The following is a 131421-nucleotide window of genomic DNA, read 5'->3' as shown; positions in this document are numbered from 1 at the left end:
TAGGGTGCTCTCCCATCATTAGAAATAGCATTAGATAGGAATAACTGTCTAATTGTGGGGGGTCTGTTTACTGGAATCTCAAGAATGGAAAGCTTCGCCCCTATCAGAATGGAGCCATGGTGTCAGGAACGGGTCGTACAAGGTAGGGAACAGAACACAGCAGTGAGCCCTAAAGCTGAAACCACCCCTGTCCCTATATACTTGCCTCAAGACAACTAAGCAACTAAGCAACTGCGGGCAACCACGGTGACGGTGCCTATACTACACCAAGTGAGAACACAAAACGGAGACAGACAAACTACACAATAAGCCAAGGTCTTCAATCCGGGTCGGTGACAGCGGGCAGCGAAAGTACAAAACGTGAGGCAGAGGAATCGTCATGGACAGGCAACAAGGTCAGGGCGGGCAGCAAAAAAGAAAGGCGAGGAGCACAGGCAAGGGTCAAAAACAGGAGATACAGGGCACAGTAGGATATGCTTAGTTTAGTATACACTTATAGCCAGCGACTTGCTGCTGGCCATGCTGAGAATTTATGAGGACCAGGAGCCCGATCCCAGAATCCCATTGGACCGGCGCTCAGATCCTCAAAGACCTTTACTGGCAGAGGTATCTGTCAGTCAATGAAACACCACACTGCTCAGCTGCAGGAATTAGTCTAGGTAAGAGCAGAGTAACCCTATCATTGCCAGATGCTGAGGCCAAGCTAGACTAAACAGACAAAAACAGAACCCTGTTCTCACAAGGTTCAGTGCCTTCTGTGCTGCACGCCCCGAACTGAGGAGCGCAAAGGCACATCCCTGACACATGGTCATGTATATACACTGCCACTGTACTTTGGCAGCTCCCAAACAGAATAAATGGTAAGCTTTGAGGTCCCCCTTTCTCAAGATCGCAGGGGTCCCAGCAGTTGCTCACTCAGTTGTCCCCTATTTGTAGGATAGGGACAATTTTCTAGTGAAGGGGCAACCCCCTTTAACACTGCCATTGTTATATCACTATATGATAAAGCTTTGAGGTTACATGCTTCACTCTTGAAGCCCTATTACACAGCCATTATGGCCGATATTCGATTTGTGTAACAAAAGACAACAATCAGCCGACATGCACAATGTTGTCCCTCCGTTGCCTTTTGGCAGGCTGAAACACAAAAGATCAGCCTAGCAACGACAGCGCACACGGCTCCGTGTAATAGGAACGGCAGCAGCAAACTGCCGCTATCTCCTAAAGGCTGCCCGGGGGACAAGGAGCAAGCGAGCACTGACCTGACAGGTCAATGCTCACTTGGTCCTCTGAATCAGCCCGTGTAATAGGGCCTTTAGGTTGCTCTTGGAGGACCAGTCTTTGGGGCCACCATAGGAAACAGAAGTCCTTAGTAATTGTCCTATTTGCCAGTCTCTGGGTGAAAACCATATTATTTTTCATGTCTGAATATAATAGGGGCGCCTCCCTTTAATTTATGCTGGTAAATCCCGCAGTCCGGGTCCATTTACCGCAGAGCCCTCTTATAGTCTGATAGTTTCCTATAGCACATCAGCGCAAGTTATAAATCTTCACTAAACTCAGATCTAAGCAAAAAAAAGAAAAATCTGCATCATTTATCAGGAGGAAGGGCACCGTTTACTTCATTGGGCGGCTTACCGCAAGATAGATGGAGACGTGAGATGCTTACAGCAATGTGGTTGTCAGAGAGGCGGCCATGAACAGCTCCAGATAGAAGTTTAGGGCCATAAAACAAACCAGGGATTATGGATTATTGTTGTAGGTAGAGTGCTCGGCGAAGTCTTGTTCTACATGCATCATGTCTGTGTTATCATAAGAACTGATATATGGAAAACAAACAGGGCTGTATGGACAATGTCTAAGATGGAATCTATGTACTAAGTACTAGCTTTATAAATACATTACTAATCCTGAGTTGAGTCTTGTATTATACTCCAGAGCTGAACTCACTATTCTGTGGTGGAGTCACTGTGTATATACATTACATTACTTATTCTGTACTGATCCTGAGTTACATCCTGTATTATACTCCAGAGCTGCACTCACTATTCTGCTGGTGGGGTCACTGTGTACATACCGTTACATCCTGTATTATATTCCAGAGCTGCATTCACTATTCTGCTGTTGGGGTCACTGTGTACATACATTACATTACTTATCCTGTATTGATCCTGAGTTACATCCTGTATTATACCCCAGAGCTGCACTCACTATTCTGCTGGTGGGGTCACTGTGTACATACATTACATTACTTATCCTGTACTAAACCTGAGTTGCATCCTGTATTATACTCCAGAGCTTCACTCACTATTCTGCTGGTTACTGTTAGAAAATCACATGAACAAACATTGTACAATGTGTTGATCCAAGGTTGCAAGGTGTTAATCCAGAGCTACGTGCTGCGGTACCACTACAACCCTTGTCAAGGAGTTCAGAGTTGCTAGTAGCTCTCCCCGGGTACCAAAATTCCCATCATGCCTAGACAGCTAAAGCTTTGGCTGTCCAGACATGATAGGAATTGTAGTTTTGCAACAGCTGGAAAGAAAAAGGTTTCCTATCTCTGAATTAAGGTGTTCCTACTGCAGAAACACAAGGATTCAGGGATGACTTCAGAATTGGTAACTTTACATTATAGTCTCTTAAAGCTGCAGTACAGATAATACAAAGTGCCATTTTTAGCTTGAGGAGTTGGTTTAGGATCACTGATTTTAATAAATAATAATAAGGCTTGTATTTGTATGGCACCTGATTCTTCAGCACTTTACATCATTTGTCCATTTTGGTCCCTGTCCCTATTAGAGATCACAATCTAAACTGACCTATCTGTATGTTTTGGGTGTGAGAGGAAACCCACGCAAACATGGAGAGAGCAAACAAGAATCTTAGGGTCATATTATACTAGATGATTTTTCAGTGATGAACAATAAACTAACGATCGTTACCCTATTACACAGGATGATGATCGTTACTTACGACGTGTTCTTACACCAAACGATGTTCAAATGATTTGTGACCGGTCAACAATGAAAATATGTCCAGATTCTAGCAAACAATCAACAATTTCTCGTTGGTTGTTTTATCGCTGCCTGCTATGACACAAAATCATTATCGTTTAAATCTGAACAATCAAATGATTTTTCGAACGATAATTGTCCCATGTAATACAGGTTTTTGCAAAGTCTCCTTAGAGGGTGACTTGACTAAGCTTTGACTTGAGAGACCAGGTGGACTGCCTTACGGGGACCTATCCAATTAGTACAGTACTCTGCTGCAGGGGTTCTAAGCACTTCAGAGTCGGTGTACTCACGGCTACGACTGATCCATCTAATGCTGGATGAGAATACAGAGTGGCACATCCAGTAGTACAGACCCCGGTACTGGGAAAGCCATTTGTTGGTATTATCGTTAGGACCTGGTGAGTTGCAGCAGGGAATGTTGGTAAATAAGTTCTTCTCCAATCCGTTCTGGCAGGATGGTGGGGCAGCAAACTGATTGGCTAAACGGGACATCCAAACGTCGGATGCCCCCGAAGCAAGCTGGAGCATGAAACAGGTAATGTATGCTCTGGCCGGCACGGGGTTAAGGGGGCTGTCACTTACATTCTCTCAGTTAGATGTCAATTATACTCTTACTCACGTATAGACTTCAGTCTGACCACCTTCTGCCCTGCAGTTGCGAGCTACTCGTCATGTTAGAGTAGTACAAGCCCCAGGCCTAGTTATTTGGACACTTTAGCTCTGACCAAAGCCTGCATCTGAAGCTGTAAAGTAGAACCTGCCTCGATTTTTGTGGAAAACTTTTTTGGTCTTAAATAATGGTGCTTTCTTCATGTTATGCAAATGTCTAGCCTCCATCCTAGACTTCAACACCGAGGGCATTCTAAACACCGTCATCAGGCCGGATGTCCCATAGGTTGTGCCTCAGAAGAAATACTACCATTTTCTATAGTTACAGGTTGGAACCTGAGCACCATGGACTTACTTATTTAGAGGGCAGGGTGATTGCAAATCTGACTTTTACTATAGAGCTCTGTAATTTATTTGAATGTCTCAAACAGGTATATACCGTGTTTTCCTGAAAATAGCGCCATATTTTATAATAATTTCTGCTCCTAAAGATTCGCTAGGTCTTATATTCAGGGGATGTCTTATTTTTCCATGAAAAAGAATTCACATGTCACATGCACGGCTGGGACAGAGCGTATGGTATGGCGGCTTCCAGACACAATAAGGAGCTCACTACAGCACACTCGTACAGCGCAGCAGGGACAACGTATGGTATGGTGGCAGGCAGTGGGATGATGGCAAACTGTGTGCAGCTCCTCAACAGGTATGGCGGTAGGCGAAGGGCCTCTTGATACTTTGTCTGCACATTTACAAGTGACGGCCGCGGAAGTGACAGTCTCCATGTTCTGGATGGTGAAGGTAGGGGACAACGGCGGTGGGCTAAAAAGAATACCAGCTGCATGCCCTGGTGATCTGTTCGGGGGACATGCTTCTAAACAAAAACTTTGCTTGGTCCTACATTCGGGGGAGGCCTTATATTTAGTAATTTAGCAAAACCTCTACTAGGTCTTATTTTTAGGGGATGTCTTATTTTAGGAGAAACAGGGTAGTATATATCTGCAAGAATAATCCCTGCAAGACCAACATACCAAATTTTATGACAAAATATAGTAACGTCTTACAAAGTACAAACACAGAAGTTTAATGGCATGCCGAGAAAACCCAAGTTGACGTTCCCTGATTATAGAGAGACCATTTAGAACAATTATAGAGAGCTCATCATCCTGCATGTAGATTTCCTATACATGTACATGGAGCGAGCGCGGCTATACACAAGCTGACAAAGACCAGATGTGACATTACTGTGTTTAGGTCATATCTTAAAGGGAGACCCATTATTTAGGATATTAACACTAACATTACAGGGCTTATTTTAGGACATTGCTGTGAGCCAGGAAGCTGCACACAATGCTACTGCTAAGAGTAATGTCATATACCAGGGTCTCACATTTTAGCCCTCGTCTCATATCTAATTACACTAAATGGACAAAAGTCATGGGCTTCGAAATTTAATCATTGGGGCTTTATTCAGTCCCATTGTCCCATGTGCATAATATCCAGCTCCTACCAGTACAGTCGTATTTACAAATATATGTTATAGACTTTAGAGTTCACAGATTTCAGTATAGTACTGTGATGGACGCCATCCAGTAGTGGATTATAATAGGGGCGTTTCGGGCAGCAGCCCAGGGCCCTGAGCTCCTGGGGGGCCCATGACCACCCAAAAAGACTTATACCTTCAGTGGTGTACTGTCTCCTGTCTACACCTCCGCCATGATTTGCTAAAAATCACAGGTTTTTTTATGGCAATTTTGCACAAATCAGGACATCATGACATTATCTATACTGTACTATGAACGCCAAGCTAGTGCCGCCATAGTTACAGTGGGGTGGGGGGGGGGCCCAGGATTGGTGAACAGCCCAGGTCCTATGGTAAAGTTAATCCGCCCCTGACGCCATCAGTGTAACATGTCAGTTTTACTCCAAGCTAAGTGGTGTGAAGGTAGTTTGTTGTTTAACCACTAGATGTCAGTGTTTTGTATGTACACTTTTACCTATTGCACAGCTGTAGGGAACAAGGGGTTACTGTTCTTTTTATATTATGTATTTTATTGTCAACAGGAGCAGACGTCCCTGCTGTAGTTAAGCCAGGGCCTGGCTTTGCCAGGACCCCTGTCCGGGACAGTCCAGTTGTGTTAGCGAGTCTGAGACACGTGTATGTACCAGTCAGAGACGCTCAGTTTCTTCAGTCTATCTATCAGACCTACTGGTCTACAAGTCGGGGGTTAACCCAGCCCATGCTGAGAACCACTCTACAAAGTGCAGGGCAGTATCCTCCAACACAAAGGAACTAGCCTGGACAGAACAAAGCAACCAGAAGGTCTACGTATTCTATCTCGCAGTGCAAGTGAAACCGGGACACCCTCGGACACTTAGCTTCACCCAGGTAACCAAGGCTGGGGTTTGTATCACCCTAGTAGGATGAGTACCTTGACACTGTAGGGCAGAAGGTGGTCAGACATCAGTCTAAACACAGGTACAAGTATCTTTTACTTTTAAGTCTCATGTATTCTCCTCGATAAGTTCCCTGATAAACTCCTCTCCTCTCCACTGCTCCACTTTAAATTCTCGGCTAAACAAGCACCAATACAACTACCTCTCTTGTATTCAGCACTTACAAGTATCTCTACAGCACAGATTCAGTGAAGCATTTAAGTCTGTATCAAGATCATCTATTTACTGTCAAAGTGTTTATATTGTTCAGAAAATGTACAGTAAAGTTGTTCTATTTATTTCACTGGGACATGGTCTTCTTTACATCAGCACCAGCACCTATACACACTAGCCGCACACCTTGGGTCATTTTTCCCCTTTCTGTGGGTGGCGGGACCACAATTGCCACTCAGGACTACCATGACAAGAGCCCAAGGGACTCACCGACCATTAGAGAACAGTACAAACCGGCCATATATAAAGCAGGTACCAACATGTGTTGACGTCACGACAACCACCATCATTAGCCATAAACCACAGAATTGGTGTCACAGTTAGCTCAACTGTGATTGGCTGAGTGGCCTGTCACTCTTGTCTCAGGAGTGACAGCCTGCTAAGCCAATCACTTACTGCAGTGCTGTCCCATACTAATCAGCCTGTGATTGGCTGAGCGGGCCTTCACCGCAGAAGACGCTGGGATGAGACTGGAGAAGAAGGATTCTGAGGGAGTGCGGACATGTAAGTAAAAGGAGCGGCTGGATGACACTGTGGGGGTGGGGCAGTGCTCCTAACAGTGCTCCCGGATGAAGAGTTCACCAACTAACAGCTCAGGACTGGCGCAGAGGAGGAAGGTGACACACATACCTTCCTCCTAAGTGTCCTGAGTGCTATAGGGGGCTATCTGCAGGTTAGATTTATCTTTAAAGGGGTAGTGCGGCGCTAAAAAATTATTCTGTGAATAATTTTTTAGCGCCGCACTACCCCTTTATAATGTATGTTACCAACTTTGTAATGTATGTTATGTCTGTGAATCGCCCCCTTCCCCGCGTCATCAGTCACTCAGCCGCGATTGGCTGAGCATAACTGTGCTCAGCCAATCGCGGCTGAGCACAGTTATGACGCGGTGGAGGGGGGGGCGGCGGCAGGGATTCGTCCGTCCGTCCGAAGATGACGTTTGGCACAAGATGGCGGACGGGCTCGACACGGATCAGGTAATGTATAATGCACCACACTTCTGGGTACACAGGCGGGGGTGGTGGGACACGGGGACGGGGGCGTTTCACAGACATAACATACATTACAAAGTTGTATAACTTTGTAATGTGTGTTATTCTGTGAATAATTTTTTTAGCGCCACACTACCCCTTTAAGGCTATGTCCACACAGTATTTTTTCTCAGTATTTTGCAACCAAAACCAGGAGTGGATTGAAAACACAGAAAGGCTATGTTCACACAATTTTGAATTTGAGTGGATGGCCGTCATTTAATGGAAAATAACGACCATTTCTTCAAAACAATGGTAGTTGTATTAAAATAAAGGACGTTATTTGCCATTAAATGACGACCATCCACTAAATTTCAACAGTGTGTGAACAGAGCCTTTCTGTGTTTTCAATCCACTCCTGGTTTTAATTAATTAACAAAGAAAAAAATCCCCAACACAATAAAAATCCCAATGTACAATTCAATATATACAAACAAAAGGGAAGCGTTTATAGGGAAAATATGAATATTCTTTATTTATTGTTTTAACAGATATAAAACACACACACACACACACACACACACACACACACACACACACACACACACACACACACACACACACAGGCACCAACACTGGGGTCTGTGTGATGTCACATGAAAAGAATTTGTTAAACACAGTTATAGGGACATCTATGGGACATCTAGGGGCATAGTTATAGGGACAGCTATGGGTGAGGCATTGTTATAGGGACATCTATGGGACATCTAGGGGCATTGTTATAGGGACATATATGGGTGATGCACTGTTATAGGGACATCTATGGTTGACACATTGTTATAGGGATATCTATGGGTGACACGTTGTTATAGGGACATGTATGGGTGATGCACTGTTATAGGGGCAACTATGGGCGACACATTGTTATAGGGATATCTATGAGTGATGCACTGTTATAGGGACATGTATGGGTGATGCACTGTTATAGGGACATGTATGGGTGAGGCACTGTTATAGGGATATCTATGGGTGATGCACTGTTATAGGGACATATATGGGTGAGGCATTGTTATAGGGATATCTATGGGTGAGGCACTGTTACAGGGACATCTATGGGTGACACATTGTTATAGGGACATATATGGGTGATGCACTGTTATAGGGACATCTATGGGTGATGCACTGTTATAGGGATATCTATGGGTGACACATTGTTATAGGGACATCTATGGGTGACACATTGTTATAGGGACATATATGGGTGATGCACTGTTATAGGGACATCTATGGGTGACACATTGTTATAGGGACATATATGGGTGAGGCATTATTATAGGGACATCTATGGGTGACACATTGTTATAGGGACATCTATGGGTGATGCACTGTTATAGGGACATATATGGGTGATGCACTGTTATAGGGACATCTATGGGTGACACATTGTTATAGGGACATATATGGGTGATGCACTGTTATAGGGACATCTATGGGTGACACATTGTTATAGGGACATATATGGGTGATGCACTGTTATAGGGACATCTATGGGTGACACATTGTTATAGGGATATCTATGGGTGATGCATTGTTATAGGGATATCTATGGGTGACATTGTTATAGGGACATATATGGGTGATGCACTGTTATAGGGACATATATGGGTGAGGCATTGTTATAGGGACATCTATGGGTGATGCACTGTTATAGGGATATCTATGGGTGACACATTGTTATAGGGACATCTATGGGTGACACATTGTTATAGGGACATCTATGGGTGACACATTGTTATAGGGACATATATGGGTGATGCACTGTTATAGGGACATCTATGGGTGACACATTGTTATAGGGACATATATGGGTGAGGCATTGTTATAGGGACATCTATGGGTGACACATTGTTATAGGGACATCTATGGGTGATGCACTGTTATAGGGACATCTATGGGTGATGCACTGTTATAGGGACATCTATGGGTGACACATTGTTATAGGGACATATATGGGTGATGCATTGTTATAGGGACATATATGGGTGATGCATTGTTATAGGGACATCTATGGGTGACACATTGTTATAGGGACATATATGGGTGACACATTGTTATAGGGACATCTATGGGTGAGGCACTGTTATTGGGACATTTATAAGTGACACACCATTATGTGACATCATGTCTGGCCCTTATGGTACATCTATAAGTAGCGCACAGTCATTGGGAAACTATGCCTGAGAATTCTAAAACATTTGGGGCTGGCACACTGTTCTTTTCTATTCTGTTTTACTAATAGACATTTAGGGCCACAAAGAGGGTGCACCACCTATGTGACATTGTTACCTATAGTGATAGTGAGACGTTATGTAGTCCTACTCCTTATACTGTGGGCGAGGAGCGCCCTCTGGTGTCCGCACGGCGAATCCCGGAACCTCAGACACCGTGTTCTTGTTTCCAGGAGGGAAGGTTTAGCACACGGACCCGTCTACATGTGTTGCCTGTTACTGTCAGTGAATGTCACGGTGACGGTATAAGCGGGTGCGGGATGCTGTGCGGAGCGGTGATGGCGGGGAGCCGTGTGCTGCGGGCTCTGCAGGGCAGGAGTAAGTCAGTGACGGACGGGAGGGCGGATGCATAGCAGGGGACTCTATCCGCAGCCTGTAAGACTACATCTTCCAGCATGCCCACATATAGGCTGCATCTTTATAATAAGACGTTTTCATACCAGGATCATTGATGGCCTACAATATGGTTTTCTAACATATCGTCCTTCAGCTGTTGCAAAACTACAGCTCCCAGCATGCCCTGCCAGTCTTGGCCTCTCGTGGCATGCTGGGAATTGTAGTTCTCCACAGTTGGAGAACACTGGCTTTTTTTTCTAATTCACTATTTTTTTTTCTCCAGGATTTTACTCGGTGGCCACAGCGAATAAGCTTTCTGCAGCAGACATTTCCCGGAGGCGGTCAGAGCTGTACGAGAAGGAGAAGGACAGGCAGCTGTCTCTGTATCCACGCACCGAGAAGATCGAGGTGAAACACGTAGGGAAGACGGATCCGGGCACCGTGTTTGTGATGAACAGGGGGCTCTCCACCCCATACAACTGTGCCATGCGTGAGTACACCAATGCCTGGTCTGTCCGTCATGTTCAACCTGTTATTCTATGGACAGTAACTCCAGTACACTTATATCAGGGGGAAAACTCTCCTGGTGTCAGAATACAAACACAGATCAATGAGCCGTCTCTAGAAATCTAGTAGTCTTAGCCCGTAGGGCCAGGCTGTCTTCAAACTCAGCTGATCACAACATTGTGTGGCAGAGTGCTTCATAGCCTCACTGCTTTTACAGTAAAGAATCCTCCCTTCCTCTAGACCAGCGATGGAGAACCTGCTGTCCTCCAGCTGTTGCAAAACTACAATTCCCATCATGCCTGGGCAGCCTAAGCTTGGGTTTTCCAAGCACAATGGGAATTGTAATTTTGCTGCAAGTTCCCCATCCCTGCTGTAGATGGATAGGATGACCTCTTGTCATAAACACAGTGCTGGATATGCAGATGTTGACAATGCTAAACATAGGGAGCTGGCCTAAAAATGGATGGTGTTGTGAAACACCAAAAGAAAGTACAGGCGTTAGGACTCCTGTCAAAGATGGGTGTCCCTGCTTTTACAAAGTGAATGATGAAGCATAGGCTTTATGCCTTGCTACTTTGTAAACATTCAGGGAGCACAGAGAACTGGGGCCAACAAATGTTTGCAGCTGCCCGTAAGTAAACAGTGATGCCATATGCACCAGTGCTTGGTACTACAGGTGCTGGGCGACTGGCCCAGTGAATGGTAACTAAATTGTCACAACATGCAGTGTTTCCTTTCATACTCGGATACCTGAGTTCTCCCTGTAAACTCATGGGCTGACACGGGGAGTCATCGTCTTCTCACTACTGACTTCTGCTTCTAAGGCCTAAAGTGTAAAACTGATAAAAAATAGATGCAACTGTGTGCATCCGTTTTTGATCAGTTTTTCCATTGACTTCCATTATAAAAAGATCAAAACGGATCCATTTTTTTTTACGAAAACAAAAATGTGGTCAACCTCATTTTTGTGTCCTTCAAAAAAACTGATCTCTTTTGATCCGTTTTTCTTTTATAATGGAAGTCAATGGAAAAAATGGACGCACACAGATGCATCTGTTTTTTTGCAAAAAACGGATTGCAAAAAAGTAGTGTGAACCCAGCCTAAGAAAGACGTGCACCTCTCTCCTTGCTCTGTGTCTCTGTGAGCAGGACAGCCCCATAGACTTAAAGTGACTCTGTACCCACAATCTGTGCCCCCCAAACCACTTGTACCTTCAGATAGCCGCTTTTAATCAAAGATCTGTCCTGCGGTCCGTTCGGCAGGTGATGCAGTTATTGTCCTTAAAAAATACTTTTAAATTTGAAGCCGCGTGCCAAACGGGAGTATCTGTGCCCTAACTTTGCACAACCCCTCCGTCCCTCCTCCCCACCCTCTTCATCATTAGGAATGCTCCAGGCAGATTGCCTCCTATTCCCCACCTGTGGCAGCCCAGCACATGGGCTGGATCATTAAGGACCTGTGCAATGTTCAGCATGGAGAAAATGTTCCAGTGGCATTCCTAATGATGAAGAGAGTAGGACAGAGGGGTGGTGCAAAGTTAGGGCACAGATACTCCCGTTTGACACAGGCTTCAAGTTTAAAAGTATTTTTTTAGGACAATAACTGTATCACCTGCTGAATGGACCCCAGGACAGATCTTGGATTAAAAGCAGCTATCTGAAGGTACAAGTGGTTTGGGGGGGGGGGGTCAGATTGTGGGTACGGAGTCACTTTAAATTGTGCAGCTGACTCAATCACTTAAAGAAGCCCTCAGTTTTTTTTTTTTTATTTGCTCCCTGGCTGCAGGCTGGCATGTATATTCACCCATGATAATTGTGTTATTCAGGTGATCTGATGCCATTTAAATCCAACTGGCATTGATGTCACATTTCTTCTTTTCCCAGGGCTTTTGAAGACCGGAATTCAGAGTCTTTGATGCAGTTCTATGGAAGCGCTCCCATAGAGATGCATTGAAGGCACTGCTATCCGGCCTCTTTAAAAGCAAAATAGCCTGAGTAGAGGTCACATAGGCGCCAGTGGAATTTGAACTACTCTGTAGTAGGGATGGTACGAACCGAGTTCGGTTCGGGTTCGTACGAACCCGAACCCTCGGTAATGATTCCCGCTGTCTGGCCGCTCCGTGCAGCAGGCGGATCCAGTGGGAGGACCGCCTGGAAAACTGGGATACAGCCATAGCCATAGGCTGTATCCCAGTTTTCCAGGCGGTCCTCCCGCTGTATCCGCCCGCTCCACGGAGCGGCCAGACAGCGGGAATCCGATGCCGAGCGTTCGAGTTCTTTCGAACCCGAACCTCGGCTGGTTCAGACCATCCCTACTCAGGGCCATATTTACCACTAGGCACCCGTGGTCCGGTGCCTAGGGCAGCACCATGCAGGGGGGCAGCAGCAGGGAACAGGGGGACAGAAAAAACAAATTTTTTGTTTTTTATTTTTTTAGTTTCCCTCCTCCTGTTCAGACTTGCCAGTAAATCTGGTGTCTTTTCCAGGGGGGTGGGGGGTATGGTGGTATTGGTCAGGTCTGGTATCGCCAATAGGTGAGTGTAGATGGGGCGTCTTCAGGTTTAGTGCCTAGGGCAGCAGCAGCTGTTAATACAGCCTTGTCCCTACTCTGTAGCACTGGAGTGACACCACACTGTGGAAAAGGGGAGCCTACAGCAAGGAAGCAAATAAAAAAAAAAAAAAGAGTGCTTCTTTAACATGGAGCCAGAAGGTAATGGGATAAGCTTGGTCTTCCTCCAGCTCGTTCTCCTGATTGGTTATAGTCTGAATTTTCAGACCCCCCACTGATAAAAACTCTTCATTTGTCTGTGTTACATTTCACAAGTTTATTTTGGTTACAGTGCCCATTTAAATTGCCAGTATTAGAGGTAACTCAGATCCCGGCTGTGGCAGCAGGATGCCTCCTATATATTTCAGATGGCAGCTACTACTGCTGGCAGGGCACAGCACCTCTGCACTTTGTTATCCAGTGGATACACCATTACATCCCATTACACTACAGTCAGTACATAATGTCCATTTGTAGGAAGAAGTTAATATCAACCTTGTTGAAGAATTTTGCGTCTCCTAAGTATGTAAAAATTATTTTTTAAAAGAGGAATCTAGGGAGGCTTTTGCTGTGCCTTGTGCCTTTACTTGTGCATCTTGTGTAAAAGCTGCAGCATGCTGCAATGCTGCTACCTGGGCATTTATCATAATATTGAACTACATTAACCACACATTTAGAGACAGGCAACTATGCTATACAGAAGTAAGAAGTAACTATGCTATAGAAGTAAGAAGTAAGTATGCTATAGAAGTAAGTATTTTTTGCAATAAATTGAAGCCTTGATGCAGTAGTAAGTGCAGGGGAAAAAGCATTTCCCATTATAAGTAATTTGTACAATTTTTGGTGGGCAATAACATACTTTAAAATAGCTTTTGGCCTGACTTCTCCTTTAATTTAAGTGCGCTGCCTTGTTGTAATTAATGATTCAGCAGGAGATGTTCTGCAACAGTTTTGGGCAGGGAACTGGCAAGAGTGCTGAGGAAGGGGAGTGGGGAGGATGGAAGTACTGTGATGGAGAGCCGAGTAAAAGCAACATGATTCTGGGTGTTTTAGTACTGAGAAACTGCTCAACCAGGAGGTACAAAACTAATGGTCTTTTAACACGGGCCGATTATCGACCAGGAGCATTGCTAGAAACGCTCTTGCAGCAGATAATTGGCCTGTGTAAAAGGGACAGCGATCAGCCAAAGAACAGGCAAATGCCTGCTGTAAATTCTATCTTTATCAGCTGCACATCTCCCTGTGTATATGGGGGTTTGTGGGGCCGAAAAAGATAAAGGGACACTGACATCACAGATATGTATATATTGGTTTCTGGGATATGTATATATCTGTGTTGTCAAGATCCGGCATCTGGTTCTCCGGTCCCCCAGCTGCTGCTGTAACTCCAGGCCCCGCTTCCTCTGGTATGATTGACAGTCGGAGGACGTAGGGCGTAAATATGCAGCCACATTGCTTCTTGGCCTTTTGGCTAAGATCAAGTGTCAGGTATCTTTTCTCATCAGTGTAATATCTGATATGTCCCCTATCTGGTGACCATATATTGAATGGATTTTTAGAACAGAGAGATGGAGAAGGAGCTTGCTCTGTCCTCTCCAGGCATTGACCTGGTATTGCAGCGCCTCCAAGTTCAGTGCACAAAAAAAAAAAAAATTAATACAGCCGGAGCAAAGACCAGAGAGCCAGATGCAGGATCACAAGCAGCATGGATGGTAAGTATAGACTGCTGCTTATGACCTGGAAACTGATAAATACATATCCCAGCACAAATATTCTTGCAGCCCATCTGCTCAGTTTCTCATGATCGCTGATCGGTTCTCATTTGCTGCCCCCACGGCCGAGAAATCACTGGGGGACATTTATCAAACATGGTGTAAAGTGAATGTGGCCCAGTTGCCCCTAGCAACCAATCAGATTCCACCTTTGATTTTCCAGTCTGTGAGGAATGAAAGTTGGAATCTGATTGGTCGCTAGGGGCAACTGAGCCAGTTTCACTTCACACCATGTTTGATAAATCTCCCCCTCTGTGTCTAAGAGAGGACCCTAAGACCCCCAAACAAATGGATTTTTGGTGGTTTTGAAGCTGGAGCAGACTGGTAAGGCTTTGTTCCCACAGGCACGCGACTGAATCCACAACCCTTCACAGTCTCCAGTGGCCGCGCAGTGTTGCTGCATGGCCCATACAGAAGGCAAGAAGGTGTGGTTTCAGATGCCTAAATCTCCATGTGTGAAGCCATCTTATTCATCAGTGATCTTTTAAAAAGTTAAAGGGGTTGTCCAGGATTACTAAAGCATGGCCACTGCCTTCTAGACCTTTTGTTCCCCTCAGTTCCGATGTTCTATTGCAGCTCAGTTCCAATGAAGTGATTTCAGGTGATTTGCAATACAGCACACAATCTGAGGACGGGTGGCGTTGTTTTTGCAAGACAGTAGCTGTGCCTTTTGTAATCCTAAATAACCCCTTTAACTAGGTATTACACTTAACCACATCCAGAGAATTTTACCTGTTTGAGGAAGAAAGTTAGTAAGGTTCATGGCTTCTGCAGATCCCAGAATAGTCCAGGATTGGTGGCATTAGCTCTGATGCAGTGGTAGCATAGTCAGGGACGTAGCCAATGGTTAGAAGAGTCAAACAACAGGTACTAGCCAGGTAATCCAAAGGATGTGATGTGAGCAGGGTTAGAAAGGCTGCAGTCCGTAATCGTGCAAGGAACTGAATCCAGGAACAGTCAGGCTATGAACACCAGGACAGTGCCCCTTTAAATAGACCACAAAAGGCCTGACATGGGTTGGTGTTAGTCCACACTATGCACTGTTTTAATGTGTTTCCCCAGGGAAGGTTTATAAGTACGGTATACCCAGATCCTGTAGAGATAGCAGCAGAGCACTCGTCCCCCTGAGCTGTTCCACTCACCCAGGCAACAGACAATCTCCATTCTTGCAATTGGTTGTGGTCTCCTTACCCATCAGCTTGTCACCTCCTATCCTAGAGATACGGATAACCTATTTAAGACATGGAATAAAAATATTTGTAGAAATAGGCAGTAAGTCCATATATTACTGAAGGCTGCCACTAGAGGGAGCTCACCTACCACACTTCTGTGTAGCTGTAGCCTATCAGACATTCCTGTGTTCACAAGGTCTATAAAACGTCCTGTGCTCTTCCCAGGTTGCATGCATCAACTAACATTCTTGTGTCATTATAGCATAAAATAGTCAATGATATTTGCCATGTATATAGACGTTTATTTATTTATAATGATGCCTAGTACTGGGGTCTATCACAGGAGCATTCACATACAAGGCTTGTATTCTGCTGTAATTCCAGAAATTATGGGAAATGAGGGTATAGGCAGTCTGCAGGAATTGTCAGGCTACTTTTTAGACCATATACAGTAATATTTTCTTAAATTTTTCCATTTAGAACTGTAAAGTGCTGCGTAATCTGTTGGCACTATATAAATAAAAATAATAATAATATTATTTGTCCTGATTCATTTCTATTGAGGGTTGTTGAGGGTGATCTTTTGTTATGTTACAAAATGATAACATTCTGCCTGTCCACAGACAAGATCTTAGGAATTGATTGAAAACAAACCTATAACTGACTGGTAGCTGTATCAGTCTGTCTTTTTCAGTGAGCGCTCCCTAGTGGTGGCTGCAGGCCACCAGAATTTTACCATTTTAAGGTGTGGCTGTATGCAATACTGGATTTAGGGTTCTGTAAATGAAATATGGAACTCACTAGATGGTATCGGTGTAGTGTTCTGTCTTGTACTGTAAATGAATTAGGCACAGATATTACTGTCTAATAGTATTTACTCTTTCTGCGTGTAAATGGTGGAGATGCACATAGTAGAGGCACTGGCATCTCCTTTAAATGACATTGGCACAGTTAGTAATGCCAGTCTCTCCTTTTAGATGATGTCACCACAAATAGTACTGCTCCCCAGGCTTTCTTTGTAAATTATGTTTACATAGTTAGTATTGCATCTCAGTCTCTTCTTGTAAAACATTTTGGCACAGTTAGTATTTTCTCAAAGTCTCTTCATGTACATGATTTTGGCATAGTCAGTGCTGCCTCCCAGTCTCTCCTTGTAAATGATGTAACCACAGATAGTACTGCTCCTAGTCTTTCTATGTAAATAATGTTTGCATAGTTCATACTGCCTCCCAGTGTCTTCTAGTAAATTATGTAACTACAGTTAGTAAATCCTCCTAGTCTCTCTTTGCAAATGATGTTGGAATAGTTAGTACTTCCTCCCACTCTTTTCTTGTCAATGATGTTAGCATGGTTAGTATTGCCTCCCAGTCTCTTCTTGTGAATGATCTTGGCATATTTAGTATTCCCTCCCAGTTTCTCTCTTTAAATAATGTTGGCAAAGTTAGTACTGCCTCCCAGTCTCTTTGTAAATGATGTTGGCACATTTACTACATTCTCATGTGCCCCCCCCCCTTGCCGCACTCTCATTTACACAGTCGTAATGAGCAGATATACTGTAGGAAGTAAACGGATGTTACTAGAAGTAAGAATGAGTTCTTCTATATCAGCCTGTATCTGTTATGTAGGGGCAGGACTAGGCAGCTAGGCTTCATAAGAGAAAATCCAGGAAAGGTATGATTTGTAATTTCCATTTTGCTACATTGATGCAGTCTTGTATTTTATGATATAATTCACAACCATTGACTTTCTATACAAATGACTGGTTAAATGTGCATCAGTAAAAGAGCCACAAACACATGAGATATGTAATTTACTGTAAGACCTGTACGAGTATCTTCAAGAACACATTACCGAGGCAGAGTTTGCTAAGCTGCCGGAGTGTGACGGTTAGGTAAAACATTATATGGGTTACAGTGACTGTATAATACACAGCTGCAGTTTCTAATGAAACTTTCAGGGGTGCTGTAGTAAAAAATGATACATAGTGGTTGTCCCTAGTGCAGGATCTAAGGGGAGAAGCATGGCACAGGTACAGAAAACACAACAGAATGAATCCCTTTTATGCTCCACCCTCTTGGACACTAAAAGGAGAAGTCCGGCGAAAATTTATATTAAAGTGTTGTATTGCCCCCCAAAAGGTATACAAATCACCAATATACACTTATTACAGGAATTGCTTATAAAGTGATTTTTTTTCCCTGCACTTCTGCATCAAGGCTTCACTTCCTGGATAAAATAGTGATGTCACTTCCTGGATAACATGGTGATGTCACGCCCCGACTCCCAGAGCTGTGCGGGCTGTGGCTGCTGGAGAGGTTGATGGCAGGGGGACACTGAGGGACACAGGGCTCTGGAGGGGCACTGATCATCCCTCTGCCATCATCCTCTCCAACAGCCACAGCCCGCACAGCTCTGGGAGTCGGGTCGCGACATCACCATGTTATCCAGGAAGTGACATCACCATGTTATCCAGGAAGTGACATCACCATGTTATCCAGGAAGTGACATCACCATGTTATCCAGGAGAAATGAAGCCTTGATGCACTAGTAAGTGCAGGGAAAAAAGCACTTTATAAGCATTTCCCCTAATAAGTGTATATTGGTAATTTGTATAACTTTTGGGGGGGCAATACAATACTATAATAAAAATTTTGCCGGACTTCTCCTTTAAAGCATGATTGACTGATATAGCACCGAACAACACACAGTAGATCTCCACCTGTCAGCATGCTCTGCGGAGATGATTGACAGGCAGTCAGGCTACTGATCTCTCTGCCTGTCAATCATCCCTGTAGAGTGCGCTGACATGCAGAGAGCCATGACTAGTCACGAACAGCTCTCCACCCAGATGACTAGTTGCCACCTTTCTCCTGGCCTCTTTAACTGCAATAAAAAACGTTTTCCCCTGATATAAGGATAATGCTGTACAGACTCCTGACATCAGCTGATCTGCTGACTAGGGGTTGTTATGCTCATTTAAGAATGGCATTCTCTTAAACTGGTTATCCAGCGCTACAACAACATGGCCACTTTCTTCAGAGACAACACGACTCTTATTTCCAGGTTATGTTTGGCTTGCAATTAAGCTTCATTTACTTCAATGGAACTGAGTGACTCGCGGCTCTATTTATTTCTATGGAGCAACAGAAATAGATGAGTATAATGCTCTTCTGGCGCATTTTTTTGTTTGTTTAACCCCTTCCCATCAGTAATCTGTATAAATACGTTCCTACTGCACATACCCCGTGCAGTAGGAATCTATATATACCTTCCTTACTAAGGAGCTTACTGATGTGTGCGGGATTGCTGCAGTGAGAGTGGTCCCGCACACATCAGTGTGTCTGGGGCCAGAGGTAACGAGAGGCAGCTGTGTCTCATCAACCCCTTAAATGCCGCGATCTATAGCAATTGCAGCTTTTAAGGTACTCTGTGACAGAACAAGCTTCTGCCACTGAGTGATCGGGACCCCCGCAGGCAGCCTCTTACCTCCGTCCTGTCGGATCAGCTTTCTGCGCTATAAGTCTGCTCTCAGGCAGGATCTAGATGGCATAGCAAAGATCAGTACATGCAATCTATTGATTGTATGTTTTACAGTGAAAAAAGTGTAAAAATAAGTTTTTAAAAGTATTAAAAACCCCTTGTAAACACCCTCCCAATAAGTTTAAGTGACTCTGTACCCACAATCTGACCCCCCAATCCACTTGTACCTTCGGATAGCTGCTTTTAATCCAAGTTGTGTCCTGCGGTCCATTTGGCAGGTGATGCAGATATTGTGCTAAAAAACAACTTTTAAACAGGCAGCCCCATGCCCAACGGCCAGTGCTTAGATTGTGTATGCATTAGGCTGGCACACCCTCTCTGTCCCTCCTCCCCGCCACCATCATTAGGAATGCTCCAGGGAGATTGTCTCCTATTCCCCACCTGTGTGAGCAAGGCACATGGGCTGGATCGTTAAGACACCTGTGCAAATGTTCAGCATGGAGAAAATGTTCCAGTGGCATTCCTAAGGATGAAGAGGGTGGGGAGGAGGGACAGAGGGGTGGTGCAAAGTTAGGGCTCAGATACTCTAAGAGCTTAGCAGTTGGGTCGGGGAACCTAATGATTAAACTTAGGTAGAGAGTTCCCACAGTCCTAGGCTTTTTTAGAATAAATAAACAAAGTGGAGGGACTGTGGTGAAAATGCTATAATACGTCTTATAGCATGTATTTATTAATATGTACATTAAACACAAACATGAAAAACAGGTTTTATAATTAGATGATTATAGGTAGAGGTATAAGGGGTAAGGGGTAAAGGTACGAGATAGGTTACCCCTGGTTTAACCCTGCCTATTGCTGAAGTGGGACCCCCTGGTTTAGGCGTCCCCAAACAACAGGAGGGACTGACCCTGTGCTAGGGTTGTGTAGGTCTTTCCCGTTACAGATGTCAGTTGTCACTGTGTCTGGTAATACAGTAATATACAAAGTGTGTAGCATATAAAAGGCAGGTGTAGATGTTTTTTTGTTGTGGTTCTGATATCCCTTCTTCCGTTTATCCAACGCGTTTCCCTTGTTCTATGGCGACAAGTTCCTCAGGGAGTAGGAAGAGTGTTGGAGTATCAATGGGATATGCCTTGATACATGTCTCAGTCTGATCCAGGAAAAATTTAATTTACAGATGAATTTTGTGGGTGCTCCCAAGTCTGTTGTAGGGGATCACCGTTGTATGTATAGAGATACGTCTGGTGGACAAGTTGTGGTCACTTCATCCAGATTTGTGTCTGGTCTTGTGTGTTAGTTGTTTTCTGCCTTTACAGTATGATCCACTGTATAGTATTATTACGAGCTGTAGTAGATAAGTAACCAGCAATCTCAGTTCCCAGATGGTGTTAGTAAACAGATGTAGTTAGTTTGATACAGATAGTTTTTCTCCTGCAGAGTGATGAGCTGCGGAGCGTGCACCGAGTCTGCTGTGAGGTCTCAGAGTTGCTGAGACATCTACCCTCTGTGCGAGGGTGCCTGATGGAGGCGCGTCCTTATGTGCTGGCTACTGCTGGAGCTCATACTAGCCAGCACATAAGGACGCGCCTCCATCAGGCACCCTCGCACAGAGGGTAGATGTCTCAGCATCTCTGAGACCTCACAGCAGACTCAGTGCACGCTCCGCAGCTCATCACTCTGCAGGAGAAAAACTATCTGTATCAAATTAACTACATCTGTTTACTAACACCATCTGGGAACTGAGATTGCTGGTTACTTATCTACTACAGCTCGTAATAATACTATACAGTGGATCATACTGTAAAGGCAGAAAACAACTAACACACAAGACCAGACACAAATCTGGATAAAGTGACCACAACTTGTCCACCAGACGTATCTCTATACATACAACGGTGATCCCCTACAACAGACTTGGGAGCACCCACAAAATTCATCTGTAAATTAAATTTTTCCTGGATCAGACTGAGACATGTATCAAGGCATATCCCATTGATACTCCAACACTCTTCCTACTCCCTGAGGAACTTGTCGCCATAGAACAAGGGAAACGCGTTGGATAAACGGAAGAAGGGATATCGGAACCACGACAAAAAAACATCTACACCTGCCTTTTATATGCTACACACTTTGTATATTACCGTATTACCAGACACAGTGACAACTGACATCTGTAACGGGAAAGACCTACACAACCCTAGCACAGGGTCAGTCCCTCCTGTTGTTTGGGGACGCCTAAACCAGGGGGTCCCACTTCAGTAATAGGTTACCCCTGGTTTAACCCTGCCTATCTCGTACCTTTACCCCTTACCCCTTATACCTCTACCTATAATCATCTAATTATAAAACCTGTTTTTCATGTTTGTGTTTAATGTACATATTAATAAATACATGCTATAAGACGTATTATAGCATTTTCACCACAGTCCCTCCACTTTGTTTATTTACTCAGATACTCTAAGCCACGCCTGTAGGACATGGGGCTGTAGGTTTAATAGTTGTTTTTTAAGAAAATAACTTCATCACCTGCCAAACGGACCCCAGGACAGATCTTGGATTAAAAGCAGCTATCCGAAGGTACAAGGGGTTTGAAGGGTCAGATTGTGGGTACAGAGTCGTTTTAAAATACCCTCTTGCCCATTATAAAAATATAAAAAAATAAACATATTACATATCATAGCGTGCAGAATTGTCCAATCTATTAAAATATAACATTGTTCCTGCATGGTGAACGGCGTAAACTGAAAGAAAAAAAAAAACACACACACACACACACACAACAGGATTGCTGATTTTATTAAATTATATATCAGAAAAAAAAAATGAATAAAAGGCAATCAAGATTTTTCTGTCACACCAATATGATACAAATATGATAAAAAAATTACACCCCGACCAGCCCTGTAAGTGAAGAAAATAAAAGCACTATGGCTCTTAGAAGGCGGGGAGGAACATTGCATTAAAGGGCTCTGTCTTGAAGGGGTTAAAAAAGTTTGATTTGGTTAAAAGAAATTTAAAGGGGTATTTCTTCTTGAAAAGTTATGCCCTATCCACAAAATAGAGAATAGCAAACTGGTCGCCCCTTATAGAGAAGAGGGCTGACCACGCACTGTACACATCAGTAAATTTGAGGGACAGTTTTCCTCCGTTCTTTGGAAGGTTGGGCGTCCATACAGACCGTCACCAATTAGCCTGATGCACATTGTTCTCTCTCAACATGAGTTGATTTCTCCATTGATGGATCTCGCCTTTCTTACACTGACTGTCCTTGAATTTCTTGGCTGTCATCGATTGAGGAGATTTATGGTTACGCTACAGAATGGTCAGCCACCTTCACCCCCCCTCCCGGCACGTACTGTACGAGGCAGCTGGTGTCTATAGAACAATGACTGTAGATGGCCAGGATCACGTCACCCGACTGTACAGAGCGCTGAACTATTTCATGACAGGCCCAGAACTTGTCAGGATATCAGAGCTGAGAGAAGACAGGAGCGTGTGATGATCTCTGCTCCTGAGGGCTGCAGAATTTGTAAATCTGTTGTCATATAAGTGCCCGGAGCCAGACACTATAACTTCTCTATTGTGCCAGGGAGCAATGTGGGCAGAAGTTTGGAGACTCTCAGACAGATAGGAGTTTGCCTGGAGGATTTTCTTCCCTGTCCGCTGCTTGAGAGATGCTATATTTAATGGAATAGAAAAGTTGTCATGGAGTCTTATGAATCTCCTCCCACCCGCAGCAATAGCCTTAATTTTTCAGTCAAAGATTTGATGTATTAATAATAGGATTCATCGAGTACAATACCTATTTTCTATCATACGTATTCAGAATGAGATCTCTGGATAGTAAATCCAGAACTGTCAGATACACAGATTGGTAATGTGAATGCTTACCTGACTGTGAATCAGATGCAAATCCACTATAAGTCTTTTGTATTCAGGTATCATACTACTTTAGGGGTGCATTTGGCATTCTGTTGAATAAAAAATATTTTATTTGTTTTATTAAAGTTATTTACATGTAATTTAACCTTATTAAAGATTTTTTACATTGAGTGAACTGCAGGGCTGCTCAAGCCGTGGTCCTAGATTACTAGCACTGTTACATGCAGAATCAGCGATACTGAGCCTCCAATGATATTTATTCTAATAGATGTTGTAATTATATATTAGCTGTCGATAGCAGAGCAATGAGTGGTTGACAGATATCCTTACTTGCTCGGCTCAGGTACCAGTAACACAGAACTTTCCCAAGTATAATGTCTATTTTAATGCTAACATGCTTTAGAAAACTTATCAGAGGGGGCTTATTATTGCTAATTTTGCTGCAAGGAGATACAGCTGGTATGCACTGCATCTGGGACCCTGTTGTTACTGCAGGACCTGTATAAGCCGGTAACCACATGGGTACGCTCTAGGATTAACGTTGCTTTTGGGTGGTGGTGCCTGGACTGAAGATGAGTCATTTAAATGCAATCATGGAGAAAGAAAAAAAAAAATCAGGCACTCACCCTTCTGTATGCAGACTTGCAGCTTTATTCCATGAATATCATCCTAGCAGGGAGGGGGGGTAAAGGGTGCAGGCGTGTCTTCCAAAGCGACGGCCGTTTCAGCTAGATGCCTTTCTTCTGGCCGGGAGTCATATTTGTGGGGATGGTGCTACGCAAATCACTTATCACATTCAAGAAAAATAAGACCATAGGTGATAAACTTAATTGTCCCAAGAAAAAGAAAGTGAACTAAATAATTGGCTGACCCAGGCACTTCCCCGAGGCAATAAGAGATGTATCCAGATGATTAATACCACTTACATTCATCTAGGGCAGGGATGAGAAACCTTTGGCCCTCCAGCTGTTGTAAAACTACAATTCCCATCATGCCTGGACAGACAAAGCTAACTAAGTGGTTCTGGATGCAGCCAAGAGTTTTCATGGAGCTACATCCAGTTTTATTATTAACATATTTTTTTGCTTTATAAGACTCCCCTTACTGTAAGACACGCTCCTGGTTTAGACAACTGAAAACAGGGGAAAATACAGTGGTGCCTTGGATTATGAGCATAATTCGTTCCGGGATCGCGCTTGTAATCCAAATACACTTAAACCAAAGCAAATTTTCCCATAAGGAATCATTGAAATGCAGACAAATGGTTCCACTCTCCAAAAATATTGATTTTTTATTCTGAATAACATGTAAGACAAATGAAACAAACATTTAGAAACAGCAGAATATGTGATATTATAAGTTACTGTACAGTATAGCAATCAGCATGTGGAGTATAATGTATAGTAAGGGCATAAACCTGATAGTACATAAACCTGATAGTACAGCAGCAGTTTGTAGATACAGGATGGAGCTGCAGATCCCCATAATGCAGTAGCGTAGTACAACAGGCTAGAATAGAGAAGCAGGGCTGCTGTCAGAGGTCTGTTTGGTCACATGACAGCAATGGGGAAGGGGGGTGTTCATGGACCAATCAGGAAGTTAGAATAACAGAGCTGTGCAGGAGGACAGTGACGGAAACTTCTCTATACTGCGGTGTATGTAGCTGTGTAAGTGCAGGCACACTATAGCAGCAGTGCGTATAGCTGAGTATAAGTGCAGGCACATTATAGCAGCAGTGTGTATAGCTGTGTGTGAGTGCAGGCACATTATAGCAGGAATGGAGAGGATGGAAAACACAAGGGCTGACAGACTGCAGGGAGCATGAAGGAATGAGCAGGGCAGATGTGGGCACATACATGCAGCACTGCTATGGATCTGCTATGATTTGGAAGGTGACAGAGACTTCCTGGGTCAGAGTACAGAGCTGTAGACCCCGCTATGCAGACCATGGCCCTCCTCCACTCCCCATCCCACCCAGTACAGGGAGTTCTTAAACCAAATCAATGCTCTTAAACCAAGTCACAATTTTGAAAAACTGAGCTCTTCTTGCAAAATGCTCTTAATCCAAATTACTCTTAAACTGAGGTACCACTGTATTTTATTTTAGTAAACTTCCCTGGTGGTCTAAAACAGTGAAGGGGTGAAAGAATGCTAAAATGACTGCTACTTTAACAGTGTCCATGACAACATTCTACCCACACATATCACAATACACACACCATACCTCCCAACTTGAGCAAAGAGGGACATGTGCGCCGCTGTCCCCATAGCCATGCCCCCATAGCAACCCTCCATAGCCACGCCCCCATAGCAACCCTCCATAGCCACGCCCCCATAGCAACCCTCCATAGCCACTCCCCTACAGTCACCACATGTTGCAGACTGAATAGTACCCCATATAGTATCCAATCCCAATTATAGTGCCCTATACAGTATCCAATCCCCTCATTATAGTGCCCCACATAGTATCCAATGCCTCCATTATAGTGCCCCACATAGTAGCCAATGCCCCCATATATGCCCCACATAGTATCCAATGCCCCCATATAGTGCCCACATAGCAACCAATGCCCCCGTATAGTGCCCCACATAGTAGTCAGTGCCCCCATATATGCCCCACATAGTATCCAATACCCCCATATAGTGCCCACACAGCATTTAATGCCCCCATATAGTGCCCACATTATCCAATGCCCCCATATAGTGTGCCCCACATAGTAGCCAATGCCCCACATGGTAGCCAGTCCCCCATAAAGTGCCCCACATAGTAGTCAATGCCCCCATATAGTGCTCACATAGTAGCCAATGCCCCCATATATGCCCCACAAAGTAGCCAATGCCCCCATATATGCCCCACAAAGTAGCCAATGCCCCCATAAAGTGCCCACATAGTAGCCAATGCCCCCATATAGTGCCCACATAGTAGCCAATGCCCCCATATAGTGCCACACATAGTATCCAATGCCCCCATATAGTGTGCCCCACATAGTAGCCAATGCCCCCATATATGCCCCACATAGTATCCAATGCCCCCATATAGTGCCCACATAGCAACCAATGCCCCCGTATAGTGCCCCACATAGTAGTCAGTGCCCCCATATATGCCCCACATAGTATCCAATACCCCCATATAGTGCCCACACAGCATCCAATGCCCCCATATAGTGCCCACATATTATCCAATGCCCCCATATAGTGTGCCCCACATAGTAGCCGATGCCCCCATATATGCCCCACATGGTAGCCAGTCCCCCATAAAGTGCCCCACATAGTAATCAATGCCCCCATATAGTGCCCACATAGTAGCCAATGCCCCCATATAGTGCCCACATAGTAGCCAATGCCCCCATATAGTGCCCACATAGTAGTCAATGCCCCCATATAGTGCCCACATAGTAGTCAGTGCCCCCATATAGTGCCCACATAGTAGTCAATGCCCCCATATATGCCCCACATAGTAGCCAATGCCCCCATATATGCCCCACATTGTAGTGAATGCCCCCATATATGCCCCACATTGTAGCCAATGCCCCCATATATGCCCCACATTGTAGCCAATGCCCCCATATAGTGTTGTCCGACCAGAAAAACAACAAACCAGCAACTCACCCGTCCGCCAGTCCCAGCAGCTCCTCTCCCGGCAGAGCGCGCACTCTCATTATCCTCCGGCGCATGCAGCGGGGTACAGAGACGCAGCCTGTGGCGGGTGGCCAGCCTCTATACTTCATGATAGACGCCACAGGATGCATCCGGCGCATGATGCGTCTCTGTCTCCCGCTGCCTGCGCCGGAGGATGATGGAAGTGTTCTGCCAGGAGAGGAGCTGCTGGGACCGGCGGACAGGTGAGCCCCCTGCCCAGCCCGCCACTGCTTTGGCTCCGGGCCCCACCAGAGATTCAACAAAGCGGTAACTCACCTGTCCGCTGGTCCCAGCAGCTCCTCTCCCGGCAGAGTGCGCACTCCTGTCATCCTCCAGCACAGGCAGCGGGGGACAGAGACACTGACTGTGCCGGAAGTGTCCTGCAGCCTCTATCATGAACTATAGAGGCTGCAGGACACATCCGGCACAGTCAGTGTCTCTGTCCCCCGCTGCCCGCGCTGGAGGATGACAGGAGTGCGCGCTCTGCCGGGAGAGGAGCTGCTGGGACCGGCGGACAGGTGAGTTACCGCTTTGTTGTTTTTCTGATGGGGCCACTTATAATGCGGGACACTGGATGCTGTTCCGGGACCGCGGGACAGCACCCCGATAACGGGACTGTCCCGCGGAATCCGGGACAGTTGGGAGCTATGACACACGTCTGGTACGTAAACATACCCATAGACACACAGTGCTACTATACCAATATATAGACACACACACACCTCTGCTACATCATGATACACAAATAGCTCTGCTATATACAATTCATGCAGAAAGAGAAACACACACACACACACACCCCTCTCATGTAGTACCATACATAAACATCTTTGCAACAGACAAGAACAGGCACCTCTGCGACATACATACATACATACATACATACATACATACATACAAAGACACACACAATTTTAATACAGATTGTCCCTACTTAAGTACTTACCAGTCATGTGACTAATTGTCTAATCACATGTCTGTGACATCCCTGAAGGCCCTGCAGGTCCTTCAGCTCTGTTGTTGGTGAGTTTCCTATGGGGCTAGGAATCTGCATGTGATTCACATAACATACAGTTTCCTTTCCTGCCCTGCATTGATCTCACTAATCGGTGTCTGGCTGGAGAAGGAAGAGGACTGTGCAACGATCAGTTGCTGCACAGATCACCCAGCTGATCGCACAACCGAATCAGCACTCTGCCCGATCATTGGGGAAGCAGTCAGGGCGGTCGGGCAAGACCCGTCAGGCTGACCTGTCTGCAAAATATGAAGATGCAAGGGTGTTTTAGCAAGTTTTTTTTTTGTGCATCTTATAAAGCGAGAAATACTGTTTTTTTTTTTTCTTTTTTATGTTTTTCACATCTGTATTTAATGTTTATGCCAGGGATGAGGAACCTTTGACTTTTCAGCTGTCCCCATCATGCCCGGACAGCCAGAGCTTGAGCTGTCCAGGCATGATGGGAATTAGTTTTGCCACAGCTGGAGGGTTAAAGGTTCCCCATCCCTGGTTTATGCTATGGATGTGCTATGATCGCTCACAACCCCATGCTATAATAACCGCTCAAATTATGTACATTCCGCTGTCTTTGAGTGACTTTGGAGTATTGCGATACAATTGAATAATGCCTTGGCTGAGTCTGGATTTAACGTACGTAGAGGGGAGAATGTAATATTGTTAGCGTGTTAATATTGCATTCACTGACCTATACTTACGCGGGAGCAGCCAAATATATCAGAAATGGCTATCACCTCCTGTTACATTTTTAGAGTTCAGTTAACTGGCCTTTTGTTAATAATTCCAAATTAATTAGGTAGCAACAGTTAATTAAATGAACATTACCAGAAAAATGCAATTAAATTTCTAATTTAATTTTTGTTAGCTGTTAGACCAGACCTGCTTTATACATCGGTTTTCTTTCCGGCTAATTTTATTATTTTATTTTTTTGCATTTATTTTTTTATTTTTTTTTTATTTTTAATTGCAATCACTTCAATCAATTGTGTTGGCTCAAATCATCTCGCCCTTGGGGGAATTCTGCGGAGAGGATTTTATGGAAAGGCGTTAATAAATGCTTTCGCTCGGCAGGAAAGACTCTTAACACACTGGCGTTTACGACTCCTCTGTACAACTCTGATGGAAAAACATAAAATCTCGGTAAATCAGAGAATTAAGCATCCATAGCGGGGTACCTAGCGGTAAATTTTATGTATTGTCTGCAAATAATAGAGGTGTTATTTTTGAGAATTATCTAGTGTGTACGGGAGTGCACCCCTTCTGCTAGACTGGAAGCAGTGATACCTCTGCACTATTCAGACCATAAACATTACCTTCATAATAAAAAATGGACATCATTTGACCCCATCTAGAAAGGTGTTGAACTTCCTTGACCTTTGAACTTAATCTTGAAATGCTTCTTATGGAGCCACTCCTTCTTTGCCCTGGCTGTGTATTTTGGGTCATTGTCATGTTGGAAGACACATCTACGAACCATCTTCAATGTTCTTACTGGGGAAGGAGGTTGTTTGCCAAAATCTTGTGATACATGGCCGCATCCATCTTCCCTTCAATTGTACTCAATCTTCCTCCAAACACGAATAGTGGAGTGAATTCCACAGAGTTCTGTGGGCCTGACATTGTTTGCCCTGCAGGATTTTAATTTTAATTCATGATTTGTAGTGTCTTAATAATCGTAATCATTGACAATGTAGCCCCAGCTGTCTTCAGGTCATTGACCATGTCCTTCTGAGTAGTTCTGTGCTGATTCCTGACCTTTTTAAGAAACATCTTTACCCCTTGAGGCAAGATCTTGCATGGAGTCTCTGACCCAGGAAGTCTGACAGTGCTCAATTTTCTAATAATTGCGCCTTTGCACCAAGCTGCTTGTCTATGTTCCTGTAGCCCATCCCAGCCCTGTGCAGGTGCGATTTTGCCCTGTTGTCCTTAGACAGCTCTTTGGTCTTGGCCTTGGTGGAGAGGTTGGAGTGCGAGTGTGTGGTCAGTTTTTTTTTTTTTATACAGGTAACGAGTTTAAACAGGTGCATTTAGTACAGGAAAATAAGTGCCGAGTAGGAGGAGCTTCTTAAAGAAAAACTAACTTGTCTGTGGGTGCCAGAAGTCTTGATGGTTGATAGGTGATTAAATACTTACTTTATGCAATAAAATGCTATTTAATTATTTAAAAATCATACATTGAGATTTTCTGGATTTTTAAAAAAAATAGATTCTGTCTCTCACAAGTGAAGTGTAGCCACAATAAAAATGGCACACCTCTCCTCCATTCTTTGTAGGTGGCAAAACTTGCAAAATTTGCAATGTATCAACTACCTATTGTCTGTAGATTCTTAAAAAAAAAACAAAAACCTATTAATCTTCACCCAGTCTTTATGCTGTATATAGCAACTGCAGCATCTGAATGGTTACACAGAAGAAAGATTCTCCATCTATTTCCTCATCGCCCTCGTTCTCAGCAGGTTGCAATAGCAATTGGGCATAGAGAAGGCCTCCATGTCTGTCATGTACGAATGCCCATTAGTGCCTGCTGGGGGCTGCTTATCGCTTTTTACACAGACAAGCATAATACACAGCAATACATAAGTCCCCTATCAAGCATAAAAAAAAAAGTGTAATAGTTAAATAGAATGTTCAAAAATAATGAAGTAAGAAAAAATACCTTTATTGACCTTGATTCAATAAACGGGGGGGGGATACCAAAGTCAACATAATTGCTGTCACATCAGTAATAACGTTACTATGAAATAATGTGTTATTTGTTACATACCGTGAGTGGTAAAAAAAAAAAAACACAATAGGAAAAAAAAAAGTAATAAAAGTTAGTAAATAAGTTCTATCTTACCTAAAAGGGTATCCATGGAAACTACAACTCTTCCTGCAGAAAATAAGCCCTCACAGCCTCATGACTCTTAGAATAGTGCGACGAGACAAAAACAATAAAAAAGTGTTTTTATTGTACAAAAGAAGTTAAAGTACAACTTTATATATGTATTATAATTGTAAAGTGAAATTAAAGCAAACTATGCAAATAAGTATGTATCAATCTCCTCAGTGCCTAAAAGCAAAACAAAATTGGTGGGATTAAAGTGGTTTCCCGACTTTTTCTTCTTGGTTACGCATTCCCTATGTTGCTGTTATTAGAAATTTGCCACCTTTTGGCACTGCAAAAACCGGTCAAGTGACTCCAGAGCAGTCATTTGGTCTTTTCCTCCGCATCAGGTTACCTTCCATCCATCCCATTATCGTCATTCTTGCCATTGTTATTCTGGACCCGATGTATACATGGTCGATGTCCTCCTGTCTTGTGATGCACAGCTCAGGCAACCCACTTCATTGTCTGTTTCATACACTGTTGTGAAGAGGCTTGTTGGTTGGGAGATATGGAAGAGTGTGAACACAGCCTTGATACACAGTGATTGATCTAGCTTGCCAATGGAATGTGCTGGGTGGGAATGCAGACGGCTTGGAGGAGTGGTGGGCGGGAGAAGAGAAGGGAAGTAGACTGCTAGGGGAGTAGTAAAGGCAGCAGGGAAGGGATGAAGACTGCTTGGATTAGTAGTGATGGGAGCAGGGTAGGATTGTTGACTGCTAGGGGAGTAGTGGAGGGAGCCGGATAGGTTGTCAAAAACAACTGACACTGTACCTTTCGAGCAGTGTTTCTGCACAATGAGCTGCTGAACAAGAGTAATGTGGATATAAAAAAAAATCACCAAAACCACTTAAAGGTATTGAATTATCTTTATTTTGCATATATCTACCTTTTGTAGCACTTTTATGATTTCTTAATGTCCCAGATATCTCATAGGTAAAGTGTACTTGGCATAAAAAGACCTTTCCATTCTTTGTAGTTAGGAAAACTTGCAAAATCTGCAGTGTATCAAATACTTATTTTCCCCACTGTATTTACATCTGTTAATAAAAAAAAAAAAAAAAAGCTATACTCTCCTACCCTGATTCCCCCACGGCTCTTTCTGACATGTCCCAGATTATCACTGCTACTTCCTGGTTCCTGCTGATGTATCTTCTCAGCAGGAACTGCCCGCTTAGCCAGTCACAAGACCGCAGGGGTGTCCTTCCTTGGTTATTGGAAGCATAGATGTTTTAACAAGAACCAGTAGGTAACAATGACAAGTGGGGTTTCGGGGTATGTGAGTAACTTTTTTTTTTTTTTTTTAGCAAAATAAAACATTTCTGTCTGTGGACAACACCTTTAATACATTTTAGTACCTCGAAATGGTGCTGTTAAAACTCCCTGCTCCAACAAAGTAAGCTGCAAATCTCCGCTCAAAGTCCTATATCAGGACCCTTGATAATTAAAAGTGCATAATGACAATTTTGCGATTTAATTTATTTATTTCTCAATTAGGGTAAATAATTAAAGTAAAAATGATTGATGAGGGTCTTTGTTTCATTCAGACCAGCGATTTGCTGCTCTCTACATCTCAATGATGGGTCAGCGATCCCTAAGCAGGTTACCGTGCAGTTACTTAACATCTACATGTGTCCGGTGGGGACTATTGATAGATACAATTAATCTTGTTTAGCCAGGTTTTCCTCCATAATTAAAATTGATTGTTTTGTTGTTTATGTACAGATTTCCCAATATTCGATGGCCGTGAATTCCTTTGTTCTTAGGTGTCGGCAATTCACAGAGCAGAAGAACGCTTTATGTTCACTTAAGTCTTGCTGGAGAAATACTGAAGGTGTAAAAAGATTATTATGTAATGTGAATTAAAAACATAAATTAGGCAGAACGGAGTATGGAGCCTTCACAGTGCACGTCTGTCACTTACTAAAGTGCCGGGCTAGAAGCAGAAGAAAGGGAAAACAAAATCAGTTCCAATTGTAGATTTTAAATACTTTAAGCCAATGGAGAAATCACACGGTCGTCTTTTGTCTCTTTCATCTGTATCATTAGGGTCTTTTTGGATTAACATTCTTGTTCAGTTTTTTTTGGAAAACATTAGCTAAATTAATTAAACTGTGAAATTTGTTAAGCACAAGACATAGTGCTGCTTCTGTATGAACCACTGGGTGGCAACATGTGCAGTGTACCATTTCATTGTGAGCCCCCAGGTGGCGGTGTGCCATTGCAGTGTGAGCCCCCTGAAGGCGGTGTACCATTGCATTGTGAGCCCCCTGAAGGTGTTGTGCCATTGCATTGTGAGCCCCCAGCTGGAGCTGTAACGTTTCATTGTGAGCCCCCAGGTGGCGGTGTGGGCTCCCAAAAAACACTTATAACTTGTAATTTGGAGCAGACAGTCAATATGACAGCACTCTTTATGTGCCTCCATAACACCATTGCAGTATGGGCTCCCAGGTGGCGATGTGCCATTGCAGTGTGAGCCCCCAGCTGGAGGTGTATCATTACAGTAAGAGTCCCCAGGTGGTGGCTTCCCATTGCTGTGTGAGCTGCAAGTAAGTGGCATGCCCTTTTTTGTGAGCCTCCATGTGATGGTGTACCCATGCAGTGGGGCAGGATACCTCTTCTTTAGGATGCCATGTGGTGGTAAGCTATTGCAGTGTGAGCCCCCAAGTGGTGGCATGCCCTTGCCATGTGAGCCTCTAGGTGGCAGTGTACTGGTTTTGTGTTAGCCCCCAGGTGCCAGTATGCTCTTACTGTGTGAGCCACCAGATGGCAGAATACTGTTGCTGTGTAACCTTTATGATTTGTATTACTGAGTCCTAGTTATACCATCTTAAACACATTGTAGTTTAGTTTCTGTTAAAGCGCTATGTTATGGGTATTAGGAGCCATGTCTTTTTGGTGTGTAATATTTTATTCTTTCTGTCTACAGATCTAAGTGAATGGTACTGTACCAAGTCTGTGCTGGCCCTTGTCGATGGAGAGCTTTGGGATATGTACAAACCTTTGACTAAATCGTGCACTATACAGTTTCTTACCTTTAAGGATGAAGATCCAGAAGAAGTTAATAAGGTAAGTGTACTTTTTGCAATAAAGAATATGGCCGCTTTTTTGCAACCAAGAAAAAAGAAAAAACAGCAGCGCATCAGACCGTGGCTTGTGTTTGGTGCTATAACTCCAACAATGTGAACAGGGCTGAGCTGTAATACCACACACAGCCTAGGAACAAGTGTGGCACTGTTTTTGGAAAAACCTGGTACTGGCACCAGATCATCAGCATATTCACCATCACTATTCCTGCAGTGTCATCTGTTTTATACCGGCTCTGCTGCGTTCATACATTTAATTGCTATAGCTGGGTCATGTGACCTCTGATCAGCCAAAGTCTTAATATTCAGATTTCAAACCGTGTTTTCTCCCTTTAAATCTGCCATCAGTCTCATGATTCATCACCCGGACAGCTAAAGCCTGCTTGATACAAGAGGAGGATTCAAGGTCTTTAATTTGGTTTATTATGTTGATTATGTTGCTAAATGCTTTTGGCATAATGCTTTCTGTCTGTATGAGGCTCAGGATCACGCGTTGTGGAACAAGCCTTAAACAATCCCGTTCCGTCTCACGGAGAACATTTATCTACACCTAATCTACAAACACAAAGGCTTCCGTCAGCATCAATAAGGCTAACTGGTATCTGATCCATACGAGACACACAACCTTTTCACTCCTCGCCATGATCAATGCAACAGGAAAATTGACAACGATCAGCCTTAAGATTTCAGTGCAAATCCTCCCTTAGAACAAGTCTCTCTTTGTGTCGTTTATTCAATAGGATCTCCTCCAGCCTTTGTGCGATCGCACTGGGCATTTCTCGTGTGGTTACAGGGATGTGATATAGGTTTGTTTACTAATGGGAACATGACGAGTCGGTGAAATTAACCGATTGTCTTTACTTGCCAATTATCAGTAGACTCCCTGTGCCTGGGTATAAGTGCTGCTTAATACCGAGATACCAACCAGGCATGTAAGGTGGTGATAGACTGTTATTGCAGATGTGTGCTAAGTAGCAAGAGCATAGACAGTGATCAGAGGGGGCACATTAAGCATAAGATAATTTCTTCTTGTACAAAAACTAAGCTTCTCTCCTTCTACTGGGGACACTTATATGGAAAATACATTTTCTTTTGAGTAAGGGTACTATTACACAAAGCGATTTTTGATGACTAACGATAAATGATGGCAAACGACCCGAAATCGTTCACCCAATTACATGGAACGATTATCGTCGCTTATGATCGTTCTTGCGTACGTTTTGTTGTCCCTATTGCGTATGTTTCAGTATGGCTTTTTATTACACCGGACAATGTGCAAACTATTTGCAAACGATAAAAATAGGTCAGAATTCTATCGTTGTCTGCTATTACATGAAACTATCATCGTTTAATTCCAAACGATCTAACGATTTTTGAATGATAATCGTCCCATGTAATGCGGCCCTTACTCCCTTTATGTCACCCACGATCCTATCTTTCTGTTTGTGTAAGTTGCATAGGAGGTTTGCAACTCGGGCATTGTACTTCTGGATCAGAAGAGTCCGAAAAAATCTGAGCTAAACAGGAGGGTCCTCCAAAACAATGGAGTTCTGCTGTGTATGAGGAAATAGGTGGATAAATAGCAAAAATAAGAAAATAAAATAAAATTATACTCTTCTTCCCCAATCACCCATCACTACTCTCCTCACTGTGCCCAGTCCCCATAGATTATCACTTTATAGTGTCTTCTTGACACATACAAATTGCTTTCTTAGCCAGTGATGGGTTGAGCCCAACATTTGCTGTGTTTAGAAGTGTAACCGAAACCCACTGTTATTACTAGCGCCCTATAGTCAACAATTAAATTATATGCACTAAACAGCTGCCTAGGTTAAGTATAAAACATAACCTTCAATAGTCCTTATAAAATGACCTATAGGCCAATATAAATTCCCAACTCGCAATAAGGCACACTGTGCCTTGCATATGGTGGACAATAAGGATGGAAGAGGGAACGTGCACTCTATGCTCAGTATCTTTACTGACCCTGTCTTTTGGGGTGGCCCCATCCACGATGGAAGTCCTTTACTGAGTGCAAGGACAATAACAAACACCAGGTCTGATAAATTTATATGAGGTCTTCCAAGAAACACTAAAGAAATAAAATATGCACAAGCCAAAAAGACAGAAATGGCTGCACATCGCACCCATGGCTGACACGAAAGCTTATTCAGCTACATTTAAAACCAACATCAGAAGTTAGTATATAATTTGGCGAAACCATATTGCCTCATGTACCACGTGCAGGTCTTCTGATACACATGAGTCACTAACCAAAAAACATCACTGTGCCAGTCAGCAACCACAATCCCCGCAAAGCGTGCGCAAGCAGAGAAGGGGGGCCACGGAATGGCCCTGCAACCCCATTGTCACAGGACCAGACATAAAGGGCCCCCCCAGACCACGCAGGCGCCACCGGCGTAAAAAGTGGACGCCAAGCAACACAAGTGAACAAGCTCTTGCCTCTCTCCATTCCTCTGCAGGTAGAATGGGAGAATACTAGGAGATCCTCCCCTTATGTACACAGGTGCTTCCTGCTAATTTGGATCACATGGGTCTTACACAGCACGAGTGCTAGCCACAATGAAAAAAGGGACAGAATACATAAAATATGCACAAGCCAAAAAGACAGAAATGGCTGCACATCGCACCCATGGCTAACAAAATAAAATGACTGGCCTAAATTGTTTCCAAAATATTTTATGTTCAAACGTGTTTCCCCTGTCTTGCAAGAACGGATTCATCAGGGAATGAAAGGGGAGAGTATAATCCTTCGATACGTGATGGTGTGATGCAATTATTTACCAGTTTTTCGTAGATAATGTGTAAAAGATGCAATCAATACTTAGGCTGATAACTATCCTATCTTACTATGACAAAGCTATAAACCACACAGAAACATTATCATCATATTTATATAATGGTCCCTATGCGTTTTGTCTACAGTTGGCAAGATAATGGCAGATAACATATATTATATAACGCTCCTATACCTTAGCCACACAGACACCTCAAAAGGTTATAACAAAAGTATTGCCGAAAGCCACCACGAATACCAACATGACTATCCTACAAGAATGGCTGATGCCCAGCTGTTTAAACCAACATGCACATGGTGATAAGTAATAGCTTTAGACCATGATGGATTGCTACTTAGCCTTTAGCGTCCAGGACGCTGTCTGACAGGACACATAGGTGCATCGATACCTGGAGTCTCCATGTCCCCCTACCAACTAATATACCAGCCGATAAACACATCTCATCTGGAAAGTTAAGTAGCAGTCTTTCTTGGTCTAAAATCTGACTAATCTGGACAGTCCTTTAAACTTGCCATAATTTGCTTGAATTCACAGATATCAATTGGTTGGCCAATAATCTGGTTATAAAGATCTGCATTCAGTTTCCTGATGTCAAATAGTGGAGGTTGGAGTATATAGGGACCAAGCATGTTGGAGTGCAACATCAAGGATCTGGCTACATTTACCACCCTTGTCCCAATGCCGCTGAAGGGAAAAATAAAAACACTTTATATTGTTCTCATTAAAAGTCTCCTACTGTTTTTCGTGTACAGTTGCAGCACTGTGTCTCCGTGGTAACAGACTACACACAAACCCTATGTAGTCTGATCCTGTAGTGACCTTCTTTTTCATCTGCATAGGAGTTATAGACAGAGAACAACTGGGATATTTTAATCTAGACAGTCTGCAGATTTGTTTTTCACAATATTGGCTATGCAATGAATTGTTAGTTTCTAAATTTTATTCATCCCGCCGAATACTTTGCAGAATATTATTGCCGGCGGCATTGTAAGTTAAATGTTATGATAACCCAGAAAAGGTCATTCTAGGTTGAAAATACAGTGACCTGAGGGAACGATGTTAATGTTTTATTTCTTTCCAGTTTATTGCACTGTGTTGAGGCTGTGTTTTCCAGCAGGGTTTCTCTTGGGGAACTCCAACCAATTATTATTTTAGCAAAAGAGGGGAAAAAAAGCCTGAAAGAACAAAGCATGACAAAGACTCCAGACATAATATGCCCAAAAATAATTCAGGCCCCATGCTACAGAGGTAATACAGACACCAGATGTAAAATCAGACCCCTTACAGCCATATTTACTTGGTGTTTTTACACATCAGACCCCAGAATTATTTTATATCCTAAAACCTTAAATCGGAGCCCAAAGCAGACACACAAATTATTCTAACCCCAGAGAAGAATCATAAATTTACACTCCAGAGGAGACCCTTTAACAAATTCATATTCCAGAGGAGACCCCTAAACGAGTTCTGATACCAGAGGAGACCCCCAAACGAGTTCTGATACCAAAGAAGACCCCTATACGAGTTCTGATTCCAGAGGAGACCCCTAAAGGAGTTCTGATACCAGAGGAGACCCCCAAAGGAGTTCTGATACCAGAGGAGACCCCCAAAGGAGTTCTGATACCAGAGGAGACCCCCAAAGGAGTTCTGATACCAGAGGAGACCCCCAAAGGAGTTCTGATACCAGAGGAGACCCCCAAAGGAGTTCTGATACCAGAGGAGACCCCCAAAGGAGTTCTGATACCAGAGGAGACCCCCAAAGGAGTTCTGATACCAGAGGAGACCCCCAAAGGAGTTCTGATACCAGAGGAGACCCCCAAAGGAGTTCTGATACCAGAGGAGACCCCCAAAGGAGTTCTGATACCAGAGGAGACCCCCAAAGGAGTTCTGATACCAGAGGAGACCCCCAAAGGAGTTCTGATACCAGAGGAGACCCCCAAAGGAGTTCTGATACCAGAGGAGACCCCCAAAGGAGTTCTGATACCAGAGGAGACCCCCAAAGGAGTTCTGATACCAGAGGAGACCCCCAAAGGAGTTCTGATTCCAGAGGAGACCCCCAAAGGAGTTCTGATTCCAGAGGAGACCCCCAAAGGAGTTCTGATTCCAGAGGAGACCCCCAAAGGAGTTCTGATTCCAGAGGAGACCCCCAAAGGAGTTCTGATTCCAGAGGAGACCCCCAAAGGAGTTCTGATTCCAGAGGAGACCCCCAAAGGAGTTCTGATTCCAGAGGAGACCCCCAAACGAGTTCTGATTCCAGAGGAGACCCCCAAACGAGTTCTGATTCCAGAGGAGACCCCTATACGAGTTCTGATTCCAGAGGAGACCCCTATACGAGTTCTGATTCCAGAGGAGACCCCCAAACGAGTTCTGATACCAGAGGAGACCCCCAAACGAGTTCTGATACGAGAGAAGACCCCCAAACGAGTTCTGATACCAAAGGAGACCCCTATACGAGTTCTGATTCCAGAGGAGACCCCCAAAGGAGTTCTGATTCCAGAGGAGACCCCCAAAGGAGTTCTGATTCCAGAGGAGACCCCCAAAGGAGTTCTGATTCCAGAGGAGACCCCCAAAGGAGTTCTGATTCCAGAGGAGACCCCCAAACGAGTTCTGATTCCAGAGGAGACCCCCAAACGAGTTCTGATTCCAGAGGAGACCCCTATACGAGTTCTGATTCCAGAGGAGACCCCTATACGAGTTCTGATTCCAGAGGAGACCCCTATACGAGTTCTGATTCCAGAGGAGACCCCTATACGAGTTCTGATTCCAGAGGAGACCCCTATACGAGTTCTGATTCCAGAGGAGACCCCTATACGAGTTCTGATTCCAGAGGAGACCCCTATACGAGTTCTGATTCCAGAGGAGACCCCTATACGAGTTCTGATTCCAGAGGAGACCCCTATACGAGTTCTGATTCCAGAGGAGACCCCTATACGAGTTCTGATTCCAGAGGAGACCCCTATACGAGTTCTGATTCCAGAGGAGACCCCTATACGAGTTCTGATTCCAGAGGAGACCCCTATACGAGTTCTGATTCCAGAGGAGACCCCTATACGAGTTCTGATTCCAGAGGAGACCCCCAAACCAGTTCTGATTCCAGAGGAGACCCCGAAACCAGTTCTGATACCAGGGGAGACCGCTAAACGAGATCTGATACCAGAGGAGACCCATAGGGTCCATTTACACAGAAAGATTATTTGACAGATTATCTGCCAAAGATTTGAAGCCAAAGCCAGAAACAGACTATAAACAGGAAACACGTCATAAAGGAATGCCTTAGATTTGTCCTCCTTTTCAAATCCATTCCTGGCTTTGGCTTCAAATCTTTGGCAGATAATCTGTCAGATAATCTTTCTGTGTAAATGGGCCCTTTAAACAAATTCATATTCAAGAGGAGACCCCTAAACAAGTTCAGATTGCAAAAGAGACCCCCCAAGCGAGTTTAGATTTTAGAGGAGACCCTTGAATTAAAATTCCAAAGAAGACTCCTAAACTAATTCAGGTTCTAGCTGAAACCCCTAAACTTCTCGGATTCTATTGGAGACCCCTAAACTATTTAGACTCCAACCGAGACCCCTAAACGAATTTAGATTTTAGTGGAAACCAATGAGTTAGGTTCAACTACCAATGGAACGCTTCATTTCATCTAGACTTCCGGTGAGAACCCTGCATGCATTCCGGTTCCTGATCAAATATAATTAGCTGCTTCCTAATTCCCTATCCTCACATCTGGCTTCTACTGCCATGTCAGGACCATGTGTGCCAGGTCATGTGGGTGGGTGGGGGTGTCCTGTGTACTGACAGCGTGGGATACACCCTTTTACAATGTAATACTTTGCCCATTCATATGTTTGTTGGCCTCTTTAGCTTCTCACATAATCTAATACCTGTATAATAAAGCAAAGTACTCACATTATTAATGGTGTTGTGGGTTTCAGGCTTACTGGCGCTCCTGTGTGGCCATGCTTGGACACGTGTTGGAACAATCTTTTAAGGATGACTACGCCGTGACCCTCGTCCGGGCTCCAGAAATACCAGGTCAGGTTGAACTTTATGAGAACTACTTAAAATGTGTTCTATAAGACCCCTCTGGTGTGTATGAAAACTTACATTATGTTCTTGCTTCACAGCTTCTGTTCATAACTAGTGTTGAGCGGACTTGCCGAACTGTTTGGGTTTGGCAACATGCTCCGAACCAGAACACTCTGCATTTGACTCCTGGCGGCTGAAGAAGTTGGATGCCGCCCTGGGGCTGCCAGGAAAACATGGATACAGCCTTAGGATGGCGTCCAACTTCTCCAGCTGCCGGGAGTCAAATGCAGAGCGTTCAGGTTCGGAGCAAGTTACCAAACACAAACAGTTCAGCAAGTCCGTTCAACACTATTCATAACATAAATTATCATGATCTGCCATATCCCACCACTAACTTCAAGAGAATGTATCCCTTTAGATTTTATTTTACTGTGTCAGATACTGGAACATTTTTTTTCTCCCTGTTAAATTTTTGTCATCTTGCCTGAGCTGTATTTAACAGCATTTAGTGACATGCGTTACAACAAACCTCATGGACATATACGACAATAGACAAGACCTTTCCTGCTAACATAAGATACAAAAAAGATTGTAAAAGATTACAATTATTTTTTTTAAATCAACAGATGTCAGAAAGTACTATAGATTTGAAATTACTTCTATCTAAAAAAAAAACCTCAAGCCTTCCAGTACTTATCAGCTGCTGTATATTCTGCAAGAAGGGGTGTTTTTTTTCCAGTCTGACACTGCTCTCTGCTGCCACCTCTGTCCATGTCAGGAACTGTCAGCAGTTGCAAATCCCTATAGAAAACCTCTCCTACTCTGGACAGTTTCTTACATGGACAGGGGTAGCAGCAGAGAGCACTGTGTCAGACTGGAATGAAGTATACACCACTTCCTGCAGGACATACAGCATCTGATGCGTATTGAAAGACATTTTTTTTTTTAAAGAAGTAATTTACAAATCTAACTACTTTAAAATACCTTTTTAACATAAGTTGAAATAAAAACAATTTTCTCCGGAGCACCCCTTTAAGCAGTAGGTCATTTTTCACTGACACATTCCTTTTATGCTGGCCCTGTCCATTAAAGATGACAAATGTAAACATAGCCTTATATGTGAACCAGTATGACTTGTCAACGTCAGTCAGTAGTATATCTGGTGCCACCCTCAATAGTTGTATAGCCATGCATATCTTTTTAATATCCGTTGCTGTAGAAGTTCACCCGTTTTTGTCCACTTTCAGTGAATGCAGAGAGATGAGGAGACATTTTATTGTTTCCTCATTACATTAAAGGGCTAGTCTAGTTTCCGTCTTGCAGTCACTCCCTCAGCATAGCCACGTGTACCTCTGTAGTCACTGTGTCACCAGTGCACCCAGTCGACTTGCATTTTTAGCAGCAGGTACAAATCTGCAAATGAATAAATAAATGAATAAAATAAAAAAGCGAGCAGACAGTGCTGTGAAATAATATGTGAGGCGCTGCGCTGTGTTAATCAGTACGGTTATTACTGCGCGTTAATGAAAACATGGAATCTAATGACTTGGTAATTATAAGGGTACTATGAGGTGGGCAGTGCCAGGGAAGGGAAATTACACATTGTGATTTCTCATTACGCCGCCTGTCCCAGCATCTGTCATAATGAGACCGGCGCCGGCTCACTTTATAATTACACTTGCAGGATCTTTGTATATTTGTGTGTTGTGATATTTCCCTCAGTAATTGTCACTTCTCATATTGTTGACATGATTGGGGTCACAGGCTCTCTCCTTTGTGTGTGTGGCTTTTTTTTTTCTGTTTGGCGTAGTGAGATTGTCCTCCCACATGTTATTACAGGCTGCTGACTCTTATCACCCGTGTGCAGCAATGACAAGGCGCAGCCGGGATATTACTATAGTAATGATTGCAGCTCATAGACCAGGGGGCTGACTAATAAAACATACCGTCTTTTTGGGCGATTCTAGGGCAAATTTATCAACGTGCATTTCAGTGTTTTTGCTGTTTGGAAGTTTTACGAATTGAGTTCCAGAAGGAAAGAGCATGGTCTCTCATGCCACCTATTAGGGGCTGAATCTCTGCAAGCCTGTTTAAATCCTTTTAAAAGGGGATATTTTTTAATATGTTGCTGGGGAGCTTCTTTAAAATGGAAAATAAATGATACTTACCTACCTCGGTTCCCTGCAGCTCCTGCTGCAGCTCGTCATGTTTTTACTTCAGAGATGTATCAGCAGTCAATGACTTAGGCGGGACGTCACTGTGACCAGGGATTATCTGAGTGGGCAAATCCTGCTGAGACGTGTCATCTCGGAATCAGGAGTGCAATGATAGGAGGCATAGGACTGCAAGCTGTGTGATACTGAGGTAGGGGAGTGTCATTATTGTTAGTAATGTTAATGGTCACATTGAGTTGCAGGTTTTCAATCATTTTGCTTGTTGGTGTAATTTTCGGCCAGTGGCGGCTGCTCTGTATTCCGGCCTTATTCATTTTTTTAACTTATGCATATATAGGGCCCCTATAAGAGTAAAAAAGACCTACTAGCTTATTTGGATCTCCCACTGCGACCTCATCTGGTCACTCTGCTTCCAAATTCTAAGATAGACAGTGAGGGCCGCCTTAGCTAATCAGTAATAGAGACCGGACAGACCAGTGACAGGATGAGCGGGCTGTTATTTCAGAGACGGAGTCGACTCTGTAGTAAGTATAGCAAGTAATGGTGGGACCAGATGACGTCACGGGGGGAGCTCCGGGAGACCCAGGGAAGTATGTTTTTTTTAAAATTATTTTTATAGTGGCCCCAGTAATATATAAAAATATTATGTTTGCAATACCGCTTTAACCAAACACCACTAAGAGGTGGAGTGAATAAAGGATGGGATATATTAGGCACAGTGTCATACCAGTGCCATGTCCATTAATTTCAATAGAAATAACATGGTCTAGTTGTTACTACAGTACATAGTATAGTGTACTGTTATTGAGGTGCTCCAAAGTGCGGTTGAATACTCTTTGGAAATCGGGTAAATGCTTGGCAGTGGACTTAATGTAGTCACTATTCACCTATGTTTGGTCCATTGAAGGCTACAGCTTCAATGGTTGTCACCATACTGTTCTGCCAGTTTGTTGGTACATTACCTGAACATGCTTATCTAATGTGAATATAACCTGAAAAGTAACAGTCCACTCAAAGTCAATGTGACTGTTGACGATTGCTGACTACAGCCATACAGTGGAGTGGCAGTGGCCATATCGACCACCGCTGCATTCACACACAGGACCTCGCTGTCCCCGACAAGGATCCCATCACTCTGGTCCCCACCATTCAGCCACTTTTCGCCTATCTTGTAGTTAGGTAATAAGTTTTGCTTACAGGAAGATATCTTACACCATCAGCTCGGTATACCGGCGACAGCGACACAGGCTTTCTGTAAAGATAGTTTAGTCTAAACAAGAAAACTTTTAATCCTTGAAGTCTCATGCAGCGAAGTCTGTTTTGTATCTGTGTAATGAAAACAATAAACAGCGTGTTATTAAGAATTGATGAAATCTCCGACGCCAATGCAGAATTATGGAACGAAAGGCTATACATTATTAATTAATGGCAGATTTACAAGCATGAGAAGCAACTTGCGACGATGCCAGCTTCGCCTGCCATCCCCACGAGATGAGCCTTTTTTTTTTTTTTTTTGGTTGGGGGCGTAGTAGTGCCGCATGTGAGAGATGATCAAGGTGTTTCAGATCATTTAACATGTGCTGCCTTATTCCCTCCATAGAAAAAAAAACTGCCTGTCTGTAAATACACTTCAGACTTCACAGGAGCGTCGGAGATTAAAGCAGAAGTCCTGGGTAATTTAGGTTTGTGTGTTCTGATATTATGTTTGATATCTGTAGTCTTACAGGGGTGTTATTAGACAAGAAAGGAGAAAACCTTTCTCTTACAAATCTCACTCTTGCTCTTTTTAAAGGGTGGGGGTGTCACGCCGTCGTGTGTTCTTCTTCCTTTTTTTGTCCCCTTTTTTTTTTTTTTTTACAGTCAGAATGACTAGGCATGTCAGAGGAATGGCACAGAGAACAAAAGCACCGCCAGACACCTTGCGGGTTGGATGATCATTAAATTCTGATAGTTTACTTACCAAACCTCCCCTTGTTATTAATAACCCAACAGGGCGTCTTTTGTGTAAAACTACTCTATCAGACAGTGCTTGCTTGTGTAGAGAGCCTTGATAAGAGATACAGGCAGATCATATGCAGCTTGACTTTTTGACTAAAGGTGCCTATACGCCTCAATAACTAAGGGCTGAATTGTTGTATGACTGACTGTTACCTCTCCCATCTTCCCCATACACATGAATGCTCAACATGTCCAAACGTTTCTGTGTTGCCCATGGGGAGGATGAAGTCGCAGCCAGACTGCTTTGGTGGTGGCTTATGTCTCTGTGAGCATAGGGAGTTGAGCAGTGAAAATTTATCACGTTTGACCCCTATCCCCACTGACATCATCTGTCGGTGGAGACTTGGGAGACCCCATACATAGTGTGGAGCAGACGTGCCACACTTTTCAGCAACATTTTCCAAACCCAAACACTCAGCATTTACCTCCTGGCATTTGGAGAAGTTGGATGCCACCCTAGGGCTGCCAGGAAAACATGGATACAGCCTATAGCTGTACGAATGATCACACTTCAACATGCTTGAGTTGCACTCATCTCTAATAACACTCTTTGATGATACTTATGATTCAGTGAATCTCCTAATAGCATGGGAGTGTATACATTCATGCATAGTGATTTGCTGATCTTAGGGTCCGTTTACACTATGGAATCGGCAACTAAATTCCCTGCAGAACCCCCACCATGTCAATTCTTTGAGTGGAGAGGCACGGAGAGCGGAGCTGCAAGGGGCCTCCCAGTAAAACACATAGTAGGCAGGATTCGGCACAGATTCTGTGGGAGGAGGTTCCGCACAGAATTTTGGTGCCAATACCGTAGTGTGAATGGACCCTAATTACTTTTTTTTTTTTTTTTTTTTTTTTTTTTTTTATTGTAAGCTTTCATAGTGCCTGCAATTTCTACTATCTAAAGTAGTTGTGTGTATTGCATATTGAGACAATCTTAGTTTTCTGTTAAAATCCGTTCAAAACAACATTGTATGAGGTTATGCAAAGTAGCTTTCTGACACTACCTTTTAAAGGTAGCTTTCCCTTCATGTTATTGCCTCGTCTATAGAAGCCTTAGAACGTGATTGGGGATTTGTTAAGACAAGCCAAAAGCTCCCCCTCGATAAGAGTATCAAAAAGGTGTGTGAAGTCTTAAGCTACATTCACACGTTGTGTAAGTTTGTCCGTTATTGGGGATTTATGGCCCATTGATTTCACTTGGGCTGTTCACACTGCCGCAAAGATTACTGACAAGCTCTAGTGCAGAACGCAATTGCGGCGCAGATTGTCCCATAGAATTGGAAGCGTCGGTAATTTTTGTAATAATTTTAAACCATTTACACTTCTTTATCTATCACCTTCTCTGCCAAACGTACAGATTATGTTTGCATTATAAATTTTTTGTGGATTGTGGATGTTTGCAGACATTCATATACAGACCTAAAAAACGACTGAACATGTTACTGTAGCCTTGTAGGCCATTCATACTCCACTAGGAATTCTGGGAAGAAGGATGGACACAGCAGTTCTCCTCTTAGAACTCTTCAGTTGACTGCCATAGACCAAATTAGTTGACTTACTGTATGCGTCTGAGTGACATATCCAATTCTGATGGATTACTATATTTTTATTATTATTCTTAATGCCTTTAAAATTTTTCCTCTTTCATCAAATTCCTTTATTGTCAAATTTTAAGAAATGTGGCATGACTGGTATTATATCCCACTTTGCCTAGAACCTAGCACACACAGCGCCTGGCTCCTTCAGTCCACAAGTATAATATTGACAGGCTTAGTTTGGCAGGCTCTAGATTGTCTACATGTAGTATTTAGCACATTCCACTTTGCTGCCAGTGCGTTGCTACATGCCAGCACTCGGGTTAATCCGGATTTACTGGCAGCGAATGTGGCGAAATGTTATCCATCTAACAACAAGGTCTGAATGTGTTCTGTGCAGTAATCTCCGGAGCGTTCTGCTATGATGTGGTGCTGGACGAGCGGCTGGACGACTGGAATCCCACCAAGGTGAGCTGGATTTCCATTTGCTTTTATGCCGTGTACACAGTAAGATTTTTCTCTAGCGACTATCTGTGATCACAGCCGCAGCAATGTGTGCGCCGCTGCCATCAACACAACTCCATCTCCACCATCATCTTATATGGCTTGGACTGCGCTCTGCTGCAGTACTTGGCCGCCTCTTGTTGTTTCTGACTTCTAAGAACAGCTTAAAGGCAATTAAAGCCCTCAAGCTGAAATATTCATTATGTTTAGGGAAGGAAGATCTGCCATGTAAATCGGTAAATTGTATGTGCTTTATGGCTAAGAGGAGTTACATAGAAATTACATAGTTACATAAAAATTCATCCTCTCCCAGGTCACAGTGCAGAGACCCTTCTGAGTAAAATAATTAGATATTCTTTGAAAATCACAAATTCAATTAAAACAAAACAAAACAAAAAACAAAAACTAAACTTTTTTTTTTTTTAACTTCTGCAGCACGAGTAATTAAAGTGACTGTACCACCAGGCCCAGGCTGAAGCACTGGAGGCGGCCCGACCCACCCTTAGTGGGAGGAAACCCTAGCTCCTCTATGATAGGGTTCCATTGATTCTCATGGAGTCACGTCATGGAGGGGCTGGGGTTTCTTCCCACTGGGGGTGGGTCGGCCCACCTCCAGTGCTTCAGCCTGGGCCTGGTGGTACAGTCACTTTAAGCTTTGTATCACTTTCATACTGCAGCATAGAAAGGGTAAACGGCACATTTCCTTGTCTTCAGCTCCTGCTCTGAAGACTCCCATGGACCAGGTCCCGTCCCACACATTTTCCCACTTGCTATCAGCGAGAACAGATGTCGGAGGTCGTCAGTGCATTGGGACCTGTTGCATGGAAGTCATCAAAGCAGGGGCTAAAGAGAAGGAAATGTGCGGCTTAAACCCTTCCTGTGCTGTAGCATATGTGGTATGCTGCAGCACAGACAGGGTAAACAAGGCGGAGGACACTGCCAGGGACAATTGTATAAGTAGAGCTCCCCTTCCTCCCCGCTTAAGGGGAAAGGGATAGGTAGCGGGGCTGTCGGCCAGCAGCAGGTCACTGTATGTGAAGTAATGGGTATTGATTGTGTTTTGTGCAGGTCATAATGTTATATGTAAGCGAGGGGATTATGTATAAAGGAGAAGGTATTATAGAGGGGCCTGTGGCTTGACATGCTGGTATTTTTAGTAAAAATGCAGCTTGAAAACAGATCCTGCTGGGATTTGTAGTGAAGGTGCTGGGGATGCATAGACTGTTACTAATGCTATTATATCAAGTAATTTACAAATCTATATAACTTTCTGACACCAGTTGAGTTTTTTTAATTAATTCCTCCGGAGTACCCCTTTAACCCCAGTTTCAGCTACCTACAAAGCAGGCTTAGTGCATCTATATAATTAAAAGGGATTATGTAACATATAAGTGTTGGTTATATAAAGAGATTTATTTCCCTTTTCAACACCTGATGTACATCAGATGTCAGACAGAGATGTATGGAGTGGGCTCATGCTGCGTTTACACAAAACGATTATCGCTCGAATTTTCGCAATAACAATCGCATTTGAGCGATAATCGTTCCGTGTAAACACAGCAAACGATCAGGTAATGAGTGAAAAATCATTCATTTTGATCTTTCAACATGTTCTCAAATCGTCGTCCGTCGTTCGCTAAATATTCGCAGATCGCTTTGTGTAAACAGTCTTTCAAAGATTCACCCTATGTGAAAGATGGGCTTAAACGATCTTAAAAACGTTCGCAATAACTATTTTTCTTACGAATCTTCTAACGATTTTTCTCCATCTAAATGCTGATCGTTATAAAAATAAAATAGTTGCTACAAAATCGTTAATCGTTCGATTGAGCGAATTATCGTTCCGTGTAAACCCAGAATCAGACCCTGCCATCCCCACCTGACAACTACTGCTAGTGGTACCAAGTTTCTAGTCTCGAATAAATACTGTACAGGTGCTGTGTAATGTGGTACACAGCATCACAGTGGCAGGTCAGGAAAGGTAGGAGTTTACTGCGTCAGGAAGAGCTGCAGACAGGGGCGCTTCAGTACAACAGCATGCCACTTCATTCTTCACTAAGAGAATTAAAAGCATATGTACACTTTGTGAACTGGTTGCTATGAAACTGCATTTTCGTTAATAGTTTTATCAACATACTAAGGAGTAGTGATGAGCAAACTTGCCAAACATTCAGGTTCAGCCAAACCCTGACACTTGGCATTTGACTCCTGGCAGCTGGAGAAATTGGATGCAGCCCTAGGGTTGCGAGGAAAACATGGACACAGTCTATGGGTGCCTTCACACGTATCGTATTGCAGCGGATTTCCCACACAAAATTCACATGGTACAAATAAAGGCACATAATATGCTGCTGCGGTAATACATTGCCATTAAGTTACATAGTAATCATTATTGCAGAGGATTTCATTGCGATAAACTTGCAGCGTGAAATCCGATACGGTACGTGTGAAGGCACCCTATGGCTGTATCCATGTACTCCTAGACTCCCTAGGGCTGTATCCAACTTCTGCAGCTGCCAGGATTCAAATGCCAAGTGTCCGTGTTTGCTCATCACTACTATTTAGGTCATTCAGTGCCCTGTAGGCGGATCTTTACCCCTCAGTGCACCAATACGACTGCCCACCCTCTCTTCTAGCAATGCCCCATAATGAATGTTGTGGCAGTTCCTCTGGGGCCACCTCAGTATACATTAGGGATAGGGCTGGAGGCCTTATTGGTGCACTAATGGGTTAAAGTATCAATGCATCCAGGGGGAAATATTGCCCACAGTGCACCAACAATCCTCATTAGCATATTGGTAAAACATAAATATTATATTTATATATTATATTCCAGTAATAATACCAAGTTAGATAACTTTATTATAAAAATATGTGTATATATATATCCGGAATACCCCTTTAATAGGATAACATTTGGATTATGTCAGGGGACACTTAACAACGTCAATGATTTCTGAATGATTTCCCTTGGAAAAGCTCCTGGGTGCCGCCTCACATTCACACCTATTCTGTAGCTTCTGCCATCTGTGCGGAGGTTGATGTTCTACGTTCCCTGTCTCCAGTGGGTGTCCCTATTGCTCTTTCAATCTAAACACCCATAAAATGTGCTCTACAAATAGCAGGTACGAGCGCCGCGTCTCTACATGATAACTAGTATTGCTGCACAGACTGTCTCCAGATACCCAATAGTTACTCACACAAATCCTCTTTTTTAAAATAAAATATTCAGTTTTAATTCATTTAATTTTAGACAACAATTCAGCCGCTTCAATAGCGTTCTCAATGCTATAATTGCGCATTACAGCGGGTGGTTTAATGCCCCTTCATAGTGAATATAAGAGAGGATTATTTGTGACAGTTGTGATGGTAAATTCATTTTTTTTATATATATTGAAAATGTATGTTCTCTGTTTCCAAATGAATGCCTTTTATAATGAACCAAATTTTTATCATTTTGCAGCTTTTCACGTTGATGTAAGATGGTAACTAATAGAATGTGCTGCATTGTCAGCCGGGTGAATGTAGGATGTGAGAGTAAATGCAAAGTAAGTGGCACCTCCTAATGTAAAAACAATGGAGGTGTCAGATTGATAATAACAAGGCTCCGCTATATTAGCGATACATGCTGGAATTCCTTAAACACTTCAGCCCCCATAGACTTTTTATGAGACCAAATGTAGTGACTGGTATATGTACAGACCTAGAGAAAGAGTAGTGGCTGCACCTCACACCTATGGCTGACACTAATGCCTCTCGGCTATATTTAAAAACCAACGCCAGGATGTTTGTATATAATTTGATCAAACCATATTGCGTCACGTACCACGTGCATGTGTTCTGGCACAAATGAGTCCCTACTCAGAAACAACACTGTGGGCAACAACAAAAACAGGAGAACTACAAGTCCCAGCAGACCTAACCGTTAAGGCTAGACAAAGGAGAAAGATAAACCAAACCAACAAGCCAGGTCAAACCAGGAAGTCACGTCATACACAGAATCACAATCCAGAAGTACCACAAGTCCAAGCCAGAAGTCAAACAGAGAAAGCAGTCCAGGGAAACAAAGAACAAACCAAACAAGCCGAGTCAGAACCAGGAGGTCACGTCAAATCCAAATCAGAATCCAAAAGGCAAGTCCACAATATAGATGAAGAGGTCAAACACAGAAAGGAGCACACAATAAACGCATGAGCCAGCCAAAAGACTTGATCACGGGCGAGGCATGGAAGCCTCCACCTGTTTAAATCAGAGCAGGGAGGGAGTAAGGAGGGAGCATCAGCTCTGATTGGACCGGCGTCTCTGTACTCTGACAGGCTGAACAGCATGCCTGTCAGACAGTCCAGACGCCTCCCCCCTTTCCAGCTGGTGTGCTGAGAGAGCAGTGGAGGCATCAGCAGGTATGTTCATAACAGTACCCCCCCCTTTTATGAGGGGCCTCAGGACCCTTAAATGGACTGGGCTTGTCTGGATGAGATTCATGAAATTTCTGAATCAATTTGTCTGCATGGATAGATTTAACAGGGACCCATGATCTCTCCTCTGGACCGTACCCTCTCCAGTGAACCAAGTACTGCCAAGAATTTCTGACTTTGCGAATATCTAAAATTCTAGAAACCTCATACTCAAGTTCACCTTGAATCTCCACAGGAGCAGGAGGTTTCTTGGACACGGAAAGAGAAGGAACATATTTTTTTAACAAAGACCTATGAAATGCATTGTGAATCCTGAACGAGTCAGGCAATTTCAGACGATAGGATACTGGGTTTATTCTTTCCACAATGACATACGGACCAATAAAACGAGGTGCCAGTTTCCCAGATGGTACTTTAAGACGGAGATTACGAGTGGACAACCAAACCTTCTCCCCCACTTCAAAAACGTAACCACATAAACGTCTTTTATTGGCATTTTTCTTTTGGATGCCCTGGGACTCCTTCAGGTTCTTCTGAACCTGGTCCCAGACTGTGCACAGATCAGTGATGATAGCATCCGCTTCAGGATTATCAGACACATTATCGGAAAGAGAAGAATACCTAGGATGGAATCCGTAGTTACAGTAAAATGGTGACATTTTAGAAGATGCATTGTCATGATTATTTAACGCAAATTCAGCTAATGGAAGATAAGAGACCCAATCGTCTTGATGATCAGCAATATAACAACGCAAGTATTGCTCAACAGATTGGTTAACTCGTTCAGTTTGTCCATTGCTCTCTGGATGAAAGGCTGATGAGAAGGACAAAGTAGTACCTAACCTCCTACAGAAGGCTCTCCAAAATCTAGAAACAAATTGTACCCCTCTATCAGAAACAATGTTGTCTGGAACACCATGCAACCGTACAACATGTCTAATGAATAGTCCTGATAATTCCTTAGCAGAAGGTAAACCATGTAAAGGAATAAGATGACACATTTTGCTGAACCGATCAATAATTACCCAAATCACAGTTTTTCCTTGAGAAGCAGGTAGATCTGTCATGAAATCCATTGATATGTGAGTCCATGGCCTAAGTGGAATATGCAATGGACAAAGCTCCCCAGCAGGTCTCATTCTGGGAACTTTGGCCTGTGCACAGGTCTCACAAGATGCAACATATGCTTTAATATCCCTGCCCATAGAAGGCCACCAATATCCACGAGACACTAATGCTCTTGTTCCAGCCACTCCAGGATGTCCTGACAAAACAGAATCATGCAGCTCATTTAATAAGCGAAATCTGAATTGACTAGGAACAAATAACTTATTCCTAGGAGTGTCTTTAGGGGCAAGGTTTTGATTGGTTTTGATTTCAGATGCCAAATCTGGGGTAATAGCTGATATAACAATTCCCTTTTGCAAGATGGGTTCAGGATTGGATGTTGGAGTCTGGCTGGAACAAAAGCTACGTGATAAGGCATCTGCCTTGATGTTCTTAGACCCAGGTCGGTAAGTAATTACAAAATCAAACCTAGTAAAAAACAATGCCCAGCGAGCCTGACGGGGGTTAAGACGTTTAGCAGATTCCAAAAAGGTTAGATTCTTGTGATCAGTCAAAACAGTAACTTAAAGCTGTGCACCTTCGAGGAAGTGGTGCCATTCCTCGAAGGCCCACTTGATCGCAAGCAATTCTCTATTTCCTATGTCATAGTTTCTCTCAGTAGAAGAAAATTTGCGAGAAAAGTAAGCACAAGGTCTGAGATTGGTAAGAGCAGAAGTACCCTGAGACAAGACTGCCCCCACCCCAACCTCGGAAGCATCAACTTCCACCACAAAAGGCCTTGACTGGTCAGGCTGAGTTAACACTGGGGCCTTAGTAAAACAATCCTTTAAGGCCTCAAATGCTGCTGTGGCCTCAGGTTGCCAGTGTAGTAGGTCCGCCCCTTTTTTGGTCATGTCAGTAAGGGGTTTCGCTATTTCAGAAAAGTTTTTAATGAACTTTCTGTAATAATTAGCAAACCCAAGAAAGTGTTGCAGTGCTTTTAATGATGAGGGACGGACCCAATCTACAATGGCCTGGACCTTGCCAGGATCCATTTTAAAAGCATTAGGGGTCAAGATGTACCCCAAGAAAGGCACCTCCTGAACCCCAAACACACACTTCTCTAGTTTTGCAAACAAAGAATTCTCTTGAAGTTTTTGTAACACTCATTCGTACATGCTGAACATGTGAAGACCAGTCAGAGGAGTAAATCAGGATATCATCCAGATAAACAACAAGAAATTTGCCTATACATTCTCAAAAAATGTCATTCACCAAGTTTTGAAACACTGCTGGGGCATTACTTAATCCGAAGGGCATAACAAGATATTCAAAATGCCCCTCCGGAGTGTTGAAAGCGGTTTTCCACTCATCCCCTTCCTTAATTCTGATGAGGTTGTAAGCCCCCCTAAGATCAAGCTTGGTGAACCAAACAGCTCCTATGATCTGATTGAATAAATCGGGAATTAATGGAAGGGGGTATTGGTTCTTAATTGTTATCTTATTTAATTCCCGATAATCAATACAAGGTCTGAGACCACCATCTTTTTTCCCCACGAAGAAAAAACCTGCCCCCATAGGAGAGACAGAGGGACGAATATGGCCTTTTTGGAGACTTTCTTGAATGTATACTTTCATGGCCATTCTCTCAGGTCCGGATAAGTTATATATCCTACCTCTAGGATACTTAACATTAGGTACCAGATCAATAGCACAATCATACATTCTATGTGGGGGAAGTTTTTCAGACTCTTTCTCAGAAAACACATCCTCATAATCCTAAAAAAACTTGGAATTTTACTCAATTCCAAACTGGCAAGACTTACAGTCATACAATCTTTTTTTTTTTTTTTTTTTTTTTAATTCTAAATTTTATTCATTTTCAAAATTTTCCAAAAAGATACAAGTATACCATCAGCTGTACACATCAGAGTAAGAACACTGCACCGTCGGGTGCGCGAACTATAAGACAAAGAGCCAACATGGCTCAACATTACCAACAGAGTTTACACCGAGTAACTCCCACAACGGGGAGGCCATCTGTGAAAATGGGGGGCGACTCATCATGTGAGAGAAAAAAGAGCTGTCGCTCAGGAGTAGAGAGGAGCGAGAGGCAGTAACAACCGGAGAGGGGGGAGGGAGGGGTAAAGGGGGGAAGCTACAACACCAAGGAGCACACGAAGGGCAAGGGTGATGACAATCTGCATACACATCAACATTGGAAGAAACAAAACAGGGGAGGTGGGGGGGGGAGCGAGGCACCTCACTGAGAGATGAAGGTCTTATATTCGTCGGAATCAGCGAACTGTTCCCAGTAGTACCAGGTTTGAAAGAACCTGGAGTTCCGGTCATGCAATTGGGCGGTAAGGTCCTCCATATATTTCAGGTCCTCCACCTTCCGTAACCACATAGCAACGGTGGGGGGAGCCTGTTGCCTCCAGAGGGCAGGGATACAGGCCCTGGCGGCATTGACCAGATGGCGGAGAAGGGAGCGGCGATAGCCTCTCAGCGGGATGTCCGACAGGTGCAAGAGAAACAGTGACGGAGAGAAAGGTAAAGGAGAGTCAGTAAAGGTCGAGGCAATACGCCAAACCTCTCTCCAAAAGGGGACCAGTTTGGGGCAACTCCAGAAGGTATGGAGGAGGGTCCCTTCCTCACCGCAGTTTCTCCAGCACAGGGGGGACACATCAGGAAAGATTCTGTGAAGGCGGACCGGAACCCGGTACCATCTAGAGAGAATCTTATAACCCGCCTCCTGTAAGCGGGAGGAGATGGAGGAGGTATGAGTACAAGTATAAATACGGTCCACTTGTGGGCCCGTAAATGAGATGTGTAAGTCTTGTTCCCAGGCGGTAAGGAATGGAGGAGGCGGCTGTTCCGGGGGGGAGCCCAGCACGGCGTATAGAAGGGAGAGAGAGTGTCGGAGAGGGCCCACACCAAGGCATAACGTTTCTAGCTGAGTGAGCGTGCGAGAAAAAGAGGATGGAGCAGGTAAGGAGAGTAGGAAGTGGTGCAACTGTAGGGCTCTCCAGAACCCTAAAGGGGCAGGGTCGGGGAGATCACGGAGTTCAGTAAGGGACACCCAGGCTGACCCCCGCAGAAAGTTACGTGCACGGAAGGAGCCAGCTTGGAGCCATTCCCGGAAAACAGGGTCAGCGGATCCAGCCGAAAACGAGGGGGAGCCGATGACCGGAAACAAGGGGGATGGGTGAGGAGCTAGAGAGGCCGAGGAGAAGTATTTCTGGCAGATCTTAAGAGTCGGGACGACTGTCGGGTGAGACCCGACCAATCTGCTGGAGTTGGGAAGCCAAGGAGCCGCCAACAGGGAGAGGGGGACGAGAGACATTTCAAGGCCGACCCACAGTTTTGATGAACAGTGTCGGTGCCAGTCTATCACCCTGACGAGGTGGCTGGCTACATAGTAGTGAAGAATGTTGGGGAGGCCCAGCCCACCACGCGTCTTTGGCCGATACAAGACTGATTTCGCTATTCTGGGCTGTTTGTGGGCCCAGATGAACTTGGTCAGCAAAGAGGAAAGTTGTCTGAAGAAGCTCAGGGGCACCGACACCGGCAGGGCTTGAAAGAGGTACAGAAGTCTAGGAAGGATGTTCATCTTGAAGATGGAACAACGGCCGAACCAAGTGAAGGTGCCCCGGTGCCACCCAGACAAGTCCGCTTCAATCTTTTTCAGCATGGGAGGGAAATTAACCCTGAATAGATCGGAGATAGAGGGGGTAAGCTGGACTCCTAGATAGGATAGAGAGGATCTCGACCAGCGAAAAGGGAAAGATTCTGCGAGAGTGGAGGCCAGCGAGCGGGAAAGAGAGAGGTTCAGCGCCTCGGACTTCTGAAGGTTAATTTTATAGTTGGATAGGGTTTGAAATCTGGTAAGCTCAGAGAGAAGATTGGGGAGAGAAACCGTAGGGTGGGTGAGAAAAAAGAGCAGATCGTCCGCGTAGGCCGCTACCTTGTGGGTGACCGACCCCACTCGTACCCCCGATATATTTACGTTCTGTCTGACATGACGTAGGAAGGGCTCCAATGTCAGTATGAAGATTAAGGGGGAGAGTGGGCATCCCTGACTGGTGCCGTTGTGTATAGGGAAAGGAGACGAGAGAAGGCCGTTGACAGAGACCTGAGCCGAAGGACGTGAATAGAGAGAACCGATCCAGGCCAACATGCGGGGACCTAGTCCCAAATGTTGGAGGGTGGCGGTCAGGAAGGGCCAGCCGACTCTGTCAAAGGCCCTCTCCGCGTCGGTAGAGAGGAGCATCGTGGGTGGGGTGCCAGAGTGGGCATAGTGTATGAGATTGAGGGCCCTAGTGGTGTTATCCCTGGCCTCCCGGGTGGGCATAAAGCCCACTTGGTCTAGGTGAATGATAGGTTGTAGAAGTGGAGTGAGACGGGAGGCCAGGATCTTGGAAAAGAGTTTTAGGTCGAGGTTCAGGAGGGAGATAGGGCGATAGTTCTGACAAAGGGAGGGGTCTTTTCCGTCCTTGGGGATAACGGTGTGGGCGCGCAGGGAGTCGAGGGGAAGATGAGAATCGGCAGTAAGGGAATTATAGGCCGCTAGAAAGTGATCACGGAGCAGGGGAGAGAAGATTTTGTAGTACGGAAGCGTAAGCCCATCAGGGCCAGGGGCCTTTTCCGACGGGGAGGATTTGATAGCCCAGTTCCACTCCGTGGATGTGATGGGGGCCTCCAATAGGGATATGCTCTCCTCCGGCAGGGATACAATCTTTTAAACATGAAGAGCTCCATTTTACCAGTTCTCCAGACTCCCAATTAAACACAGGATTATGGGCCTGGAGCCAGGGTAACCCCAGAATGATGTCTGCTGGTAGTTTCTCCAGAACAAATAAGGTACAATGCTCAGAATGTATGGAACCAACCACCATCTTAACTGCAGGAGTGACATACTGAATCAACCCCTTTTTTAATGGGGTAGTATCAACTGCTGTAACCCTCACAGGTTCAGGGAGAGACTGCAGAGGGATTTTCAGAGAAGTAGCAAAACCAAAATCAATGAAGTTAGAAGCAGACCCTGAGTCCACAAATGCAAGGCCTGATCTCTCTTGATCGTCATAACAAACAGTAACTGGTAACAATACCTTTTTGGAGACAATTGGAATTACCTGATCGCCTAGGTGGTCTCCCCGGTAACCACCTAGGCGCTGAAGTTTCCCTGCTGTGGTCTTTTAGTGCAGTCCTTTAGCAGATGATCAGCTCCACCACAATAAAGACAGAGTCCTTTAGACATGCGGAATCTTTTTCGCTCTTGAGCCGACATACTTCCGATCTGCATGGGCTCGCCTTTAGACCCTGGACCCTCGACTGCAGACTCAAGCGAAGAGCGTACCCCAGTTGTGCGTGACACAGATGGTGTGGTCCGTTCTTTACGTCGTTCACGAAGCCGTCTGTCAAGTCTTATAGCAAGGGACATAGCCTCGTCCAGTGATGTAGGAGGAGAATAACCAACAAGCATGTCTTTAACAGAGTCAGACAGACCTAAACGAAATTGGTAACGTAAAGCTGGGTCGTTCCATCCAGAAGCAATACACCACTGGCGGAATTCAGCACAATAAACTTCCACAGTTCTATTACCCTGCTTAACAGACGCCAACTTACTCTCAGCTACTGCTGTGCGATCAGGATCATCATACAAAAGACCTAAGGCATCAAAAAACTGGTCCACAGATGCTAATTCAGGTGCATTGGGGGGTAGGGAAAATGCCCACTTTTGGGATCCCCTTTGAGAAGGGAAATGACAATGCCTACCCTTTGAGTCTCAGACCCTGATGAGTGAGGTCTAAGCTTAAAATACAGTTTACAACTATCTTTGAAAGCAGCAAACTCCTTCAAGTCACCAGAAAAACGGTCAGGGAGACTAACCTGTGGTTCCAAAGGAACCACTGGAGCAGCAACTACTGGCTGCGGCTGGGACATTTCCTGATGCTGAACCCGTTCAGCCAAATCTTGAACCATCTGAGTCAAACCCTGCATCTGTTCTACCAAGGCTGTCATAGCCTCCATATTGAGGCACAAAGAGGAGGGGAAAAGAAAAAAAAAAAAAAATAATAAAAAAAAAAATATATATATATATACTCTCTTGGCCCGTGATACTGTCACGTCCGGGGCAGGGAAGGGTGAGCCCTATTCTGAACCCAGACCCCTATCCCTACCTGCTTGGACGACCTGCCCTAAACAGCAGTCCCCAACTGGGCGGCGGTCCCTACACTGGCTAAGTGCAGGAGGGGAGATGAAACAGTACAAGTCTGGAGGAAGCAAGGGCAACAACAAAAACAGGAGAACTACAAGTCCCAGCAGACCTAACCGTTAAGGCTAGACAAAGGAGAAAGATAAACCAAACCAACAAGCCAGGTCAAACCAGGAAGTCACGTCATACACAGAATCACAATCCAGAAGTACCACAAGTCCAAGCCAGAAGTCAAACAGAGAAAGCAGTCCAGGGAAACAAAGAACAAACCAAACAAGCCGAGTCAGAACCAGGAGGTCACGTCAAATCCAAATCAGAATCCAAAAGGCAAGTCCACAATATAGATGAAGAGGTCAAACACAGAAAGGAGCACACAATAAACGCACGAGCCAGCCAAAAGACTTGATCACGGGCGAGGCATGGAAGCCTCCACCTGTTTAAATCAGAGCAGGGAGGGAGTAAGGAGGGAGCATCAGCTCTGATTGGACCGGCGTCTCTGTACTCTGACAGGCTGAACAGCATGCCTGTCAGACAGTCCAGACGCCTCCCCCCTTTCCAGCTGGTGTGCTGAGAGAGCAGTGGAGGCATCAGCAGGTATGTTCATGACAATATAATTAGGGATTATCTGGTTAGGTAAATACATGTTCAGTCATTCCCCCCCCCCTTCCTGGAAACTAGAAATATGTTCTATACTTTTTGGTTTCCTCCCCTTGATTCTGGAACCCAAAGTCTCCTGCTTTCTGTTCAAAACAAAGAAAACTGTGTCTAAGCTGTTCTATCCCTCCCTGTGTGAACTCCCTCCTCCCCCTCCCTTTGGAGACACTCATGTAAACAGTGTCCTTGGCTGTCTGTCTCTGCACTCTGTGGTGCTGACCGGCCCCCTCTAAGGGTAAAGGTTTCTGGTGACCTCACTGTGATTACCCCTCCGGGCATCACAGAGAGCAGAGACAGCCGGCCAGGGGGAAGGGACTAAAAACAGAATTACAAGTATGAAGCAGATTTGTCTCCAGGAGGAGGGATTATTGAACATGTATTTTACCTAACTGGATAACTGCTTTAAAAGGGGACTCCAGTAAAAATCCAGGGTGGGCAGTGGGTGGTGGGGACATGATAAAGAATTCATAAATACTAGAGATGCTAGAGATACTAGAACTTTCGGCATTTGATTAGCGGTGGCTGCTGAACTTGGATAAAGCCCTAAGGCTATGTGGAAATCATGGATATAGTCATTGGCTGTATCCATGTTCTCCAGACAACCTTAGAGCTTTATCCAAGTCCAGCAGCCCCCGCTAATCAAATGCCGAAAGTTTGGGATCGGATGGACTCGAACCCGAACCCAGTTCGCTCATCTCAAATAAATACCTGTCTCCATGCCCCTGCTCCCACATTACCACCGGCCTTTGGTCTCCTGGCTTGCTGTATCGTCATGACCCCACAGGAACTACCCGCTTAGCCAGTCATTGAATTCAGAGACCTCTCAGTCACTGACTGGCTGAGCAGGCATGTCAGAGTCTGGTTTTGACATCACAGGATGAGGAGGAGGCAGACTTGAGTGATACTCCCTCCTTTACTCATCATTCGGTTTTGTCCTGTCAAAAAATAAGCGCACGTACAACTCCCCCCCCCCCCCCCCCTTTTCCTTGGTTATGAGATTTGCAGCCAATGGCTAATTAAAGGTAGAGCCGCACAACCATTCTATCGAGCCGTGTAATAGGCTCTGTAATCGGAGATTGGCACTTTTTTACAGTGTGGAACGGGCCATCCAATATGGCCTTTCATAAAGGGGTTCATTTCAGCTTTGAACGGAGATCGCCGTGAGCGAGGGAGTGAAACATATAACCACTTGGTTCTTTCTGCTTATTTTAGAGAATGTGGAGATCTGAACACTTAAAGTGTCCCTGTCGTTATAACTTTCAAAATCTAAATCAGCATTAGATGTGATATAAAGCAAGTTTGCAATATACATTCATTATTATTTTTCTTGTTATCATGCTGTGAAACAAAGCTGTACTTACCAGAAATCCAGGTCCAGCCTCCGGAAGGCAAATTTTCTGACTTGTGCTGGTTGAAAGAAACAGACTAAACACAGTAATTCCGGACAGTACAGAGAGTCACGGCTCAATGTGTCCATCAATCACATGACTGCCTTCTCTCTGTGAGCGCTCAGATGGCCTGGGAAACACTGGACTTCCTGTTTTCTGACAGTTTTTTTTTTTCTAAAAAAAAAATCAGTCAGAAAACAGGAAGTGCCGTGTTTTCCATGATGACTAAAAAATAAATAATGAATGTAAATTGCAAACTTGCTTTATATCACATCTACTGTTGATTTAGATTTCAATTTAGTTATGACAGGGACACTTTAAACCCCGGCCTATGACTTGATCCATGTTTTCCAGGCAGTCTTCAGGCTGCATCTACCTTTTCCAGACAGCAGGATTCAAATTGGCAAATTGGCTCATCTATATTCAGATGACATGGGCGATTTACATTTTTCCTTGAAGAGGAACTTCTCTAGCCTATAGATGTAGAAACCTGAGAGGGGGCCCTTATTGACATCAAATAACAGCTGTCAGACAAAGCCCTTTAAATGCCTAACTAGAAATACCCCTTTAGGGTGCGTTCACACCTACAGGATCCGCAGCAGATCTGCAGCAGATTTGATGCTGTGTTCAGTTATTTAAATGAAATCTGCTGCGGATCCACAGCAGAAAATCAGCTGCGGATCCGGTAAATGTGAACGTACCGTTAAGCTGTGTGTCACCCAGATATCCTCTTATTTTCTCTATCCTGTTCTCTTCTGTAGGAGAATCTCCATTCATTCACCAAGGATGCCCTTAAACTCATAAGCAAAGATTTGCCGTTTGAATGTTTGGAAGTGGAGGAAAAGGTCGCCAGAGAGATCTTTCAGTACAATCCGTAAGTTACATAGACACTTTCTCATTTATTTATTTTTTTTCTTTCATAACAAAGACGTACGTGTTTTTATAAATGTGGAACCTGAAGTGTAGTATAATGCCGCTTTCTTCTTCTTAGCCGGCCTTTGTTGACGCAGAGCTCTCACAATAGCCTTAGCTGCATCGGGCCATCCGGACAGTTTGTATAGAGGAAAGAAACTCAAAATGTAAATGTTCTGCACAATCAGTGTTATAAAACATTGCAGCTTCTCAGTATCAGACCGATTTGTCCTCGCACATGTCACGGCTCGAGTACCAAAGTGTTTTTGAAGTGTAAAGTTCAGGTTGACCTTTAGGGAATAGCATGTACGGCGATACGATATAATAATAATGTTTCCTTATCTCTCTTTATGAGCGGGAGCAATAATGAAGCGTGGCCAGATCGGAGAAATGACTATTCCCTCTGCCGCCCTGTGTACAGTGCTGGTAAAAGGCCTCACTGCCAGTCCATGTGGCTCTCTATATGCCGCGTTGTGTGCCACCATATGGTGCTCTGCATGCTGCTATATTAACCCCCTAACAGTCACGTTGAAGGTTAAAAAATGCTCCTGGAAAGTCCACTTTTTGGTTGAAATTTCTGATTCCAAGTGTAATTAACTCATCAAGTGCTTTCAGTCTATTATATCCCCATAGTGCATTAACTATACGTAGCCCTAAGGACCAAGAACCTGGCAATGTTCGGTATCCATAGATAATAAATAGGGTGCTAGAGTTATGGTCTGTTAATTCCGGGGACAGTTCTCTTTATGTCCTTGGGATCTGTGGGAGTCCCACTGGTTAGACCACCACCACCGACCAGCTTGATATCACCTATCCTGTGATATCCCTTTAATAATTATCTGGTTCGTTGTGAACGGTACTAAATGTATATAGTTTTTGCTTTGATTTACCACTTTTGCACCATAAGGGCCCGTTCACACTGAGTAAAACAGGGGATTCCGCAGTGGAGCTCCCCGCCGCGGAATCCCTCTTGCCTCAGTGTTAATGGAATGGCTTGTGCACCTCTTCTTCCGTCGCTCTCAGTTCTAAGAATTGACTTGTCAATTTTTAAAGTGGAGAGCGGCAGAAGCGGAGGTGCGCTTAGGGTATGTGTGAACATACTCTTAAAAAAATATATAGCATTTAGCATTTTATTGTAACACAAAATAATTTGCTTTGTGTCACTGAATTTTAAGACCCAAACTGTAAGGTGTTTGAAGAATGTGGCAAAGTCCTTGTCAGAGATGAAAGATGTGGGTAAAGTGGGCAGATTTTGAATTAAGGAGTGTTTGTGAGTGTTTGCTTGTATGTCTGGAAGTCTTCCTTGGAGCAGGTGTTCTTGCAGTGCCGTTTGGTTTGGTCGGTGTACTAGGGCTGTCAGTTGATGCGGTTTGTTCTGTTGTGTGTGATAGGGGTGACAGAGTCAAGAGCTGAGGTAATTGTGGATTTGTAAAAGGTTGCGGCTCCATTATTGATATTGAGAGAAGAGTGGTGGGAGGGAATTGGAGAGTGTTTGAATGTCCTTGGGCCAGATATAGAGACAGTGGGAAAATATCAAAATTTTCGACCCCAATGAGAAATATGATAGAGGGATGTGTGGCTTTTTCTATAAAATATAAATTTGCCTTGTTTGACCGCATTTAGTGGAACAGATCTGCTCCTCTCTTGCCGGATGTCACTCTGGGTTAGGATAAAACACTTGTTGGTACGTAGAAGCTTTTAGCTACAAGAATCCTGAACATATTGTACTTGTGAAGCTTTCAGATATATGAACCACTTGCCGAGGTAAACGGCCTTGTATATGCGATGTCATGCGTCATGGTGTAGCCCTTGTTGAAATCTACAGTTACTGTAAATTGAAATCAGTTGACGTAGGTTTTCTAAGGTAAACTTTATTTTGTTGCGCAAATTGGCTTGGTTTCTTCATGTGTGTGAACAAGTCCTTAGCGATATCTGCAGAGGCGGAGGAGGGTACACAAGACAGATCAGAGGGAAGGGAAAAACATCCAAGTTTGGAGGGAGGGAAGATCACTCGGGATGTAGAGAAGGAGCACACAGGAGTCTTCAGCGGCATATGGGGGATCTTACAGGCTGTGTGTCAGTGTACAGGGAAAGGGGAGAACCTATAGCAGATTAAAGGGGTTATCCAGTGCTAAAAAAACATGGCCACTTTCTTTCAGAGGCAACACAACTCTTGTCTCCAGTTCAGGTGCGGTTTGCAATTAAACTGCATTCACTTCAATGAAACTTACCAGTAAAACCCCGGAGACAAGAGCGGGGCTGTCTCTGGAAGAAAGTGGCCATGTTTTTGTAGCGCTGGATAACCCCTATAAGGTGAGGGAGAGGGAAACCCAATCCTGATTATCGTGGACAGTAACTTGTGTTACTGGGAGGGACAAGTCCCTATATGTCTGAAACGAGGATCAGGTTGTAAATAGCATATTCAAGGCCTTGAAAAGAAGCAGTGGGATAGATATTGCAGCCTGAAACATAGGAAAAACTGTTTAAGATTTAAAGGTGTATTTAAGTATTTTATATCTTTTCATTTAGATCAGATTGACAAAATCTGGTCATCTGGGCACCTTATGCGCACATCTGTGAGATGGTTTTGCCAGGTATCAAATTCCTAGATCTGGATGCAGTAGCGGTCAGGATCCAGCTCCATGCCTTCCCGCAGAAGTGGTCACAAACCACTCCTATCAGTAATAGAGAATTGTCCAATATTGATAGCAAGAAATGGTGGGATGAAAATACAGTACAAATGTATATTATATTAATTCGATATTGTATATTAATCCGATTTTTATTTTTATTTTTTTTTTGCAAACACTTCTAACTAGCACTTGGCAGAAACATTTCTCACTGCAAGAACAGCAATACATGTGCCCTATAAGTCTCTAATGGGGATTGTGCTAGAACAAGATGCTTATTGATGATTATAGCTCCCATTATTACCTATACATCTCTCGGGTCATCACATTGTTGTTCTTGATCAAGCTACTTGATTGACTTGTTGCGCTCCTCGCCCGATGCCAGTGTGCCCTAGACTTTAAAAGTACCTTTCCACCATTACTATGTGCCTTAGCAATATAGTCTATTATATTACTTCTTCTTCTTCCTGGCTTGTATAACTGTGTGCTTGTGCTGCTCCTATTGGCCTTTAGCTGTTCAGCATTTATGATTGAACTCTGCTTGCCTCATCCCAAGCACAGACTGCCTGTGATTCTTGACAGCCAGCTTGCTATCATTGTCCATCTATGCACCAACTATAGCTAATGGAGGCCACTCCAAGAGTAGACCACAGCTCCTTGGGAGGGTTAAAGGTGAGCAACAAACTCCTCTTTAGAGTCTACTCTTTAGCCTTTACCCAAATCCATTAGTGACCCAGTTGGTTCACGTCACCTGCCGTCCTCATGACACTGGAGAACTACATGTGAATAAGGGCCAATAACCAGATGCAGTACGGTGGTTTGCTCTATGCTAATAAGCCATATGCTTGGTTGCGGCTGTAAGGGGCTTTATTTCCAGCTGCGGCACTGTTGTAATTTTAAGTGCTTAGAGGATTAAGGATTTGAGATAGAACCAGCTGTTCATATTACTATCTCCTGTATCCCAGCGCAGGATGAGCATTAAGCTTCCACATGTCCAGTGTTAATGCTACAATGGTCATCTGTAAGAAAGCTTATTTTACGGTACAATTCTCATAACCCAACATACCTGGGATTACAGAGGTGACAGATTATTTCATAGTATCCAAACCAAATGGATTTGGAAACATTCGGCATGTAAAAACCCTGCAACTTCCTCTAAAGTTATATTATAGGGTTATACAATGGTTCGTCGACTTCAATAGTTAGAGTTTTTCTGAGACTCCATTTTGCTAATTTTAATGGCATATTTTATGTAGTTTTGAACATATTAAAATAGCTTTACTATTATTTTTGTTTCTAAGCACTTACTATGAAGGGCGTAGGCAGCTCAGATATCACCCATCTACTACTAAACTGCAATTCACTTATAATTTTGAGGTACTCACCCACTGTTAGACAAAGCGATTTTTCAGCCCTCTCTGTTTAATGATAAACTATTGCAAACGAGCAGTTTTGTGAACGACATGAAATAATTTACCATAATACACGGAACAATAGTCATTAGTTAAGATCGTAATTACGATCGTTCATGTATTCTAGTATACAAACAATCATAATCGCTAAAATTTGATATATTTTTTTTGCACCCTATTCTTTGTGTAATAGAGCCTTTAGTCTTATTGCCTTATTTAGAACCGCAAGTACTCAAGGTCCATATTAAAGGAGTAGTCTGGCGAAAATTTTTATTAAAGTATTCTTTTGCCCCCCAAGAGTTATACAAATCACCAATATACACTTATTACAGGAAAGTGCTTTTTTACCCTGCACTTACTACTGCATCAAGGCTTCACTTCCTGAATAAAATAGTGATGTCACGACCCGACTCCCAGAACTGTGCGGGCTGTGGCTGCTGGAGAGTATGATGGCGGGGGACACTGAGGGACACAGGGCACTGTAGAGACACTGAGCATCCCTCTGTCATCATGCTCTCCGGCAGCTACAGCCCGCACAGCTCTGGGAGTCGGGTCGTGATATCACCATGTTATCCAGGAAGCAACATCACCATGTTTTCCAGGAAGTGAAGCCTTGATGCAGTAGTAAGTGCAGGGAAAAAAGCACTTTATAAGCATTTCCCGTAATAGGTGTATATTTTTTGGGGGGCAATACAATACTAAAAAAAAAAAATTTCTCGGACTTCCCCTTTAAATAGAGGGGGTATTAGGATTTATTTCAGTGACCCAGCTTCAATAAAATGTATTACTTGAGTGCTTTCTTCTACCTTCTTTAGTAACATAGTCGTGACTACTGGCAAAGGTGTCCTGAAGATGTGCATTCATTTACCGTAGTACTGTTGGTGTCCACCACAACAACAATTCCGTATGAGCAAGTGTAGGACAAGCTTTCTTGTCTTACCCTTATGCCCCCACCACCCATATTGACCCCTATGGTCGGCCAGCTTTGTAATAGGGGCTGTCATCCTCTGTAGTGGTGCCCTAGGCAGCCGCCTACTCCAGCTAACCAGTAACTCAACCCTATGTAATGGGCAGTAATGTAAAGCAAGCCTATGCAGCTATCTACACCACAGTCTACCTTTTCACAGTCACTACCAATGTGCGTTGTGCATGAATAAATTTGGCATCCTAATCTAGATCAGATGTTACGTTACATTTTATTTCTGCAACATTTGTGTTGAGCAGACCGTGACATTCTCATACATTCATGCAGCATTCTTATACATTTGGCATATTTCCTGATGACAGAAAAGTGCTACATATTATAAATTCATATAGCTATCTACATTTTCTCCTTTTTTTTCCATTCTCTTTTGCTGATGCATAAATCAGCTGGAATCTACTGCACATAAGCTCCGGGGCTTCCATTCATGCTGGGTTGCACTTGACACATGTTGATCAAAGAAGTGACATTCAAGACTAAATCATGGTGAAACGGGACGCACATACAAGCAAATGCAGATAAGGGTGAAGGTTACATGATAGAAGCCGGCTGACAGGTTTCTTTATTTAGGTTGGAGCCATACAATGTATGTTTCAGAAATACAATCTCTGCTTTAAAGGGGTTATCCAGCGCTACATAAACATGGCCACTTTCTTCCAGAGACAGCACCACTCTTGTCTCCAGCTTAGGCAGGGTTTTGCTGCTCATTTTGAAGTGAATGGAGCTTAATTGTAAACCGCACCTGAGTCGTGTTGTCTCTGAACAAAAGTGTCCATGTTTTTGTAGCACTGGATAACCCCTTTAACTCTATAGTTATAGGCTTTTAGGGTGATATCCGATTTTTTTGTTACCTTATCTAGAGATCCAAAACCTTTTTTAAAGGGATCACAACCCAGTAAGATATTCTCTATCCACAGAATAGGGAATTACACGCAGGTCTGGAGACCCTTCCAATCCCTTGAACGGGAACATATTTGCCCCAGCTGCCTTGTATCTTCTTTTTTTTCCTTTTTCAACATGTGTGAGCTGTCCACCAAGATTTATCCCCCTATCTACTGTCTGGGCTGGTGTGTAACTTTGTTTGGTGAAAGGGGGGGGGGGGGCTGGTGTTCACTCTTGATTGAGTACTTCATTGGAATTTTTTCACTGATCCCCTTGAGTTCAGTGATTACTGTGATTTATTGGTTGATTTGTCATTGCCCCAACTAGCCAGAATCCTGCTATACACTGACGAGGGGCAAATACCCCGAAACGTCTGTCTGTGGATGGATGCCTGCCTTGGCAAGCCCTTGTCATGTCACAATAATCGCACCTTGAGTTACACTTTGACACAAAAGGGGCCACCCTGTTTCCCTATTTATGTTCCAATACTTCCAAGCGAGTGGGACTCACTGACAATGAACGTACAGTTACGGCATGGAAGTCTGTCACCAGATGACCCTGGGCGTAACTGTACTTCCAGGGTGTTTCTCTTGTTATGAAGCGCGCTCCGGAGCGGAGCTCGCTTCATAGGAGGTGGGGGCCGGCTGCAGTGAGTAGCCGGCATCTCACCGTTAATGACAGGCTGCAGCGTGTCATTAACCCCTTTAAACGCTGCGCGACCGCAGCGTTTAAGTGTAAGTGACAGGGGAAGTCCCCTCTCAATTACCGATCGGGACCTCGTTGTATCGGACCACCAGAGGTCTCTTACCTTTCTCCGTGCGGTCCGATCGGCGATCTGTTCTCTGAGTCTGCACAGGCAGGCTCAATGAGCAGATCGCCTATAACACTGATCAATGCTATGCCTATGGCATAGCAGTTATCAGTGTGAATAATTAAACTAATGTATGTAAAAGTCCTCCAAAGGGACATCAAATGTGTAGAAAAAAAAGTTAAAATCACTAATACACTACCCCAAAGCCCCTCCCCCAATAAGTTTAAATCACCCCCCTTTCCCATTATATAAATAAAACATATAAAAACATATTATATACCGTAGTGTGCATAATTGTCCGATTTATTAAAATATAGCAAGCGTCATTGCAAACGGTGTACACGAAAAGAGGAAAAAAAAGTGCGCGGATTACCGATTTGATGTTGCATTATATTTATAAAAAATATTAATAAAAAGTGATCAAAACGTCCGATCTTCACTTTTATGGTATTCATAAAAGCTAGAGATCATGGTGCGAAAAAAATTACACCCCATATATCCCCGTAGGTGAAACACTAAAACTGTTATAAGCGGCACAATAGGCCCATTTTATTAATAATTAATTGCCAAAAAAAGGATTTCATTTAAAAAATATATAACATTAGAGAATCTGTGTAACCTGCATATGGTTGTGTTCGGACTGACCTATAGAGTAATAGTATCATGTCGCTGTTACCATATAGTGCATTACGTAGACACAGGAACCCCCCAAACGTTACCATATTGCATTCTTTTTTACGATTTCACCAATTTTTATCTTCATAAATAATAATTTTGGGGTTCCATAATACATGTTATGGTAAAATGAAAGATGCCATTACAAAGTTCCTGTAAGAAACAAGCCGTTACATGGCCTTGTAGATAGAATCCTGAAAGTGCTAGAGCTCTTAGAAGGGGAGGAGGGAAAAAACGAAAACAAAAAGATCAAAATTTGCGCGGCCCACTGGGTCATTTTGGGCCTCGTCCTCAAAGGGTTAAGTGGCTATTTATCAGGGTGGTGTGGTGCTCTCCCCATCTGGAGGCACCCTTTGGCAACAGGCTAGGGATGTTTGCTAGGGATGTTCGCAACCGAGGCTCCACAGACTCCTTTTTTGCATATTTACATTTTTGGGGGCATCAGTGGAGACTCTTGATTGAGTACTTTATTGGATTTTTTCCCCTGATCTCCTTGAGCTCAGTGATTGCTGTGTTTTGTTAGTTAATATGGCCCACAGTCTGTGGAAACTTTTCTGACCATTAAAGACACTGTTCTAGGACTACGCTCGGTCTAGTGTAGCATAGCAAACATAAGCATTCCAATCCATCATGTAATAAAAAATACCCCTGTGTCTAGATATTGCTGTTACATACCTGGTATGGCACCCCGTGGTGTTTTGATTTCCTTTTACAATGTCCACCAAATGTATTCTGTACAGGTGGTCACACATGCTCAGTACCCTCATTGCTAGACACCTTGCTATGAACGTTCATGGACCGAAAACTAGCAGTCTGTTGTAATGCAATGTGATAATACAAAAAATACTGAGCAAAGCAGCCAGATATCACAGCCGGCATGAATTAGACGAGACCTTAATGTTTGATTCGGACAATTACTGGAAAATTTTTTATAAACTGAAAAATTAATGGAAATGCCGAAAAATCTATTCAGAACACGATCACGGACATGAAGAGGAGTAAGAATCCATTCATTGCAGGAAAGCTCCGCATGGCTCGAAAAGTCTGCGGCATGGAAATCTACCGTGTTATGTGATCTGCAAGTCTGGAGAGGAACGACAAAAGAATTTCCCTGCATTAGTCACACAGGAGCGTCGCTGCTTTAGCTACACAGTCGGAGGTCTATAATTTCTGCTCTTCTCGGCAGCACATAGCGTTATCACCACCACACTCCAGTCCTTATTACCACTATCATGGTGGTCACAGAAGCGGAATATAGGAGAATTGTGTAAATAAGATGCCTCCTCCGTTGCTATCCACTTTGATGTCCTATTTCGCCATCTCTAAAGGGAATTGTCAGATCTTCTTGAGACCCAAACAAACTTTGCAAACTCCCAGTAACATGAATGTACAATGTTCTGTGACACTGTCACTTACTAATGCACTGAAATTACACACAGCTGCTATGGGAAACAGGGATTCCTAATGAGTGTGGATGATGTAGCGCCACGGCATGCAGGCAGCTGCACCCACTGCTGGGTACTTACAGGCAAATCATTACTTTCCATAATGTGCTCTTAACCCTACTATGAAAGGTTCTCCTTCTGCTATTACTCTAAATGCAATTCGCACATAAGTTAATCTCATTTATAATAATATATATTTATCACATATACTGAAGTCTACCCATTACAAGTAAGCGTGATGTGACTTATAAAGTACACCAATAAAGCATGAGCCATACCTACATTCCTGCAGTGCCCCAAAATAGTAGGGCGGAAGGTTTGAAGTCTGAATTGGTGTCATAGAGACTTTGATATGTTAAAGCCTGAATGTTTAGAGCCCCTTAGATCACTAGACTGAGCCAGGTGCTCAGCGCATTGGTAAAATGTACCACCCCCTTCACATTTTGCCACTATAAATGCTGCAGAATGATGGGAAATCTGCTGCGTATACAGCACGCATGGCTCCACTATGAGTCGGCTGGCAGTATTTTTTATTTATATAGAATGGTCTGATGGTAATATTGGTTATGGAGGCCATTCTGTTTGCTCTTTGTACGGGGGCTCTTATGATGTTTATGGGGGTACTTATGCCATTAGGAATGTATCACCTGTACTTTATGGAAAGTATTAACAATTAAAAAAAAATATATAAAATTACTCCCTTACTCTTTGTTGGACAGTGTCACCAAGGCGGGGCTTCACAGCAGTTGTGCCCACTCTTCTATATGGACAGTGTCACCTAGGCAGGGCTTCACGGCTGTATTGCCCTCTCTTCTATATGGACAGTGTCACCTAGGCAGGGCTTCACAGCAGTTGTGCCCTCTCTTCTATATGGACAGATATAGGGGCTTTACGACAGTTGGGCCCTCTCCTATATGGGCAGTGATATCTACATGGGGCTTCATGGTAGTTGAGCCCCATCTCCCGATTGGGGTGTGGGCTCAACTGCCGAGAAGCCCTTTCTAGATATCTGTCCATATAGAAGAGAGGGCACAACTGCTGTGAAGCCCCACCTAGATATCTCTTTCCATATAGAAGAGAGGGCACAACTGCCGTGAAGCCCCGCCTAGATATCACTGTCCATATAGAAGAGAGGGCACAACTGCCGTGAAGCCCCGCCTAGGTGACACTGTCCACAGATAAAATTAAGCAGAAAGAAGATACAGACAAGTGTTCTGCAGGTATATATCCAGTGTGCAGCATCTAAGCTTGTGGATGGTGTAGAGAACCGCACATAGAGTAAGGGGTGTGGGGGTGGGGGGTAGACAGTATCGCTTTAATCACTCCCCCTTTAAGTTTGAGTGATGTAAGGGGCTACAAGCAGATCTCCTTAGAGAAAAGGTTTTCCATGGACTGTTAAACCACAGTAATAGGAATTGTTCCAGTTAGAATAAAAGATGACTTGACCTATTGGTTTGTGTTGGAAGATTTTTGCCGCCTAAGTACTGTATATATGGAAAGTTTCATCACATGTGACACTTGGTTTTGAATGCGCAGTAGAAGTACATTCACCAGTTATATAAAGTGATGCGGATATTCCCTGCAGATAGCAATGTAAATGTTTCTGCACGGTTTGAGAACTGAAGATCAGGTTGTAGTCACGCAAAGCCTTAATACTATTGTTTTGGGATGCTAAGAGAATGAACAGGACCGATTCTAAAGAACTTTAGGGACAGATCAGGATTTTTTCAACCCCTTGGTGTCCTGTACTATAGATTTATGACAGGCCGATGTAGTTTAAAGTGAAGGTGCATAAAAGTGAATATTATCCAGGCTTAGAAAAACATGGCCCGCTTTTTTCCAGAAACAGCACCTCTATTGTCCTAAGTTTGGGGGTGGGTTTTGCAGCTCTGTTCCGTTGAAGTGAATGGAGCTGAATTGTAATACCACATCCATAAAGGCAGGGGTGGCGCTGTTTTTGCAAGAAAGTAACTTTTCCTTTGAAAGGGAACTGATCACCATCCCTGACCTGTCTGGTTTAGTGAATACTTGTAGTCTCTATTAAATAACCATTGCAGATCACCTATTCTTATAGCTCTGTGATGTGCTGTTCCTTTCTTATTCTTACTAGAAATCAATGATTCAATAACCAAGTGGGTGTTACCAATTGGGGGCGTGTCCATACACAGTCTGGCACTTTCAGCTCTGATTGGCTAGCGTCAGACTGTGTAGGAACACGCCCCCAATTGGTAACACCCAGTTGGTTATTAGTTTGGTGATTACGGGTGTACAGATGAAGAAATATTGTTCCATTTCCCTGACTTAAGGCTCTGATGTATGGCATTTTGTAGCCCACTATATAGGAAAGTGTTGACTGTACTTTGCTACACTATACATAGAAATGTAAATGTTAAATAAATATATATATATATATATATATATATATATATGTTTTTGTAATTTATTATTATTATTATTACTGTTTTTTGCCCAACTAAAGAACAGGCCACAGTAATTCTACCCAGAGAAGAGATGTTTCTTCATCAGATGTCAGTGGTCTTAAACACATAGGAAAATCCGAATGCAGTACTAAAGAATAAAGCCGGAGATATCTACTGGTGCTGGCAGCTAGTTACAAGTGTTGTCTCATCTCTTGTCTCCTCCGGTGAAAGATTTCTTATACGATGTAACATTCAGAGACTTCTTCTTTCCTCAGGTATAAGTTGCTGATGCTGGAAGAGAAGGCAGCACAACACCCGCAGGGGAAGGTAACATTACACAGGTTGGTAGATGTCTCATTCTATTTGAGGGGAAATCTTAACAAACCTTTATTAGCCAGTTATGGAGGGGGAGAAGAGTAGGAGACATCTCTTTTGCCTGACTATGGAACAATGCAGAGTGCGGGATATGACAACACATGCCGGCTGTTAAAGAGAAACTGAGCAAAATGTATTAAAAACACTGCACCCAAAGGTCAGCATGTGATATAATGCGGCACTCACCATATCTTTGTGCATATTCTTTTATTATTTCATAGTAACAAAACAACCTTAAGTGCTGTACAGGTTACATGGCAGGTGCAGGTGTGCTCCACCTGCCATGTAACCTGTACAACACTTGAGGTTGTTTTGCTTCTATGAAATAATAAAAGAATATGCACAAAGATATGGTGAGTGCCGCATGATCATTTTTTCTATGGTTTTTATTATACATGGACTTCACGTTATTGCATGCAGAGCACTGCAAGAGCCATCGTGCCTAAAACCCGAGGTGAGCAATCCCATTGTTTTACACGCGGATTGGGAATGTTTGGAGTAGTGCCAAGAGCTCTTCTATTTTTGTATCCAGCATGTGATATGCTGCTGATAGATTCCCTTTAGGATCTAAGGAGATTTTATTAAAGGTTAAAAATTTCCAGAATCGTATTACGATATATAATGGTGAATCGGAGGGCTGCGGCTCCTTTTATTTATCTGACCAGTGAAGGTGCATGGAGTTGGGCCCCATGATCTAGTATTCATGGCCGAGCCTAATATTGTAAAACTACTGTGGATACAACCGCTTAGTGTATTTGTCCTACTAGTTTGTGGTGTTCCCTTTTATGTCGGCCATGTTCTGCTGCTTTAACGATACTTCTTCTTTGATCTCTTCTGTTCCATATTCTTCCATCCTATAGTTAGAAGTCATTATTACAAGAGTCTTCTCAGGCCTGCAGACTAATTCTACATTCTTGTCATTTTCCAGGTTTGGGGAGTTTGTGGATCTGAGTGAAGGTCCCCACATCCCCCGGACCGGTTTCTGTTTTCAGTATGAGGTGACGGCACACCACCCCCTGTCCACCATCTCCTCGGAGTTTGTTAGGCGGTTCCAGGGTCTCTCCTTGCCCAGACACTTGATGGTAAGACACTTAGCGTATATCAGCTCATAATAGACAATTCACATAAGTAATAAGGATTAATAAATACTCCTTTTCTGTAGCACAAAAAGTTTCACTCAAGTCCCGGACCTCAGGGGTCTAGAGACCTGAATCCACTGATGTAAAGCTACACTACACAAATATATCAGCTGTATATTGTTGAATGTAAATGGTGATTGGGGTCTTTATTCTTAAAGTGTCATGAATAAAAACTTTTGACTTGTCACAGACACACAACGAGAGTTTTTATCAGATGGTGTCAAGACCGCCACCGATCAGTAGAATGAGGTAGGAAAGCCATGTCTCTGTCCCCACTCTGTGTCTATGTGAACAAGATGGCATCATATGCTTACATAATGCGGCCTTCTAGGTCACATGACACAGAGGACGGAGAGAACATACCAAGTGTGTTCTCCTCCTGCCTCGTTTTTCTGATGTTCCCATAGAATGGTTGGGTTCAGCTGACATTTCTCTAATGTGTATGGCTGGTCTACCAACAATAATATGCTTTAGTTATAATCACACTCACACCCACCAGGACACTGATCAGCAGCCTTTGGGGTCCACTGCCCCAATACCTTGCTGCATCAGGCCGTGTGGTGTCTGGTCCCTGATGAAGAGTAGCGCTGTGTGCAGGAAATGCCCACTCAATCTATCAGTGACCGCTGTGAGTCACCTGCACCTGCTCAGCAGCTACCAGGCTGTGGCACCACAAGTACAGCAAGGGAATGGGGTAAATGAATACAACATCAGATTCCACCTTTCATTTTCCAAAGAGTCTGTGAGGAATTAAAAGTGGAATCTGATTGGTTGCTAGGGGCAACTGAGACAGTTCTACTTTACACCATGGGGGAGATTTATCAAACATGGTGTAAAGTAAAACCGGCTAAGTTGCCCCTAGCAACCAATCAGATTCCACCTTTCATTTCTCACAGGCTCTTTGGAAAATGAAAGGTGGAATCTGATTGGTTGCTAGGGGCAACTGAGCCAGTTTTACTTTACACCATGTTTGATAAATCTCCCCCATGTTTGAGAAATCTCCTCCAGTGTCACGTTTTGCGGTGCCTAGTGTGCTCCCAGGTGCTGCTTACCACCTGTTTATTGGCCTCCAGGTGAGCCCAAGCTGCCCCATCATTGAGGCGTAAGGACGGCAGCGGGTATAACTGCTTAATGGTGCGTTCACACCTACAGGATCTGCAGCTGATTTTCTGCAGCAGATTTCAGTTAAATAACTGAACACAGCATCAGATTTGATGCTGTGTTCAGTTATTTAACTGAAATCTGCTGCAGAAAATCAGCTGCACATCCTGTAGGTGTGAACGCACCCTAATTCTATTGCCCTCTCTCGGTGCTCATTTCTGTGCATATTTAGCTTTGGAGTTTAAGGGAAAAATGTAGCTTCATAGAGTATAAACATATACCTTTGAAGTGGTACACTGGAGAAAAAAATTATTTAAATTTACTGGTGTCAGAAAAAAAATCTCCAGTCTTCGAGTACTTATCAGTTGCCGTGTGTCCTGCAGGAAGTGCACGGTGCTCTCTGCTGCCACCTCTGTTCATTTCAGAAACTATCCAGGGCAGCAAATCTTCATCGAAAACCTCTCCTGCTCTGGGTAGTTCCTGACATGGACAGAGGTGGCAGCAGAGAGCAGCCTGTCAAACTGGAAAGAATACATCACTTCCTGCAGGACATACAGCAGCTGATTAGTACTGGAAGACTGGTAATTTACTAAATACTGATACTTTATTGTAATTTACCCTTTTATTAAAGTCCTCCATTCGAATGCTCCTATAGAAGAATGGCTATAATTATGACGTTTTTTTTTAGGTGGGGTGAGGGAGGTCCCTACTTGGTTATTTATATTTTCCCCTACCTATAGCCACCTCTCCCCTTCTCCATTAGCAGCTAATGTTGCCCAACTTCTGCAACTAAACAGAAATTGAGTTTTGTAATGGCCTTGTAGAGTTTTGTAAATAATTCATCTGTTCCTTTAGGGTACAAACCCACACACCGTATACACAGCAGATATGCAACAAATATGCAGCAAATACGCAGCAGATTTGTTGGTACAGATTTGATGCTGTGTTAAGTTATTTAGATATAATCTGCTGCGTATTTGCTGCGTATTTGCTGCGTATCGCAGCAGTAAATACGCTGCTTATACGGTGTGTGGGTTTATACCCTTAAGGACTCTTTTCTTGCTCGGTTTACCTCCTCAGTCTGCAGAAATGAGTCCTATCAGGAAGCTGAACACAGTGCGCCCAATGCATTCAGCTTCCCTTCCTGATGTAGATTACTCATACAGATCACAGCAGGCAAGAAAAAAATGTTCAGCTTCCCTTGTAATCCTACAGATTAGGGTTTGATAGGAGGGAACTTTTAAGGCACTGCCTGATCATTAAAGATGTTTTCCAGGCTTCACACATTGATGCCCTTTCATCATGTCAACAATATTAGATTGGTCTCATAGGTTAGTTATCCACCCATATAATATTAGTAGATTTGTACGCCATCAGCCTGAACAACTCCTTTAAGTAAATAGGTGGGCCCAGTGCTACAGGGACTTTATAACTAGATTATTCCAGCTAAAAGTGCCTTTTTAGTGTGAAAAATCTGGTATTTCCTTTCATGTATTTCTTATTTAGCGGTCTTGCTGTTCAGTATTATTCCAATCAGCCACGTATTGTGTGAATGGTAGCGACCTTCGGCGCATAATTACAAGGAACATTTGTTTACGAACCCTTCACATAACCCTGAGTGGTCCGGCTTTTCCTCCTTCATTCTTGCTGAGTGTTAAATAAAAATTGCAGTTCTACACAGATCTATAATAGCACACTTGTTTTTCTTCTTTTTTTTCTCTTTTTCTTTCCTTTTTGGTTAATAAGATACAAGAGGCTCTGAATTATTAAACCATATGTGGAGCGTGAAAGGCGATTCTATTCTGCGTCCTTGCTAGGATCACGCTGAGCAGGCAGTTTGTTGTAGAGGAGAGGGAGGATTGTTTTGGCATCGAGCTAAGTCGAGAAGTCAGTGGATTACTGTTCTGGAGTATATTGATTATAGAGCGGTTCATGCAGAAATTGGTGTCATGTGACCCGAACTAACCCGAAGGCATATAGACCTATAAAAAAAGACATGACGTAGAAGAGTTCTGCTTAAAGGGATACTCCAACTGGTTCTCTTCATGGTCTCCACTCCCCTCTCTTGCCCCTCCCTTCTAAAACCAAAGTCACATGATCCTTCTCTTCTGTTGCCAGACAAACTGTAACACCTAATTTGTAAGCCGGCCCACCACTGACACCCCACCAATCAGTGAGCACCTGGCCAAGGCCAAGGGAAACAACAAAACAGTGACTGCCTCCTGAGCAGTATAGGGAAAAGGAAACACAGTTGTTTCACCTATCTATGTAGATAGATAGATAGATAGATATTTTGTTTACAATGTAAAGCAGAAGCACATTGAGCCAGCGTTGTGCAGATACTACAAGATAAGGCAGATACTTGGCAGTTGGCTCTGAGGTGCAATGTATGCTGGGAGATGTTTCTGGCTGGCGCCATCTTGGATATAGACTGGGGTTTAGAAAAACTTGTAACTCAGGAATGGCATCAGCTAGAAAATTGGGAGACTGCTCAAAATACTCAGGGGGACTTGCTGAGCATTTCATTCTTTGGCTCTTGAATGGAATCCCCCCTTAAGTACATTGAGAGTGGGGGCTATGGACCACCCAGAAACAACCGGCTTTAGTAAAGCTTTGCTGGCGTCCTAAACCTACACCCTATACAGCCCTGGCAGGGATTTATTAGCAAATTGTCCAGTACATGTACAGTATGGTGGTTTTCCAACCTTAGGATATGTGCTATCCAATGCTTAGGGCCCAGTTACATAGGGTGATTATTATCCAGACAGACCAATACTGCCCTGTGTAACAACACCAGCTATCAACCCATAGTCTTTGTTTACTAACTCATCAGGTTGCTTAGGCTTGTCACAAAAATCATCCGCCATTGGCTGCACATCTCCCTGTGTAATATGAGATTGACCAACATCTGACTGCTGCAAAGAGACATGTCAAACGTTTTGATCGGTCAGGGTCTCTGCTGGTCTGCTGAGACCACCTCAGATCAGGAGAGCAAGACAGACCCTGGTTGATGTATTTGACTCCCTGGCTTGGAGTGATCTCCATCCACATGGCTTCATTATAAGTCTGTGGGGCCACTGGACGGAGATGATTGACAGTTTTTTTTTTTTTTTGATGGCCTCTTTAGTGGTATAAGCAGAGAGCATAGTATTTCACGGGGCCCCATATGGCGGCACACACAGTAGTCAGGAGTGGATGCACTTATTTTTGACCCGTTCATGTAACACAAGCGTCAGAACAATAAAGGATCTTCTAAAGCTTCTAACACAAAGCTATAACAAATCAGCCCTGTCCTCATATTGTGCTGTGGCCGGGATTGATAATAACGTGACTAATTCTGGTATTTTCTCGCTGCAGGCTCATCACACCGTGTGGAATAAATTACGAGTCAGAGCCCAGAAACCGGTAAGATGACGCAACTGGCAATGAAACCCTTGTAAAATGCACCAGAACCTGTGACATGTTTGTTGTGCCAGGATTAATGAAACCCTCTAATGAAATAAACTACCGGGGAGAGGAATTAGATGGGAGAAGAAAAAAAAAAGAGCGGCCATAAAGTGGCCTACCGGATTGCATGGCTTTTTAGTGCATTTTGTTATAGGCGATGCAGACTGCGGTGGAATAATTCCTCCCGTTTATTGCCCGTGGCATGTAAAATGAGACAGTTTGTAGTAAAGTAACATATAAAATCTCTTCTGCTACCAAAAATAACAGGAGTTGAATTGTAGGCGACGTTTATTCCCGGCAACAAAATCCTGCTTTAATTTTCTTGCCTTTTTGATATTAGAGACATTTGTATTGTACCCATCACCTACACGTGACACTGCTCGGCATTACTCACAAATATTGGTTGGATCTGTGCTCCTGTGTATTGGTGCCGCTAACAAAGTGGCTGCCAGCAGCTCTGTATGTGTGAAAAATTCCCATCAAAGCCCAAGCTGCAAGGTGATATAAAGCAGACTCGCCTGCTCTCCTGACACGTCTGGTTTAGCAGATACTTGCGAAATAACAACAGTGGGCGTATTGTTCTTCTTAGAGTATTTGACTAAAGAGACAAGTGGGCGGTACCATTTTACTCGTCAAGGCAAATGAACCCACAAACTCTTGACTTACACAGATACAATTAATTCTTTATTATAAATATTTATCTGCCAATAATTCAGGTCTCCTAAATAGTATAGAGTTTTAGGAGACCACAGAATGTTGTTCCCGACTTTTCTGTGCAATTGTGGCACTTTGACAGCCGAAAAAATCTCACAAGAAGAAGAAGAAAATCATTCGAACATTTGTTAGTTTTTAATTTGGATAGAATTTCTGTAAATTCTCTCACTACTAGTTCCGACATATTAGTATGTAACACCATTGACAAGAGAAATGGTCATGGGCAAAACAATTAATTGCAGATTAGGTTAAGTGTAAAGAAAAAAAAAAATCACACATTTTCATCCTCTCACTGCTGCTCACCATCTTTTGCCTTCTCTTACATAATAGGAACTGGCTGATCACCTAATTTCTGTCTGGGGTCGTTCACTGCTGTAGTCAGTGATTGGCTAAGCATCTAGACTTTATGTCTAGACGTCACCAGGAAGTGTAAGACATGAGGACTAGATGGTGTCTGTAAGACATGAGGACTAGATGGTGTCTGAACAGCAGCAGCGGAGGTTTTTTTCCCCCAGGGGCAAACCCTTAAACTAGGACTAAATAAGGTCTTTAAGGCTATGTTCACACTACGTAAAACTACGGCCGTAGTTTTGTGGTGTGTGACATAGCTTTATGTTAAATGGGATCGTGGCCGGAGAGTACACACATCGTATGCGCTCCGGCTTGGATCCTGTGCGACGCCGGAAAAAAATGACTGGTCAGTTTTCTGCGGCCGGAATTCAGTGAATTCCGGCCGCAGAAAGACCTGTCAGTTCACACAGTGAAGCAAGCGGCTCCGGCCGCTCGCTTCACTGTGTGCCATGGAAAGCTCTGATGTGGGCGTGCACTGATGCGCCCGCATCAGAGCTCCGCGGCCGGAAAGATCATCCGGCCGGTACTTAAGTACCGACCGGGATGATCCGGGCCGAGACCGGCTGCTCCGTGACCCGGTCGGGGTCACGGAACGGCCGGTCTCATACAGCGTGTGCATATAGCCTAACAGTGTGATCATTCAGAACCTTGCTCTTAGAGCACCTTCTGGTCCTAAAAAGGGGCATCTGTCCCACATTCATGTAGGTTGTTGGAGGCCCACCCTCATTTTTTTAACACTAAAAATAGTAATAGGATTTGTGACTGTGAAACCTACCAAGAACATTTCTTTTCGAGTTCATTTATATACAGTATACATGTGAATGGACATATATTGTTTTATAGGTTGTATGCAGATTGGTTTTTATTTTGCATGGTTCAGTGTATGGGGTCTTAACAATGATGGGTTCTCTTGAGCTTCTGATAACAAGAAATAGCAAAGGACGAATAACCCGATGCATGATCCTAAGTTCTCAGCCTTGTTGAACACATCCCCTAGGGATTTGCACTCTTATGTTTCTTTGAGATCCTTACGCTGTTCTTTAAGGTGTATGATTATAGCCTTGGAGGCGCTTTCATGTTACTTTTTTTTTTGTGTGTAGGGGAAACTGGGCTGAGAAATGCAGCTATAGACTAAATATAAGTTCAGATGAGGTTTGCCTTCAGCAAAGATTAAGGACACATCCAGCTTCATTTTGTTGGCCAAGTTTCTATAGTTCTTTTTATCAGAAGTTTTGACTTTGTTCCATAATACATGGCTACAGGAGCGCGGCGCACATAGTATTGGGTGGATGCTATTGATTGATGTAGGAGATGTTGGGCTTCGCTTTATCATTCCCTTTGTGGCCACAGGAGAAAAGCTTAGAGGGCTTATGATGGATATTATCAGTAACAAAACTCCTAATTTTCCAATAAAAAAAAAATCTTTAGGACGGAGAAGGGAGATCAGCAGTAAGAAGAGAGAATAGGAGGAATTTTGCTTTATAGGTTTTGCTCCTTTTTGAGCTGTACCCCTTTAAGCTAAGTTTTATGAAATCTGTAATTGGCATTTAAAGGGGGTAAGCTAGGGGTGTAGTTTGGAATCTTTTTTTTTTTTTTTTTTTTTTTTTATAGGTTCTCACTTCTCACCTTTCCAATCCTTCATTGTTTCAACAGTGCTCAGAGCAACCACTGGAAACGTAAAAAGTGCTGACAGCTTTAAAATGTTTTTTTTTGTTTGTTTTTTTGATACTTGTGCTATTATTTATTTATATGTGTGTGTGTGTGTGTGTGTATGTGTATATATATATATATATATATATATATATATATATAGAATATATATATAATTATTTTTTTTTTAAGGGGACTTTTTTTTTATCATTTAAAGGGGTACTCCGGAGGGTAAAAAAGTTTGCAAACTAACTGGTGTCAGAATGTTGAACAGATTTGTAGATTACTACTATTCAGAAAACTCAGGTCTTCTAGTACTTAACAGCTGCTGTATGTCCTGCAGGAAGTGGTGTATTTTTTCCAGTTTGACAGACTCGGTGCTCTCTGCTGCCACCTCTGTCTGTGTCAGAAACTGTCCAGAGAAGTAGCAACTCCCCATAGAAAACCATTACTGCTCTGGACAGTTCCTGTCATGGACAAAGGTGGCAGCAGAGAGCACCGTGTCAGACTGGAAAGAATAAATCACTTTTAGCAGGACAAATGAAACACAATTGTGATGTCATAGCAGCAGCATATCTTACAGGGGCCGTGGGCAGCTGCACATAAGGTTAGCCCATCCTTGGTCTCAGTGTTGAATGTGCCAGACCCGGTGCAGCCCGTACACTGAGTCATTCTCCTTAGCTTCCAAGCACATTAGACGTATAATCCGGGACTTCTGGAATCCTAATGCAGATTTAGAAGATTCGCACTGTAATATATTAAACCTCATACAACAATGAATCTGTTCCCTTTGTCTTTCGATTAGTGTGATGGTTTCTAATATTCTAGATTTTTGACTTGGGATTGTATTAACCTCCCCCCTTCCATAACGCCAATGTAATTACCATCCGCCCTTCTAATAATGCAATGCATCATCTGATAGCGAGTGACACTTAATATAATGGATTGCCGTGACCTGGATAAGCCCGGTTCACCAGCTAAATATCCCTCCACATCCATGCAGCCGTGCTGTAATGATATGGACTCCCGATAATCTGTGCATGACATATATCAATGAAGGACAATGAGGATTTTCAGCCTCGGCTTTTCGGAAGCTATCTCGGTGATCTGCTTGGATATTTTCACAGGTTTGGGGAAGTTACTCTTAAGTCTGAAGAGTGCAGGAACAATAGCCGGGAGGAAGAAATACTATTGACAGGGAAGAGTCTGTCGGATTTCACTGTGTCTGTATACAACCATTGATTGAGGCGAGCGCAACCTGTCAGAGAACATCAGCCGTACGCTCACCGAGGAAAGACAGAGCCCAACTCCAGTCTACGAGAGGCACTTCTTATTCCTAGTTGCTGCATTTCATCAGTTCTGCCTCAGTTTTCTATATTAGATTGTTAGATCAAAACAATCTACCATCAATATTATGTGCAAAATGGCATAAATCTGCTATAAGCTGAACTCAGTATGACGGATTTACCCATATAGCCACATTGTAATACTGACATGGCCCTAGACCGTGACGTCTCATGACGCAAGGCCTCATGCCGATGTGTCATTCACTGCAAGACACCCAGAAGTGGCATCTTTGGTTCAGAGGTCCCAGACAGTAGCATCTTTTCCTTTTAAGACTCCTGGCAGTGGCATCATTTTCTAGGACAGTGTTTCTCAACTCAGTCCTCATGGCCCCCAAACAGTTGAGGATATGAGGATGTTCTTAGTATTTCACAGGTGATATAACTATAGTCAGTGCATCAGCGATCGACACAGCTGTTCTTTGTATCGGATATCCTCAGATCCTGACCTGTTGGGGGGGGGGGGGGGGGGGGGGGGGCTATGAGGACGGAGTCTAAGAGGTCCTGAGTAGTGTTGTTTTTTTTACTGAGATGCTCCAGCCAGTGAAGCCTTTTTCATGGCCCCTTAGGCTCCGTTCACACAGAGTAAAACTGGTGGAATGTCAACAAACGCAAGGTCTGCTTTGGGACCTAGGTTTCACTCAATTGTGAGCATACAAAAGGATACCGCCAGCTCCCACCTCTTTGGCATATATCAGCTTAAAGGGGTACTCCAGCGTGGGGGCACTTTTGTCCCGGTTCCAGCGGCGGGTCCCGCATCGCGGTGCTCCGGTGGCCGGCCGCTTCCGGGTGTCTGACGCGGGCCCGAGACGTGACGTGGGGATCCCGCCTCCTTCACTGACTGGCAGAGCGGACCTGAGACGTCATGTCTCAGGCCCGCGTCAGACACCCGGAAGCGTCCGGGAACCGGGCACCGGAGCGCCGCGATGCTGGAACCAGGGAGGTGAGTGGACGTCTTTTCCCTCGGCCACCTCGTCCCGGTCCCAGCGCAAAAGTGACCCCCCCCGCTGTAGTACCCCTTTAATAGTTCATGTATCCTATGGTTGTGTGACACATAGTTATGTGAGTGCACAATATATGAAAAGAGTCCACTCATGTTTAGTAGTCTTCACTTCGACTTCATTTTTTTTTAGCTTTATGTTAAAGTTCGTCTGTGTGTGATCAGAGCACTGGAGATAGCTAGAGGCTAGGCGTCCTCTCCCTGCCGAAGTCGAAGTGAAGACTACTAAACGTGAGTGGACTCTTTTCATATATTGTGCACTCACATAACTATGTGTCACACAACCATAGGATACATGAACTACTAAGCTAAAACTGGTGTAATGCCACGGCCTCCGTGTCATACTGGGAATCTTTTGCAGTCTCGCGCGCCTCTTCTCTCCGTGCTGAAGAGTGGACATGTCGGCTCTTCAGCACTGAGAGAGGAGGCACACAAGCCTCCCATAGACAGTCAGTATGACACGGAGGCCATACGGAGGGATTCTCTTCCACGAAATTCCGCCAGTTTTACTCTGTGTGAACGGAGCCTTACAGTGAAGCGGCGGCTTCTTTTACAGCAAGGCCCCAGGCAGCGGCGGCTTCTTTTGCAGCAAGGCCCCAGGCAGCGGCGGCGGCTTTTGCAGCAAGGCCCCAGGCAGAGGCTTCTTTTGCAGTAAGACTCCTTACAGTGCTATTTTTTTACAGCAAGGCCTCATTCGGTGGCATCTTTTGCAACAAGGTCCCAGGCTTTGAATTCTAAGTTATAGGCATCATGTTATAGAGCAGGAAGAGCTGACCAGATTGAGCTTTATGGGAAAAGATTCAGCATAACCTGTAATTTATTGGTTGAAATCTGATGTTTCCATGTTACGAGGCCTCATGTGGTGGAGTCTTCTGCAAGGCCCCAGGCTGTATCATCTTTTGCTGTATACCCGAGCAGTGGATTCTTTAGCTGCATTGCTCCATTTCTTTATGACCAGTTGCCATCATTTAATAGTCCCACATGTTTGCCTATGTTTATGCAATAGAAGAACCAGGCCAATTGTAAAAAATCAGCAACTTCCAAAGCACCAAATGTGATAAATACTGGAAGCTGGCAGCTCTACAGGAGTTTGGGGGGGGGGGGGGGGGCTTCCCAAATGTAATTGTAGTTTCATCTCTGTGACAAGATGTCCTGGAGATGTTCCTGAAGGGATGTCGGAGAATCTTCTGCATCTCTAACCACCATGTGGCTAATATTCTGTCATTGAGGCTTGTAACTCCTCCTTACCTGCTGTCACATCCTGAAGGTGCATCCCCCTCTCCACAACATTACCATTACCTGACCAATCTGTCATGGGACAATGATTTATTTATACCTTATATAATGTAATGACATTGTAGATGTATTTACCTCCTAGGATCTGTAGGAAGCTGGGTGACAACCCCTCGGAGCAACACTGTGGTTGTCATTAATGTTTGTCGTAAGGAACATCTGTTATTTTAGTAAGAGACCAGGATAACATTAAAGCGATTAAATAGAAAGTAACCGTATACAACTTCACTGTAAAAAGTAGTTCCATTGTTGACCTGCAGATGGTGCTGTAAAGTTTCCTTAGACTCTGTGTTCACCTATAGGCTGTATCCGGTATTGCATTGTAGAAGATATAGTGGTGGTGATGAATTGTTCCTGGATTGAGTACAGAGGCATGGTGCTGTCTACATGGGATTATACTGTGACTTTGGCTGGAGATTGTACAATCTGCCATATTAGTCTGGTAATTCCTCCCCTATTACGCGAGGCGACAAGAGGGAGCATACAAGTGCGACCTGTTAGGTCATTTCCGCTTGCTGCCAGCGTTATTACACGTATCGGCAGGGAGGGGGTAAGAGCCGGAGCTGCGGGGGGGACTGCCCGGGGGATCGATAGATCGTTAAACCATGCAAAAGCTGCTGTAGCCAGTACTATTTGTAATAACACTATATATCTGGGGGTGATAGTACCCCTTTAAGTGTTGGTGTATACAGTAACTGTACACTATATGCAGAGGCGTCCAGCAGACCGGTACTTTCGGTATTTACAGGATAAGTACAGTATACGTAATGTAGTTTTAGAGCCTATTATACTAAATTAAGTATCGTAAGCTACTGAGATATAAGCAGAATCAGTCTGTGCCCCCCATGGCATCTCTAAGCAACCTTCTTGGCACGGCAGTGTGTTGCTGTACGCAGCGGCGGCGGCGGCCCGCGATCTTCTGCCAGTTGCCGGCATCCATTATAAGTACAGTTTTTCTCCGCTGAGATGTTTATGACACGCAGTCCTGAAGTGCACATCATTTACCATGTAAAGAGAGAATATTGGGAGCGCGGCTGGAGCAGGAAGCCTTGTAATTGGGCTGGCGGCCGGGGGGAGACGCACAGCTCCACGTGTGCCAATTTTTGTTACATTTAATTGAATATCAGTCTCTTGTGTCCCCCTCCTTTCGCATACAAATTCCTTGGCAGGAAGCGTGATCATATAGTTCATGGCAGGAATATATAATTACAACTTTATCATTTTACTTGCTAAAGTATGTTTACAATTATATTTTCTTTCCCCACAGGTCACAGAGAAGCAAAATCCGGAGCCGGAGCCAGAAGCTGCTGTATAATTCCGATAACTCATCCCTGATTTATTTTTTTCTTTTTGTACTTTTCTTAACCCCAAATAAACCATTTGTGTTTATTGTTATGTGTTGTTATTTTTAATATGCTAAATTCTGACACACACTCATAACATTGTCATTGCATGGTCACTAGGGAGAGACTGCTGCATAAAGAATAAAGGGGCTATCCAAACTATCCAGGGGTTAGTTCACGAAAAATATATATTTTTTAAATCAATTGGTGACAGAAAGTGCCAGAGATGTGTAATTTACTTCTATTAAAAAATCTCAAGTCCTCCAGTACTTATCAGCTGCTGTATGCCATGCAAGATTTGGCGTATTCTTTCCAGTCTAGAGAGAGGAGAGATTTTCTATGGGGATTTGCTACTACTCTGGACGGCGCCTGCCATAGACAAAGGTGGCAGCAGAGAGCACTGTGTCAGACTGGAGAGAATATACCACTTCTTGCAGAACATACAGCAGATGATAATAAGCTTTTTTAATAGAAGTAAATTACAAATCCCGGTAGTATTAGTAGTAGCAATGCAAGGTGCTACACCATTCCAGTGAACGGAGAGCCACGCTGCACCATTGCTACTAATAGTACTACGTTTGCAGGTACTGTACATGTATAAACATTGAAGAGGCTACCGCACTTGCACTGTGACTTCTTTGTACAGCTGATAGATGGCAATGCGGGGGAAGGGGGGGGGGGTTGGTAATCACTGTTCTGATATCTGGAGGACAGGCCATCGGTGATATAAGAGGACTAGAGATGAGCGAACCGGGTTCGGGTTTGAGTCCATCCGAACCTTCGTCATTTGATTAGCGGCGGCTGCTGAAGTTAGATAAAGCCCTAAGGCTATGTGGAAAACATGGATATAGGCATTGGCTGTATCCATGTTTTCCAGGCAACCTTAGAGCTTTATCCAAGTTCAGCAGCCGCCGCTAATCAAATGCTGATCGAGTCCATCCGAACCCGAACGTTCGGCATTTGATTAGTGGTGGCTGCTGAACTTGGATAAAGCTCTAAGGTTGTCTGGAAAACATGGATACAGCCAATGACTATATCCATGTTTTCCACATAGCCTTAGGGCTTTATCCAAGTTCAGCAGCCACCGCTAATCAAATGCTGATCATTCGGGTTCGGATGGACTCGAACCCGGTTCGCTCATCTCTAAAGAGGACCTGTTACCACTCCTGACCTGTCTTTTTTAGCAAATACATGCAATGCCCATGTAATAATTCTTGTCTTGTAGCTCTGCAATGTGCCGTTCCTCTGTTGTTGTTGTTGTTGTTAGTAACGTATGACTGGGTGTTACTTATTGGGGGTGTGTCTATACACTGTCTGACTATCCAATTAGGGCTGAGAGTACTAGACTGTGTAAGGACACGCCCTTATATGGTAACATCCTGTTGGTTTTTGAGTCATATATTTCTAGTAAGAATAACAGAGGAGCGGCAGATCACAGAGCTAGAGGAATAGGGGATCCAAAATTGTTATTTCATGCGTAATATTGAAGTCTGAAAAAATTGCCTAAAACAGACAGGTCTGAGGTGGTGACAGGTTCCCTTTAAAGTTTTCATTCACACATATATATTTATTTTTTTACACCTGCATTTCGAATAATCAGCATAATGGACACACCATATAGCATTTGTTTGTGACATGGTTTATGTCCTGCACTACACAGACAACCCCTTGATTTGAATGGGCATTGTGTAATACTTAATTTCTCCTGTGGTGGCGCTGCAGTGAAATTGCACACTTAATACCAGGGTTCTCCTACAGATTACAGCTGATCATTGGAGGTTCCTTTTACAGCAAGGATGGGGAACCTGTGGCCCATTAGCTTTTGCAAGACTACAATAGCCATCATGCCTGGACAGCTAAAGCTTTGGCTGTCCAGGCATGAAGGGAGTTGTAGTTTTGCAACATCTGGAGAGCCGCAGGTTCCCCATTATTGCTTTAGGGGGGCACTTTAGAATCTGCCTTTTGTCAAGGAACCCTTCTAACAAGTAGTCATTATCCGCAACAGAGAACCCCTTCAATTAATCAGAGGATATCCTCTTACCTGGATTATAATTACAGTTATTGAATACAAAGTCAGGAATGAATCTTAAAATATTTTTTTTTTTTTGTTTTAGTGACAGGGACACTTTAAAAGTAGAAGGACATTATACTTGGACATATTACACCTTGCCGGACGTGCAGCCCGCCGCTCTCCCTTCCCATTATTTAGCTGTCTATGCATTGTTTGCAGAGCGCATGAAGTATACTAATCCCGGCGCTGTCTGCTCTCTGTTATTAGGTATTCTGTAACACTTCCACATTAGCAGCTGCCATGCCTTATGGTTTGTATTTTGGCTATATATAAATAACGGAGCTGATGCCGCCCAGGGAATTCCGCTTTGTTTGCAGAGCTCTGTACATGGTAATGTTCTGGCTGTCCTCCAGATGCAAGAGCCAGGCTGTGGTCTTGTGAGTTGTCTGCCCCTGGAGCATCTGCTTGGCTGACCCCGCCGCGGAGTACAGGTTGACCTCCCATTTTAGTCAGACAGTTTTCATGAGTCACCTCTGTAACGCGTTGTGTATTTCACGAGGTGCTAATAGAACTGGAGTCAGCTTGTAAAAAATATATATATATCTCACATTGTAAAAGAACGCTTCTGAATCTTGTCATATCTCTGATTAGTGACGCGTGTTAGTGTGCGCTCACAGGTGACAAATGACATGGTTTATGTGCATAATGCAGTGCACGCTTTACCGCAATTTTGCAGCGAGGCTTCAATTAGTTTCATGTGTTGAATAAAAATTTGGGGTAAAACAGGCAGAGATTTGCCATGTTCTAATTCACCATTTGGATTGTAGATTTACCATGTGGATTTATAGATTGTAAACCCTCAGGGGCAGGGTCCTCTTCCCCATGTACCAGTCTGCCATTTGCCTTCATACTGTGTTTTTGATCTTGTAATGATCCTGTTTGTTACCCCTATTGCTCTGAACAGTTCCTGTCACAGACAGAGAGCACTGTGTCACACTGGAAATAATACACTGCTTCCGGCAGGACATACAGCAGCTGATAAGTACTGGAAGACGAGATTTTTTTTTTATAAAAGCAAATTACAGATCTCCGGTTGTTTCTGGCACCAGTTAATTTGGGAGAAAATATTTTTGAACCCCCACTAGCATCCTTCTGCTTTTCCTTCTTGAACACCATGTCCCAGTTGATGGATTGCCCACTCAGACAGTCAGTGACTGGGGTGAGGCACTGCTGCAGTCACTGACTAGCTGGGCAGGCAGTTCTTCAGGGTAGCAGGAATCCAGGAGAAAATAAGTTTCTGCGTCAGTCATAAAGCTGGTGATGTGGCATTGTGGGAACACAGGGATGGGTAAGTATAAATTATTTATTATGTTCTCCCCACCCCCTGCTTGGACTATACTTTTTTATTTAGCTGGACTTCTCCTCTAAGTGATCATAGTCATCTGGTGTAGGAAACAGCCAGCACCCACCGTATAGTGAGCAGGTGTAGCTCCTGAGTCTGCTCTATACTCCCTATGTAGGTCAAGTTTCGAAGAGAGGTTATATAATATAAAAAATAATAATAATAAAATAAAAATAATAATAAAATAATAATTAAAAAATAATAATAATAAAAAATAATAATACAAATAATAATAATAATAATAAAAAATGATAATAATAATTATTATAATATCTATCTATCTCTATCTCTCTCTCTCTCTCTCTCTCTCTCTCTATATATATATATATATATTTAGGTATTTAAGATATATTTGACCAAGCCGGAATGTTCCGCCATTAAATAAACCCGGTTTGCTGTCTTCTGAGTGATTTGTGTACTTGCTATGGAGTAAACTGCTGGGTGGGCATCCTGTAAGTGTGGGGATTCCATCATTTTTGCCAAGGGTTGTAACACCCGGCAGGAGCTCATTATTCACCGCTTCCTCGGTATGGCAGATACATTCATTCCAGTTCTCTGCCATCTTCTAATCCCGGTAATTTTTAATTCACTATGAGGCTAATTAGCGTTTCTTAGTAACGAGAGCCCTTGGTTTCGTCTGCAATAAAATATTGATCCTTTAATCCTGGAAACTGCTGTGCTAGAGAAGATAAGCAGAAGCAGAGAAGGGGGTTAGAGTGTCCGTCCTTCAGTCTGTCCCCCGGCCCGCACCCTTCTCCTACCTCATATGACTTATTATATCCTTATTATTGGTCTTTGACTGCCTGTAATGTCTTTTATTTGGGGCTGTTAGATGAACAGCGAGCAGCTCATTAAATTTGTCACACGTTTTATTTAGTGAGTACAGTAATACATCACGGCCATACACGCATGCTGGGCCCGCTTTTTATATGCTGCGCTTTGCAATCTGTGTAACAAGCTTTTGCAGGCGGTTTTAGGTTATGACTCGATTTTTGCGTAAAGTCTGACTTGCATTATATTTATTCCTGTATGGAGATGTCAGAAATGAGGTTAGAGGCCGCTCTCTCACTCAAGACCCGTAGCCCTGGGGTTTTTACTGAACTGTGATGGAGTTCTGTGGGGATTTAAAGTGAATGTGTCGCCTAGATTTCTTGTTACTGATTAGAGCCAGATACTGAAACGTGTTCATTTTGCCCAATCTGTTTCTGTGTTATGTATTTTTTTAGTATATTATTATGTGGGCAACCATCTTGCCTGAGCTGTTTTTAAAGGGGTACTCTGGAGAAAAAAAATGTTTTCAGATCAACAGGTGTCAGAACGTTATACAGATTTGTACATTACTTCGATTTAATAAAATGGAAGCCTTCCAATACTTATCAGTTGCCTTACGTCCTGCAGGAAGTGGTGTATTCCTTCCAGTCTGACACAGTGCTCTCTGCTGCCTCCTCTATCCATGTCAGGAACTGTCCAGAGCAGGAGCAAATCCCTATAGAAAACCTCTTCTGCTCTGGACAGTTCCCAACACGAACAGAGGTGTCAGCAGAGAGCACTGTGTCAGACCGGAAAGACTACTCCACTTCCTGCAGGACATACAGCAGCTGATAAGTAGAGATTAGCGGACCGTTGGACTTTTGGTCATCATGCCTTTGATACCGACCGCATACTTGCGCTCCCCCAAATATGCGGCCAGGATATTCCTGGGAATTCAACAGGGATTAGTATGCGGCCGGGATCAAAGGCATGATGAGAGAGCGAACTGCTTTCGGAGCAAAAGTCCAAGCAGTTCGTTCATCTCTACTGATAAAATATATATAATTTTTTATTATGTATACATTGGTACCAATACAATATTATGTCTCATTAAAATAAAATTTAAAAATGACCACAAATAATTAATAAAAAACCATTACATAAAAAACTGGTGTCAGCAGATATAAATCATCATGGAAGGTGTAACTATGAAAATATCTCTTGTTTTAGCACTCCACCTCAATATGCTATACAGGGGTATATATGTATCTAGGAGCTAAAGAATCTCCTAGTATCCCATCTGCTTACATACAATTTACAAGGGGTCTAAAAACAACTATTGCTATCCTCTAGTTCTATTGCAATCACCCATGCTGCCAGAACACCAGAAATAATTTATTAATTATTTGTGGTCATTTTAAAATTTTATTTTAATGAGACATAATATTGTATTGGTACCAATGTATACATAATAAACATTATATATATTTTTTTATGAACTAAAACCCAGTGTCCGTGTGTATAAAGTATAGTGTTGGTTGTTTTTGTTTGATAAGGTGACATCTGGTGGTGCAGGGTGGTACTGCAGCCTAAGTTGTGAGATTACCCCGTTCCCCTTATCTCAAACCTTGTGTGTAATCTCTACTGATAAGTAGTGAAAGACTTGAGGTTTTTTTTTTTAAAGAGGACCTGTCCCCCCCCGCTAGATCACCTTATACGTACCTGATCCCGCCGGGTCCCACTTCTTGAGACGGTCGGGCGGTGCGCGCTCCTGAGATGAGTCCAACTCTCATAGAGAATGACGGAGTGTCGGACTCACCAGTCATTCAGGTACATATAAGGTGCTCTAGCGGGGGGTCGGGAGCCTGTCACCCCGGCACCGGGGGTGACAGGTTCCCTTTAAATAGAATTTACAATCTGTATCCCTTGATGATTTAACCTGATGATTTAAAAACATTTTATTTTCCCCTGGAGTTGCCCTTTAACAACATTTAGTGACATCATTTACTGCAGGCCTTGTGGATGTGGTAGACACAATGAACATCTCCTGGTGTCACCTTTCACTGTAGTTGTGTACAGATCACTTTCCAGCAGTCTCCGCCTTATCAGAGATAGAACATAATTTTCGGCCTACATACATGCTGAGCTCTCCAGGAGTCTTATAATTATAAGCTTACCATATATGTATGTACATTTTTGTTTCTATTGGTGCAAGAAATAGGTAATGCACTCGGAACCTTTAAATACATGATAACTCAATAAACTGCACCCCTGAATCTGGGTTGAGCATACACACCCATATTGTTCATTTTAGGCCTAGTGGTTGGAGTGACAATTGCAAGCTTTAAGAATTATTTTAAAAACATAAACAAAGGAGAAACCATGTTATTAATATTCAATAAGATGAAACACCAGAGGATTACATTAAGAACATGTCTGAATTTATTGGGTAGCCTAAAATCCATTACAATCCATTATAACATTGGCAGCCAAGTCATAAAACACTCCGGTTCTCCAGGACTGATGCAGCTTATGTACCATCTGAAAGTGGTAACGCTGTCACGTTGGGGTCCCTCTTATATATTAACCCCAGTCATAAACAGCATTAACATTTTTCAGAGGAAATGGTCCGTTTTATTTTATCTGACATAAAACTATGCTAATGTAATAAAAGCATATTAATAAAATACATTTGTCGGAATAACATGATTTTTTTTTTTTTAAATACTTTTTCCCCTTTAAGTATTGACTTTCCCACTAGTAACCTACAGACCTGGATCCTGATGGTACATTTCCTGCTATTAACTAAAAAAACTACTGAACACATTCTTGATTGAAATCTAAAACTGGTTTCTAAAAAGAAATAATTGGGATGAATATTACGCTTCGAAGTCTATGAGGTGCCAAGAAGAATGCAAGAATGCTCCCCTTTGCCGTCTTTTGCAGGTAACCTTCCGCTCTAACCAGTGTTTGTGCTCATTTAAAGGGGTACTCCAGGGAATTTTTTTTCTTCTAAATCAACTGGTTTCAGAAAGTTATACAGATTTGTAATTTACTTCTATTTAAAAAATCACAAGTCTTCCTGTACTTATCAGCTGCTGTATGTCCTGCAGAAAATGGTGTATTCTTCCCAGTATGAGACAGTGCTCTCTTCTGCCACCTTTGTCCATGTCAGGAACTGTCCAGAGCAGGAGAGGTTTTCTATGGGGATTTGTTACAACTCTGGGAAGTATCTGACATGGACAGAGATGGCAGCAGAGAGCACTGTCAGACTGAAAGAAAACCCCTTTTCCTACAGGACATACAGAAGCTGATAAGTACTGAAAGACTGGAGATTTTTAAATAGAAGTAATGTACAAATCTATATAACTTTTTTTTTTTTGAGTACCCCTTTAAAAAGCCTCAAAACATGATTAGGAATTTATTTAGATTTAGGGGGTACAGAGGGTCACAGCCAGATACTGGGGGGGGGGGCGTTATAATAAGACACCAGTATTATAAATGGCACATGGTAGGTGGGCTCCTTGTTACAGGTCTTGCATTGAGCCCTAAGCGTAAAGTTACACCCTTGCTAAATCTCTGCTGCAAACATGTTAGTTGAACTTTCTACTTAATTATCAAAATTAAAAAAAAAAAACAACTTTAAAATGTAATTTAATTTTTTTTTTTTTTGCAGATTTTCAGTTCTGGAGTTGGTAGCATGAGGTCTGATCTAATGTCAGAGTCTTTGCTGATGACCTTTCCTGATCCTACAATCCCTCGCAGGAGTTTGGCGCCTTCCTCTAATTAGTATAGAAGGTTACAGCCGAAAGGACTTTATCATTTGTGTAATTGCTGATTGTAGTCATCAGGCCGCTATTCATCCCTATTACTGCGGAATAATTATCCTCAACCTCCAGATTTGCATGGCTTTTATCCACAATCACTCCCAATAGGCAGAGGACGGGATCGCAGACTACTTCTAAGAACCTATTTACATTAGGTCTCCATGTAGCAATAACAGGTCTATTTACACTATGTTTGTCTACATCGACTTTAGGAGAAACTTCTCGCGAATCCCAGATATAAAACTGGTCATCGAACAGCGGAAAATGTTAGATTCTATAGAACTCGAACCTTGCCGAACCTTCCGCATTCGATTCCTGATGCCTTCCTGATGGGGAAGGAGGAGACATCCCGGGGACCGCCTGGAATTTCAGGATACAGCTTATTACCTAGTCTGAATCCCGGAATTCCAGGCGGTCCCCGGGCTGTCTCCTCCCTATGGACCAGGAAGGCATCAGGAATCAAATCTAGACTGTTTGGCAAGGTTCAAGTTCTATAGAATCTAAGATTTTCCGCTGTTCGATCCTCTCTACTAGAGATGAGCAAACCTCAAGCAGGGGGTATCCATGTTTTCCAGAACTCCCTAGAGCTGCACCCAACTTCTCTAGCCACTTCAGATGCCGCACGTTCAGGTTTGGACGAACCCAATCATGCGAGGTTTGCTCATCAAATGGAAGGGTTATGAGAGTTGTCTTTAGTTATGAGAGGAACAGACAGATACTTGTCCTCAGCACAGTCAAGTAGTGAAGTGGAGGGAGGTGCAGGATGAAGATGTCCTGTCAAGTTACAGCACCTGAAGTATATTACCAGCTGTTGTGACTGGATACATGCGGCGCTGTTTGAAATGGCAAAGGAGGTAGAGAGCCGGCACAGAGCAGCACGTAAGGATAGATAGACAGACAGACAGACAGATAAATAGTGTGTAATCTTAGGGGAGGGGGCACTACACTGAATTGTCGCTCCCGTTCATGAGATTCTTAGCTACAGCTCCAGTTTGATAGAGATCCACTCCAGCATGTGCATCAATTCAAAATAGTTTTAGACTTTGTTCACATGTATTTTTTTAACACAATATATTACAGAGCCAACTACATGCAGAAAAATGAGTACACTACATGCCCATTGCTTTACATGGGAGTATGCACCGCAGATCACAGTGTAATTTTTTTAGCACTTATTTTCAATACACCGGAATACGTGACGTGTCTTCTGAGTGTATCATTCTTGAATAATTCCGGACTTATATCATCCCCATTGAAAGGAGACCTCTCTATACCAGAAAGGACCAACATTATTTTATTTTATTTTTTTTTGCGGTCTCTTCATACAGGGAAACGCCAGCATCATTTGGTAATTTGAAACCTTTAGCATGCTGAAGAAAGCCAATCTCATACAGTTTTTGCTTGGAGTACATTGGCGCCTGCGAAATAAGGATTCCACATTTTGGAGTGTCATTCCTAGTCCGTCCTGATTGGAGGCAGACAGAGAGGGGAAGAGACAAGTGTCTGTGGGGCATACCACGGCTCGGACCTTTCTGGGCTTCAGGCTGGGCCTAGAGATGTAAACTCCTCAAAGTAGAATCAGTTAATTTAACTGCATTTACATAGATTGCAGGTCTTGCATCTGGGCCCTCTGCTGTTTATGCCCACTTTTGCTTAAAACCAAACTATATGGGTAAAGGTGAAATCACTTGAAATAGATTGATAAACAGACAAATTGATTTTTTTTAAATGAAATTGGGTTTTCCTTGGCAAAATATGTTGATGAGCTATAGCCGGCAGAGTGCTGACACCCTGCACCCCTGCTGATCATCTGTCCAGCACCTGCTACACAGAAATTGGGACAGGAAGCAGTTGGCTCCATTCATTGTGTAGTGGCCAGACCTGGTTACTGCAGCTGCCGGCCACTGCTACACACTACCGTGTCACCACCACTACACAGTGAAAGAAGCCAACTGCTTCCAGTCTGGTTGACTGTCTAGAGTGGGTGCCAAGCAGCTGATTGGCAGGAATGTTAAGTGTCGGCATCTTGCTGATTAGTGACTGATCACCTATCCTAATGGTGCGTTTACACAGAACGATTATCTTTCAAATTTCCTCAATAACGATCGCATTTGAGCGATAATCGGCTCATGTAAACACAGCGAACGATCAAGCGACGAGCGAGAAATCGTTCATTGTGATCTTTCAACATGTTCTCATATCGTTGTTGGTCGTTCGCTAAAAATTAGCAGATCGCTTCGTGTAAACAGCCTTTCAAAGATTCACCCTATGTGTGAGATGGGCTTAAGCGATCTTAAAAACGATCGCAGTAACAATTTTTCTAACGATTCATTCGTCTAAACGCTGATTGTTATAAAAACCAAATAGTTGCTTTAAAATCGTTTAAAGATCGTTTGGGCGAATTATCGCTTTGTGTAGACGGACCATTAAGGGAGCAAAACATACTAATAAACTATCCACAGAATAGGTCATTAATCTCTAATCTATAGGGTGCTGACACCTAGCATGTCCTCCGATTAATGACTGATGACCTATGCTGTGGATAGTTCATCAATATGTTTTGCCAAGAAAAGCCCTTTAAAAGCTGAACATATTTAATTTGATAGGACTCCTCTCCATCTTGCAAAATAATTTCTATCAAAAAATGTAGAAAAAAGGATCATGCGGCACTCACCAGGTCTTCGTGCAAATTCTTTTATTTATTGCATAGTAACAGAAAATAACCTCAAGTGCTGTACAGGTTACATGGCAGGCGCAGGTGTGCTCCACTAGAGCGACGGCCGTTTCGCAGTCATATGCATCAACAGGCTTAGTGTTACGAAGACCTGGTGAGTGCCGCATGATCCTTTTTTCTACATTTTTTGGTATACATGGAATTTATGTTATTTCATGCAGAGTACCACCAAGTGAGCTATCCCTTTGTTTGCACGCCGATTGTGAAAGATTGGAGTAGTGCCAAGTGTTTATTTTACTTGCTAAAACAATTTCTTGCTAAAACAATTTCTTGATTATCGTATAAGGTCTTAAGAATTTCACAAGAAAACTATAGATCAGATCATATGCAAATTCCATTATCATTTCATATGTCACAGTCGTGTTCGGAAATCGCCTTCTTTCCAGGACCGGTGACTCACCTGGACTTTCTGCCACGGTCAAGGTCAGCTGTAAATTCTGGTAAATGGAAATGCACAATCTTAATGCTAACATGTAGGAGTCAGTCATGATGTAAAACCCCTATCACAATTAGCATTAAGACCATACAACCCACAGCTCACCCCGGGACAGGCGACTACAAATCTCTCGCTTCCTGTGTAGAGAAAATGAGGGGATATGTTAACCATAAAACACATGAGAGTCAATATTCCCACCCAGATGCCGCATCTATTATTTTTATTTCAATGCTGTTAAAGTCTTCTATAGGAAACACAGAAAATACAGCTGTTCTATGAAAATCAAAGCAAGAGCCCAGAGCAAGGAACATTATAGGAATTTATAGCTAAGAAGCAAATTATTCTTATACTGAGCTCCACTTTGTATCCTTCATAAATAAATGTATGTATGCAAATTGTAAAATGCAAAGAACACTAAAGAGATACAAACTAAACTTTAGGGGAAAAGAAATCTCACTTTACAAAACTTTAATCGCTTACATGAAACACGTAAGGTGGCTTAGAGGATAGTGATGGAGATATTCTAGATTATATCCATAGGGGTCTAGACTGGGTTGGGGGCTGATACCAAACATCACAGGTTAACATGAACATAAGAGTTACCTAACATATCTGCAGGTCTAGGGTGCAACAACAAAGGCCCTGTGATCTATTAAAGGCGATGAGGATAATGCCTAATATTCCTGGGTGTCTCGGGTTTGTTAGAGTTCGTGCTATATGTCTGGCTGTTTAGTTTGCATAAAGGGTTAATAGCATTTTTTTTTTTTACTGGGCTCTAGGGTTGTTATGGGTTACAACCTATGACATGTTGAAGGGATATTCCGCTTAGGTAAAATGCACGTTGAATCATCTTCCCTCCTGGAAACTAACAATACATTCCATACTTGTCATTAGCTTTTCAGTCTCCTTCCCCAGTTCTGAGCTGTTGCTTTCTGCTGAAGACACAGAATACTGTGCTTGAGCTATTCTGTCCGTCTCCACACCTTCCCCTCCCTTTCAAAACAGCTCACGTAAACAGTGTCCCTGGCCAGCACATTGTGAAGATAGGTCTAATCTAAGGTAAAGTTACTTTTTGTCTTAGTGTGATTAACCCTTGATATCACAGAGTGCAAAAACAGCCCAGAAGCTGCTGGCAAGAGACACTGTTTAGTAAAGTTGTTTTGGAAGGGAGGGGGGAGGAGGAGGGGGAGATGGAGAGAGCAGCTCACACACAGTTTTCTGTGGCTTTAGCACAGAAGGAGATGGAAAAAATAATAACAAGTATGGAATGAATTGTTAGTCTCTAGAAGGAGGGATGATTCAGCAGGTACCTGAACAGATGACGCCTTTAAGGTCTAGGGGTTAATGCCCGATATTTGTGGAAGTCTAGGGTGTGTTAGAGGTGTACATGTTATATGCCTGATGGTTTAGGATAGTGATAGGATTAGTTGTATTATGTGCAGGGATCTAAGACAATAAAGGGGTGAATGTCTGAATGATTTAATTTTATTTAACCTGAATAGGTTTTATGCAGTTTAATGTCTTATATTTAAATAGGGATTGAAGTCCTGATCCTATGTAGACATTCTGTAAACTACCTTCACATAGCCATAGAGTTAAATGATTCATATATGTCTGCATGCTGCCAACACTAGAGGGAGCTCATTTGTATACATAATTCTACAGCGCCATATTAATGTATAAATCTATGTCTAGTGACCTGTTGCAGTATGGCTGTGAAGCCTAGAGTTGCTCTATCTATCTATCTATCTATCTATCATTAATATATCTCATCTTGTGTATTCAAAATGTAGGAGAGGGGGATGCCTAATGCTGCAAGTGATATAGAAATTGGATTTTATCTGATCTACCTAGAAGCTCCAAGACACTGATACAATATATGGATTGGGCTAGTTGAGCCAAGCCTCGAGGACTTTAAGTAGGTTGCAACTGCAATCTCTGCACCCTTTACACTTGTGGAAAAACGTACAGGGTCACTGTCCTTTCAAACAACTTCTCTCTATTTGATGGCCTATGTGGTCCCTAAAGTGTCTGTTAATAAGTTCAATCTTTACTTTACTTTAAATCCCTTTCCTGCAATCTGCTATCTACTACCAGTTGTTAGGCTCAGTCTGTCTTTAGTAACATGGACACAAAGACAAAAAATATAAATCTAGACTGAAGCTTGGTTAGTGCTATTTGCAGGAAAGAGCATGGACTGTGTGCACGCAATCTGACCCTGTCTGCCTTCTCCTAAGGATCCACACTATATATCTATCTATCTATCTATCTATCTATCTATCTATCTATCTATCTATCTATTGTATATCTAGCTAGCTAGCTTTTGCATTGATAAAAAATATGGAACAGGGATTATTTGAACCCCTTATGGGCTTAAAGCAGGATGCAACCTCTACCACCTGTAAACATCCCCCTTATATACCTCTCTATCAATTCCACCCCACAGAACAATGGAAAAACAAGCCGTTACTCTTTCTACCATCCGCTATAGTGGAATAGAACTTGTCAGAGTTATGGCCACAATTTTCTACCTTCCGCCTTTCTGTTACAAATCAGCATTGACACCTTTGAAGGTCTTCGTATTCCATATAGGCATAGATAAGAAGCCTCCTCTGATCAGAGCCCGAAGGCCATTCCCAGTAATGAGCCTGATCTATTTAATAACCGGCATAAATAAAAAGTAAGAACTTTAAACCTATGTCGCTACTTTGTGGCCGGTTGCAGTGATACAGTAATCACACATTGATATGATTTGTGACGCCCTTGTGTAAAGCAATGCAATCAACTCTCCTTTGCCGAGTCGTCCCGGGGCTTTATCGCCCAGCGGCGCAATTTTTTTTTCCCTTTTTTTTTAGGAAGGTAAATATTTTGCTGTCTCGTCGGAGCAGAGTCATTTCGTCGGGATGAGTTAGTGCCGTGTGGTTGTATCTTAAACATCCGTCGAGTGCAATATTTTTCTTTCATATTTATTTGCGTGATGCACCGGAATCTATATGATTTATTTCAATGGCTCATTTAGAATTGTTATTGTTATTACACCCCGGCGCAATACTCTAAAAGATACTTTAAAAAGTGCCCATAGCAAATGAAACAGCCATTGCTGAGCCATACGAGGGCAAAAAGTTAATTGGAGTCCTAAAAGCAAATGTAGCGTGAAAAAAATTATAAGTCATAAGTATGGTCATGGTAAACGGGCCGCGTAAATCATAGACGGGGGGTGGGGGGATATATCACAGCGAGGAATTCCACCGGCAGTGTTTTCTTATGACTACGCAATTGTTTTTTCTCCAGTTTCAATGACTCTTGAGAAATGATTTTTTTTTTTCTTTTTGCCCAAGTTCCTTTATCTACTGCTATCATTGGGGTGTTAACGGTGCGGTGAGCGGCGTCGCTTCCCGTATAGGGTTATACACTCCAAACTAATTGGTTTTGGTTTACAGCACGAGGGGATGGGAGAAGAACATTTCTTTTCTTCGGAAGTGTAAATATATAATACATCATCATGGGAGGCGATGGAGCGGAAATCAGCCCGCGCTGTCTGGACGCTTTTGTCTTCGTCGTTGGTTATTATTATGAGACGCCAGATTTGATTTCTATAGTTATTTTCTTTTTTTTCCGCTTTCTGTATTACTTTTCGAGTCAGAGAGTGTATGGACAAGGTTGATTGAAAGTACAATGACTGGGTTTGGACAGTGTGACTGGGCAATGGTTTTCTTACGTTTTATTGCTTATATAGCGCCAACATTTTTCAGCAATGTACAAAGATTGTCACAAAGTACCTCAATCTGTGTCACATTATTACTTCTCTGTCTTAGATACAAAACTAGGGATAACTTTATAAGAAAGGAAGAAATTGATGCACATGGAGAAAACCAACAAAAACAAAAATGCTCTGCGTTTGCACCCCCATAGGTCACGTCAAGGTACTCAGACTGTTACTCCCTTGGAGGGGGCAGTTTGTGTCACTGGGACTGGTGTTGTATTGCCATTGGAAAAACCACACCCACATGCAGTAGCCAGTGGTGCACCAACACTGTGCAGTCATTGGTGATCACATTACAAGACCAGCCCTTGTGATAAAGCCCACCCACTGCAAGCCGGAAGAGGAGGAGTTAGTGACGGTGTTGCCAAACTCCCTAGAAATGGGCTGCCATGTTTGTGAGGGTATTCTTTTGTGTACTTTTCTCTTAAGTTCTCTCAGCTTCTTTATAAAATTGACCATACTGTGTGACGTAGGTTCAACCTATAGTAAACAGCCCTGTAGAACATGAGGATACTATATAAGCCACAGGATATACAGTACATACAAAAAGGTATTGATATGCCCTACATAAATTATTTTAGGTGGGGTGTATGTGCAAAGTCAGGCCACCAGCTAAATGATAACTTCTTTAAACACTCAACCTCTCTTCTCTTAGGGTCCTATTAGACAAGCCAATGACGGCCCAATCAAAAATGTAAATGAGCGTCCATCTGCTAGATCGCCACTCGTTTACTCGGCCTATTAAACAACTCGATAGTCGTTTAGCAAGGGTTGCATGGACATCGTTAGTGATATGCGTGCAGCCCTTGCCCTAAATGGTTATACATTGCCTCTCTACGCTCCTGTTTTTCTCCTGCCCTCTGCTTGCCTCCCTGCGGCTGCAACATCAAATCAGGCTCTGATCTGAAAGGCCGCTTAGCTAATTACTGGCCGGGACCGCTTCGTGGCCTGTCAGCTCAGAGCCCGTCTTAAACGTGCAACCGCTGGAAAGCGAGCAGAGAGCAGAAGAAGACTGGGAGCGTGGAGAGGTAATGTATTCAGTTGTTTGCTGGTGACATAAAACCATTGTCTGCCAATTATTTTAGGTCCGGACCTAAAGACACGATCAGCTGATGATAACTGTCATTGGCTGATCATTGTCTCTATTACATGGAAGGAAAATTGGCAGAATATCGTTCTGTGTAATGGGGCCCTGGTGACCTCTCCATGCTGGATCAAGCGAATGGTTCCAGCCTGTGCAATGATATTGTTGTATAAAATATAAATAGAAAAGTTTAATTATTTAAAAAATATTTTGGATTATTTATGCAGTACAATCTCAGTGCTTGTATTATACAGCAGAACTGTATTCGCTATTCTACAGACTTCAGAGCTCAAATCGCATTCCCAGCTGAATTAGTGTGTACACTGAGCTTGTTTTTGTGACTTTCGTTATGAGAATATCTGGTATATTGGCTACTGTACAGTAATACAAAGTAGGAAAAACTATCTACAGTTGAAGTAACCGCATGCCACAGATTTTTGGTGCCATGCTGCTTTTACAAATGTACCAGGCTATAAAAAGTATGGACAGGAGCAGGGACTGTCCATGGTCATACTCCTTGCTCAATTAGGTACTGAGCAGTGATGGATATGATATCATCACCGCTCAATGTACATTTGCCAGGCTATACAGTTGTAGACTAGAGATGAGCGAACCTGGAGCATTTGATTAGCGGTGGCTGCTGAAGTTGTATAAAGCCCTAAGGCTATGTGGAAATCATGGATATATTCATTGGCTATATCCATGTTTTCAAGACAACCTTAGAGCTTTATCCAAGTTCAGCAGCCCCAGCTAATCAAATACCAAATGTTCGGGTTCGGATCGACTCGAACCCGAACCCGGTTTGCTCATCTCTGTTGTAGACCATAGAGTGTAACCATATATTCCAGGACTCCCTAGGGTTGCATTCAACTTCTTTAGCCACCGGTAATCAAATGCTGCATGCTCGAGGTTTGCTAATCTCTAATCTGTGTTTCTTTCTATCTCTCATAAAGGCAGACCACGCCACTGCTACGGGGCCAAGGCACTAAGGGGGACCTTGGCCCTTTAACTGTGAGAGTTTGTGATGAGCGCTTACAGTAAAATGCTGCAGCACTCTGGCTGTCAGAGCAAGAAGCCATTGGCCATTCAGCATTGCACCTCCAGCCTAAAGATGTCCCTATACACATATATACCTGGCCTGGTGCATTTCCCGGCATTCGTTCTCATATATATATATATATATATATATATATATATATATATATATATATATATACACTCACCGGCCACTTTATTAGGTACACCATGCTAGTAACGGGTTGGACCCCCTTTTGCCTTCAGAACTGCCTCAATTCTTCGTGGAATAGATACAACAAGGTGCTGGAAGCATTCCTCAGAGATTTTGGTCCATATTGACATGATGGCATCACACAGTTGCCGCAGATTTGTCGGCTGCACATCCATGATGCGAATCTCCCGTTCCACCACATCCCAAAGATGCTCTATTGGATTGAGATCTGGTGACTGTGGAGGCCATTGGAGTACAGTGAACTCATTGTCATGTTCAAGCAGAAATCGAGACTCATCAGACCAGGCAACGTTTTTCCAATCTTCTACTGTCCAATTTCGATGAGCTTGTGCAAATTGTAGCCTCAGTTTCCTGTTATTAGCTGAAAGGAGTGGCACCCGGTGTGGTCTTCTGCTGCTGTAGCCCATCTGCCTCAAAGTTGGAGGTACTGTGCGTTCAGAGATGCTCTTCTGCCTACCTTGGTTGTAACGGTTGGCTATTTGAGTCACTGTTGCCTTTCTATCAGCTCGAACCAGTCTGCCCATTCTCCTCTGACCTCTGGCATCAACAAGGCATTTCCGCCCACAGAACTGCCGCTCACTGGATGTTTTTTCTTTTTCGGACCATTCTCTGTAAACCCTAGAGATGGTTGTGCGTGAAAATCCCAGTAGATCAGCAGTTTCTGAAATACTCAGACCAGCCCTTCTGGCACCAACAACCATGCCACGTTCAAAGGCACTCAAATCACCTTTCTTCCCCATACTGATGCTCGGTTTGAACTGCAGGAGATTGTCTTGACCATGTCTACATGCCTAAATGCACTGAGTTGCCGCCATGTGATTGGCTAATTAGAAATTAAGTGGTAACGTGCAGTTGGACAGGTGTACCTAATAAAGTGGCCGGTGAGTGTATATATAATTCCTATATGCATCTTTCTATCTACATCCAGCTGCATAGAACCCCCAGCTCACCCCTACTATATATACACACTTTCCTGCAAATAAAATCAATGTACCAGGGCTACATCTACACGCGGCTCCTCATCCAGTGATACTGTGTATTTTATTCAAAGTGAATTGTCTGCCTTAAGACCTATTGGCATTAATTTGCCTCTTCTGCACTGTTCAGGAATACTTGCGGAATATAAAGCAGCCTCTCCTGCTAGATGAGAGAAAAATGAGAATGCAGTTGTTTAGTGTAAGGAGTGGATGGGGGGGCAGAAAACACATTGTTATTAAGAGGCCAAGCGTCACCGCCAGAGTAATTACAGCAGCTTATAGTCCTAGCCCTAGTGCACTTTAGAAAAAGGATATTTCCATCCACAGATATTAAGATGATTTTAGAATGTCACAAGGGGGCCGAGTGTCAGCGGATTCACCGCCCCTAGTTAGGGATTCAGCTTTGTATGTTATGCTTGGTGATTACTGTGGTTAGCACTGATAGAGGGGGAGCGGCGGCAGAGCTGACAGTAAGACAAGTCCATGAATTATACAACAATTACAGCCACTTCTGCCTCAGCTCCTCTGTCAGCCGCTGGCTTCTACAGGAGCCCAGTAACAAGCGGAGCTGTCAGCGGGCGGCTGCTGGCAACATACCCCAAACGTGCATCATGGGCCATAGATTATATGGTCATTTATGGTGTAAATCTATATGAGGTGTTGCTAATCTTGCTTATTCATCCTAAAGGGTTGCTGGTTTCCTGTGAGCTCTTAGGATGTGATCAGTTTTGACCTCTTTATTGTACTCTGCTATGGTACAAGTGTTGTATGGTAATCTGATGGCAGATCTAGTTAGACTACGTTCACATGGATAAGTTTTGTTGTGCAGAAACTTACCGCAGCTAACGCTAAGTGATACAAAAAATACATCTGGTAATATTGGACTTTGCAAACCTCTCAGAGCCAGATAGGAAAATGCTGCAAAACACTGTGTACTCTCTGGTATATGGACCAGTGAGACACGATAGATGCCTTAAAGTGTTCCTGTCATTATAACCTTTAAAATCTAAACCAACAGTAGATGTGATATAAAGCAAGTTTGCAATTTACATTCATTATTTTATTTTTAGTTCTCATGGAGAACACGGCACTTCCTGTGTTCTGACTTTTTGAAGAAAAAAAAAGAGACTAAACACAGGAAGTCCTGGTCATCTGTCATTACAGAGAAGGCGGTCATCTGATTGATGGATGTAGTGAGCCGTGACTCTTACTAGCCGGGACTTCCTGCCTTCAGGAGATTGGACCTGGATACAGGTAAGTTCAGCTTTGTTTTAAAGCATGATAACTAAAAATAGGATAATGAATGTATATTGCAAACTTGCTTTATATCACATCTACCGATGATTTAGATTTCGAAAGTTATTTGGGATCAGTTCTAGCATTACTTTAAAATAACTATAAAACAGTAGAGGGAAACCGAACTAGATCGCTGGACAAGTGGGAAAGGGCCTTTCTGCAGACCCCAATACTATGCTGTAAACTATAAGTTTATATATATATATATATATATATATATATATATATATATATATATATATGTGTGTGTGTGTATGGTCAGAGTGGCTACAAAGAATGTCTCCCAATCTAGAGGACCCATCCCACTGATTCCAATAAGGACCGAGTAAAGATGGCAAATTTTCAGGGACTTGTTTTGCTCATATTAGCCATTCAATTCACTTTGGATTTGATAGCCGATTGGAAGTAGGCCCTACATTCCCTGGGACAGGTTAAGAGTGCTTGTATGGAGTTAAATGGTGATGCATCATGGGCCTTACAGTAAGCAGCAATGCATAGCGTATCACTGCTTACTATAGAGGAGCAGGGATTCCTGCCCATCTAGTCCGACTCCGTCCCTTCCTTATCTCTGTCTTTTTCTGCAACCTGCTTATCACATGACCTCGTCTTAAAGGAGTCCTAGGCCCTTAAGGCCCTATTACACTAAAAGACGTCTGACAGATTATCTTACAGATTTTTTCAACCAAAGCCAGAAATTGATTTGAAAAGAGGAGAAATCTCAGTCTTCACGACATGTTCTTGGTTTATAGTCCGTTCCTCACTTTGGCTGAAAAAAATCTGTCAGACATCTTTTGGTGTAATAGGGCACTTATGCTATACAGTTATAATTCTAGTGTACAAACAAAACAGTTGCTGGCCCGGCCTCCACGTTTCAATAAAGTAATTGTAGCAGGAGCCACTCTCTAGTGGTTTCATCCATTGCATAGCATAACATTAATGTAGGCGCTGACTATAAGTGTAGCAGGAGCTGTACTCTGCTACACTGGTGAGTAGGTGGGGCGTTCCTGTTCTCTGTTAGCCCCCACCACCCAGATGGTCAGTGCAGGTCACAGTGCCCTCTATAGTCTAAACCACCTAGTTGCCAACAGTCCTGGTTTTGCCGGGACTGTCCTGAAACCATGTCCCATGTATGTCCTGGGAAGCTCCGCCCTGTTGCGGTAAGCCCCACACCCTTCCAGCACGAGTGATGTCGCTCATGCAGAGCAGAGAGAGGAGTCCCTGGGGGACTTGAGGAACCATATTGGTGAGGTAAGTATAGCTTTTTTTTGTTTTAAATACAGATGAAGGGACAAGAGGATGCTGAAGGGGGTACTGGTATGATGATAAAGGGACAGGAGGAGGATGAAGGGGGAAAGTAATATAATGATGGAGGGGCAGGAGGATGAGAGGGGTAGTACAATGATGATGAAAGGGCAGGAGGATGAAGGTGGTAGTAGTATGATGGAAGGGCAAGAGGATGAAGGGGGTACTAGTATTATGATGGAGGGGCAGGAGTATGAAGGGGGGTAGTAGTATGATGATATGAGGTGCAGCTGCATCATATGGGTACAAACTACCAGTATATACAGTCAGTCAGTAGAATGCTATCGCTGAGACTTGAAACTGGGGTGTGTAATGCTCCTTTTGTGTAGTTCTGACTGTAAATTCTAACTGGAAAATTTTTAACCCACACCCATGATAGGCCACCCCCACCAAGACCACCTCCATAATAAGCCACACCCCCTTTTAACACTAACATTTCCCTGGAAAAAAATTGTAAATGTTGGCAACTATGAAACAACCTTTACACAGAAAGCTTATCTGCCAAAGATTTGAAGCCAAAGCCAGGAATGGATTTGAAAAGAGGGGAAAATCTTGATGACCTGATCTGTTTATAGTCTGTTTCTGGCTTTGGCTTCAAATCTTTAGCAGATAATCTGTCAGATAATCTTTCCGTGTAAATGGACCCTTAGTGTTAAGTCTCTTGGGCCATATACCTACGTGTCTATGCGTGTTGCTGAGAATTGAGGAATGTCTACAGTGGCTCTCTATGTATAGAATTTTTTCTCACTGCTTTTGGAGGTTTATTTGCTCATAGTTTACTATATATTATTATTCTATAGCTATAGCTCACAAAAAAACTGTAAAATGATGCATTCCAGTCAATGCCTATGACTTCCATGACACCATTGCAGTATACTGGGGCTTGGTATCTTCTGGATACGCCTTTGTACTATGTATATTACTCTCAAGGTGAATAGCATTTAATTCATTTTCCTATAGAAATGTGAGCCCCTTTTATTTATCCGGAGGCTGAGAGAATAACAAAAGCAGACGCATCCTGGCACGCAGGGGCCTTAGATCCATGAAATAAAAGCAGACATTTCAGGACAGAGAACATGTAGGAAATGCAGAACCCACGCTAAATAGAAGGATAAAAACAATCTGTAAAAGATTTAGTGTTTTATAAATAGTAGTGGAATACGGTTATAGAACATTCCAGCTGCTTCCCTGCGATCTGCGGCCCCAACCATCTACAACTTCTTATTGATGTATTAGGTTTTTAAGCCTGAAATGCCGGCTACAAAGGCTTTATGGATACCATGCGTTGTGAGCGGCGGTGGTAAGCAGCCCTCTGCGGCCCGGCTCTCCTGGGTGGTTACAAATCTATTGCTTCACAAATTCAAATCTTATCGACTTGTTTCCCCCCGCGTGTTTTATGGCCTTTTACTGCATCTCATTATCCTTCTATCCCGCTGACTGAGACCAAAGGAACGGATCCGGCCTACTTACCGGAGCTGAACCTGGAACAAAACTTATTTGTATTGTCTATGAGAAATGATGTTTTATACTGATATCTAGGAAATACATGCAAAAAACTTTAGTAGTTTATGTAGTTGCCAGTGGGGTCATGGCTTTTTTTTAGGCCAGTCTACACTTCTTTTTAACCTACATGCATGAGATATAAAGGCAAGCTTCTCCTTCATTCATTTGGCTAAGAGAACATCAGGGTGAACCTAGAGGGCGGGGAATTTCCTTGTACCGCCCATGCTGACAGCCCCCGAGGAATGCAGAGCATTAAGTTACCTGCGGTAGCTCACTTCTTACCCTGGGCCAACACAGCCCGATGGTTTCTCATAGCTTGAATGGGGCAGAATGTGTTATTGCAGCAAAGATTGTTGACAGTCGCATTTGGGTGAAATCACATCAGAATGCGCTATCCAGTGGCTGCACAATGTTGCTGATGTTGTGGCAGCATTGTGAGGGCACTGAACAGCATGCAGATATGGTTTCTCCCTTGTCACAACTTATTACAACACATACCATAGCAACACAGTCCACACCCTCTTCATGTAGCAACTTTCGTCCACTCCAATCACTGGTTAAATAGGTTGCAGGTCCAAGAACGTTACAGGATAGGTAAAAAGATTTTTTATTTTTAAAACACTGTTTTAAAAATAATAAAAAAATCTTTTTACCTATCCTGTAACGTTCTTGGACCTGCGCCCTATTTACCCAGTGATTGGAGTGGAGGAAAGTTGCTACATGTTACCTGTTTGGTTCTGGGAGCGGCTGCAGTCCACATACAAGCTATCGTTGAGAGTTGTGCCTTGCATTTGCACAACTCTGCCAGGTGAGAGTCTTCCTTTACTCCCCTGCATTTGTCTATGCTTTTGCAGACCTCACACATTGGAGCGCTGTTCACATTTATTCCCACACCCTCTTCAGGCTGGGAGAAACTATTGAGCTGTGTTAGCACAGGACAGGAAGTGAGCCGTTAGGGAGCTCCTCAGACAACCCCTTTAAAGACTGGGGGTATTTTGAACTTGATTTCTTTTTAAAATCTGTTTCCTGAATGCAAAATAGAGCAAATTTCTATATAGTAAAAAGGTGCTGATGTATATAGTAAGGTACTGATGGTGGCCCTATTCAGTTTGAGGCTATGTTCATACTACGTGAAGAGACCGTCCATTCCGTAACCCAGCCGGGTCACGGAACGGCCGGTCTCTGCACGGATGATCTTTTGGCTGCAGGGTTCTGATACATGTAACATGTAGCCGGAGCCGCTTGCTTCATTGTGTGAACTGACGGGTCTTTCTGTGGCCGCAATTCACTGAATTGCGGCCGCTAAAAACTGACATGTCAGTTATTTGCGGCCCCGTACAGGATCCCAGCCGGAGCGTATACGATGTGTACACGCTCCGGCCGGGATCCTATTGAAGATAGGCTATGTTACACACCGTACAAAGTATGGCCGTTGTTACGTAGTGTGAACATAAAAATCCAAATAACGGAAATACAGGTGCCGTTACACCATAGTAGCGTAAGGTCCAGTGGTCAAGACAAACTAGAAAAATCACCGGCGTATGGGGACCACTTAGGACTAACTAATACTTAACTTTTAATAATTCATTAAAAATTGTAGCAAAAAGGTCCACACTAACAACAAAAAGACATACACTAATGTGCTCTATATACAGTGAGGTAACCTACAGGGCAAATGTAGACATAGGGGAGATATCCCACGTTCCCAAAGGGATGCTAATACTTAGGGACTAATGGCCCGGTGTCAAAACACCTAGGATACAATTAAAGAGTCAGGGAGAAAAGGAGAGGAGAGTAGTGGTGCGCCCTGCTCTCTGCCCTAATAACCTCTTGCCCTGCCTTTTGGGGAACCCACCTCCTTAACAGGGTGGCCCCAACCACGGTGACAGTCCCTTCCTTATTGCACGTGCCCAGTAGGAAACAAGAAGCACAGAAGACAGAAAAGAGTGAAAAAACGGTGTATACTCAAAACCACCTTAAAAACAACCAGCAAGAAATATCATATTATATACACAGTACCTATTATATATAAGCTGTGCTTGTTCCTACACAGCGCCTATATCAAAAGCTGTGTTCGTTCCGACGCGTTTCAGCCATCCCAATTGTGGATGGATTCATCAGGGAACACATATAGCACTCCAAAAGGATGTGCTTAAACCAATTCCTGCTGTGAGGGATATCCTTTCATCATAACAAATACATGGACCTCTTAGGAATGGTACAACACAATATAGTGGTAAATGATTCGTACTCAATATGGTGACAGCAATTAAGGAGATAACAAAGTAGAACAAAAGAATAACCCCAAATAAATAAACGGATGAATATAGCAAATAGTTGTACTTAGCTATACAGATGGACTGAAGTTGTGCTGCCTGCGAAGGTCCATGTTCACCCCACGATGAGAGGGTGACACTGAATCAGAGGCAGGCCAGGCTTATATACCAGTGATAGTGGTATTACTTCCGGGTAAAGGCTAGTGTGTTGGTGCGGTCATGTGACCTAGATGTGGTCACATGACTAGGTTGATGCGGTCACGTGACCCATATATACCAGTGATAGTGGTATTACTTCCGGGTAAAGGCTAGTGTGTTGGTGCGGTCATGTGACCTAGATGTGGTCACATGACTAGGTTGATGCGGTCACGTGACCCAGATGCGGTCACGTGACTCCGCTACAGTCCTGACTAAATGTTAAATAGCCTCTGCTTGTATAGAGGGCGCACAAGCGCCACTTACCAGCCTACAGAAGCTTCCATAGGACGCCGAAAGTGTCAGAGATGCCACTGATGATGTGTATGAGGATATTTACCAATGCAAATACCTCATAGTATATATAAGGGCAAAGGCAAGTTATGTTAATAGCCCACAACTTACAGAAAAAAAAAAAAAAAAAAAAAAAAAAAAAAATATATATAAAAAGAAAAATATATAGTAACTAAAGTATAACTAGTAATTCATGATGAATGAAATATAAAGAGAAAACAGTCATAGCCCAACATACACCATTCACCCACATATAGAATAATGTGATGGGTAGCGAGAACATATGGTATAAATACAATTATATGGGGTTACATTCCTGGGCTGATAAAGCCACTAAAGATACATAATATGATGTCAATAACCAAAAAACAGTCACCAAGAGCACACAATAAGGGCATTTTTAACCAATGAATGATGAAAACACAAGTGCTTCATTGAGGCCCCTTGGACTCACAGTCCCAAGTCTGTAAATCCACTGGGCCTCCTTTTGGAGAAGGCGTTTATCCAGATCACCCCCCCTGGGTGAGGGTCGTAGTACCTCAATCACCTGGAACTTGACCGTCCATGGGTCAACTCGGTGGACCAATCGCATGTGTTTAGCAAGAGGTTTATCTCGACTGTGGGAGATGTCTCCCATATGTTCTAGTATACGTCTGCGTAGTTCCCGCTTCGTTTTGCCGACATACTGAAGGGGGCAAGGGCAGCTTGCCAAGTATATGACCCCAGAGGTCTTGCAATTAGCGAACTCTCGATTCGTGTAATGCTTCCCATCTGCCCCATGGAAAGAACGAACCTGCAGAATATACTTACAGGCCTTACAGGCCCCACATTTATAGGTACCCTCCATTCGGGCCTGTCTCAGCCACATGTGCGTAGATGGAGGGGAATAGTGACTATGCACCAAACGATCGCCTAAATTTCTACCCCGTCTGTAGGTGACAGCCGGTCTGTCATCCACTAGTTGGGAAACCACAGGGTCAGATTTAAGGATTGGCCAAAAGCGATTGAGTATGTCCCTGATCTCGGTCGCTGATGAGTCATAGGTCCCTATGATTCTCGTTTTAGACAGTCCCTCTGTTGGTGTGTCCCTAGGTACCAGTAACGTCCGTCTATCTCGTTGCTTGGCCTCCTTGTAGGCCGTTTTGAGTACATGGTTAGGGTAACCACGATCGCGGAAACGCTTATACAGCGTATCTGCTTCTTGTTCAAACGCAATTGGGGAGGAACAGTTACGCCGAGCCCTGAGGTATTGCCCCTTCGGGATACCTCGGCGAAGTGGTTGTGGGTGATAGCTGTCCCACCGTAACAGGCAATTACCGGCCGTGGGTTTTCGATAGATGGCCGTATTAAGCCTACCATCAGCCCCTCTCTTAAGGGTAACATCCAGGAAACACAATTCTTGTTCCTGGATTTCATAAGTAAACCTCATCCCAATGTCATTGGTATTGAGGCACTGCATGAAATCCACGAACTCGCTGCGCGTGCCTGACCAGATTACTGCCACGTCGTCAATATACCTAGCCCATAATTGTATATGCTGCTGGTATTCCAATAAGTGATCACCAAAGACCATAGCTTCCTCCCACCAGCCCAGGAACAAATTTGCGTAAGTAGGCGCCACAGGGGCGCCCATTGCAGTGCCCCTGAGCTGGTGGAAGATATGGGAAGCAAAAAGGAAATAGTTCTTGGTTAGAACAAATTCCAAGAGTTGTAAAATAAATAAGTTATGTGGTCTATCATGGGTACTCCTGCTACTTAGGAAATGACCCACCGCTTTCAGTCCTAGTTCATGATGAATGGAGCTGTAAAGGGCCTCTACATCTATGGAGCAGAGCAGATGGTGTTGTTCTAGGATAACATCCTGAGTGCGCAGCAACAAGTCAGTGGTATCACGCAGGTAAGATGGTAAAGAGAGAACAAACGGCCTGAGAATTTTATCCAGGTATATCCCTACATTCTGGGTTAGATTGTCAACACCTGAGACAATGGGGCGGCACTTTAAGGGTGTCAGTCCCCTATGGACCTTAGGAAGTCCATAGAAGGTTGCCACCTGTGGGGAGATCGGGTACATAAAATTAAACTCATTCTGATCGATGAGTTTATTGTTTTTAGCTTGGTCCAAGATATTCTTGAGCTCCTTTTGAAATACTGGGGTAGGATCAGACCGTAACAATGTGTAGTTAGACCTATCCTTGAGGACCTGTTGGCACATAGTGACATAATCATTGTGGTCCATGATCACCAAATTGCCCCCTTTATCCGAGGGTTTGATGACCAAGGACCTGTCTCTCTCCAAGGATACCAGGGCCTTTCTCTCCTCAAAGGACAAATTGTGTCCAACATTAGGGGGGCTAGTGTCCAATCGTTCGATGGCCTGTATGACGACCTGTAAGAATGCATCAATAACATCATGGTCCCCCACTGGTGGCATTCTCGTGCTCTTAGGTCTAAGATCAGTGAAGGGGCCAGTCCCCGGAGTCCTATGTTGTTCATTAAGGAGGGAAGACAGCGTGTCGATATTGGCAAAGTCAAGCATATCCAAGGTCGGATCCTGATGGATCCGTTGATTTCTCAACAGGAAGAACTTCTTCCACCTGAGTGACCTACTAAACAAGTGAAGATCTTTAATCCAACCGAAGGTATCCCTTCTGTTGGTGGGGATAAAGGATAGTCCTTTCAACAGAAGGGAGGTCTCTGCTCCTGACAATTTATGATGTGATAAATTAATAATTTGGTTATCAGCTGGAGTCTCTATGTGTTTTAACCCTGTGTGGGTGGTAGTGGACCCCTGTCCAAAAAAGGCACAATAGGAGTAGAGGAGGAGGCATTGGAGAAAGATCGTGTATTGTACCCCCTTCCTCGATTTGTGTTTCCCCTTCCCCTCTGTGAGTTCCATGTTCCAGACCCTCTATTTCTACTATAATGTGTGTACTTTTTATTATTCCCTTGTTTTTGTTGTTAGTGTGGACCTTTTTGCTACAATTTTTAATGAATTATTAAAAGTTAAGTATTAGTTAGTCCTAAGTAGTGTGAACATAGCCTAAAGGCGTGAATGTATTCTTCATAGAAAGTGACTGGAGTGGAAGTCAAGCATATGTGCTTCTGCTCCACTTACTTTAGGGAAAAAGAACCAGACAGAGACATTGTCTCAGCACTGTAGCACCTTCTCGGGCACTGCAGTGTATAAGTGACACAAAGTTCACTTACATAATGCCACGCAAAATAAGGGTCAAAAAGCAGAAGACAAGGAGATCCCTGCTTCATATAGCTTGAGCACTGATAACCCACGACATCTGCACATAGCTGGAGAATGGAGCTATATGAAGCAGAAATCTCTTTGTCTTCTGCTCTTTAACCATGTTTTTTTGTTCCGGTATGCCCCCCACTCCCCCGCCCCACAGGGTTTGCAGCATTCTGGGTTGTGTGTAGGGAAGGAGGGGCCCCATACAATTTTTGCTGTGGGGCCCCATGAATCCTAGCTACACCCCTGGCTAAGAGACAGGTATCATTTGTTTTATCTCCCCATCAGCTATCGGCCTGCTCAGAGCCTGATGCAGAGCTGACAGAGTCCCTTTAAGTAAGAGTATAATATAATTGATAGACTAATAACCAGGAGAATACGTAAAGGAGGGAGGCTCTGTCCTTGGTAATAGACAGCAGTGAGTGTGAATGTCATAAGACGTGTTAAGCTGATAGAGGAAGTGGTAAGTGTGACATAGACTTCCTCTGTATGTGTGCACTTTATCTAGTACTCCTTCGCCTCGCTCACTCCATTACGTCAGGGCTGCTGTTGGGAAGCAGAAAGGCCATCTGTATCATCAGGTAAGGGGGAAAAGCTCTCACTACTCCCACACTACACCAAGCTGTCTATGCAAATCACAGCCCAGGGGATTTTAAGTACATTGCTCATACAGATATTTTTTTTTGCCCCCGAACTTTTACAGAACACCATTTAGAGGAATGATAAGAATCCCTTTTCGTATCGATGACACTTTGGAAACTCCACCACCGTGGCCACATAGGTCATGGTTGTATAATCATATGTCAAGTATCCTGTAAATGGGGCAGCAAGGGTAAGCATGCCTTTATCTGTGTCTCTGTGGGCGTTCCAGCTGATGGGGAACTACAACACCCAGCATGCCCTTATTGCTCCCAATAGTAGTGGGAAACTAAGATGTACAGCATAATATCGCTCAATACTTCAACTTATTACTGTATTGTAGAGTCTAGATATCTGATCCCTCTATCTATTGCCTTTCATTCTGTTTCCTCTGTACACATATATATGAATGCATTTCATATCTATCTATCTATCTATCTATCTATCTATCTATCTATCTATCTATCTATCTATCTCCTATCTATCATCTATCTATCTATCTATCTATCTATCTATCTATCTATCTCCTATCTATCTATCTATCTATCTATCTATCTATCTATCTATCTATCTATCTATCTCCTATCATCTATCTATCTATCTATCTATCTATCTATCTATCTATCTATCATCTATCTATCTATCTATCTATCTATCTATCTATCTATCTATCTATCTATCTCCTATCTATCATCTATCTATCTATCTATCTATCTATCTATCTATCTATCTATCTCCTATCTATCTATCTATCTATCTCCTATCTATCTATCTATCTATCTATCTATCTATCTATCTATCTATCTATCTACCTATCTATCTCCTATCTATCTATCTCCTCCTATCTATCTCCTATCTATCTATCTATCTATCTATCTGTAGTAATATAAGCAGCACCAATAAGAGAGCGAGTGCCAGCAGATGGGTCCCAGACCAAGGACCAAAGTCAGCTATCAGAAAATACTCTGCAGCACTCCAACGTATGTGGAAAAAACGTGGAAGAATTTATTCCATGAAAAGATAGTTCACAGCAAACAAGGTGAAAAAAGCATGACGTTTCGGCCTTACGCACTTGAAAATGGCGAAACGTCATGCTTTTTTCACCTTGTTTGCTGTGAATTATCTTGTCATGGAATAAATTCTTCCACGTTTTTTCCACATACGTTGGAGTGCTGCAGAGTATTTTCTGATATCTATCTATCTATCTATCTATCTATCTATCTATCTATCTATCTATCTATCTTTCTTTCTCTCTCTTTCTTTCTTTCTTTTCTATCCTGCATTATACAACTCTTACAAGTGTAATAGAATACCAAATTAGCATATTTGCAAATACATTTGAATATATATATATATATATATATAGATATATTTATATATATATATATATATATATATATATATATATATTTTTTTTTTTTTTTTTAAAGGATGTTTCAGCGTTAAACATTTGTAGCACTTTATTTATACACTAGATATGAATGGGAATCCAGCACTAGTATTACTTGTATCCCTGTCCTGATTTATTATCTGTACATTTCTACACTGTCCCAACTTTGTCACCAGGGAAGCATGAACATCTGACCAAAACTAATAACAGAAACCAACTGACTCTATGGGGGAGATTTATCAAACTGGTGTAAAGGAAAATTGGCTCAGTTGCCCCTGGCAACCAATGAGATCCCACTTTACATTCCTAACAGATTCTTTTAAAAATGAAGGGTGGAATCTGATTGGTTGCTAGGGGCAACTGAGCCAATTCTCCTTTACACCAGTTTGATAAATCTCACCCTTTGTATTTTGGGTAGAAGTACAATGGATATGCACTGGACCAGTAGGGGTCAGACTGCACAGCTGCCTTTTAAAATGTTTTTTTCTATTTCAACTAATATTGGTAAACTTGAAGGGCTCATCAACTCACCACCATTCTGCTGTAAAAACAGTGGTCTGGCTGGTGTATAGCTATAATAAACATTTATATACGCTATGGGGGAGATTTTTCAAAGGGGAGAAGTGTAGAACTGGCTCAGTTGCCCCTCGCAACCAATCAGATTCCACTTTTTATTCTTGACAGATTCTTTGGAAAATGAAAGGTGGGATCTGATTGGTTACTTGGGGAAACTGAGCCAGTTTCACTTTACACCAGTTTGATAAATCTCTCCTTATATCTTTATACATCTACGTTATAGCTATACATTCACCAGGAACCCATACTTAACACCACTTTAACCTAGGCAACGAGCTGTCATCAAATAGGAGAAAGAGCGATATATCAGAAAAAGAAGACAAGTTTGCTAAACAAATATGTTTTCAAAGATATCATCTAACTTGATGAGTCCAACAAGTTTACCTATATTAGCTGAGAATAACCCTTTAAGCGCCATAGTCTTTGGATGGAGCAGTATTTGACCACCACTCTACTCAAACTCCTTCAAGCTGGAGGTGAAGGAGACTAAGACCCCAATCCAGCAATTTATGGGGATTTCAATGGTTTTGATACCCACAGGTATGATAGGACATATATGTTTTAGGCTAAAATCACCGTAAAAACAACTTTAAGTTTGGAGTTCCATTTCGAAATAGAACTATTTAGGACTGTATACATCTAGGGCTCAAAAATTATATGGACCCACCAATATTTCTTGAACACAAGGAGTACACCGATGTAATATTAACCTGACCTTATTGGTTTACTATTTATGGCTTCACAATTATGTAAGATCTAAAGTTTGTATAAGTATAAATAAACTGGCTTCTAACTTCATGGTATGTTCTTGGAACTTCTTGGAAACCGGAGATAAAAATAAGAAGACCCTAAGTGTTGCACGGTAAGAAACAACACACATAGGTAACAAAATAAGTCTAACAACCTCTTTCCAGACAACAGATCTCATTTCCTGAACAGCTCTGTTCCTCATTGATAAAAACAACTGATACTTACCAAGACGTCTTCAGATGCGGCATTAAGTAGTGTCAGTGCTTGTAGACCACATACTTCCTTTACTCCCTCCTGCCTGGCACTGTTACACCAGGTCTTTGTGGTTAGTTTGCTACTTTGCAAGGCTTTCAATCTACATCCTCCTGTTTCTTTTGTAAGAAGTGACACAAAAGGTCAGCCCCAAAGAGCTAAAGACCCTTTTATATATATGAGTAAAAATGAGTCATCCTCTAATTCATATCCCCCACACATTATTCTCGGAAAACAGTCAGAACTTTAAAACTTATAGAACGGGTTGGACTTTCCTTGTGTATGAAAAATGAAAAAATATAGAAAAGTACCAGTCTGGTACAAGGTTGATGAATGACCTATGAATGTGCTTCCCCAGTTTATTCCAAATAATTTTGGTGAAATTCTGAGATGATAAAAGAAATGTTTAGATATTGAGTATAATATAAATTAAAACATAAACATAAGAGTAAAAATAGAAGTAAAGGGGGTGTCCATGTTTATTTTATTTTTTTTATTAATTTAAATTTAATTTTTTTTTATTAAAAAACAAACAAAAAGTATACTTACCTTCTCTGCTCCTCCACCACCACCATTCTCATTGAAACCCCAGAACAACTGTACAGCATTTCTAGGTTCAGGGTTGGTTAGCCCAAAGACTTTCTTGCTCAGTCTATCAGTGGCTGCAATGGGCATTGGACCCCAACCCTGAAAGTGGTGCACAGGACCAGGGTTTCATTAGAAGGGTGGCAGCGGGGTAGTGAGGAAGATAATTATATTTTTTTTCTTATATTTACCACTTACCTGAGCAGCATTGCCCAAAACATTACCCTGTAAGAAAGAAGACAGATTGGTAGGACAACACACATCCTAATGCTACAGCAATAATCCTGATATGCACTGATTGCTTCATATTGATGACTTAAGATATCACAAGTTAAAGATTAGTCACATGTTTTTGTGAATTGATTAAATGGAAGTAAAATGAATGTTAAAGCAGTTTATGATAATCTCCAATTGTGTTGTGTGTACAGTTCCTAGGCAATACAGTGTGTCCATGGTAACAGACTACAAACAAACCTAAAAGCGTACCTGGCATTAGACATGTTAATAGTTTTCATCAGTCAGGGTGTGAGTGTTCAGACCGTGACTGATCAGAAAAAATGAGTGGAGAGACAACTGTATTGTGGTGTGTTCTTCGCCCTCTCTATGTCCGTCTGACCCGGACGGCCCCATAGACATACAGGTCACATAACACAGAGCCGGGAGAGAATGCGTTCAGACCTCAAAACTTTTGCCATGTCTCTGTGAGATGTCAAAGTTTTTTTTTTTAAAAACATACTCTTTAGATAGTCTGATCATGTAAAACTCTCACTCTCATCTGTAACCTAAGTTTTGACTAATATGTAAGATTTGAGGATAAAAGGTTTGTTTGCAGTCTGTTACCAAGGAGAAACACATAGGATCTGTAGGCACAAATATAAGATAATTTTCATTTAAAGGGGTTGTTGGGGCAAAATAAAAACAAAAACAAAAAAAAACCGAGGCAGCTTGTTTTCTCTGATTCTCATTTTCTGTGACTTCACGACTCCACAGTAAGTACTCGCCCAATAAGTGGTTGCTGGTTGCAGTGGTGTCCCCCTCACTCGCCTATTGGCTGATCAGGCACTTCCTTTGGGGCTGTGACATCACCGGAACCAGGAGATACAGGAAACCAGCAGGAGACAGGGTGTGGGAACGCAGCAGCAGTGCTGGACCAGGACAGATGAGGGGCACTTGTTTATTATATTTGCACTAACCCCTGCTGCCCAACCTTTTTTTTTTTATTCTGCCTAGACAACCCCTGCTTTATTTTTTAGCTACACTAGGACAATGATCCCCCATTCATGTTGCTTGTGTTATTTGGAGACTGGCACTCATTCAATAAATTAATGAGAGTGTGATCACATCAATTGTCTATAGGTAAGGAAATCCTTTTCATTTTACATCATATCCTGTATAGAGTTAGACACAAGTAGAGAAGCAAATTGTACCATCCAGTGGGTGAGAAAAGCAGCTTCTAGAATGGGGCAAGGCAGTGCTTCTTGGGGGCAAGGCTTTTTGAATGCAGATAATGGCATATTTGCCGAATAAACCCAATTACAAAGTTTCTTAAAATCGCCTGTACTATTAATTTCTGCAAAAAAAAGAGAAAAAAAAACAACAGTGACACTTTAAGGCTCCTAGATTATTTTCAGTGTTTGATTTTATGTATATTTTATACAGGTATACAGTACTTATAAGCTTCTTTCACATGAAACTCCTTGGGATTTACTAGACCCAAGGGATTTTTATTATACAGGGCGTCCATGTGATGATTTAGTCAGGATTTCCCTGCTCTCAACAACAAGAGAAGAAAGAGACTTCTAAGATTTTCCTTTTTTGTGTCATTAGACACGATTTCCAATAAAGGATTGAAAATTGCCACCATTTGTAATATAATTTCAGAGCAAGTTTGCAAATACCTTAGAGATCTATCATTGGGCTCCAGATGAAACTCATTACTTAACATTAAAACTGGGTCCAATATTGTGGAGAAGTACGCTGGGTTCCTTAGGTTTAGGCTCTCAGGTAGCTTATTGTCTTGACAAATATTACGAAGAGGCATCAAACAGCCTCTCGGCACCAGACCAGACGTAGACTTGCATTGTACCAAATCTGGATCCATCATACAAAATCTGGATCCATACCAAACAAAATCCACTGACAATCATGGTGCTATTTTTGGAAGAAAGCACCAACTATGACTTAAGAAAATGCCATCATAATCTCCTGCTTAAACTACTGTAACATCCTCCTCTCTGGCCTTTCATCTAACACCCTTGCTCCCCTTCAGTCTATCATTAACTCTGCTGCCCAATGAATCCACCTCTCCCCTCGCTCTGCCTTTGCCAATCCCTTCACTGGCTCCCCATTGCCCAACAAATTTATTTTAAATTGTTGACCATGACATACAAGGCCATCCACAACCTGTCCCTTCCGTATATCCCTTACCTGATATTCGGTTACTGTCCCTCCCGCAACCTCCAATCCCTCAATGACCTGTTCACCTCCAACCCATTCACAGAGCAGAAAAGGTCTGCTCTCACACATGTCCAATAGCTGCCCAATGTCGCCGCAATATTAATAACATCGAGCAACTATTAAACTTCACCTGCAACATACTTCTGGCCCCCTCTGATCACAGAAGTTATCAACCAAGCCTTCCAACCAAGATGGCCAGATGGACGAAGTGTAATGCCAAAGAGCAGAACAGGGACTACCTTTTCTGCTCCCCAGATAACCCCCTTAACTCTGCTGCCCAACCAATCCACCTCTCCCCTCACTCCTCCTCTGCTGATCCTTTTACAGGCTGGCTGTTGCCGTAAATTCAGTTTAAAGTATTACCAATGACTTACAAGGCCCTCCTTGACCTATACCCTCCATACATCTCTAACCTGATCCTCACACAGTCTAGAAACCTCACAAGACCTCTGTCTGGACTCTCTCCTTGGCCTTCTCCAAGATTTCTCATGAGCTTCCCCCATTTACTTGAACTCACCCACCATCAACACCTTGAAAAACAAGTTATCCCTTTAGACTAGGCTACAAACTACAATCACCCTGCTGCCATCTCACCACACTGTGACCAGCTGCTCACCATACCTACTGTCTCCTCCCTTTAAAGACTGTGGGCCCTTGCGGTCCTGTCCTCCTATGTACCAGTCTGTCATTTACTTTAAAAAAGAGCTAAAAAGAGCTGAAAAAGAGTTAAAAATTAAAAACTAAAAATTTTTGTAACATTTTCAAATATACTACAACTGTTGGTTATCCCATCTTTATTACAAGGTATTGAACTGCTATCAGACCCATATGCATGTGTATACCTCATTTATTATATAAAGGGGGTTTCCTCTAAACCGTCGTCATTTTTATACTAGACATATAATAAAATGAGCATTTTTGACCACTGCCTCAGCCCAGCGAAAGCTCAGAAACAACACTCACTGTTTGGCAATGATAAAGCTCAGGGGTTTGACATTTACGTAGGTTTTTTCCCAAATCAGTGTACTCATCTTAATCATACAGTACATTAACCATGGAATACACATAGGACAGAGCTGTCACTTAGCAGTTGACAATTGTTGGTAAGTTCCCATCATCTCAGGCTTGTATAGAAAGCCACATATATCACCTATTACACACGTAATGTAAGGTCTAGGATAGAGGGTATCTGTGTCTTGTCATCATCGAAAGACTCAAAAGCCATTGAAGGATGAAGGGGCTCACTGAGACGTATCGGCGTGACTCATGTAGTTGTTATGGGTGGAGACCTTAGCAACGTAGGACACAATCATTTCACCCTATATCTAAACTTTTTGCGTCAATCTACTCTTGTATTGTGTGAGACCACAATGAGGACCATTGTCAGAGGTCCTTTCAGAGTCTGCCCACATCTTGGCTCTCACAAAATATGTGCTTAGGAAGAGCCTCCCTTTACCAGCACAGGATGCACAGTGGTGGGCTGTAGATGTACCAAGTGCCCGGAAAGACACACAGGTCCCTGTGGTGGTTACCCACCAGATCTTGGTTAGCCTACTTTGCACCACAGGGAGTTGAATATTAGACATCTTAGCAAACTGTATAACAGCTCTCCACAGCCGTCCTTCCAGCAGTCTCTAGCTGTGATGATCTGTGTAGCAGTCTCTCTAGCAGTCTCTAGACCCCAAATGCTTGTACCTTACTAGTGGCAATAAAAGTGCATCCAGCCATGCAGTGTATCATCCAATCCCAGTATAGAGTGCAGTCCCAGTCCTATCCCAGTCAAGTCAGCTCTCAGTAGAGTTCAGTGACCTCTAGTCCACTAGCAACTCTTCAGAAAGTCTGATTTATTCTCAAAGTGGGCTTACCTGACCCACCTAGCTATTATATGCGTTCTTTTTGGCATGGTCACAATGGCTTCACTGGCTTTTATATAATTAGGACATCAAACCCCACAGCAATCGTCAAACTGATCTGGTGACGGTTATGGGCCCCATTACACTGGAGGGTAGTAGGTGAATTCTGGTCACACATTGTTTACTCTTCTTCACCTCAACTCAACCATGCATTTTGGGAGCCTTTTTTTTATGTATTTTGAAGTTTGTTTGCGATTTATTATGCTGTGTGAATCTACTATAAGCTATACTTTCTGGCTCCACCCATCTCCTGGATTGCCCCACCTCCTTTTTGAGCCCAGCCCAGGAGAGGCCAGCCCTACTGCCTCTATCTAGTTTTATTTAATACAAACTACATAATATTGGGAATTGCAGTCTGGTTTCGTTCTGTCTTTGATAGTAGTATATTTCTAGCATATTCCCGGCACATTGGCTTCAGTGTCTTATTATTATATATGATTGCCTCGGAAAATTACTGCTATCATGAAAGGTAATAGGGGAGCGTAGGCGTTGGGAAACCAATTTCTCTTCTTTTTCTGACATTGTTTATGGTTTAAAAATGTCATTCATGGTATCTACGGCACATTAAAACTTTTTTTTATAATGATACCATTATATAAACATAATAAACACCCTATTATTACCTCATCATGCTCCCCCAGTGCCCCTTTGCTGGCTTTCAGGTTGCCCGCTGGCTACTGCTACCACTCCCAAGACAATCTTTTGTCTAGAACTTACAACCCACTCCACCAATCACTGGCTGCGGAGCTGACCTGTCTCTGTCAGTGATTGGCTAAGTGGGCTGTCAAAGTTCTGGAGTACCCCTTTACTATTCAGAGAACAATGGCTGGCAATGACTAAATGTGATAGTAACTGAGCCGAATAACAGAACAGTTAAAAGAGGCAATTGGGTAGTGGCCCAGTATGGGCCCCTTATTGTACCTGAGTAAGGTAACTCCCACGGGTTCACACAGTATTCACTGTAGTAAGTGTTTTTCCCACTAGGTGCTGCTCTGTCTTGTATGAAGTATGTGAAGCACAGCTGGAGGAGAATAAAGGATTAACTGTTTTCATGTCATGTGTGTTGTTTTGTCCACTTACAGGTGCAGGTGCTTTCCCTCCAGTTTTTATCCTAACCACTGTCTCCTTTCTTTTTACACACACAGACCCACCAATCACAGCACGGTTTAGTCAGACCCCTGTAGGAAAGAGTTAGCTCCTGGTGGGAGGAGTTAGTCTAGTCTGTCTACAGTTAGTGTGTCAGAAAGCAACAAGAACCAAGTCTCTGCTGAAGTTAAGCCAGGGCCTGGCTTAGGCCAGGTCCCATGTCAGGGACCCAGGCAAGCAAGTTATCAATTTTCTGTATGCCGGGCCGACGTTGGGGGGGGGGGGGGGACAGGGCAATTGCTCAGGGCCTCCATCCCCCAGGGGCCCCCTACCACTGTTACAGTGTGTGTCACAGGCAGGAGCTCACAGACAGCGTTCAGCAGCGTTTGCCAGTGATCCCTGGCTACCGCTAATGGCTGCTATCAGGGGTCTGCAGGTTGCTGGGCTCCCGGTGTGTGCTCCGTGTATATAGCTCCCTCCCCTCCCCCTCCCTCCAGTTCCTCTTACTGCACGCCTGACCTCTGTCCTGTACTGTGTGAGCTCCATCCTCCTCCTGGGGGTGAAGTCTACAGGCTGTCTCACATCCTGCTTCTGCCATAGGGGGATGCACCACTACACCCAGCATGCTTCTGCTGCCATAGGGGTATGCACCACTAAACCCAGCATGCTTCTGCTACCATAGGGGGATCAGGGCCATATTTACCACTAGGCACCCGTGGTCCAGTGCCCAGGGCAGCACCTTGCAGGGGGGGCAGCACCAGGGAGCAGGGTGGAAAAACAACTTTTTTTTATGTTTTATTTTTTTTTTTAGTCTCCCACCTCCCATTTAGACTTGCCAGTAAATCTGGTGTCTTTTTGAGGAGGAGGAGGAGGAGGAGGAGGAGGAGGGCGGGGGGGGGGGGGGGGGGGGGGGGGGGGGGGGTTATAGTTGAATTGTTCACGTCTGGTGGTATTACCAACCAATCTACAAATTCCTTCAGACAATTTGCAGACGGCTCTAATCATTGTTTAACGTGGAAGTTTGTTTATGTTTTAAGCAGTTAAAGAACAGGAAAAATGTGATTCAGGAAATGTTTCTAAATGTAGAGAAATGTATGTGGCCGAAACCACGCTCCCCAAGATGGGGCGTCTTCAGGTTTAGTGCCTAATGTAGTATAGTATGTGTTACATGTCAGGTGTATGCTGTATGGACTGGATGGTTTGGATTTGTATAATGTGTTTCCATGGATGTGTTAGTGTATGTGTCTATATTATATAATGCCACAGATGTCTGAGCAGTGGCAGAAGTGTTCAGGTGAAGTCACCATAAGGGTATGTTCACACTAAATTAGGCAGAATCCTGCTTGCCTCAGTGTGCCATAGTCCATCTATGTGAGGGCTTGTGCGCCTCCGCTGCCGCTGCTCTCCGGTTGAATAATTGGCTTGTCAATTCTTTAAGTGAAGATTGGTGGATGGGGAGGCGCACAAGCCCTTACAAAGATGGGTTATGGCACACTGAGGCAGGCAGGATTCCTTAGCGGAGAATTTTGCCTAATTTACTCAGTGTAAACATACCCTTAGGGCCAGTTCACACTGAGCAAACACGGCACAATTCTGCGGCGGAGCTCTCTGCCACGGAATCCCGCCGTGCTCAGTGTCCTGCTTTGAGTGAATGGGAGAGCGCACGCTCGTCCGCTCCCTCTCCTCTCCGCTCGAAGAATGAACATGTTAGTTCTTCGAGCGGAGAGCTGCGGCAGCGGACGAGTGCGCGCCCTCTCCATTCACTTACAGCAGCACACTGAGCACGGCGGGATTCTGACGATCTTGTTCAGTGTGAACTGGCCCTTAGGGTACTAACACACATACCATATCTGCAGCAGATTCTACGCTGCGAAATCCGCTGCAGATCCTGCCCATTCAATTCAATGGGATGACATACTCACAGCGGGATTGTCATCCCGCTGCAAGTATGTCAAGGTCAGTGCCATTAACCCCTGCAGGCCAGGAACATACTTTACTGGGTCCCCGCTCTGGCTTGCTTCAAGGGCTCCCAGCGTCTCCCGGCGCTCAGCCAATCGGTGTGCTGCGGCGTAGCAGGTATCCAGGCCGCGGGGGTTAATGGCACTGACTTTGACATATTCGCAGTTGGATGACAATCCCACTGTATGTCATCCTATTGAAGTAAATGGGCAGGTATCCGCAGCGGATTTCACTGTGAACTCACAGCATAAAATCCACTACGGATGCGGATACGGATGCTGCGGATGTTGCGGATGTGTTTGTACTCTCAACTGCATAGGAGCTGCAGCCATTCTCTGGTCTCATTAGTACAATGTAATTGCTGCACGTGACCGCTGAGACCAGTGATTGGCTGCAGCTCCTATGAATAGCTGATGATAATGGTGCGTTTACACGAAACGATAATTGGCCCGATCGTATGATTAACGATGTCGGAGTAACGATTTTTTTTTCATAACGATCAGCGTTTATATGGTACGATATATCGTACGGAAAATTCATTTTGCGATCGCTTAAGCCTATCTCACACATTGGTTAAATTGGCGAACGACTGTTCACACGGAACGATCTGCGTATTTTTTGCGAACAACAAATGACGATTTGATAACATGTTCAAAGATCAAAATGAACGATTTCTCGTTCGTCGTTTGATCGTTCGCTGCGTTTACACGTACCATTATCGTTCGAATTTGATCGTTATCATGCAAATTCGCACGATAATCGTTACGTGTAAACGCACCATTACAGTAATATTGGTCTGTATATAGTGTATATAGAGTCATTATGCAGAGGTCACTCTATGGCAGTTATATTGGTCTGTATATAGTGTGTATAGAGTCATTATGTGGCGGTCACTCTGTGGCGGTAATATTGGTCTGTATCAAGTGTGTTTTTGGGGTTTTGTGCGGTAGTCCCTCTACGGTGGTAATATTGGTCTGTATATACTGCATATATACAGTGAGTCATTATGTGGCAGTCACTCTATAGGGGTAATATTAGTCTGTATATATAGTGTGTTTTAGGGTCATTATGCGTTGGTCATGGAGAGGTGATATTATTGGTCTTTACATGTGTGCGGTTTCTTCAGTTACAGTACATTTGGTCCTGATATAGTGATATATATTTTTTAAACAATGCATATAAATAGTTTTTGTGTGTCAGTCTTTTACGACACCAGCAGCAATCCATGTAACCTTCTGAACTGACTGACTGTGACTAAGAGCCCTAATAATAATTGTCTGAATCAGGCCGATTCCGCTGACAACAATCAGCTAAAGAGCCAATCCTCAGCTGACAGCTACACATCGCTACATGTAATAGTGAGTGGCCACTCACTTCAAAAACAGGACCAGAAGTGTGAGCTGCAGCTGTGCTGAGCAGGGTATCACACAGACAAGGTCTGAGGACACCGGGGAATGTGATCAGTATCATGGCCACTTTCTTCCAGAGACAGCCCCACTCTTGTCTCCAACTTGGGCGGGGTTTTCTGCTCAGTTCCATTAAAGTGAATGGAGCTTAATTGCAAACTGCACCTGAACTGGAGACAAGAGTCGTGTTGTCTTTTAAAGAAAGTGGCCATGTTTTTGTAGCACTGGATAACCCCTTTAAGTAATAGCTTTATTATCTACTATATACAGCAAGGGCTGCACGGACATTGCTAGTGATGTCCATGCAGCCCTTGCTGCATAGTAATCTGTAAGCAAGATCTGCTATATTGGTGCTAACTTATCCAGAGTATCAGACCATGTAATACCCGAACCTGTCACGAGCAGCGGGTACCACTGATTAAAGTGTATGGGGACCTTAAATTGTTGCTATAATATTTCAACATTTGGGGCCCCACCTTCAACTTTGCCCAGGGCCACATGTAGTCTAAAACTGGCCCTGTCTGTATGCAAGCCACAGCCACTATGCAGTGCTGAAAAGTACAAGGAGTAGAGACGCCACACAAGTCCATGCCAGGAACACGAGCGTCTTTGCTAAGGGACCAGTCTTTTCTTCTCAAACACTGCAAGGAGCAGGAGGTACGTCTCAAAGGAAACACAGCAAGAAGCAGGAGGTGCGTCTATAGAAATTCCCAGCTGAAGGAGTTTACACAAGGCCCTTATTCTCTCAGTCAGTCTCTATATTCTCTTCAGTTCAAACTGTTCCAGGCAGAGTACAGTACTAAATTGGACAAGGCCCTTCAGGCACGCTCTCTCCTCTCCTCTCTCTTCTGCTTAACTTTCTCTCACAAGCATCTGATTTCTACCTCAACCATAAGCACCTGAGTAACCTCAAGTATTGTTTATGGCACCAAACTGTATTTTTGTCAAGTATATCTGTATTGCACTAAGCTTCTTCAAGTAAACTGTTTTATTTTCAAAGTATTGGACTCTGGCCTATCCTTGCGCACCTGCACTTATACACACCTACACTTGGGTTAAACCTTTCTCTGCGGGTGGGGCCCCAAACTGTCCAGGGTGGGTCGTATACCACTCCAGGCTACCGTGACAAGTACCCAAGAGAACCTAGACCCACTCAGCTACCACACCACTGTACCAGCTGACCCTGCAATAAACCAGACCCCCTAGGTCATTTCCCGTTGTACCGCAACTGCACAAGGACCTCCACAATTATAGACCTCTAAGTATTTCCTTTATATCAAAGAATACCTGACTGTTTGACCTGGCTGTGGTGGGCCACCAGTATTTATCCAGCCATGCATTGCAATGGGCTCATATAAAGTTAGCAAAAACATCATCTTTATTATTATTTTTTTTTAACAATATTTTATTAGTGGCTTATGTAATATTTGAACATACATATTGAAAATTCATTACATATTCAAAAAGAAAGTCGCTCACAGGCAACAAAGGATTGTATGTTTACAATATCATACAGATACAATGAGCCTTTGTAATAACCTTAAAAGACATATTATCATATACAATATAACGTAGTCTTACCAAAAACATAGGTAGAAAAACAGTAACCTATAATATCACCTTAAAACATGGTATAGATGTCAGATATTCAAATATGCTACCAATAGAATGGAGAGAATTGTCTTTAACAGAGAAAGGGAAAAGCTTAAGATATTTGGAGTGCTCCCAGAGTTCCCTTTTGGGCGGCCATGCAATACCAATCAGTGTCCTTAAATTGATTAATGACAGAGTCTCTCTCTTCTATAGTAAAATCATGAATTAGAAATTGTGTCCATTTGGACATAAATGTTTTTGTTGATTTTTCTTTGGTGCGCAATACATCCAAAAGTTCCCAATGAAAGATCTCCTTCAGAGCGGAGATTACCTCAGAAATGTCTGGTAGAGTATCCAGTATCCAGTGTCTTAATAAACATTTCAGGGAAACTAATAGAGTTAAATGAATTCCTTTAGAAGTAAGTAATTTAGGAGAGGGAGTAGTAGAGTCTATATCAATAAAATGAAAAAGATGGTATGGCATGGCCCCAAGTGGACAAAAGATAGAGCCGCACAGAGTCCCAAAATTCCTGCACTCGCGTGCAGGCCCAGGCACAATGAAACAAGTCTGCTTTAGGAAGTGAACATTTCGGACAACTGTTTATGTGAGCAGTGTGGGAGTTGGAAAAATTGAATATTAAAGGCATATTTAGCCTTGTGTATAAAGCGGAAATGTATTTCACGTAGAACCACATTGGGAGTGGCAGAATGCACTAGTTGAGATCCTCTCAATATTTGTTGGGTCAGATCCTCTGAAAAAATTACGGAGGACCATTTTTTTTTAAAAAATTTGTCTAGATAAATTCTTTTGAGAGCGTGATCTAAGTTCTCCATATGTATGTGATAAAGAATTATGAACCGGTGGTGTTCTGCTATGTCCCGCACTCTGGAAGTAAGAAATTCAATTATAGAATCGTATTGAGGTAAATGAAATGAAGACAATTTAAATTGTGTTCTGACGATATCCCATGATAAGAAAGTGCTGGAATTAGTATCCAGCAGATCCCCAACAGAAGAAACATGTGCACTCTGCCACTCTGAGTAGTCCAATTTGTCTGAGTCAGGTGGGTAAAGTGGTGAATGCCACAGAGGAAATCTTTTCGATAGGCAAAAGGGTAAACCATATAATTTTCGTATCGCCTTCCATGTGGCAATGGTGTCTTTAAAGATAACACTTCTCTTAATTTCTGGGGGGAGTTCTGGTAATTTAGCATGTAGCAGGGTGGGTAAAGGCCAAGGTTCTGCTAAAGCTTTCTCAATTAAAATATTGGAGAAATATGACGTGTCCATAATCCAATCTTTAGCATGGCGAAAGAGAGCGGCTAAATTATATAATCTAATATCTGGGCATTGAGCGCCACCTTTAGAAGTAGGGAGACAGAGAGTGGAATAGGCAATACAAGGTCTCTTTGCCAAATAAATTTAGTGAAATATGATTGGAGTAGGGAAACGTCAGAATGTTTGAGTAAAAGGGGTATTGTTTGCATTGGATATAACAGTTTTCCAAAACACATCATTTTGATTAAGTGGGTACGGCCTAGAATTGACAATGGTAGAGATTCCCATCTCTGGAGATCTTGTTTTATTCTCTTAATTATAGGGCGATAGTTCAGGGAATATAGTGTGGAGGGAGTTCTGCCAATCTGGATTCCAAGATAAGTAATATAGGATTTAGCAATGGAGACCCCCACAGGACCCGAAGTAGACCTCTTATGTGGAGTTAGGTAAAGAAGTTGACTTTTATGTATATTGATTCCATACCCAGAGAAGGAACCAAAATTTTAAGGCATCTAATACTGCCGGAACATGTAGATCTGGGTTATCTAAATATATTAAAGTATCATCAGCAAAGCATGTAACTTTGATGACTTGGGAACCAACCCGTATGCCTGAGAAAAAGTCAGAAGAAATA

The 131421-nt window shown here is 43.1% G+C and overlaps 1 protein-coding gene, 1 long non-coding RNA gene and 1 other non-coding gene across 4 annotated transcripts in view; all 3 read left to right on the top strand.

The window, feature by feature from the left end:
• The first annotated feature begins 9729 nt into the window (after positions 1-9729).
• MRPL39 (mitochondrial ribosomal protein L39) lies at positions 9730-86572 on the top strand. Its single transcript, XM_069945217.1, has 10 exons — positions 9730-9870; positions 10172-10378; positions 33696-33835; positions 40607-40706; positions 46814-46881; positions 61400-61512; positions 73083-73148; positions 74111-74264; positions 78780-78827; positions 86488-86572. Exons 1-10 carry the CDS (start codon positions 9813-9815, stop codon positions 86533-86535), a joined length of 1002 nt encoding a protein of 333 aa, XP_069801318.1. The 5' UTR covers positions 9730-9812; the 3' UTR covers positions 86536-86572.
• Positions 14395-14587, top strand: LOC138768234 (U2 spliceosomal RNA). Its single transcript, XR_011358964.1, has one exon. It is a non-coding gene; the product is annotated as a U2 spliceosomal RNA (small nuclear RNA).
• Positions 86573-115429: 28857 nt separating the features above from the next.
• The window catches only part of LOC138767751 (uncharacterized), a 25356-nt gene continuing 9364 nt past the window's right edge, over positions 115430-131421 (top strand). For both annotated transcript variants that reach the window (XR_011358845.1, XR_011358844.1), the window contains exons 1-2: positions 115430-115484; positions 115607-115735. This is a non-coding gene — a long non-coding RNA (uncharacterized lncRNA). The remainder of the gene's footprint in view (positions 115485-115606; positions 115736-131421) is intronic.

This window comes from Dendropsophus ebraccatus, chromosome 11, assembly GCF_027789765.1.
Source record: "Dendropsophus ebraccatus isolate aDenEbr1 chromosome 11, aDenEbr1.pat, whole genome shotgun sequence".
NCBI lineage: Eukaryota > Metazoa > Chordata > Amphibia > Anura > Hylidae > Dendropsophus > Dendropsophus ebraccatus.
The sequence above is the reverse complement of the archived record's forward strand: the minus strand, read 5'-3'. Positions and strand labels throughout refer to the sequence as shown.

What these genes read in the sequence shown, in the direction of transcription:
- MRPL39 (XM_069945217.1), top strand. Translation starts at nt 9,813, where the DNA reads ATGCTGTGCGGAGCGGTGATGGCGGGGAGCCGTGTGCTGCGGGCTCTG. An exon ending in ATCCAGAAGAAGTTAATAAG is followed by an intron (nt 33,836 to 40,606) that starts GTAAGTGTACTT and finishes TGTGGGTTTCAG; the next exon opens with GCTTACTGGCGCTCCTGTGT. An exon ending in ACGACTGGAATCCCACCAAG is followed by an intron (nt 46,882 to 61,399) that starts GTGAGCTGGATT and finishes TCTCTTCTGTAG; the next exon opens with GAGAATCTCCATTCATTCAC.